The sequence below is a fragment of the Pseudophryne corroboree genome, assembly GCF_028390025.1.
Source record: "Pseudophryne corroboree isolate aPseCor3 chromosome 3 unlocalized genomic scaffold, aPseCor3.hap2 SUPER_3_unloc_68, whole genome shotgun sequence".
Lineage (NCBI taxonomy): Eukaryota > Metazoa > Chordata > Amphibia > Anura > Myobatrachidae > Pseudophryne > Pseudophryne corroboree.
The window spans coordinates 573,121-717,299 of NW_026967561.1; the positions used below are offsets into that span (position 1 = coordinate 573,121).

The 144,179-nt window shown below is 45.4% G+C and overlaps 1 protein-coding gene and 1 non-coding gene across 3 annotated transcripts; one reads left to right on the plus strand and one right to left on the minus strand.

The window, feature by feature from the left end:
* Window positions 1-51,130: 51,130 nt before the first annotated feature.
* LOC134984587 (zinc finger protein 260-like) lies at window positions 51,131-108,179 on the plus strand. 2 transcript variants are annotated; one of them, XM_063950138.1, is made up of 6 exons: window positions 51,131-51,178; window positions 61,957-62,148; window positions 64,471-64,594; window positions 64,713-64,810; window positions 64,968-65,175; window positions 105,753-108,179. In XM_063950138.1, the coding sequence occupies exons 3-6, from the start codon at window positions 64,510-64,512 to the stop codon at window positions 107,330-107,332; spliced, it is 1,971 nt and encodes a 656-aa protein (XP_063806208.1). In that variant the 5' UTR covers window positions 51,131-51,178; window positions 61,957-62,148; window positions 64,471-64,509; the 3' UTR covers window positions 107,333-108,179. The 2 variants fall into 2 exon arrangements, with proteins under 2 accessions (XP_063806208.1, XP_063806209.1); XM_063950139.1 differs by having other exon boundaries at window positions 64,516-64,594.
* On the minus strand, window positions 73,647-73,765 carry LOC134984589 (5S ribosomal RNA). The gene has a single exon (XR_010191761.1). It is a non-coding gene; the product is annotated as a 5S ribosomal RNA (ribosomal RNA).
* Window positions 108,180-144,179: the final 36,000 nt, after the last annotated feature.

The window sequence follows — 144,179 nt, forward strand, 5'->3', positions numbered from 1 at the left end:
AAGATTCCAAAACCCTTTTGGATTCTGAATCAGCTTTCCATGTACATAGCGAAACTGCTCTGCGAGCGGCTACTGCTGAAGCTGATGCCTGAGAGGCAATATTACCCATATTCAAGGCTGCTTCTTTCAAGAACATTGCAACCTGTTTGATATGTGCTACATGAGAGTTTTGCTCTCTAGATGCAATTGAAAGATCCCCTTCCAATGCATCAGCACAGGCAGCCACTGCTTTTGCCAGCCAGGCTGAAGCCATAACTGGTCTTACGATTGCCCCAGACAGGGAAAAAAATGTTTTGTTTTAAAACCATCAACTCTCCTGTCCATGACATTTAATGATGTTGAAGGCAGAGGTAATGTCGATATTCCCACTAATCGAATGACATGCATATCTACTTTGGGACCATCTCCCTGTTTAAACTGTCCTCAGTCAGAAGAGGATAATTGGAATTCCATTTCCTTGGAATTCTAAATTTCTTAATGGGAGTAGCCTAAGCCTCTTCCATAATTTCCTTCAGCTGTTCTGACCCAGGAAACTCAGTCCTGACTGTTTTGGGACATTTAAACACAGGTGAATTGTATTTTAACACAGGCACTGCTGATTATTCTAAGGATATAATGGCTTTCATCGCATTAATTAACTCAGATATGTCCACTGAGCTGAGACCTCCTTCCTCATCTTCATATGCAGAACCAGAGTGTAATGAGTCTTCATTCTCCAATGAATCCTCATCTGAAGCATGTGTAGACTGTGAAGATGTTGTTTCATATCTATGTGATTTACTTACCACTGTCCTTTCGGTCTGTTTTTGTTGAGAGGCTGCTGCTTCCTGGGGTTTATGTGATAAACCCCAGGGGGAATGCTGCATGTAAGGGTTAATAGTGTAACCTATCCCTGGTAAAGAAGTTGGAATTATCCAGTCAGCTATACTGGATAATGTCTGTACAAAGGTAGCCCATAGGGGTTCAACTTGTACCTGTGTCCTCCTTGGATTTTTCAAGAGACTTTGGTGAGAGCTAAAACAATTTTCCTGAACCAGATCCTGAGAGGTTAACCCAGCTTTGACAAACATGATATGAGTATTGGTGCTGCTGTGAGTGTATTTTCCTCACCCTTGCTGCTCTTAGACATGATAAATAATCAGACACTTGCACAGTGTACTACACAATTTGAGACGGTAATCACTTTAAATTTTGTTAAAGTGACATAAAATCCGAACCTACCCTGCTTTGTACCAGCATTGAAGATCGGAATAGACAGAAAAAACTGACAGAATTATAGTAAATTCAGCAGTCACAGGTTAAACATTAGTACATTAAGCAATATGAGCACATAATCAACTACAGATACATTTCAAGTATGTAGGAGAACCCTATTACTGAGATAAAGCATCGAGCGACTGGAACCGGAAGTGACATTGGGTGCGCACACACAAGGGCGCACACAAGGACGGAGCAGCAAGGTGCTAGAGCCGCAAGCCGGGGGAGCCAGAAGCCGGCAACAAGGGGGAAGCCAGCAGCCAGGAAGAGCCAGCAGCCAGGAGGAAGCAGCGGATAGAGGGAGCCTGCCGCCGGGGAGAACAACTTCTGTGCACAGATCAGTGGAGCAGGGAGCAGATAAGTAGTAACTTTCCCTATTAGCTTTTCACACTGTGTTGTATAACTGATTGTCTTCCTTTGTCCATTACTGCATTTTATTGTTGAGTCCCTGTCTTTGTACTAAATTTATCCTTATCCTATCCATTTATTTATATATATTTTTATTTATTTATTGTCCCTTATTCCTTTATTTTATTTATTTATTGTTCCTTATATATTCCTTATATATTGACTGTCCCCCTCTTTTTGATTTTCTGAAGGTAACAGGGAGTTAGCACTAATAAAAAAATGGGTGTGGCCGAGATTGTGAATCTCACTCAATGCATGTCGTGCATGATGTATGAGCACCTGACACAACAGTCCGAGTGCGGGTACATCTGTGCAAGATGTGAGCGTACGGCCGCCTTGGAAGCCCAGGTAACTGATCTAGACCTTTCCACAACTAAGGAGCATTCACAATCTTGAGCAAAGTTTAGGTAGAACCGTGGGGGAGTTGCAGGGGGGATCACTGGTAGATGAGGAAGATCAGGTAGACAGCTGGGTCACAGTTAGAAGGAAGAAGAAGAGGGGGAGGGGAAGACAGGACATCTCCAATCTGCCAAACCCCAATAAATTCGCCTGATTGGACAGAGATTCTGAGGATGGCAGTGAGGATATGACGGAACCGGAGGAGACCGTTCCCTCTAGCAACCAGAGGAGCATTCCCACCAATGCAGATGGTGAGGTACTGTTAGGGTCTCCTGCCCTGTGCTGCCACGTCGTCATGGCAACCGGGAGACAAGTGCTAGCGGAGTAACCTGAGCGCAGCTGATACTCCGGTTCGGGTCTTTTGCTGTGCAGTGGTTACAGGCAGGGGATCCGGTGCTGTTTTTTGTGCTCACAGTCTGTGAGGTCTGAGTGGGGCGTGGACAGCACCTGCTTTATAAGGCCTCTTCTCAGATTAAGCAGATGCTGCTGAATCTTTGTTGGTTAGTCAGTTCCTGAAAGTTAGCCAGTACTGTGTAGCTTTGTATTTGTTGTTGCTTACTGCAAATAGGCCTGGGAGTTTGGTACTACACTCTGCCAATCCAGACCTAGCAGTAAGACTGGAGTCAGTCGTTTAGCCTGCTGAGGTTCTTTTGCTATTCTGTGAACCCAGCAGGTTTGTGGCTGTACTTTCAGACCTGCATGCTTAATCCTCTCTCACTGTGCAGGACGTCCATGTGTCAGTTTAGTGGCAGTAAGCTGAACCTGGGCCCTGCAAGTGAGAATAAGGATTGTGGAGACTCTCCTTGTGTCTATTATTCCATCTCTGACCAAGGAGCTTACTGCCACACCCGTTGGTAACCCTTTAGGGTTTTGCTGTTGCCCTTAGCAACAGCATTTCGGGTTCTCTACGTATTAAAACACAACATCTTGCTTTTCCCATATGAGTATTTCTAATACTAGAGAGACACCCAGTTTCTTAGCCTCTGGGCTTCTCTGTTCACTCTGTGTTGGTTTTGTTACCCTATCACCTTCTGTGTACATTATGTCATATTTCCCAGTCTGTCTGTGAGTTCATTTGTTTTGCATCCCTCTCTGTTCAGACACCAGTACATTCCTGTAGGCACTGGTGTGCATAACAGTTCAAACACCAGTACATTCCTGCAGGCACTGGAGTGCATAACAGTTCTGACACCAGTACATTCCTGCAGGCACTGGTGTGCATAACATATTCAGCAGCCTAATACTCCTGTTGAAATTTTGTGGGAATATGGAGCATACCCCTCAAAATACGTTGCAACAGGTGGTCGATCAGGTGCAGGTCCTGACTCGACAATTTAATGATTTGTCTATTAAAATGCACACCTCCCAGGCCGCTGGCGGAGCTCCCGCAGCAGCAGCACCTTCAGGGGTTAAGGAGCCGAAAGTAAATCTCCCGGATCGTTTTTCTGGAGATCGCTCGCAGTTCTTTTGTTTTAAGGAGAGCTGCAAGCTATACTTCCGGCTTAGGCCTCAGTCTTCTGGGTCGGAGATTCAGCGGGTGGGCATAGTGATTTCCTTGCTACAAGAAGACCCACAGGTCTGGGCATATGGGTTGCAGCCTGACTGTCTGTCGCTTAAAAGTGTTGATGTTTTTTTTACGGCACTGGGCATGTTGTATGATGACTCTGACAAGACGGCCTCAGCCGAGGCTCAGATTTCGATCCTTAAGCAAGGCCGAAGGCCAGTTGAGGTTTACTGTACGGAGTTTCGGAGGTTGGCCCATGATACCCAGTGGAATGACCCAGCCCTGAGACACCAGTACCGAAGAGGTCTTTCTAACCAGATAAAGGACCAACTGGTACAATATCCCTTGCCTAATAGCTTGGATCAGCTCATGCAGTTATCCATCCGGGTGGGTAGACGGCTGAGAGAGCGTAGGCTTGAAAGGGAGACTGAGATTTCCTTCTTTCCCAAGGGAACCTCAGACTCTGAGGAATTTTCCGAGGAGCCTATGCAGATTGGGGCTACCCGCCTCTCCTCGCGTGAGAAGACGCGGAGGAGACAGCAGGGGTTGTTTGTACTGTGGGAATAAAGGTCATGTGGTAGTATCATGCCCAGAAAAGCCGGAAAACTTCAGGGCCTGAGGGTGATGGGAAATATCCTGTCAGGCCAGAAGTCAGAATTTCCCAAGAAGACTTTTATCATTCCGGTGACCTTGAAGATCCTCGGTCAAACTGTCAAGACTGAGGCCTTTGTGGACAGTGGGGCCGACGGGGTTTTTATGGACCGCCAATTCGCCCTGAAACACTCTGTTCCCTTAGTACCCTTGGCATCGGAAATTGAGATTTGTGGGTTAAACGGGGAACCATTATCCCAAGGTAAAATTACCTCTTGCACTAGCCAGATTTCTTTGTTTATTGGAGCCACACACTCTGAAAAATTGTCCTTTTATGTGACTGTCTGTACTTTTGCCCCATTGGTGTTGGGGTTACCCTGGTTAAGGGCCCACAATCCTCAATTTGACTGGGTCTCTGGGGAGATCCTTAGTTGGGGTACTGATTGTTTCAGGAGTTGCTTGAGCCTTCCAGTCAGGCTCTCGCAGCTAAGTTTGCCAGGATTGCCAGGGTGTTATGCAGATTTTGCGGACGTGTTCTCCAAAAGAGTTGCAGAGGTACTACCTCCCCATCGCCCCTATGACTGTGCCATTGATTTGTTGCCAAATGCTAAGCTTCCCAAGAGCAGGTTGTACTCCCTGTCACGTCCTGAGACTCAGGCTATGGCAGAGTACATTCAGGAGAACTTGGCTAAGGGATTTATCAGACCTTCACAGTCTCCAGTTGGGTCGGGGTTCTTCTTCGTGGGTAAAAAGGACGGTTCGTTGCGACCCTGCATCGACTTCAGGGAATTGAACCGTATCACTATTAAAAACTCATACCCACTGCCTCTCATTTCGGTCTTGTTTGACCAGCTTCGTACTGCCACTATTTTTTCTAAGATTGACCTACGCGGTGCGTACAATCTAATCCGAATAAGAGAGGGGGATGAATGGAAGACTGCCTTTAATACCCACTCAGGGCATTATGAATATTTGGTGATGCCTTTTGGGCTCTGTAATGCCCCGGCAGTCTTCCAGAATTTCATGAATGATGTGCTCAGGGAATATTTGGATAAATTCTTAGTTGTATACTTAGATGACATCCTAATCTTCTCCCATTCCCTGGAGGAACATCGGAAGCATGTACGCTTAGTCCTCCAGAAACTCAGAGACCACCGGCTTGGGGCGAAGCTGGAGAAGTGCGAATTTGAAGTTCAGCAAATCGCATTTCTAGGATATATAATCTCCCCAGAAGGTTTCCAAATGGAGGGTTCCAAGGTACAGGCAGTCCTGGATTGGGTGCAGCCCACTAGTTTGAAGGCGCTTCAGCGTTTCCTGGGCTTTGCAAATTTTTATAGATGATTTATTGCTGGATTTTCGTTTATAGTGGCGCCCTTGGTGGCACTCACTAAGAAAGGGGCGGATGTTGCTCACTGGTCTTGTGAGGCTAAAGCGGCGTTTGCCCGTCTCAAAAGGGCATTTGTCTCGGCCAAGGTGCTGCGACACCCAGATCCAGAGCGTCCTTTTGTGGTGGAGGTGGATGCCTCTGAGATGGGTATTGGGGCAGTGTTTTCTCAGATGGGAGTGTCTGATAATCGCCTTCATCCCTGTGCTTACTTTTCCCGTAAATTTTCGCCTGCCGAGATGAATTATGACGTGGGTAACCGGGAATTGTTGGCTATTAAGGATGCACTCGAGGAGTGGAGACACTGGCTTGAGGGGGCTAAGTTTGTGGTCTCAATTCTCACCGACCATAAGAATCTGGCATATTTAGTCAGCGAAGCGTCTCAATGCCAGGCAGGCACGATGGTCTTTTTTTTTTTGCTCGCTTTAAATTTTTGATAACATATCGCCCTGGGTCAAAAAACATCAAGGCTGATGCGCTCTCGCAGAGTTTTGCTCCAATCCAGGAGACCACCGAGGAGCCGTTGCCCATTGTGTCCCCATCATGTATTAAAGTGGGCATTACACAGGACCTCTTATCATTAGTCCTTAGAGCACAGGAGCAGGCTCCTCCAGACCTTCCGGTAGGTCTTTTGTTTGTGCCTCCTAGATTAAGACAGCGAGTGTTCCTGGAATTCCATGCCAAGAAGTCGGCAGGTCACCCGGGTATTGCCAGAACTCGGGAGTTGCTATCTAGGGCGGTGTGGTGGCCCTCGGTGGCTAAGGATGTGGATCAGTGGGTTCGGGCATGTGACATCTGTGCCCGAAATAAGACTCCTAGAGGGGTTCCTGTTGGCCCATTACATCCACTCTCTATTCCATCTAAGCCATGGACCCACATTTCAATGGATTTTGTTGTGGACTTGCCCAAATCCTCTGGGATGACAGCCATCTGGGTTGTCGTTGACAGGTTTTCGAAGATGGCGCACTTCGTTCCACTGGTTGGGCTGCCATCGGCCAGACGCCTGTCTGAATTATTTATGCTGCATGTTGTGCGTCTCCACGGGTTGCCACTTGATGTGGTCTCTGACCGCGGATCCCAGTTTGTGGCCAAATTCTGGAGGGCATTTTGTTCCGATCTCCAGATTTCTGTCAGCTTGTCGTCAGGCTACCATCCGCAGTCTAATGGGCAGACTAAAAGGGTGAACCAGTCCTTGGAGCAGTTCCTCAGGTGTTATGTCTCCAAGTGTCAGACTGACTGGGTTGCTCATCTGTCCATGGCGGAGTTTGCCTATAACAACGCGGCTCACTCTGCTACAGGGATCTCTCCCTTCCTTTGTGTGTATGGGCATCATCCTAAGGCAAATTCTTTTGACCCCCTGGACTCCACGCCTGGTGGTTCCTCTGTCGTTTCGGTCCTTAGAGGTATTTGGAGGAAAGTGAAGAAAGCCCTTGTGTCTGTGTCATTAGTGACCAAAAGGGTTTTTGATAAGCGGAAAAGACCCTGCAGCTTCAAATTAGGAGACTTCGTCTGATTGTCCACCAAGAATTTGAAGTTGAGACAGCCATCTCATAAGTTAGGCCCCCGGTTCATCGGCCCTTATAAGATCACCAGGGTTATCAATCCGGTGGCATTTCAGTTAGATCTGCCCCGTTCTTTGGGTATCAATAAAACATTTCATTGTTCCCTTTTAAAACGGGCGATTAGTAATCCTTCTTCCAGAGGAAGACCTTCCCCTCTTCTGATACGTGGCCAGAGGGAGTTTGTTGTTGAAAGGATTCTTGACTCCAAGATGGTTCGGGGTCGGCTGTCATTTTTGGTGCACTGGAAGGGGTATGGCCCGGAGGAGCGGTCGTGGGTGCGCAGTTGTGATCTTCATGCCCCTAGACTGATACGCTCTTTCTTCTCGCAGTTCCCCGATAAACCCGGTGGTAGGGGTTCTTTGACCCCTCGTCAGAGGGGGGGTACTGTTAGGGTCTCCTGCCCTGTGCTGCCACGTCGTCATGGCAACCGGGAGACAAGTGCTAGCGGAGTAACCTGAGAGCAGCTGATACTCCGGTTCGGGTCTTTTGTTGTGCAGTGGTTACAGGCAGGGGATCCGGTGCTGGTTTTTGTGCTCACAGTCTGTGAGGTCTGAGGGGGGCGTGGACAGCACCTGCTTTATAAGGCCTCTTCTCAGATTAAGCAGATGCTGCTGAATCTTTGTTGGTTAGTCAGTTCCTGAAAGTTAGCCAGTACTGTGTAGCTTTGTATTTGTTGTTGCTTACTGCAAATAGGCCTGGGAGTTTGGTACTACACTCTGCCAATCCAGACCTAGCAGTAAGACTGGAGTCAGTCGTTTAGCCTGCTGAGGTTCTTTTGCTATTCTGTGAACCCAGCAGGTTTGTGGCTGTACTTTCAGACCTGCATGCTTAATCCTCTCACTGTGCAGGGCGTCCATGTGTCAGTTTAGTGGCAGTAAGCTGAACCTGGGCCCTGCAAGTGAGAATAAGGGTTGTGGAGACTCTCCTTGTGTCTATTATTCCATCTCTGACCAAGGAGCTTACTGCCACACCCGTTGGTAACCCTTTAGGGTTTTGCTGTTGCCCTTAGCAACAGCATTTCGGGTTCTCTACGTATTAAAACACAACATCTTGCTTTTCCCATCTGAGCATTTCTAATACTAGAGAGACACCCAGTTTCTTAGCTTCTGGGCTTCTCTGTTCACTCTGTGTTGGTTTTGTTACCCTATCACCTTCTGTATACGTTATGTCATATTTCCCAGTCTGTCTGTGAGTTCATTTGTTTTGCATCCCTCTCTGTTCAGACACCAGTACATTCCTGTAGGCACTGGTGTGCATAACAGTTCAAACACCAGTACATTCCTGCAGACACTGGAGTGCATAACAGTTCTGACACCAGTACATTCCTGCAGGCACTGGTGTGCATAACAGGTACCTAGTCAGATTGTGGTTATAGGGGATTCTATTATCAGGAAGACAGGGCAATCTACTACCGGGACCGTGATCGCCGTACAGTCTGTTGTCTTCCAGGTGCTCAGGTACGGCACATCGCGGAGAGGGTAGATTGTTGGGAGGGGTTGGTAAAGACCTGGCGGTCTTGGTGCAAGTTGGCACCAATGACAAAGTTAGTGGTAGGTGGGATGTCCTTAAGAAAGACCATGGGGACTTAGGCAAGACACTTAAGGCAAGGACATCTAGGGTAATATTCTCCTAAATATTACCAGTGCCATGCGCTAGTCCAGGGAGGCAGAGGGAGATTAGGGAGGTAATTGTGTGGCTTAGAGACTGGTGTAGGAAGGAAGGGTTTGTGTTCCTGGAACACTAGGCGGACTTGTCAGACAGGCGCCATCTTTGTCGCGATGGATTGCAACTGAATGAGGAGGGGTCTGCGGTGCTGGATGGTTAGAAGGTTGGAGGAGCTTTTAAACTAGGAGCCTGGGGGGAGGGTTTAGTTAGAAGCGGTGGGTTAATCAGGGAGAACAGAAAGGATGGGGGTAGTAAACAATTTGGGGGTGGAGAAGAGGGGAGTGTAAGATCAGATGGCAAGGGTATTTGCATTGGTATTGACATCGGAAATACTGACACAGGTATTGCCAAGATATTCCCAATTTATTACCTAATAATGAATATGGCTCAGCAATACGGTATATAGAATGTAATGTGCATAGCATATAATAAGGGAGGATAATAACATCAGGGAGGGGGGATTAGAAAGTCTTAATAGGTCAGATAGAGATAGTGAGGAAGGCTGTATTAAGCATGATGGGGTGGAAAGGGAGGAAGTAGAATAACAGTCAGTAAGGGTAAGTCTAGAAAGACACTTGTAAATATAGATAAGACACCACTAAAACAAACGGGCAATGGAGAGGCTAAGCTAAGATGTATGCTTGTGAAGGCAAGAAGCCTATCGGGTAAAATGGGGGAATTGGAATGACTTGTATCAAAGTCTCAGTATGATACTATAGGTATTACGGAAACATGGTGGGACGACTCTCCCGACTGGGTTGCGAATTTGGAGGGATATTCTCTTTTTCAGGAGGGATAGGGCTACCAAAAGGGGAGGAGGGGTATGTTTCTTTCCTAAACCATCTCTAAAACCAAACTTAACAGAGGGTATTTTCAGGGAGGCTGGAGATAACATGGAGTCGCTATGGGTTGAGATCACAAGTGGGGGCATAGAGGCAAAGAAACTAGTCATTGGCACGTGCTACAAGCAACCAGATATTAGTGTACATGACGAGGAACAACTCTTACACCAAATTGAAAAAGTTGCGGGAATGGGGGACATCCTAGTGTTAGGGGATTTTAACTATGCTGATATAAATTGGAGTAACGATTCATGTGTAAAAACTAGGAGCAGCAGGTTCTTAAATACATTAAAGGATCAATACTTGACTCAATTAGTCTAGAACCCAACTAGAGGTGAAACTATTCTGGACCTAGTTATTACCAATAATGTGGACATTATATCAAACACTAAAGTTGGGGAGACCTTGGGAAACAGTGACCACTATATGATCACATTCAACGTCAGTTTCAAGAAACAGCTATAAGGGAACAACTAAAACATTTAACTTTAGAAAAGCTAATTTCAATATGCTGAGACAGGCACTAAACGAGATTGATTGGGAAGTTTTGTTTCATGGTAAAGACACAACGGAAATGTGGGATGCTTTAAAAGGGTTGCTTGATTGCAATATTCACAAATTCATTACCATGAGCATATTCACAAATTCATTCCCATGAGCAGTAAATGCAGGAGTACTAAAAACAAACCAATGTGGCTTAATAAGGGGGTCAAAGAAGCAATGGCTAAAAAGAGGCGTGCTTTCAAATCATTTAAATCTAATGGAGGGGAGGAGTCATTCCAGCATTACAAGAAATACAATAAAAATGCAAAAAAGTAATAATTGCAGCAAAAATTGTAAACGAAAAGCAAATCGCTATAGAGAGTAAAATCCTAAAAAGTTTTATACATACATAAACAGTAAAAGGTTAAAGAAGGAGAATGTAGGCCCATTAAAAGAAGAATTGGAAGCTTTGATAAATGATAAAATAAAAGTGGAAATACTGAACAATTTTTTTCCTCAGTATTCACCAGGGAGGATCAGTTGGAGAAAGTAGTGCATAAAGATAGCGAAGATAATGACTATTGGCTGGATACTTGTTGTCCTTGAGAGACTAAGCAAAATAAAGATTAATAAATCACCAGGCCCAGATGGTTTTCATCCGAGGGTTATTACAGAGCTTAGGTCATAGCTAGCAAAACCCCTATACTTGATTTTCCACAGTTCAATCAGATCAGGCAAGGTACTTAAGGATTGGCGCATAGCGGAGGTAGTGCCTTTATTTAAAAAGGGAACTAAAAATAATCCTGGTAACTATAGACCAGATAGCTTAACCTCTATAGTGGGCAAATTATTGGAAGGTATCTTGAGGGATAGCATAGAGGATTATCTGCAGGTTAATAAGATTATTAGCAAAAGTCAGCCTGGGTTTGTAAGGGACAGATCATGTCAAACTAACTTAATTAGCTTCTACGAGGAAGTGAGCAAGAATCTTGATCAGGGAAAAGCAGTGAATGTGGTGTATTTAGATTTTAAAAAGGCCTTTGAAACAGTGCCTCACAGGAGACTGATCATCAAATTAAGGGAACTTGGTCTAGGATATACTATTTGTACATGGATAGGTAATTGGCTGGATAACATAGCACAATGAGTAGTGGTCAACGGGATGTTCTCGAGCTGGGCACCAGTAGTTAACGGAATACCACAAGGGTCCATACTTGCCCCACTACTGTTCAATATATTTATCAACAATCTAGGAATAGGCCTGGAAAGCACAGTGTCAATCTTTGTGGATGATTCTAAGCTGTGTAAGGTAATTAATTCAGATAGCGATGTGGAGTCTCTACATAATGACATTTAAACTTGAAGCCTGGGCGTCTAAATGGGGAATGAGGTTCAATATAGAAAAATGCAAAATTATGCATTTTGGGACAAAAACACAATATTGTGTTCAATTTTGGGCACCATATTATAAAAAAGATATGAGAACTAGAAAGGGTTCAAAGGTGGGCTACTAAATTGATTAAAGGGTTAGAGTCTCTGGAGTACGTAGCGACTAAGAGGTGACATTAATATCTTCACATATGTAAAGGGTCAGCACAAGGAGCTAGCAGCGGATTTGTGTATTAAAAACTTTGCATAGGACATGTAGACTCTCGCTGAGGCTAGAGGAGAGAAAATTCCATATACAACGTAGGAAAGGGTTCTTCATTGGTGGTAATTCCAAGTTGATCGCAGCAGGAATATTTTTAGCAGTTGGGAAAAACCATGTGCACTGCAGGGGGGCAGATATGACAAGTGCAGAGAGAGTTAGATTTGGGTGTGGTGAGTTCAATCTGCAATCTAAATTCCAGTGTAAAAATAAAGCAGCCAGTATTTACCCTGCACAGAAACAAAATAACCCACCCACATCTAACTCTCAGATGTTATATCTGCCCCCCCCCCCCTGCAGTGCACATGGTTTTGCCCAGCTGCTAAAAAATTTCCTGATGCGATCAACTTGGAATTACCCCCCAATTACCCCCATTGTTGTCAATTGGTACTAAGCTATTACATCAGAACGTACATTATAATATGAACAGCTGATCACAGAATACAGGTTGAACCCAATGGGCATTTTGCCTCTTTTCAACCTCACTAATTATGTAACTATGTAACCATTACCTTATATAGGAGTTTAACCGTATTCAGATGCATAGCAAAAGAAACAACAGTAATAATTATTAGACTCATATGCATCCGGCACTTATCCAACTATTCGTACTCAAAAGGTAGATAGAGACTTAGTGATGTATTACCCGTGCTCAGTAGAGTAGGATACAGGGAGACTCACCCTGCTTCCAGGAATGATCAATACATTAGCGAACGCTGAGTGGATCCAGACGCTAATAGTGTACACACTCGCCCCGTGAATCTACAGTGAACACAGACGCCCAAGAGAACACTGACGCACCAGTCACACAGCCGCCTATGCTGCGACTGGGTCCTTTTAGATACACAGCGTCTCAGACGGAAGCAGGAAAACCGTTCATGGCGGGAGACTCGGAGGAAACTGGTCATGAACCGGGGGGAGGGGCGACCAGGGGAGAGTCTGACTTTCCACTGCTGACATCAATCCCAGGGATCGTGGCCTCATACTACCTCTGGAGCCTATGATCCCGAAGGCCTAGTACTGGTGCACGCTAGGTGGCAGCCACGTCAGTGACTGATAGTCTCCTCCAAAACATTGCAGCTGTGTCCGTGTTCCCCCTCTAAGCAGAACCGATGCCTAACCTTCTCCCCATGCTCCGGCCACAGCCTGGTAACTTCTGCTGGACTTGCTAGTATATATCCGACACAGACGCCCACCAAAAAGGCACTGTACACGTGGGTAAGCATTGTCACGACTCGGCGGGGATTTGTTGGAGTGACTCTAAGGTACGTATAAGATGCTTTTTAGAAAGATCACTCAAGAAAAAGACTATAAAAATAAAATAAGAAAGCTTATAGCTGCTAAACACCAGCAGCCCTCTGACCATGGTCTGGCTCCTGTCACACTAAACAAAAAACTGATTTGCCTGAGCCAGGAGGTGGGGATACATGGATGGGCCCACTGCATGCTGGGAGGCCAAAAGCTTTGACCGTTTGGTGCAAATCTGCTGTCGCGTCATCATATCCTAATGTTATCCTGTGGATAACCTGTGGACCCTGCAGGAGAAAAAACTGTTGCAGCAGCTGAGAGAGTTACATGAAATGAGGAGCTGGTGCAGCTGGTTAATGAGCTGGAGGAAATCACAGGAACTATACAGCAGCTGCAGCAAATAAAGAGTCAAAAGTTATCATAATGCTGATTCCATGGACCTGTCTGAGGCTGGCCGGGATGCTGATGCAAAGGAGATCCAAGCTGGTGGTGAAGGAAACCTGCAGAGTTCTAGCTTAGGTGTGGAAAGCTGTGGAGAGGTGGTTCTCTAGAAGGTAGATCTGATGGCGGGTAACAAAGTGCCTGATGTGGCAGCTTCTAGGTACACATTGTGGATCTGGTGGTGGCTGTGGTCTCTCAGGGTCTGATCTAGGATTGGCCATCAACTATTGATGATCAGGAATCATTGATGGTCTATACCTGATGATAACTGGTTTTACCATCAAAGGAAGAGAGCCAGGTAGTTACCCACCATCGATAGTAGCAGTGAAGATACTAGGTTCCAACTCACTCAGCCACAGTGGTAAATGATAAACCAACAGTGGTTTATTGAACAGAATGGGCTATAAACCGCTCAGCACACCTCTGTAATCCAATTCCACATGACAATTCCCACCACAAACTCCTGACAGAACATCACTTCTTAGTCAAGGAGCATAGAATCTCTTTCAGCTCTCTGGTTAGCTCTACTTATACCCCCAGAAGCTTCATATTACATGGAGTGTGTGACTTCTTTGTCTAAGGATCTTACAGCATTGGAATACAATACATATTCTAATCAAGGTGATTACATCAGCCAGAGAGCAACCATGTCTGGTCAGCTCACTGTCGGACAATAGGGAGTAAACAAAAAGGGACAATGGTACCTTATATGACTCACCCTTTGAGTGTCCACTGTGGTGGTAGTAAACAATAGAAAACTAGGTCTAACATGAATACATTATCTAAAGGGTAACAGATAACGTAACACAATTGGATATATTAACAATATTAAGGTTGATTTAAACACAATATTGGGTGAGCAGTAATGGACATGTTATGGAGAATGAGGAAACAGATGAATGTATAGGGATATGGGGATAAAAAGTACATATCTGACATGAGAAATGAGGCATAGCTATATTGTCACAGACCTCTCATTTCCTCACAGTAGCCATGGGCCAGATGTTTATTTCCCATCATTTACAGACTTCTGCCGCTGCACCGAGATGCTAGGCTGTCAGCCAGTAGCCCTGCACCGCTCCGGCTCTTACATATAGTGTGCTGTTCCAGCTGGGAATGGGATGCCCCATCCACCTCACTGACGTGACAGGCTCAGATGTCAGTGATGCAGCCCCACTGCGCCCACTCTCTCCGTACTCATACATACATGCCTTTCTGGGAGTGTCTCATCCTGGTGGTCAGTGATGCAGCCCCACTGCTCCCACTCTCTCCATACTCATACATACATGCCTTTCTGGGAGTGTCTCATCCTGGTTGTCAGTGAGACGGTCTCTGGCACAGCTGTGTAATCATGATGCGAGTGTGTGTACTGAGTAGTGAGTACTGCTAGCAGCAAGTCTCACAGCTTAACTGCAGTGTATCAGTGTGGTGGGGGTGGGGGGAAGGGGTTGCTACACCAATGAGTCAAGGAATGGAGTAGTTGGATGGGACCACAGCAGGTGGTGAAAAGCTTAAAAAGGAGGAGTGGTTGGAAGGGAAAGGAACTATTTATTTATTTTATTTATTAGCAGTTTCTTATATAGCGCAGCATATTCCATTGTGCTTTATAATTAGAACAATTATAGAACAAAACTGGGCAAAGACAGACAGAGGTAGGAAGGCCCTGCTCACAAGCTAACAATCTATAGGGAAATAGGCAATGATACACAAGGATAGATGCTACCTGTCACATAATGGTTCCCAGGTTGCTAGGTTAATGGGTTGTATATGATATGATCCTCCTGCAATGTTGGAAGACAAAATGTGAGGTTATGTGGACTGTACAGAGGGGATGTAACTGGATAGGGAAGCATTGAAGGTTATATGTTTGTGTCAGGAATTTGGTAGGCTTGTCTGAAGAGATGAGTTTTCAGAGAACATTTAAAGGTTTGGAGACTAGAGGAGAGTCTTATTGTGCGTGGGAGTGCATTCCACAGAGTGGGTGATGCCCGGGTAAAGTCCTGTAATTTTGATGAGAGACGCAGATCTTGTGCAGAGCGGAGAGGTCTGGTAGGGAGATATTTTGAGATTAGTGAGGAGATGTATGATGGTGCAGTTTGGTAAATAGCCTTGTATGTAAGTAAAAGTATTTTATATTTGACACAGTAGAATACCGGTAACCAATGGAGGGACTGACAGAGCGGATCAGCAGATGAAGAACGTCTGGCAAGGAAGATTAGCCTCGCAGCTGCATTTAAAATGGATTGAAGTGGTGATAGCCTATGTTTGGGAAGACCAGTAAGGAGACTATTACAATAATCAATGCGGGAGATGATGAGTGCATGGATTAGAGTTTTTGCAGTGTCTTGTGTAAGATAAGGGCGTATTTTGGATATGTTTTTAAGGTGCATGTAACATGATTTAGAGACAGATTGAATGTGTGGAACAAAGGACAGTTCAGAGTCGAGGGTGACACCTAGGCTTGAGCTTGTGGGGTGGATAGTTGCATTGTCAACAGTTATAGAGATATCAGGTTGGTAACTACTCTTAGCCGGTGGGATAATAATTAATTCGGTTTTGGAAATGTTGAGTTTGAGGTGGTGAGATGACATCCAAGATGAAATGGCTGACAGGCATCCAGTGACACGAGCCAATACTGGTGGTGACAAATCTGGGGAGGATAGGTAGATTTGAGTATCATCAGCATACAAATGATACTGAAATCCAAAGGAGCTGATTAGTTTACCAAGAGATGAGGTATAGATTGAGAAAAGCAGAGGACCTAAGACTGAGCCTTGCGGTACTCCAACTGATAGAGGTAGAGAAGAGGAGGTAGAATCAGCGAAGTGAACACTGAAAGAGCAATATGATAGGTAGGATGAGAACCAAGAAAGGGCTGTGTCCCGAAGACCTAGGGATTGTAGTGTTTGTATGAGAAGAGAGTGGTCAACAGTGTCAAAAGCAGCAGAGAGATCTAGGAGAATAAGTAGTGAGTAATGGCCTTTTGATATAGCAGTGACTAGATCATTCACTACTTTGGTCAGTGCTGTCTCTGTGGAGTGTTGGGCACGAAAGCCTGATTGAAGTGGATTTAATAAATTGTGCGAGTTAAGAAAGTGTGTGAGGCGAGTGTAGGCAAGTCTCTCAAGTAGCTTGGAGGGACCTGGTAGCTGAGAAATGGGACGGTAGTTAGAGAGTGTGTTTGGGTCAGAGTTGTGTTTTTTTAGTAATGGGAGTAATCACTTCATGTTTAAACAAAGAGGGAAAGATACCAGTAGAGAGAGAGAGATTACAGATTTTAGTTAAGGTTGGGATAAGCACAGGAGACAAAGTTTTACTGACCTGTGAGGGTATAGGATCAAGAGGAGAGGTAGTGGAGTAGGAGGATGAAAAGAGTGTTGATACTTCATCTTCACTTGTCGGATCAAATGAAGAGAAAGTGCCAGAGGGTTCAGGTAGGGAATTGAGCAGGTCACTGGCTGAGGAACAGCATACCATTTAATCTCGGATTTTATCAATCTTATCCTTGAAGTAGGAAGAAAGTTCTTGTGCACGGATAGTAGCTAGTGGAGGAGGTGAGGGAGGGTAAAGAAGTGATTTAAACGTATTAAAAAGTCACTTGGGGTTGGTGGCATGAGAAGAGATGAGAGATTGGAAATATGTTTGTTTGGCAGTGTCCAGGGCCTGACGATAGGAGTGGTAGGTAGTCTTATATGTGAGAAAGTCACTTGGATTCTGAGATTTCAACCACTGACGTTCTACTTTATGTGACAGTTTTTGTAGGTGTCTTGTTGATTTAGAGTGCCACAGTTGGCATCTAAGCCTACGTGGAGTGTGATGGGTAGCTGGAGCCACTTCATCAAGGGCACTCTCTAGGGTCTTGTGCAGGTGGGATACAGCAGTGTCAGGTGTAGTAAATGTAGAGATTGGTGAGAGCAGTTGTTGCAGGAAAGTGTAAAGTTGTTGAAAATGTATATTGTTAGTATTTCTGCGGGTTAGTAGGTTCAGAAGGGATTAGTGAGGGTAAGGGCTCTCAAGGGAAATTGGAGTGGGATCCCACATGTACCAAAGTGGCTAAAGAGCAGCTTTTAGGAAGGAAATAGGTGAGCCAGACCCTGTGGTTGACCCTTCTCTACCTCATGTGGGGTGGATCTTTAGACTCTCCAGTTCCTCAGGAGGCTGTGGATTCTTCTTGCCCACTACCTGGTGGTTCTGTGGTCATCTCAGGCCATGAACCTCCTAGATGCCTGGCCTCCAGATAAACATGAAATGGTCATGCAGGTGGTCCTGGGCTCTGTAGAGGAGGAGTTGGAACATGCAAAGGAAAGTTGTGACCCTTCTGAAGGGGCAATGGTGGACATTGTGAATGGTGAAGGGAAGGTTTTTGTGGGTGAAGAGGGAGTTATGCCATATATCCCAGAAGCATGGGTCTTCAGCCTATACGATGTGCCACCATTAATGTGTCTTGTCCGGCCAAGCTTGATTTATGGGCTTTGTCATTTTTATAAGCAGGATAAAGGCTGAGTTTTTTATTTCTGCAGTAGACTAGAATAAGCCCAGACAGTCCACTTCCATTATACCACCGGAATGTGACGGTCAGTGCCATCACTTACCTGTATGCTTACATGAAACAGAATGATGGAAAACTTACACAGTTTCTTTTCATCTTCTGTGGTCCACTCTGAGATTAGACATTATGGCGTAATTACTCAGACGGGAATATAAAAAAGAATAAAAAATGAAAGCTTTATTGTAATAATTAGATGCAAACAAAAGCTTTTATTATGAAACACAGGGGAGTATCCGCACCATATAGATGTAACATACAACAAACCACCGCAGATGGAACCCGGGTGACTCTAATGCACATGGTAATATACAGGGTATATATGGATAGGATCTTGTATAAGAAAACACTCAACACTCCTTATCAAGATGAGTGTCTGCAACAAGTTAGGCAAACTAGAAGTGAAAACACGTTCCAATGGCCGCCATATTGTCGTGCAGCAATACAGATTGTGCAAACTGGTATTAGACATTCACATTTACACAAAGCACAAGATACAAAATAAACAACAGAAAAATTACCTAAGCATTTGGGATGTGTTATTTAGGAAGTAAATAGAGGTACATTAATGAAAAGCGTGAGTAACAGTCATCAGTCTACTTGTGAAGATCTCTAGAGTGGAGGCCTCTTGGACTGTGCAAGGCAGTGAGTTCCATGGTCAAAGCTAAATGTTCAACCCATAAATGAATGACAGGATATTCTTGGTACTGCTGGTAACAGTCCTTCATCTGTAGAAGCAAGCAAACAGGGCAGTAAGGAGGCAGAAGCTGCTTCTAGTACATTGGACCATGTAATGTTGGGCTGGGAAGGTCAGTTAGCCAATAAGGTGAAGGGAGCAGAGAATGGGTGTTAGGAGGCAGGAACGGGCTGGTTAGGTAACAGCTTGGCTGCTGCATTCTGTACTAGCTGCAAGCTCTGTAATTCTTTTGCTGGGTGACCCAGGTAGATGGCATTGCAGTAGTCTATGAACTTCTGAGGGAATCAAGTGCTTGATTCTGGCTATGGTACACAGATGGAAGAATAAGGATTAGTATGTGGCAGATACCTGATGACTGTGTCAGCCACATAGCAGGACAACACAAAGATTCAGCATATGTTCAGTATTTTGCAATTCTGAACACCAAAGCATAAATCCAGATGGTTGGTAAAGCTGTAGTCTTGTCTTTTGTTGGTGAGCTTCTATTATGTTTCACAAAGACTGAGTCACAGCCAACTGGCATCATCCACCCCTGGCGCTCAGCTAGACAACCATTTAGGATTGGTATTAGGTTCTCAGTACGTGGAGCAAAAAACAGGTCATCAGCATAGCAGTGGTAGACCAGGCCATGACATCTCATTATATTACCCAGTGGTAGCATGTATATTTTATAAAGCATAGTAGATCGGATTCACCCTTGAGGAACATTGGACGACAGTGATAATTATACTCCAGAAGATGTAAATGGTTCCGTACTTGGGTAATGTCTAATATGTTCAACAAGAGTGGATTTATTTCTCTCACAGCATGAAAATGGCTTCTCATCTGTGAAATCGCTGATGTTTAACAAGAACTGATTTCCGTGTAAAACATTTCCCACACTCAGAACAGGAATACGGCTTCTCACCTGTGTGACTTCTCTGATGTGTAACAAGATGTGATGTCGATGAAAAACATTTCCCACACTCAGAACAGGAAAATGGCTTCTCACCTGTGTGACTTCTCTGATGTATAACAAGATGTGATGTCGATGAAAAACATTTCCCACACTCAGAACAGGAAAATGGCTTCTCACCTGTGTGACTTCTCTGATGTATAACAAGATGTGATGTCGATGAAAAACATTTCCCACACTCAGAACAGGAAAATGGCTTCTCACCTGTGTGACTTCTTTGATGTATAACTAAATGTGATTTGTGTGCAAAACATTTCCCACACTCAGAACAGGAATACGGCTTCTGACCTGTGTGACTTCTCTGATGTATAACAAGATGTGATTTCCATGCAAAACATTTCCCACACTCAGAACAGGAATATGGTTTCTCACCTGTGTGACTTCTCTGATGTATAACAAGATCTGGTTTCGATGAAAAACATTTCCCACACTCAGAACAGGAATACGGCTTCTCACCTGTGTGACTTCTCTGATGTATAACAAGTGCTGGTTTCCGTGCAAAACATTTCCTACACTCAGAACAGGAATATGGCTTCTCCCCTGTGTGACTTCTCTGATGACTAACAAGATGTGAGTTCGATGAAAAACATTTCCCACACTCAGAACAGGAATATGGCATGTCACCTGTGTGACTTCTCTGATGTATAACAAGAACTGATTTCCATGTAAAACATATCCCACACTCAGAACAGGAATACGGCTTCTCACCTGTGTGACTTCTCTGATGTCTAACAAGATGTGATTTAGATGTAAAACATTTCCCACACTCAGAACATGAAAATGGCCTCTCACCTGCCTTAGCTGCCTGATGGGTAATACGCTTTGTGTTCTGTGTAAAACATTTGGCATCTACAGAGCAGGGAAACACTGTATCTAATCTCAGAGCTGTAACAGATGCACCAATATCAGAGTGATCAGGAGAACATTCCCCAGGATCAGAGGGATCAGCTGATAGAGCTGGATGTATCATTGTGGTAATGGGGTTATCTCCTGGAGAATCCTGTCTACTGTCATTATCTGTTATTTCAGAATCCAGAGATAACATTAGATGTCCTTCTGAGATATTCCTGCTTGTGTGTCCATCTGCTGGAAATAAAATACATTAATATATATGAGTAGACAAAACACACAGTTACAGGATACAATATATAATTCTATAACTGACATTTTTACCTGTAATCATTGCTTTTATGTTTATTAAAAAACAAAAAAAGCTAGGATGCTTAGACTGGAGCTTGATCAACACTGAACACTCATGTGGGATTACTAGGGGGGACGTGGACGCTCATGTGGGATTACTAGAGGGGACATGGACGCTCATGTGGGATTACTAGAGGTGCCGTGACGCTCATGTGGAATTACTAGAGGTGACATGGACGCTCACGTGGAATTACTAGAGGTGACACGGGCGCTCACGTGGGATTACTAGAGGTGACACGGACGGTCACGTGGGATTACTAGAGGTGACAATTTGTTTATTAAAAAACAAAAAAAGCTAGGATGCTTAGACTGGAGCTTGATCAACACTGAACACTCATGTGGGATTACTAGGGGGGACATGGACGCTCATGTGGGATTACTAGAGGGGACATGGACGCTCATGTGGGATTACTAGAGGTGCCGTGACGCTCATGTGGAATTACTAGAGGTGACATGGACGCTCACGTGGAATTACTAGAGGTGACACGGGCGCTCACGTGGGATTACTAGAGGTGACACGGACGCTCACGTGGGATTACTAGAGGTGACACGGACGCTCACGTGGGATTACTAGAGGTGACAGGGACGCTCACGTGGGATTACTAGAGGTGACAAGGACGCTCACGTGGGATCACTAGAGGTGACACGGACACTCACGTAGGATTACTAGAGGTGACATGGACGCTCATGTGGGGTTACTAGAGGTGAAATGGACGCTCATGTGGGTTCACTAGAGGTGACACGGATGCTCATGTGGGATCACTAGAGGTGACATGGACGCTCATGTGGGGTTACTAGAGGTGACATGGACGTTCATGTGGGGTTACTAGAGGTGACATGGACGCTCACTTGGGGTTACTAGAGGAGACATGGACGCTCACGTGGGATTACTAGAGGTGACATGGACGCTCATGTGGGATTAGTAGAGGTGACACGGACGCTCATGTGGGATTACTAGAGGTGACACGGACGCTCATGTGGGGTTACTAGAGGTGACACGGACGCTCATGTGGGATTACTAGAGGTGACACGGACGCTCATGTGGGATTACTAGAGGTGACACGGACGCTCATGTGGGATTACTAGAGGTGACACGGAGGCTCATGTGGGATTACTAGAGGTGACATGGACGCTGATGTGGGATTACTAGAGGTGACAGGGACGCTCACGTGGGATTACTAGAGGTGACAGGGACGCTCACGTGGGATTACTAGAGGTGACAAGGACGCTCACGTGGGATTACTAGAGGTGACACGGACACTCACGTAGGATTACTAGAGGTGACATGGACGCTCATGTGGGGTTACTAGAGGTGACATGGACGCTCATGTGGGTTCACTAGAGGTGACACGGATGCTCATGTGGGATCACTAGAGGTGACATGGACACTCATGTGGGATTACTAGAGGTGACATGGACGCTCATGTGGGATTACTAGAGGTGACACGGACGCTCATGTGGGATTACTAGAGGTGACACGGACGCTCATATGGGATTACTAGAGGTGACATGGACATTAAACATCGGCATGTATATTATATTGGGTGATAATTGATTCGGTGCTGGTAATCCTGTTCGGTAAGAATATATTAATATATGACACCCATACGAGGATGGGCTAAATTACACATTTAATAATATTGTGGCAGAGTTTCCTCCAGCGGTAATCTCAATGTAACATCATACTGTATGTATAAACACTGTATGGGGGGATTCAGTTCATCGCAAAAACTCCCTAACCAATTAGCCGCAAAAAGTTATTGGTGATAATTCTCCATAAGTTTTTTATTTTGCTCACAAATGTCTGCGCACTGAGCAGTTGTGCGGTGTTAGAAGGAACTCATTTATAATAAGATTTTAAACCTACCGGTAAATCTATTTCTCCTAGTCCGTAGAGGATGCTGGGGACTCCATAAGGACCATGGGGTATAGACAGGCTTCCGCAGGAGACATGGGCACCTAAAAATAACTTTTCCTATGGGTGTGCACTGGCTCCTCCCTCTATGCCCCTCCTCCAGACCTCAGTTAGAGAACTGTGCCCAGAGGAGATGGATACTACAAGGCAGGATTTAAAAATCCAAGGGCAAGATTCATACTAGCCCACACCAATCATACCATGTAACCTGGAACATACATAACCAGTTAACCGTATGAACAACAAAAGTGACGGTCCAAAACGGACTCCAACTGTAACATAACCCTTATGGAAGCAACAACTATATACAAGTCTTGCAGAGTTTCCGCACTGGGACGGGCACCCAGCATCCTCTACGGACTAGGAGAAATAGATTTACCGGTAGGTTTAAAATCTTATTTTCTCTTACGTCCTAGAGGATGCTGGGGACTCTGTAAGGACCATGGGGTTTATACCAAAGCTCCCAATCGGGCGGGAGAGTGCGAATGACTCTGCAGCACCGACTGAGCAAAAGCTAGGTCCTCGTCAGCCAGGGTATCAAACTTGTAGAATTTATCAAAGGTGTTTGACCCCGACCAAGTCGCCGCACGGCAAAGCTGTAATGCCGAGACGCCTCGGGCAGCCGCCAAAGAAGAGCCCACCATTCCTAGTGGAATGGGCCTTAACCAAATTTGGAACCGGCAATCCAGCCGCAAAATGAGCCTGCTGAATCGTATTACAGATCCAGTGAGCAATAGTCTGCTTCGAAGCAGGTGCGCCAATCTTATTAGCAGCATACAGGACAAACAGTGCCTCTGTTTTCCTAATTCTAGCCGTTCTGGCTACATAAATCTTCAAAGCCCTGACTACGTCCAGGGACCTGGAATCCTCCAAGTCACTCGTAGCCACAGGCACCACGATAGGTTGGTTCACATGGAATGAAGAAACCACCTTAGGCAAAAATTGAGGGTGTGTCCTCAATTCTGCTCTATTCACATGAAAAATCAAGTAGGGGCTCTTGTGTGACAAGGCCGCCAATTCTGACACTCTCCTTGCCGATGCCAAGGCCAACAACATGACCACCTTCCAGGTAAGAAATTTAAACTCAACCCTGTTAAGTGGTTCAAACCACTGTGATTTTAGGAACTGCAACACCACGTTCAGGTCCCACGGTGCCACTGGAGGCACATAAGGAGGCTGGATGTGCAGCACTCTCTTTACAAACGTCTGGACTTCTGGAAGAGAAGCCAATTCCCTCTGAAAGAAAATCGAAAGGGCTGAAATCTGTACCTTAACAGAACCTAATTTCAGGCCCATATCCACTCCTGTCTGCAGGAAGTGGAGAAAATGCCCCAAATGAAAATCTTCCATAGGCGCGTTCTTGATTTCACACCAAGACACATACTTTCGCCAGATACGGTGATAATGTTTCACCGTCACCTCCTTCCTAGCCTTTATTAAAGTAGGGATGACCTCCTCCGGAATCCCCTTGTCCGCTTGGATTCGGCGTTCAACCGCCATGCCGCCAAACGTAACTGCGGTAAGTCTTGGAATATACAGGGCCCCTGTTGCAACAGGTCCTCCCTCAGAGGGAGAGGCCAGGGATCTCCTGTGAGCATCTTTTGAAGATCTGAGTACCAGGCCCTTCGAGTCCAGTCTGAAACAACATGTATTGTCTGTACTCTTCTTCGCCTTATGATCCTCAACACTTTTGTGATGAGAGGAAGAGGAGGAAACACGTAGACTGAGTGGAAAACCCACGGCGTTACCAGGTCGTCTACTGCTACTGCCTGAGGGTCCAGAGACCTGGCACAATACCTCCGAAGCTTTTTGTTGAGGCGTGACGCCATCATGTCTATTTGAGGAATTCCCCAAAGACGTGTTATGTCTGCAAAGACTTCTTGATGAAGTCCCCACACTCCTGGATGGAGATCGTGTCTGCTGAGGAAGTCTGCTTCCCAGTTGTCCACTCCCAGAATGAAGACAGCCGACAGAGCGCTTACGTGATTTTCCGCCCAGCGAAGAATCCTTGCGGCTCTGCTTCTTGTCCCGCCTTGGTGGTTCACATGAGCCACTGCTGTGACATTGTCTGACTGAATCAGAACTGGTAGGTTTAGAAGAAGACTCTCCGCTTGCCGAAGGCCGTTGTATATGGCCCTGAGATCCAACACATTAATGTGTAGACAGGACTCCTGGTCTGACCACAGTCCCTGAAAATTGTTTCCTTGGGTGACTGCTCCCCATCCTCGGAGGCTCGCGTCCGTGGTTACCAGGATCCAGTCCTGAATTCTGAACCTGCGACCCTCCAGCAGGTGGGGACAGAGTTATTTTCCGATGTAAGTGCAGATGCGACCCGGACCGTTTGTTCAGAAAGTCCCATTGAAACGTCCTCGCATTGGAACCTGCCGAAGGGGATGGCCTCGTAGTCCGCCACCATTTTTCCCAGAACTCGAGTGCATTGATGAACCGACACCCTTTTCGGTTATAGCAAGTCTCTCTTGTTCCGTATCCAATATCATACCTAGGAACATTAGTCGAGTTGTCGGAATCAAATGTGACTTCGGTAGATTCAGAATCCAACCGTGTTGCTGGAGCACTCTCAGAGAGAGCGTTACACTGTTCAGCAATTTTCTCTCTTGATCTCGCCTTTATCAGGAGATCGTCCAAGTATGGGATAATTGGGACTCCATGCTTGCGCAGGACCACCATAATTTCCGCCATTATCTTGGTGAAAATCTTTGGGGCCGTGGAAAGCCCAAACGGCAACGTCTGAAATTGGTAATGACAATCCTGTACAGCGAATCTTAGGTACTCCTGATGGGAGGGATATATGGGGACATGAAGGTATGCATCCTCTATGTCCAGTGACACCATAAACTACCCCTCCTCCATACTTGCTATAATCGCCCTGAGGGATTCCATCTTGAATTTGAATCTTTTCATGTACAGGTTTAGGGATTTTAGATTCAAAATAGGTCTGACCGAACCGTCTAGTTTCGGGACCACAAAGAGGGTTGAGTAGTAGCCTCTTCCCTGCTGGTTCAAGGGAACCCTGATAATTACTTGCTGTAGACACAGCGTTTGAATTGCAGCTAAGACTACATTCCGTTCTGGTGTAGAAGCTGGTAATGCCGACTTGAAAAATCGGCACGGGGGCACCTCTTCGAATTCCAGTTTGTAACCCTGGGAAACTATTTCCAACACCCAAGGATCCAGGTCTGAGCTGACCCATGCCTGGCTGAAAAGTCGAAGACGTGCCCCCACCGGTACAGACTCCCTCAGGGGAGCCCTAGCGTCATGCTGAGGGTTTTGCAGTAGCCGGGGAGGACTTTTGTTCCTGGGCACCGGCCGAAGCGGGTGCTCTTTTCCCTCTAGCCTTATCTCTGGCAAGGAAGGAGGACCCCCGACCTCTTCTGGACTTTTGCGACTGAAAGGACTGCATCTGATACGGTGATATTTTCTTTTGCTGTTGGGGAATAAATGGTAAAAAATAAGATTTTACTCACCGGTAAATCTATTTGTCGTAGTCCGTTGTGGATGCTGGGGACTCCGTAAGGACCATGGGGAATAGACGGGCTCCGCAGGAGACTGGGCACTCTAAACAAAGATTTAGTACTACCTGGTGTGCACTGGCTCCTCCCTCTATGCCCCTCCTCCAGACCTCAGTTAAGGAAACTGTGCCCGGAAGAGCTGACAGTACAAGGAAAGGATTTTTGGAATCCAGGGTAAGACTCATACCAGCCACACCGTATAACTTGTGATAACATACCCAGTTAACAGCATGAACAACAAACGAGCATCACTCAACGGATGCCCACATAACATAACCCTTTAGTAAGCAATAACTATATACACGTATTGCAGAAAGTCCGCACTTGGGCGACCAGCATCCACTACGGACTACGAGAAATAGATTTACCGGTGAGTAAAATCTTATTTTCTCTAACGTCCTAGTGGATGCTGGGGACTCCGTAAGGACCATGGGGATTATACCAAAGCTCCCAAATGGGCGGGGGAGTGCGGATGACTCTGCAGCACCGACTGGGCAAACACAAGGTCCTCCTCAGCCAGGGTATCAAACTTGTAGAATTTTGCAAATGTGTTTGAACCCGACCAAGTAGCAGCTCGGCAAAGCTGTACTGCCGAGACCCCTCGGGCAGCCGCCCAAGAAGAGCCCACCTTCCTTGTGGAATGGGCTTTCACCGATTTTGGATGCGGCAATCCAGCCGCAGAATGAGCCTGCTGAATCGTGTTACAGATCCAGCGAGCAATAGTTTGCTTTGAAGCAGGAGCACCCAGCTTGTTGGATGCATACAGGATAAACAGCGAGTCAGTCTTCCTGACTCCAGCCGTTCTGGTCACATAAATCTTCAAAGCCCGGACTACGTCAAGCAACTTGGAATCCTCCAAATCACGAGTAGCCGCAGGCACCACAATAGGTTGGTTCAAATGAAAAGATGACAACACCTTTGGCTGAAATTGCGGACGTGTCCGCAATTCTGCCCTGTCCATATGGAAAACCAGATAGGGGCTTTTACATGATAAAGCCACCAATTCTGACACACGCCTAGCCGAAGCTAAGGCCAACAGCATGACCACTTTCCACGTGAGATACTTTAGCTCCACGGTTTTAAGTGGCTCAAACCAGTGGGATTTCGGGAAACCCAACACCACGTTAAGATCCCATGGTGCCACTGGTGGCACAAAAGGGAGATGAATATGCAGCACTCCCTTAACAAACGTCTGAACCTCAGGCAGTGAAGCCAGTTCTTTTTGAAAGAAAATGGATAGGGCCGAAATCTGGACCTTTATGGACCCTAATTTTAGGCCCATAGACACTCCTGACTGTAGGAAGTGCAGGAACCGGCCCAGCTGGAATTCCTCTGTAAGGGCCTTCCTGGCCTCACACCAAGCAACATATTTTCGCCATATACGGTGATAATGCTTTGCTGTCACGTCCTTCCTAGCCTTTATCAGCATAGGAACAACTTCTACGGAATGCCTTTTTCCGCTAGGATCCGGTGTTCAACCGCCATGCCGTCAAACGCAGCCGCGGTAAGTCTTGGAACAGATAGGGCCCTTGTTGCAACAGGTCCTGTCTGAGAGGCAGAGGCCATGGGTCCTCTGTGAGCATTTCTAGCAGTTCCGGGTACCAAGTCCTTCTTGGCCAATCCGGAACAATGAGTATTGTTCTCACTCCTCTTTTTCTTACAATTCTCAGCACCTTTGGTATGAGAGGAAGAGGAGGAAACACATAGACCGACTGGAACACACACGGTGTTACTAGTGCGTCCACAGCTATTGCCTGAGGGTCCCTTGACCTGGCACAATACCTTTTTAGCTTTTTGTTGAGGAGGGACGCCATCATGTCCACCTGTGGCAGTTCCCAACGATTTGCAATCTGTGTGAAGAATTCTTGATGAAGTCCCCACTCTCCCGGGTGGAGGTCGTGCCTGCTGAGGAAGTCTACTTCCCAGTTGTCTACTCCCGGAATGAACACTGCTGACAGTGCTTGCAGGTGATTCTCCGCCCAACGAAGAATCCTGGTGGCTTTCGCCATTGCCACCCTGCTTATTGTGCCGCCCTGGCGGTTTACATGGGCCACTGCAGTGATGTTGTCTGACTGAATCAGCACTGGTTGGTTTCGAAGCAGAGGCTCCGCTTGACTCAGGGCGTTGTATATGGCCCTTATTTCCAGGATACTGATGTGCAGACAAGTCTCCCGACTTGACCACAGCCCTTGGAAGTTTCTTCCCTGAGTGACTGCCCCCCATCCTCTGAGGCTTGCATCCGTGGTCACTAGGACCCAGTCCTATATGCTGAACCTGAGGCCTTCGAGGAGGTGAGCACTTTGCAGCCACCACAGAAGAGACACCCTGGCCCTGGGGGACAGGGTTATCAGCCGATGCATCTGAAGATGCGATCCGGACCACTTGTCCAACAGATCCCACTGAAAGATCCTCGCATGGAACCTGCCGAAGGGAATGGCTTCATATGATGCCACCATCTTTCCCAGGACTTCAAGTTCTTCAACTTGTCGCCTGGAGTGCCGCACCATACACATGCATATTTGATCTTATGTGAGGGCACCCGGCGCAGCAGTGTTACTAATGGGAGAGACGGACCCTCTGTTGGCTATATATATATATATATATATATATATATATATATCCACGGTAATCCTGCACTCTCATCCCATAAACTCCAACGTTGCGGGTGCTCCTAATGAACCCTTGCGAATCCACTCAAACAGCAAAATTTCCACTAGGTGGAAGGTGCACTCTCGCGATAATAAATAAAGTCCGTATGTAAAAAGACTTTTATTGAGAAAGTCCAAAGCCTTATATGTCGACGTTTCGGTCCGTGTGACGAACCTTTCTCAAGACTCTTAGCTTTTAAATTAACATCTTTCATCAAATTATAGTCATGTGTCTGTAAAGAAATAAAGTGTAGACAAATTCACACATGTAGGGAACTACGCCTCCCAGGCCAAGTAACATCTGGCAAACTTCCAATGATATATTCACCTCATTGAATATTCCATCTCACCAATTACTAAAGTGTGTGATCATGCTACTAACATAAATCTCACCACCTTCACCTGTGACAGGGTCACCCAAACTAGTAGTACCGCATACAACAGCTCACCTAAGACCAGATCATAATCATCAAAGAATTCATAGCGCAAAAAGGTATGGCATATCCGGACACAGCCTTAAAGTACTAGATGTAGAAGAACGTACATCTAAAATAAGATATCAGACATGGATTATGCTCATGGTAAAAATCACTAGCGTAATGCTTCAGTGAAAACCATTCTCAAACATACCTGATCAAACAGATCCTGCTACCATGGTGCAGCTGCAGGGTCACGGTATGCACGGCGTGCTGCATGGATAACAAACAAAGGGCTGCATCATATAGTTTCTGTCAGTGTTCAGTAAAAGTCAATAGTACTACGAAAAAAAGGCAAAACACTTACAATGGTGGAGAGGGGAGTAACGCGTCCCTGAGCTGCATGCCAAATGACAGCAACGGGACTGCTATTTAAATATCCCGAACCGGAAGTGGCCGGATGTATCGTGCGCAGCTTACTAAAGTTTCCTGCCAATGTGTATTCTCACCTGATACTCCACAAGGTACTCTATATTCACATGGATGCGGCTCCCAAGCCGCGCCTCACAACAGCCATCACAGGCCACTTACACCGACATCTACAGCGCCTGCAACGCGCTCCGGCAGGTCACGGAGCTCATGCGTTGGCCGGAATGTTCACCGAACAAACAGGGACACAAACAAGTCATAGGATGAACTCAAAGTTGCGTTCTTGCACACTCAATACTAAGTGAAATCAGATGACTGTGTGCAGTGAATCGTGGGGCGTGACTCACAGATTACTACCAAAACATAAACTAATTGATCACAGGAGGAAAAAATTGGTCAACACTTAACAGATGTTCTCGGCCTGGGGGGTAGTCCATACATACACACATTGCACAACTGGACCAGTGTACAGAATACATAATAAACAGAAGCGCTGAACAAAAAATTAAACAAAACATGAATCCTAATAAAAAATAAAGTAAATATAATATAAACATGCTATAAATAATTTCTCAGAAAGGAACCTTAGGAGCCCAATAATATTAGGCTACCTACGTACACTTTAGATTATTATGTCAATCAATCATTACTTGGTGTGAGTAGGACAAATTGCATAAATGACGTCATCACCCAATAGTGTCTAATAGGGGGGACCACACCAGTCTTCATCCAAGACACCGGTATTGATCAACTCTAACGAATATGGCAGGTTCAAAAATAATAATAAAATCAAAAATTACAGACTTAAAATAAACCAAATAAATATAACACAAAAAGACAATTATGGGTGTAGTTTACAGAAAAACATTAAACGGATTGGACTCATTAAGTCCTCTGGGGGCGACCGTATCCAACCTGTGTATCCAATAGCTTTCCAATAGCTTTCGCGTCACTTCAATAACAGGGATCGATCGCCACCAGTAGGACATGGTGGAATCCAATCAATTAGCTTACACTTTAAACTCCAATTTGAAAAAACTCTTGCGCTATATGACCCCAGGTCATTAACTTTTTGCAGCTGAGTTTTATTATATCTAAATTGTTTTTTAACAGAAAATATTATTAGCGCCCGATATAAAGAGGTTTTCTTGTACACTTTAAACTGGCAACTTGATGTTTAGCTATAAGAAAATGCCTGGCTACCGGTTTATCAGTTTTGCCTGTAGTCAATGCAGTATGGATCGAGGACCGATGGTTAGCCATCCGGTCGAGAAATGGCCGTGTAGTCAAACCAACATATACAAGTCCACATGGACACTTGAGAATATAGATTACGTGGTCTAACCGGCGATGTAGATGATATCTCAGTTTGATCACTTTACCAGAATGTGGATGATAAAACACTGGACCAGTCAACATCGATCTACAGGTGGTACAGCTACCACAAGAGTAGCTGCCCGGTCTTGACTGCATCACCTGAAATGGAGTTAAGGCTTTTTTGGGAAACATGGTGGGGCGCATCAATAATTGTCTAAGATTAGCGCCTCTACGGTAGGCTACCATAGGCTAATTCATTTTGGAGAACGGAAGATTGACATCTGAGGCTACTATAGGCCAATGCTTCCTTAATGATTTTTGTATAGTAGTGGTAGTATCAAACTGTGTTGGGAAGATCATGCGGTCTGTACTTTTATTGGTCTTACTCTGTTGACCTAAAAAAATCTTAGTTGCTTTGTTTAGACATTTAGCTAATGTTCTAGGTGTATAACCTCGACTTAAAAATCGGGAAGTAACCTCTGTACACTGTATATTTCTACGATCTGGTTCAGAGTTAATGCGCATGATTCGAAGATACTGAGAAATAGGAAGACTTTCTTTTAGAGCAGGAGGATGAAAACTATCTGCCTGTAACAGCAGATTACGGTCAGTGGTTTTGCGAAAAACAGTCGAAATAAAACCAACATCTGTTTTAATAATAGTGACATCGAGAAAATTAATTTCGGTAGATGAGATGGTATGTGTCAAACGAATGGGGCTGTCTAATGCATTCAATTCATTGACCATGTTTATAAACTCAAATTCGGTACCCCGCCAAAGTAAAAAAATGTCGTCTATAAATCTTCGATAGAAGATAATCTTTTGACCATAAATTGGCAATAAGTGTTTGTTCTCATAATCGTCCATATAGAGATTGGCATATGCTGGGGCCAGATTAGACCCCATTGCAGTGCCTGCAATCTGCAAAAAATACTTATCCTTATATAGAAAGTGGTTCTGGGTCAATACTAGTTCAGTGAGTTCCAATATGAAATCAATGGGAAATTCGAGATTCTCAACTTTCAACAAACTTTTCTTAATAGTGTCAAGTCCTGCTTGGTGCGGAATTACCGTATATAATGAACATACATCTAAGGATGCCAACATCAGGGTTTCATCATTTACATGAATCCCATGTAACTGAGTCAGAAAGTCACCGGTGTCTTTTAAATAGCTTTCAGTTTTTAATACTAGTGGTTGTAAAATACTATCCACTAGAATAGCTAATGGTTGTAATATAGAACCATCGGCGGCTATAATAGGCCTACCAGGTGGACGGGTCAAGGATTTATGTATTTTGGGAAGTGTGTAAAGTATGGGGCATTTGGGATGATCCACTTCCAAAAAGTTTTTTAAGTCATCACTTATCCAACCCTGCTCATAACCAAATTGAATGGTGGAATCAACCTTGTTTTTTATTTTAGTCATAGGATTACAATCTAGTGGTCTATATGTCTTGACATCAGATAATTGGCGTGAGATTTCCTGGTCGTAGTCAGCCCAATCCTGAACTACGACCGCTCCACCTTTATCCGCTGGGCGGATAACAATCGAGGTGTTCTCTCTAAGGGCTTTAAGGGCCGAGCGTTCAGGAAAGGTTAGATTGTCGAACACCTTGGATGGTTTGTCTGTCTCAATGTCAGATTGTACTAATCTCAAAAATGTTTTAATGCTTGGGTTTGAGGATTGAGGATCGAAATGTGATTTACCACAAAATTTGCTTTTTCTTCCAACAGTAGATTTATCTGAGAAATATTCTCGGAGCCTCATGGACCTGCCAAATTTGTATTGGTCAACTAATTTGTTAAATGTTTGTGTTTTACATACTGGTACAAAGGTTAACCCTCTGGATAAAAGCTTTATTTCAGCCTCATTTAGTTCTTTAGAAGACAAGTTAAAGACAGTGTTTACTTGCGTTTCTGACGGCCTATATATATACACACACACACAATTCCCACTCACTGCGTTACCAATGTGCCCCCCTCCTCTTTTTGCAGCCTGTGAAAGTGTTCAGCAGGGGAGAGACCGGGGAGCCAGCGTCCTCATGCAGCTTCTGTGGCGCTGGTTAATGGTGAGGATCAAGCTCCGCCCACCCGACGGCGGGCTTCGGTCCCAGTGCAATTGTAATAAAATGGCGGGGGATCTGTGATTTACTGCCTACGCAGCCTAATCATACTCTTTGTGCATCAAACTTTGGGGATTCTTGCTGCCCAAGGCGCCCGGCACCCATCAGTGCTGCCTGTGTGTGTTGTGTCTGGGAGCAATGGCCTTTCCTCAAGAAGATCTGAAGTCTTCTGCCGCCTGAGATGTCTTCTATCTTCTCATACTCGCCCGGCTTCCATCTTCCAGCATCTGTGAGGAGGACGGCGGCGCGGCTCCGGGACGAACCCCAGGGCGAGACCTGTGTTCCGACTCTATCTGGAGCTAATGGTGTCCAGTAGCCTACGAAGCAGAGCCTATCAGTTAAGTAGGTCTGCTTCTCTCCCCTCAGTCCCCCGATGCAGGGAGCCTGTTGCCAACAGGACTCCCTGAAAATAAAAAACCTAACAAAATTATTTTTCTACAGAAAACTCAGGAGAGCTCTCTGCAGTGCACCCATTCTCCTCTGGGCACAAGATCTAACTGGAGGAGGGGCATAGATGGAGGAGCCAGTGCACACCCATAGGAAAAGTTCTTTTTAGGTGCCCATGTCTCCTGCGGAGCCCGTCTATACCCCATGATCCTTACGGAGTCCCCAGCATCTTCTAGGACGTAAGAGAAAAAGGCTTTGTAGATGTTTACTATTGTATTGTTTTACTGACATATAGTTTCTTACTGTATTGTCTTACTGACCTATAGTTTCCTACTGTATTGTCTTACTGACCTATAGTTTTATTGTATTGTTTTACTGACATATAGTTTCTTACTGTACTGTCTTACTGACCTATAGTTTCCTACTGTAATGTCTTACTGACCTATAGTTTCCTACTGTATTGTTTTACTGACCTATAGTTTCCTACTGTATTGTCTTACTGACCTATAGTTTCTTACTGTATTGTCTTACTGACCTATAGTTTCCTACTGTTTTGTCTTACTGACCTATAGTTTCCTACTGTATTGTCTTACTGACCTATAGTTTCCTACTGTTTTGTCTTACTGACCTATAGTTTCTTACTGTATTGTCTTACTGACCTATAGTTTCCTACTGTATTGTCTTACTGACCTATAGTTTCCTACTGTTTTGTCTTACTGACCTATAGTTTCTTACTGTATTGTCTTACTGACCTATAGTTTCCTACTGTATTGTCTTACTGACCTATAGTTTTATTGTATTGTTTTACTGACATAGTTTCTTACTGTACTGTTTTACTGACCTATAGTTTCCTACTGTATTGTCTTACTGACCTATAGTTTCCTACTGTATTGTCTTACTGACCTATAGTTTCCTACTGTATTGTCTTACTGACCTATAGTTTCTTACTGTATTGTCTTACCGACCTATAGTTTCCTACTGTTTTGTCTTACTGACCTATAGTTTCTTACTGTATTGTCTTACTGACCTATAGTTTCCTACTGTATTGTCTTACTGACCTATAGTTTTATTGTATTGTTTTACTGACATATAGTTTCTTACTGTACTGTCTTACTGACCTATAGCTTCCTACTGTATTGTCTTACTGACCTATAGTTTCCTACTGTATTGTCTTACTGACCTATAGTTTCTTACTGTATTGTCTTACTGACCTATAGTTTCCTACTGTATTGTCTTGCTGATCTATAGTTTCTTACTGTATTGTCTTACTGACCTATAGTTTCTTACTGTATTGTCTTACTGGCCTATAGTTTCCTACTGTATTGTCTTACTGACCTATAGTTTACTGTATTGTCTACCTGACCTATAGTTTCCTACTGTATTGTCTTACTGACCTATAGATTCCTTTTGTATTGTCTTAATGACCTACAGCTTCCTTTTGTATTGTCTTACTGACCTATAGTTTCCTACTGTATTGTCTTACTGACCTATAGTTTCTTATTGTATTGTCTTACTGACCTATAGTTTCTTACTGACCTATGGTGTCTTACTGTATTGTTTTACTGACCTAGTTTCCCACTGTATTGTATTACTGAAATACAGCTTCCTTTTGTATTGTCTTACTGGCCTACAGTTTTCTACTGTATTGTCTTACTGACCTGTAGTTTCCTATTGTATTGTCTTTACTGACATATAGTGGCTTCTGTATTGTTTTACTGACCTAGTTTCCTTCTGTAATGTCTTACTGACCTATAGTTTCTTCTGTATTGTTTTACTGACCTATAGTTTCCTTCTGTAGTCTTACTGACCTATAGTTTCTTCTGTATTGTCTTACTCATCTAGTTGCCTACTGTATTGTCTTACTGACCTATAGTTTCCTTCTATATTGTCTTACTGACCTATAGTTTCCTACTGTATCACTGTCTTACTGACCTATAGTTTCCTGTCTTACTGACCTATATAGTTTCCTACTGTATTGTCTTAATGACCTAAAGTTTCTTCTGTATTGTCTTACTGACCTATAGTTTCCTACTGTATTGACTTACTGACCTAAAGTTTCTTTAGGGCCCTACACACTAAAAGATTATGTGTCCAATCTGGCTGATTGGAAAGAAAATCTGGCAATGTCTGGGAGCAAATGGCAATTTACTATTTGCTCTCAAAGATTGGAAAACAGACAAAAATGGACTTTCAGACAAATTGGTTACATTTGTTTCATTAAACCAATTTATCTGAACTTGATTTTGGGAGCAAATGGTTGATTGTCATTTGCTCCCAGTGTGTAGGGCCCTTTACTGAACTATAGTTTCTGACTGTATTGTCTTACTGACCTATAGTTTCTTCTGTATTGTCTTACTGACCAATAGTTTCCTTCTGTATTGTCTTACAGACCTATAGTTTCCTATATACATAGTTTTCCTGTCTATGTATGGTAGGTATGGAAGGGATACCTACCATACATAGACAGTATATATAAGCCTCAGCGTCTCCCTTCTGAAAATGATAATGAATAAGGTGTATGTGTGGATACCATGCACATGTAACTGATTCTATTTACAGGAAACAATAGGGAGAGCCCACGGCTGTCTGGCAGTGTTCTAGATGGTAAAGTATTACACATATGAGTATATGTCTTCTAAATAAAATATTTTTCACTATATAAGGGAAAATGAGGGAAAGGGACGTCTTCTGCACCAGACAGAGTAAATAATTTATTTATTAGGAGAATCCCCAAATTGTATTTACATGTACACAATTCTGCTTACATCTATAGGGGGTGCTGCCATGGACAATAAATTGGAGAACAAAAGAGGACAGAAAAAGGATTGTCTCTTCGTTGGCGCACTTAAAAGGAGAAGATTTTCAGATATAAAATATAACTTTTATTGGTATCAAATAAAAAAATTTTATTGATACCAATAAAAGTTATATTTTATAAAATATTTTTCACCCTGATTGATATAATACTGATAGTAAGATAATTCAGTCGATAGTAATCTTTCTTTTAATTAAGATCCATTTATATGAATTTTTAGTGAATATTTATTAAAGGTTATATTTTAATTGCAATTAAGTTAACATGAGTGCTAACAAAAAGGAAGTTTACTTCTTTCTTTCTGGACCGCTCTTCTATGCAGGAGGGAAATATCTGCTGTTTATTGAGAGATGCTCCCTGTAAGGAAATTACCACAAGTAGCTGAAATTGCAAAAGACCCCTCCCCTTGCATCAGGTAAATTAATGTCTCCTGTGATTATGACTTCTCCCTTTAAAGCCATTTTACTGATGTCCAACAATAGATTCCTGTCCAAATCCTGCCTCTGGCCACATCGTCTAGAGATCACCCCAATGCGAATAATGTCCTTTCCCCTGGTTTCTGTGGTGACCAAAAGGGCCTCAGATTTGTCTTCAATATTTTGTATTAATTTTAGTAGCATTTATGCTTTTTTCCCACATACATTGCTACCATTCCTCCTACACTGACCATTCTATCCTTTCTAAATAAATTGTATCCTGGTATAGCTATGTCCCAGTCATGATTCTCACTGCACTATGACTCTGTAATTGCCACAATATCCAGGTTATCCCTGGTCATTACCACAATTACCTCTGGAATTTTGTCTCCTAAGCTCCTAGCATTTGCACACATAGCTTTAAGAATTATGTCTGTGCATCTGTTATTAGTAGCCATGTCCAGACAGTACAAAATAAATGACAAGTTTAAAGTTGAAATTACCTGTTTGGTGATGTTGTTCAGTATTTGGGATTTGTTTTTTTAACTAATCAGGAATCACACACTGTCATTTACACCACAACTACACCTCACTAAATGAAAAGATATAGTAAACATGACCACAAATGGCCAAATAGGTCTACTATATATAAGGAGTTATTTAATACCTGCATCATCTAACAAAATGAAGGTTATTTAATAAAAGGTTGCTAAACTGAGAAATTTAGATCCCATACAAATTAGGCGCTCCACAAAAAACACACTACTACTTATATATGATCCCTAAAAACTTCTGCTTGTTACTTTTAATAACACTATAGTGATGTGTGTAATAACTCTCTTCATCTGATGTTTGTCATGGATAACCTTGTGTTATAAACACCCAACTGAGAACAGGGCTGATGGCGGAGGAGGGTAAAGAATAAGAGATTGCTGTAGTGACTGAGCAATGAGAATATGTGACTGCTGTAATAAGTGTTTATTACTCACCTGTGCTGATATCTGTAGGGATCTCCTCCTCCTTACACTGCTGATCACCCCTCACATACGTCTCTTCTTCTCCCTCTATATCTTCTGCCTTCATATCAGTCACATATTTCTCTTCTTCTTCCTCTATATCTTCTGTCTTTATATCAGTCACATAAGTCTCTTCTTCTTCCTCTGTATCTTTTGCCTTTATATCAGTCACATACGTCTCTTCTTCTCCCTCTATATTTTCTGCCTTTATATCAGTCACATATGTCTCTTCTTCTCTCCTTATATCTTCTGCCTTTATACGAGAAAGATGTTCTACCTAAATAACCCAAAAAAAGATGATTTTGGTACTTACCGATAAATCCATTTCTATAAATCCACTAGGGGACACTGGAGTCTTATACAGTAGGGGTGTGAAGCTTGCAACCGGAGGTGTGGCACAATCTAAAATTAGCATTGTCTGCACAGCCGGCTCCTCCCCCTTCACATCCCTCCTCCCTCAGTTTGAAAAATTTGACTGAGAGAATAGGACATGATACTACAGCACTTGGCGAGGAACCAAACCGTACAACAAAGCAAACAGCATCCAAGAAACTCTTAACAGAAAAACCAACGCTGTTTGCACAAACTGTTTGAACAAGAACTTTGAACACAGCAGGTTGGCAGCACCGAGGCGGGCGTCCAGTGTCCCCTAGAGGATTCAGAGAAATGGATTTATCGGTAAGTACGAAAATCCTCTTTTCTCTTTCATCCACTAGGGGACACTGGAGTCTTATACAGTAGGGGACGTCCCAAAGTTATCCCCAAGGGAGGGAGTGCTGTCGATGGCCTACAAAACTAAACGTCCGAACTTAGAATCTCCGGATGCCAAGGTATCAAACCTGTAAAAGTTTGCGAATGTGTGGGCTGAAGACCACGTTGTCGCTCTGCAAAATTGAGTAGTGGAAGCACCTCGAATAGCCGCCCATGAGGCACCCACTGATCTGGTATTATGAGCACCAGTCTGAAACGGAAACTGCTTACCACAGGAAATATTAGCTTGCCGATTGGCAAAGCTATTCCATCTAAACAAAGACTGCCTAGATGCTGGCCAACCATTCTTTGGACCAAACCAATGGTTCGACTTCTAAAGGACGACGTAACTTGTACGTATATTCGTAAGCTCGGACAACATCCAAAGACACGTCCCCATCTGCGAATCCCTGAAAGGATGGGACCACAATAGATTGGTTTACCTGAAACCCCGAAATGACCTTAGGAAGGAAATCCGCTTGGCCTTATACTTCTGGAAAATTAACAAAGGACTCTAAGCTGATAGGGCTCCTTACGCCGAAACCCTTCCGGCCGAAGCTAGGGCAAGTAATATCGTGATCTTCCAAGAGAGATATTGCAGGTCTGTTCTTTCCAACGGCTCAAAAGATGGTAATCTCAAAAATTCCAACTACAAATCTTAGTCCCACTGCGCAGTGGGAGGACGGAAAGGAGGTTGTATCCTCAGAATCCCTGTAAAAAGGTTTGAACCTCTTGTAAGGATGCTTACCGCTGTTGAAATAGGATGGAGAGAGCCGAAACTTGAACCTTCAAGGAACCAAGTCTTAGTCCTTCATCTAGACCAGCTGGAGTGAAAAGTAAAAGTCTGGGTAAGTGGACGTTCGTCGAATTCTACCCATGTTCCTAACACCAGTCCATGTACTTCTTCTAATGTCTGCAGTCATACATGGGTGTCACCGGCTTTTGAGCAGCGATCATCTTTAGGAGTAGCCATTCTTGGTATCCCTCTCACTCTTAAGATCCGGGTCTCAACAGCCACGCCATTAAACGTAGCCTGTTCAAGTCTGAGTGGAGGAACGGCCCCTGATATAGCCGGTCCTCCCTTCGAGGTAACCGCCAAGGGTCCTCCGCTAGTATCCCCGTAAGTCCGAGTACCAACCTCTACGGGGCCAACTTGGTGCTATGAGAATTGTCCATACTCGCTCTTGTATTACCCCTTTTTGGAGGATTCGGGGTATGAGTGGGAAAGGCGGAAAAATGTAAACCCTTCTGAAACACCAAGGAAGTGTCAGCGTGTCCACTTCTTCTGCTGCTGGATCTCTTGTCCTGGACACATACCTGGGCAGCTAATGATTTTGTCGAGACGCCATCAGGTCCACCTGAGGTAGACACCATCTACTCACCATCATGTCGAAGATCTGTGTAAGCACCGCTCGCCTGGATGCAGTCCTGGCGACTGTGATAATCTGCTTTCCGGTTCACTGTTGACCACTGACTATATCTTCGGCTAAGAGAAGCGATTTGTAAACTGTTTCTCAGTTCGAGAATGGTTATGGGTAACCCGCTCTCCAGTAAAGTCCATTTGCCCTGAAAGTGGTGGGACTCTAGGACCGCTTCCCCAACCTCTGAGACTGGCATTTGTTGTGAGAATCCTCCAATCCTAAATTCCAAATTCTTGCCTTCTGCAAGGTTTTAGTGGAACGACCACCCAATTAAGGAGATCCGTATCTCTTGTGGAAATCGGATCCTTCGATGCAGGAGCAAGTGTTACCCTGGTCCCTGAGCAGTAACGTTCATTGGGAATGGTCGTAAGTGAAGTCAGCTGTACTGGAGAGTCTCGAAAGACGTCACCATCATCCCGAGAAGTTGCACAGAGAGGTGCAGGGAGACCGTCTGTGTCCTCAGTACCTGAGTCACTAGCCTCTGTAGGTCCTGGATCTTATTCTCTGGTAAGAAAGCCCTCAATCTTACTGTGTCCAAGATGAGATAAAGGAATGGAATCCGTTGCATTGGTCTGAGGTTAGGTTTCTGGAAATTCACCATCCACCCATGTTGAATGAGAAGTTGATAAGATGTCTAAGCATCCTTGATGAGCCGTTCTTGAGAGGAGGCTTTGATCAGGAGATCGTCTCAATCCTGCCACCATTACTGCCATGATCCTCGTAAAAGAGTCCTGGGGCTGATGATAGCCCGAATGGTAGGACCCTTCATTTGGAAAGGATCCTGCACCAGTGCAAATCTTAAGTAAGCTTGGTGGGCGGTCCAAATCGGGATATGCAGGAATGCATCCCTTATGTCCATGGATACCATTAACTCTCCTAGTTCCAAACCTGCAATAACTGACTGTTATTTTATGAGCGTCCTTTGAAGCCTGGCACAGATAAGCAGCTAATTCTCCAATATGCTCTGCTTCTCCATGCTACCTATTCACCATGTGGACAATGTGCTGGTACAAAAATTGCTTTTGATGCAGTGTGCAACCTGACATATCCTTTAAGGTGGTCACGCTAGGCCTAGGTGACATTGCCTTGTTTGAAAATGCCCAGTAGGCCATTTAACCATTACACTTTTTGATAAAGGATTCTTAAATTCAAACCTCCTTGGCACTTGAAAGCGTTTATCAGGCTGCTTCCAAGCATTCGCCATCTGAGTCTGGAGAGTTCGAGGAATAGGGAGCACTACTGGCAACGATTGTGGGATACGAATCAATGGAAAATTCTCTGTATCCTTAACTTCTTACTCCCTGAAGTTTAGGGTCTCTATAACCGCTTCTATAAGGGAATCTAAACTCCTGATCTAAGGCAGACTTAAGTATCTTGCCACTTTATCTATAATAAGACCTTCTTCCTCCTTCGTGTAAGATGAGGATGGTTCTCTTAATCGACTTGTTCGCATTGCTTAATGCTTGCGCAGGAGGGATTAATTGAAATCAGAAATTCCTCCATAGTCCTTGAGAATCCCTCAGTCCTTTCCGACTGCTGTTTGCGGGATTCTGACATTTCCTTTGAAATACCTGTTAGGGCTTGCTCCCATGACCTTGGCGGAGCCTTCCTCCCGTGCTGGGCGCCTTTAACTAGACAGGCAACGCATACCCGGGAGCCGCTCACCCTTGCTCATCTTACTACATTTTGTGGAAACATAATAAGTCTTAGTGTTGGTGGTAAGTGCTTTTGACATTTGAAGCCGTACCCTATAGAGTGCTCCTCAGTGCTTCCCCCCTTTATAATAGGAACAGAAAGAAAGACGGTAACGGGTGATGGGAGTAAAGGTACACTGGATCCCCCTAGCTGAATCTTTCTAAACACTACACACAAAACAAAAAATAACAATTTATAATAATAATATCACCAGCCTCCTTGCAACCCTCACACACCAAACTGTATTTCAGTTCTGAGGTCGGGGTTGTGATCTAGTCGTTCCCATCATTTCATCGGGATCTCTTGTTTAGAAGTCCCTTGAAAATCTAAAGCATAAAAATGCCTGTCAGAATCCATTGAAAATCCATTGCAGCAGAGTCCTAAATACAAATGTCCAGTAGAGGGAGCAGTTGCTCTATTATAATAACCCGTCCCTCTGCTCTGACCGGCCAGGAAGCCTGTCTATTCTAATGGTAATAACGCCTGAGAGAGTCCTAAATACAAATGTCCAGTAGAGGGAGCAGTTGCTCTATTATAATAACCCCTCCCTCTGCTCTGACCGGCCAGGAAGCCTGTCTATTCTAATGGTAATAACGCCTGAGATAGTCCTAAATACAAATGTCCAGTAGAGGGAGCAGTTGCTCTATTATAATAACCCCTCCCTCTGCTCTGACCGGCCAGGAAGCCCGTCTATTCTAAAGGTAATAACGCCTGAGAGAGTCCTAAATACAAATGTCCAGTAGAGGGAGCAGTTGCTCTATTATAATAACCCGTCCCTCTGCTCTGACCGGGCAGGAAGCCCGTCTATTCTAAAGGTAATAACGCCTGAGAGAGTTCGTTTGGCGCCTCTATTCATTTAAAAATGGCTGCCATTTATTTAATAAATATGTATTATTATAGCTTCTGGGTCCTTCCTAGGGTCACTCTACCCCCTTAACGGCTGCCCCAGGCCGGACTTACTAGCAAGAGGATCAGTTTCTATTAACTTCCCCCTTTGTCGTCACCCTCAGCCCTCCGCTGGCGGCGGGAAGGGACGAGAGATCATCTGAGCGGGCGGTGGACCCACTTCCCAAGCGCCCGTAGTGTGTGTGATGCTGCTACTGACAGGAGCGCTGTGTCTCCCTCCGCTGGCGGTGGGAGAGGGCGAGAGACCATTTCAGCGTGCGGCGGGAGGTCAGTGCGCGTCTCCGCTGTATGTGAGGATGCCGCCGCTGACAGCCGCGATGCGTCTCCCTCCGATGTAGAGGGGGGGGGGGAGTAGAAGCCGGCCAGGGAGTGTTTGAGCCCGCACTGTGTGTATAAAAGAAGTCGGGGCGGCGGGGGAGCTGCGCTGCTAGTCTGCCAGGACATAAGTTACAGGAAGCCTGGAGGCAGCAGCGTGCACACTGGCCAGATAATAATAATTTTTTAAACCTTAAGTTGTGGGAATTGGAAGGAGTCTGCTAATAGCCTCTGCCTTTCTATCTAAGGCCCATATTACCCACCAGTACTCACTGCCCATGGAAATGCTGACTCTGTGCTCCGGACTTTCCATAGAGAGATGCAGATCCCTTTATATGGGATCATTGTCTCTCTAATTCAAAGGCTTTTGTCCCCCTTTTCATTAGGTTGACGCAGCCTGAGTTTTCTGTAATGTTACCTCCTAGGCACAATTTTTCAAACTGAGGGAGGGGGGATGTGAAGGGGGAGGAGCCGGCTGTGCAGGCAATGCTAATTTTACATTGTGCCACACCTCCGGTTGCAAGCTTTAGACCCCTACTGTATAAGACTCCAGTGTCCCCTAGTGGATGAAAGAGAAATACAATTTAAATTGAGGTGAAACAGTATAATATCATTGTATAAGACACATACAGCTTCTCTACACATTAGATCCAAGGATATTAAAAGAACTTAAAGAGGTGCTGGTAGCACCATTGACAGAATTATTCAACCAGTCATTAGCTACAGGAGAAATTCCAGGGGACTGGAAAAGAGCAAACGTAGTCCCACTGCACAAAAGTGGAAGCAAGGAAGAGGCAAACAACTACAGACCAGTGAGTCTTACATCAGTAGTAGGGAAATTGATGGAAACACTCTTAAAAGAAAGAGTTGTAGATTATCTCAAATCCGGCAATTTACTGGATCCCAAACAGCATGGATTCACTGGGGGAAGATCATGTCAAACAAATCTTATTGACTTTTTTGATTGTGTGACTAAAGTGATGGATAAAGGTGGAGCCATGGATATACCTTATCTAGACTTTAGTAAGGCTTTTGACACAGTCCACATCGCAGACTGCTAAATAAACTTGAAAGTTTGGGATTGGATATTAGGATTATTGAATGGATAAGATCTTGGTTACATGATAGAAAACAGAGAGTTGTGGTAAATGGAGTGCATTCACAGGAGGGAAATGTTACCAGTGGAGTACCCCAGGGATCTGTACTTGGACCAGTGCTTTTTAATATCTTTATTGGCGACATTGCAAATGGCATTAAAGGGAAAGTATGCCTTTTTGCAGATGACACAAAGGTATGCAACAGGGTAGACACACCAGGTGGGGCAAAACAAATGATTGAGGATCTAGGTAGACTAGAGGAATGGTCAAGAGTCTGGCAATTACAGTTTAATGCCAAAAAATGCAAAATCATGCACTTGGGTCTCAAAAATCCTAAAGCTAAATATAGTATTAATGGCACTATACTGGAAACTACTGAGGAGGAAAGGGATCTAGGAGTCACTATTTCAGGTGATATAAAGGCAGGTAAGCAATGTAACAAAGCAATGAGAAAAGCTAGTCAGATGCTTGGCTGCATTGGGAGAGGAATCAGTAACAGAAAGAAAGAAGTAATAATGCCACTGTATAGGTCATTGGTACGGCCTCATCTAGAATACTGTATTCAGTTCTGGAGGCCATATCTTCAAAAGGATATTAATACATTAGAAACTGTACAAAGGAGGGCAACTAAAATGGTGCATGGCCTACATCACAAAACATACCCAGAAAGACTAAGAAATCTCAATATGTATAGTTTGGAGCAGAGAAGGGAAAGGGGGGACATGATAGAAACTTTCAAATATATGAAGGCTTTTAACAAAGTCCAGGAGGGAAACATTCTCCAAATGAAGAGAAGCAATAGGACACGAGGACATGCACTGAGACTGGAGGGGGCGGGAGGTTCAGGGGAAATTTGCGGAAAAATTATTTCACAGAAAGGGTAGTGGACAAGTGGAATAGCCTCCCATCAGAGGTGGTAGAGGCTAAGACAGTAGAGCAATTTAAACATGCATGGGATGGACATAAGGATATCCTTACAAAGAAATAAGGATCAAATAAGGTTAGTGATAAAAAAAATAAAAAAATAAGGGGCAGACTAGATGGGCCAAGTGGTTCTTATCTGTCGACAAATTCTATGTTTCTATGTTTCTATAGTGACAGTCACTTTGGTATATTTGGGAGACCCTAAATCCCACCTACCTGATCCTCCTGTGGGGTTCTGTGATTCTCCTCTGTACAATACTGGGAATACAGAGGACGGGGACGTCTCACTGGGGTATATCTGTTACTGGGTCCATCTGTAGGAGACACACAGTGACTGAGTACAGTGTATATATGTGATTATCAGGTGATGTGTGTATATAGGGGCCCCCATACCTGCTCTCCCCTGTACAATACATGACAGTCTCCTCTTACCCAGTGATGTGAGGGGCCGGTGATTCTCCATCATCACGTCCTTGTACAGACCCCTGTGTTCCTCTATATACTCCTCCTCCTGCATGGAGACATAGACAGTGACATCCTGACATATTATAGGAACCAGACACACACAGTGATACAGTAATCACCCAGACACATCCCCCGGTGTTACTGTATAATGCCCCATTCCCAGCAGTCACCTCTCCAGTCATCACCCAGACACGTCCCCTGGTGTTACTGTATAATGCCCCATTCCCAGCAGTCACCTCTCCAGTCATCACCCAGACACATTCCCCGGTGTTACTGTATAATGTCCCCTTCCCAGCAGTCACCTCTCCAGTCATCACCCAGACACATCCCCCGGTGTTACTGTATAATGTTACATTCCCAGCAGTCACCTCTCCAGTCATCACCCAGACACGTCCCCTGGTGTTACTGTATAATGTCCCATTCCAAGCAGTAACCTCTCCAGGCATCACCCAGACACATCCCCTGGTGTTACTGTATAATGTCCCATTCCCAGCAGTCACCTCTCCAGTCATCACCCAGACACATCCCCCGGTTTTACTGTATAATGCCCCATTCCCGGCAGTCACCTCTCCAGTCATCACCCAGACACATTACCCGGTGTTACTGTATAATGCTCCATTCCCGGCAGTCACCTCTCCAGTCATCACCCAGACAAGTCCCCTGGTGTTACTGTATAATGTCCCATTCCCAGCAGTCACCTCTCCAGTCATCACCCAGACACATCCCCCGGTGTTACTGTATAATGTCCCCTTCCCAGCAGTCACCTCTCCAGTCATCACCCAGACACATCCCCCGTTGTTACTGTATAATGCCCCATTCCCAGCAGTCACCTCTCCAGTCAGCAGTTGAATGATCTTGTTGGTGAGTTCCAGGATCTTCTTGTCATTGTGTCTCTCATGTGTCAGTGAGTGAGGTGGAGGCACCGTGATTGGGCTCTGGGTTCTACTCAGTCCTCCTGATACACGGGGATGGCTGCTGGGTGTCTCACACCCATTGGATGTCTTCTTCACTATTGTGTAATCCTGTGTAATGGTGGAGACATCAAATATCAATATATACACTCCCAGATCCCATCACCTCCCCAGTCATGTCCCTGTATTATTACTATAGATATAAGTGACGTCACTATGAAGCTGCAAGATCCCTTAACCTCCTCAGTCGTGTCCCTGTATTATTACTATAGATATAAGTGATGTCACTGTCAGGCTCCAAGACCCCCTCACCTCCCCAGTCATGTCCCTGAATTATTACTAAAGATATAAGTGATGTCACTGTGACACTCCAAGATTCACTCACTTCCCCAGTCATGTCCCTGTTTTATTACTATAGACAAAAGTGACATCACTGTGACGCTCCCAAACCCCTCACCTACGCAGTTATGTCCCTGTATTAATACTATAGATATATGTGACGTCAAAGTGATGCTCCCAGATCCCTTCATCTCCCCAGTCATGTCCTTGTATGATTACTATAGATATAAGTGATGTCACTGTGACACTCCCAGATCACCTCACCTCCCCTGTCATGTCCATGTGTTATTACTATAGATATGTGACATCACTGCGTCACTACCAGATCCCCTTCCCTCCCCAGTCATGTCCCTGTATTTACTATAGATATGTGATGCTACTGTGACGATCCCAGATCCCCTCACCTGCCCAGTCACATCACTGTACTATTACTATAGATATAAGTGATGTCATTGTGATGCTCCCAGATCCCCTCACCTACCAAGTCATGTCCCTGAATTATTGCTAAAGATATAAGTGATGTCACTGTGACACTCCCAGATTCACTCACTTCCCCAGTCATGTCCCTGTTTTATTACTATAGACAAAAGTGACATCACTGTGACGCTCCCAAACCCCTCACCTCCGCAGTTATGTCCCTGTATTAATACTATAGATATATGTGACGTCAAAGTGATGCTCCCAGATCCCTTCACCTCCCTAGTCATGTCCTTGTATTATTACTATAGATATAAGTGATGTCACTGTGACACTCCCAGATCACCTCACCTCCCCTGTCACGTCCATGTGTTATTACTATAGATATGTGACATCACTGCGTCGCTACCAGATCCCCTTCCCTTCCCAGTCATGTCCCTGTATTTACTATAGATATGTGATGCCACTGTGACGATCCCAGATCACCTCACCTCCCCAGTCATGCCCCTGTGTTATTGCTATAGATATGTGACATCACTGCGCCGCTCCCAGATCCCCCCACCTCCGTAGTCAAGTCCCTGTATTTACTATAGATATAAGTTACTTAACAGTAACGCTTTAAAATCCTCTCACCTCCCCAGTCATGTCCCTGTATTATTACTATAGATGAGTGACGTCACTATGAATCTCCAAGATCCCATCACCTCCCAAGTCAAGTCCCTGTATTATTACTATAGATATACGTGATGTCACTGTAATGCTCCCAGATCCCCTCACCTCCCCAGTGACATCCCTGTATTATTACTATAGATATGTGACCTCACTGTGATGCTCTGATTCCCTAACATCCCCAGTCATATTCCTGTATTATGACTATAGATATTAGAGATGTCACAGTGACGCACCCAGATCCCCTCACCTCCCCAGTCATGTCCCTGTATTATTACTATAGATATAAGGTCACAGTGATGCTTCCAGATCCTATCACCTCCCCAGTCATGTCCCTGTATTATTACTATAGATATAAGTGATGTCACTGTGACACTCCTAGATCCCCTCACCTCCCCAGTCATGTTCCTGTATTATTACTATAGATATAAGGTCACAGTGATGCTCCCAGATCCCCTCACCTCCCCAGTCATGTCCCTCTATTATTACTATAGATATAAGGCCACAGTGATGCTCCCTGATCCCCTCACCTTCCCAGTCATGTCCCTGTATTATCACTATAGATATAAGGTCACTGTGACGCTCCCAGATCCGCTCACCTCCCCAGTTATGTTCCTGTATCATTACTAAAGATATAAGGTCCCTGTGACACTCCCAGTTCCCCTTACCTCTCCAATCATGTCCCTGTATTATTACTATAGATATAAGTGATGTCACAGTGATGCTCCCAGATCCCCTCACCTCCCCAGTCATGTCCCTGTATTATTACTATAGATATAAAGTCACAGTGATGCTCACAGATCCCCTCACCTCCCCAGTCATGTCCCTGTATTATTACTATAGATATAAGGTCACTGAGACGCTCCCAGATCCACTCACCTCCCCAGTCAGTAGGTAGATGATCTCCAGGGTGATATTTATTATCTTTTCAGTCCTGTGACTCCTGTCCTTGTCCATCCTTTGTGAATCAGAGAGAATACAGAACGTGTGATGTGTAATAAAGACTCCGTTCCCCACAGCTGGAGTTCCTTGGAATAAATATAATACATAAAACATATTGCACATGTAACATAGTAAATATAAAATAGAGTGGTCATTAAGTCTCCTATTTGCTCACAGCCACAGAGTCCTGGTCAGTGTCTCCGAGGTTCCTGTGACCCAGCCCCATAAGGCTGTACTGCATAATGGGACTTATCTAGAATGTAGCGCTATTGTGGGTGGAGTCACAATGAGCTGATGTTCGGTACACCGCTCATGTGCAGGACCCGTACGGAGCATGTGCTCTATGTGTCCTGAGTTGTCAGACGAGTATGGCTGCAGCCATGAAGTGGTGTAAGGGTGAGAATTGGTTGTGAAGGGACAGGGTCTCCTGAGGGAAATTTCATGGCCTCATTCATGGAGCTGCGGCGTACAGTCTCCGTGACCTCAGGATTCACAGATCAGGCTGATGGTGTAGCAAAGGTGGCAGAAGACAGGCAAGGAGGTGGCAGAAGACAGGAGGTGGAAAGGCGGCAGGAGACAGGCAGGGAAAAGGTTGCAGGAGACAGGCAGGGGAAAGGTTGCAGGAAACAGGCAGGGGAAAGGTTGCAGGAGACAGGCAAGGAGGTGGCAGGAGACAGGGAGGGGGTGGCAGGAGACAGGGGAAAGGCGGCAGGAGACCGGCCAGGGGGAGCAGGAGACAGGGAAAAGGCAACAGGCAGGGAAAAGGCGGCAGGAGAAAGGCAGGTGGGCTGCAGGGTGGAGGTGGCAGGAGACAGGCAGGGGAAAGGCGGCAGGAGACAGACGGGGTAAAGGCAACAGGAGACAGGCAGGGGAAAGGCGGCAGGAGACAGGCAGGGGAAAGGCGGCAGGAGACATTATTTGTTCTCAGGAGATTGAATAATTTCTTAATCATTTGTAATAAAAGTTATATTTTACTCTTTGAGAATATCTCATTATTTCTTCACAAGAGTGCGCCCACAAAGAAGTCTACTTTCTTTCTCTTGTCACTGTGACACTCCCAGGTCCCCCTCACCTCCCCAGTCATGTTCCTGTATTATTACTATAGATATAAGGTCACAGTGATGCTCCCAGATCCCCTCACCTCCCCAGTCATGTCCCTGTATTATTACTATAGATATAAGTGACATCACTGTGACACTCCCAGATCCCCTCACCTCCCCAGTCATGTCCCTGTATTATTAATATAGATATAAGTGATGTCAAAGTGACACTCCCAGATCCCTTTACCTCCCCAGTCATGTACCTTTATTACTATAGATCTAAATGATGTCACTGTGACACTCCCAGGTGTGTGATATACATTTGCTTCATACTGCTTCAATTATCATCTGTTACACATGCCAGGGATATTATGGTCTCTGCTTTAATATATCCGAGAATTTGAGCAATATTTTCAATCCCCACAATTTCATATAATAAAATTAATAATAATAATAATAATAACAACGACACTAAAGGCTGCACCCCAGCATAAACATAATAACATGTCTTTATTAACAGGACACCACAGGTTGCTCCTCCAGTATAATAATAATAAAAGGACACCACAGGCTACTCCCCCTGTATAATAATAACAGGACACCACAAGCTGCTCCTCCTGTATAATAATAATAATTACAGGACACCACAAGCTGCTCCCTCTGTATAATAATAATAATAGTAGTAATAATAATAATAATAATAACAGGACACCACACACTGCTACTCCTGTATTGTAATAATAACAATAACAACAAGAGACAACAGGCTGCTCGCCCTGTATACAAATAATATCAGGACACCACAGGCTCCTCCACCTGTATAATAATAATAATAATAATAAAAATAGGACACCACAGGCTGCTCATCCTGTATAATAATAACAAGACACCACAGGCTGCTCCTGCTGTATAATAATAATAATATTAATATCAGGACACCACAGGCTGCTCCCCCTGTATAATAATAACAGGACACCACAGGCTGCTCCCCCTGTATAATAATAATAATAACAGGTCACTACAGGCTGCTCCCCCTGTATAGTAAGACGCCATTACCTGATCTCCACGAACACTGTGAGGCTGCACAAGTCGATGAAAACTCACTTCCTGCATGTGGAACGCACAGTCCGGAAGTAAGGTGGAACGCACAGGCAGGAAGTAGGGTATGATTGGCAACGGCTGCTACCTGGTTACTGGCCCCTCCCCTCCTCCACCCCGCCCAAAGCCCAGCACTCTGTAATGACTATTACCATACATGTCCTCAGTGGAAGAGGCCGGCGGCCATTTTCTTGTAGACCAGTCCGGCATCAGCAATAGGTTCCCTGTCCGTGCAGTGACGTCAGGAGCGGCGGCCATTTTCCCCTGGTCTGAGCTCCGCCTTCCTTCTACCATTCCCACAAGGCAGCAGGAGCAGAGAGCAGCCATTGCTGTGTCTGGCAGCAGGTAATGATATTATTATTATTATTCTATAGGCTGAGCAGCTCTGGTGTCAGGTTCTGTACTACAGGGGGAGCAGCCTCTGGTGCCTTGTTATAGTGCAGCTGGAGCAGCCTCTGGTGCTGCATTATCCCTGTACAGGTGGCTGACACTCTAGTGTCCTATTACTGTAATACAGGTGGTGCAGACCCCGCCCGTACCGTAATACAGGTGGCGCAGACCCCGCTGTTACCGTAATACAGGTGGCTCAGACCCCGCCGTTACCGTAATACAGGTGGCGCAGACCCCGCTGTTACCGTAATACAGGAGGCGCAGACCCCACCGTTACCGTAATACAGGTGGAGCAGACCCCGCCGTTACCGTAATACAGGTGGTGCACACCCCGCCGTTACCGTAATACAGGTGGCGCAGACTCCGCCATTACCATTATACAGGTGGCGCAGACGCCGCCGTTACCGTAATACAGGAGGCGCAGACCCCGCCGTTACCGTAATACAGGTGACGCAGACCCCCCCCCCCCGTTACCATAATACAGGTGACGCAGACCCCGCCGTTACCGTAATACAGGTAGCGCAGATCCCGCCGTTACCGTAATACAGGTGGCGCATGCCCCGCCGTTACCATAATACAGGTAGCGCAGACCCCGCCGTTACCATAATACAGATAGCGCAGACCCCCCCGTTACCGTAATACAGGCGGCGCAGACCCCACCGTTACCGTAATACAGGGGGCGCAGACCCCGCCGTTACCATAATACAGGTGGTGCAGACCCCACCGCTACCGTAACACAGGTGGCGCAGACCCCGCCGTTACCGTAATACAGGAGGCGCAGACCCCGGTGTTACCATAATACAGGTGGCGCAGACCCCGCCGTTACCGCTATTCTATACATATAATGGCATTATACTATACAGGGGAGCGCTATGTGTTGTCCTACTCTACAGGGGGAGCGAGCTGTGTTGCCCTTTTATACAGGGGGAGGTGCCTGTGGTGTCTTGTTACTATTATTATATAGGGTGAGCGGCATGTATTGTCTTTCTATACAGAAGGAGTGGCCTGTGTTGTCATAATATAAATGGGTAGCATCCTGTGCTGTCATAGTATACAGGAGTAGCGGCCTGTGTTGTCATAATATACAGGGGTAGCATCGTGTGCTGTCATAGTATACAGGGGCAGTGACCTGTTGTCAGGAATCGACTTACCAGGCTGACATCCGTCCGCCGCTGCGGACTCCGTCCTGGCTCCCTGCGGTCACCTGTCACCTATGCCCCTGCCATGGGGCATCATCTGGATCCTGGGGGCACTGCTGGTACAGCAGGCGTGTAGCGCGCCGCGTCCCCGCTGGGCCGCGGCGTGGGCGCCGCCATGACAGTCTGCAATAGCCTGTATGCTGCGGCCAATCCGGTGCGTGGCCGCACCCACCTTTCCTGCACTCATCCAATCCCTGCGTACCATGGGGTATATAGGAGGCTACAGTTACAACTCACAGGCATCCTGGACTTTGTGTCTATCTGCGACCTACATGAAAGGATCGGTTCCTGTCTCTCCTGAGTTCCTGGTTCTCTGCTAAGAACGTTATACTCCTGGTGATTCTGCATTACTCCCGTGGAACTTCAAGGCTCAGCAATACCGGCAACCTGCATAAGGCTTCACACTCATCACCACCTCGTGTGCTTCAGCCTGCAGTTGAAGACTAAACTCCAGGTGTGTTCATTCCTCCACCTGTGACACAGCTTGCTGCTGCCAGTGCCTCATCACCTGCACTGTGAGTTGGTCTCCTGCTTATGCTCAGGTTTGCAATATCCATCTACTGCCTTAGTTCTCTGTTTTAAAACCCTGCACTGGTTTCCAAGCCAGAACCATTTCATTAACATTCATTCTGTTGTTTTATATTTCCGGATATGATTTCTCAAGTCACCTATCATCCATTTCCATAGACTATCAGTTATCATACCAAGTGTTTGACTTTTTCATCTGTTTTTATTATTTCTGCTGCAATATCTGTTAACCCATCTGCTTAATAAAATACCATTGCGCTCATGCGCAGGAACGTTATACAACCTCCTCGTTTCTTTCCTCCTACCTCCACTGACCCACTAGCGCCCCCTCCGGGGACACAGACCAAACCCAATCTGACACCTGTGTTGTCATAATATGCAGGGGGAGCTGCCTGTGTTGTCATAATATACAGGGGTAGCATCCTGTGATGTCATAGTACACAGGGGGAGCGGCCTGTGTTGACATAGTATACAGGAGGAGCGGCCTGTGTTGTCATAATATACAGGGGTAGCATCGTGTGCTGTCATAGTATACAGGGGCAGTGACCTGTGTTGTCATAATATGCAGGGGAAGCTGCCTGTGTTGTCATAATATACAGGGGTAGCATCCTGTGCTGTCATAGTATACAGGGGGAGCGGCCTGTGTTGACATAGTATACAGGGGGAACAGCCTGTGTTGTCATAGTATACAGGAGGAGTGGCCTGTGTTGACATAATATACAGGGGGAGTGGCATTTATTGTCATAATAGACAGGAGGAGTGGCCTGTGTTGTCATAATATACAGGGGTAGCATCCTGTGCTGTCATAGTATACAGGGGGAGCGGCCTGTGTTGACATAGTATACAGGGGGAACAGCCTGTGTTGTCATAGTATACAGGAGGAGCGGCCTGTGTTGACATAATATACAGGGGGAGCTGCCTGTGTTGACGCAGTATACAGGGGGAAAAGCCTGTGTTTTCATAGCATGTCCAAACTGCGGCCCTCCAGCTGTTGAGAAACTACACATCCCAGCATGCTGTTAGGGTCTCCTGCCCTGTGCTGCCACGTCGTCATGGCAACCAGGAGACAAGTGCTAGTGGAGTAACCTGAGCGCAGCTGATACTCCGGTTCGGGTCTTTTGCTGTGCAGTGGTTATAGGCTCTGTGCACGGCAGGGGATCCGGTGCTGGTTTTTGTGCTCACAGTCTGTGAGGTCTGAGTGGGGCGTGGACAGCACCTGCTATATAAGGCCTCTTTTCAGGGTAAGCGGATGCTGCTGAATCTTTGTTGGTTAGTCAGTTCATGAAAGTTAGCCAGTACTGTGTAGCTTTGTATTTGTTTGTTGCTTACTGCAAATAGGCCTGGGGATTTGGTATTACACTCTGCCAATCCAGACCTAGCAGTAAGACTGGAGTCAGTCGTTTAGCTTGCTGGGGTTCTGTTACTACTCTGTGAACTTAGCAAGTTTGCGGCTGTATTCTAAGACTTGCCTGTCTAATCCTGTCTCACTGTGCTAGGTGTCAGGGGTCAGTTTAGTGGCAGTAAGCTAAAACCTGTGCACTGCAAGTGAGAATCAGGATTGTGGAGACTCTCCTTGTGTCTATCATTCCATCTCTGACCAAGGAGTTTACTGCCACACCCATTGGTAACCCTTTAGGGTTTTGCTGTTGCCCTTAGCAACAGCATTTCGGGTTCTCTACGTATTAAAACACAACATCTTGCTTTTTCCATCTGAGCAGTTCTAATACAAGGGAGATACCCAGTTCCTTAACCTCTGGGCTTCTCTGTTCACTTTGTGTGTATTTTGTTACTCTATCACCTTCTGTGTACGTTATGTCATATTCCCCAGTTTGTCTGTGAGTCCATTTGTTTTGCATAACAGTTCAAACACCAGTACATTCCTGCAGACACTGGAGTGCATAACAGTTCTGACACCAGTACTTTCCTGCAGGCACTGGTGTGCATAACATATTCAGCAGCCTAATACTCCTGTTGAAATTTTGTGGGAATATGGAGCATACCCCTCAAAATACGTTGCAACAGGTGGTCGATCAGGTGCAGGTCCTGACTCGACAATTTAATTATTTGTCCATTAAAATGCACACCTCCCAGGCTGCTGGCGGAGCTCCTGCAGCAGCAGCACCTGCAGGGGTTAAGGAGCCGAAAGTAAATCTCCCGGATCTTTTTTCTGGAGATCGCTCGCAGTTCTTTTGTTTCAAGGAGAGCTGCAAGCTATACTTCCGGCTTAGGCCTCAGTCTTCTGGGTCGGAGATTCAGCGGGTGGGCATAGTGATTTCCTTACTACAAGGAGACCCACAGGTCTGGGCATATGGGTTGCAGCCTGACTGTCCGTCGCTTAAAAGTGTTGATGCTTTTTTTACGGCACTGGGCATGTTGTATGATGACCCTGACAAGACGGCCTCAGCCGAGGCTCAGATTTCGATCCTTAAGCAAGGGCGAAGGCCAGTTGAGGTTTACTGTACGGAGTTTCGGAGGTTGGCCCATGATACCCAGTGGAATGACCCAGCCCTGAGACACCAGTACCGAAGAGGTCTTTCTAACCAGATAAAGGACCAACTGGTACAATATCCCTTGCCTGATAGCTTGGATCAGCTCATGCAGTTATCCATCCGGGTGGATAGACGGCTGAGAGAGCGTAGGCTTGAAAGGGAGACTGAGATTTCCTTCCTTCCCAAGGGAACCTCAGACTCTGAGGAATTTTCTGAGGAGCCTATGCAGATTGGGGCTACCCGCCTCTCCTCGCGTGAGAAGACGCGGAGGAGACAGCAGGGGTTGTGTTTGTACTGTGGGAATAAAGGTCATGTGGTAGTATCATGCCCAGAAAAGCCGGAAAACTTCAGGGCCTGAGGGTGATGGGAAATATCCTGTCAGGCCAGAAGTCAGAATTTCCCAAGAAGACTTTTATCATTCCGGTGACCTTGAAGATCCTCGGTCAAACTGTCAAGACCGAGGCCTTTGTGGACAGTGGGGACGACGGGGTTTTTATGGACCGCCAATTCGCCCTGAAACACTCTGTTCCCTTAGTACCCTTGGCATCGGAAATTGAGATTTGTGGGTTAAACGGGGAACCATTATCCCAAGGTAAAATTACCTCTTGCACTAGCCAGAGTTCTTTGTTTATTGGAGCCACACACTCTGAAAAATTGTCCTTTTATGTGACTGTCTTTACTTTTGCCCCATTGGTGTTGGGGTTACCCTGGTTAAGGGCCCACAATCCTCAATTTGACTGGGTCTCTGGGGAGATTCTTAGTTGGGGTACTGATTGTTTCAGGAGTTGCTTGAGCCTTCCAGTCAGGCTCTCGCAGCTAAGTTTGCCAGGATTGCCAGGGTGTTATGCAGATTTTGCGGACGTGTTCTCCAAAAAAGTTGCAGAGGTACTACCTCCCCATCGCCCCTATGACTGTGCCATTGATTTGTTGCCAAATGCTAAGCTTCCCAAGAGCAGGTTGTACTCCCTGTCACGTCCTGAGACTCAGGCTATGGCAGAGTACATTCAGGAGAACTTGGCTAAGGGATTTATCAGACCTTCACAGTCTCCAGTTGGGTCGGGGTTCTTCTTCGTGGGTAAAAAGGACGGTTCGTTGCGACCCTGAATCGACTTCAGGGAATTGAACCGTATCACAATTAAAAACTCATACCCACTGCCTCTCATTTCGGTCTTGTTTGACCAGCTTCGTACTGCCACCATTTTTTCTAAGATTGACCTACGCACCGTACAATCTAATCCGAATAAGAGAGGGGGATGAATGGAAGACTGCCTTTAATACCCACTCAGGGCATTATGAATATTTGGTGATGCCTTTTGGGCTCTGTAATGCCCCGGCAGTCTTCCAGGATTTCATGAATGATGTGCTCAGGGAATATTTGGATAGATTCTTAGTTGTATACTTAGATGACATCCTAATCTTCTCCCATTCCCTGGAGGAACATCGGAAGCATGTACGCTTAGTCCTCCAGAAACTCAGAGACCACCGGCTTGGGGCGAAGCTGGAGAAGTGCGAATTTGAAGTTCAGCAAATCGCATTTCTAGGATATATTATCTCCCCAGAAGGTTTCCAAATGGAGGGTTCCAAGGTACAGGCAGTCCTGGATTGGGTGCAGCCCACTAGTTTGAAGGCGCTTCAGCGTTTCCTGGGCTTTGCGAATTTTTATAGACGATTTATCGCTGGATTTTCGTCTATAGTGGCGCCCTTGGTGGCACTCACTAAGAAAGGGGCGGATGTTGCTCACTGGTCTTGTGAGGCTAAAGCAGCTTTTGCCCGTCTCAAAAGGGCATTTGTTTCGGCCAAGGTGCTGCGACACCCAGATCCAGAGCGTCCTTTTGTGGTGGAGGTGGATGCCTCTGAGATGGGTATTGGGGCAGTGCTTTCTCAGATGGGAGTGTCTGATAATCGCCTTCATCCCTGTGCTTACTTTTCCCGTAAATTTTCGCCTGCCGAGATGAATTATGACGTGGGTAACCGGGAATTGTTGGCTATTAAGGATGCACTCGAGGAGTGGAGACACTGGCTAGAGGGGGCTAAGTTTGTGGTCTCAATTCTCACTGACCATAAGAATCTGGCATATTTAGAGTCAGCGAAGCGTCTCAATGCCAGGCAGGCACGATGGGCTTTGTTTTTTGCTCGCTTTAATTTTTTGATAACATATCGCCCTGGGTCAAAAAACATCAAGGCTGATGCGCTCTCGCGGAGTTTTGCTCCAATCCAGGAGACCACCGTGGAGCCGTTGCCCATTGTTTCCCCATCATGTATTAAAGTGGGCATTACCCAGGACCTCTTATCATTAGTCCTTAGAGCACAGGAGCAGGCTCCTCCAGACCTTCCGGTAGGTCTTTTGTTTGTGCCTCCTAGGTTAAGACAGCGAGTGTTCCTGGAATTCCATGCCAAGAAGTCGGCAGGTCACCCGGGTATTGCCAGAACTCGGGAGTTGCTATCTAGGGCGGTGTGGTGGCCCTCGGTGGCTAAGGATGTGTATCAGTGGGTTCGGGCATGTGTCATCTGTGCCCGAAATAAGACTCCTAGAGGGGTTCCTGTTGGCCCATTACATCCACTCTCTATCCCATCTAAGCCATGGACCCACATTTCAATGGATTTTGTGGTGGACTTGCCCAAATCCTCGGGGATGACAGCCATCTGGGTTGTCGTTGACAGGTTTTCGAAGATGGCGCACTTCGTTCCACTGGTTGGGCTGCCATCAGCCAGACGCCTGTCTGAATTATTTATGCTGCATGTTGTGCGTCTCCACGGGTTGCCACTTGATGTGGTCTCTGACCGCGGATCCCAGTTTGTGGCCAAATTCTGGAGGGCATTTTGTTCCGATCTCCAGATTTCTGTCAGCTTGTCGTCAGGCTACCATCCGCAGTCTAATGGGCAGACTGAAAGGGTGAACCAGTCCTTGGAGCAGTTCCTCAGGTGTTATGTCTCCAAGTGTCAGACTGACTGGGTTGCTCATCTGTCCATGGAAGAGTTTGCCTATAACAACGCGGCTCACTCTGCTACAGGGATCTCTCCCTTCCTTTGTGTGTATGGGCATCATCCTAAGGCCAATTCTTTTGACCCCCTGGACTCCACGCCTGGTGGTTCCTCTGTGGTTTCGGTCCTTAGAGGTATTTGGCGGAAAGTGAAGAAAGCCCTTGTGTCTGTGTCATTAGTGACCAAAAGGGTTTTTGATAAGCGGAAAAGACCCTGCAGCTTCAAATTAGGAGACTTCGTCTGGTTGTCTACCAAGAATTTGAAGTTGAGACAGCCATCTCATATGTTAGGCCCCCGGTTCATCGGCCCTTATAAGATCACTAGGGTTATCAATCCGGTGGCATTTCAGTTAGATCTGCCCCGTTCTTTGGGTATCAATAAAACATTTCATTGTTCCCTTTTAAAACGGGCGATTAGTAATCCTTCTTCCAGTGGAAGACCTTCCCCTCTTCTGATACGTGGCCAGAGGGAGTTTGTTGTTGAAAGGATTCTTGACTCCAAGGTGGTTCGGGGTCGGCTGTCATTTTTGGTGCACTGGAAGGGGTATGGCCCGGAGGAGCGGTCGTGGGTGCGCAGTTGTGATCTTCATGCCCCCAGACTGATACGCTCTTTCTTCTCGCAGTTCCCCGATAAACCCGGTGGTAGGGGTTCTTTGACCCCTCGTCAGAGGGGGGGTACTGTTAGGGTCTCCTGCCCTGTGCTGCCACGTCGTCATGGCAACCGGGAGACAAGTGCTAGTGGAGTAACCTGAGCGCAGCTGATACTCCGGTTCGGGTCTTTTGCTGTGCAGTGGTTATAGGCTCTGTGCACGGCAGGGGATCCGGTGCTGGTTTTTGTGCTCACAGTCTGTGAGGTCTGAGTGGGGCGTGGACAGCACCTGCTTTATAAGGCCTCTTTTCAGGGTAAGCAGATGCTGCTGAATCTTTGTTGGTTAGTCAGTTCATGAAAGTTAGCCAGTACTGTGTAGCTTTGTATTTGTTTGTTGCTTACTGCAAATAGGCCTGGGGATTTGGTATTACACTCTGCCAATCCAGACCTAGCAGTAAGACTGGAGTCAGTCGTTTAGCTAGCTGGGGTTCTGTTACTACTCTGTGAACTTAGCAAGTTTGCGGCTGTATTCTAAGACTTGCCTGTCTAATCCTGTCTCACTGTGCTAGGTGTCAGGGGTCAGTTTAGTGGCAGTAAGCTAAAACCTGTGCACTGCAAGTGAGAATCAGGATTGTGGAGACTCTCCTTGTGTCTATCATTCCATCTCTGACCAAGGAGTTTACTGCCACACCCGTTGGTAACCCTTTAGGGTTTTGCTGTTGCCCTTAGCAACAGCATTTCGGGTTCTCTACGTATTAAAACACAACATCTTGCTTTTTCCATCTGAGCAGTTCTAATACAAGGGAGATACCCAGTTCCTTAGCCTCTGGGCTTCTCTGTTCACTTTGTGTGTATTTTGTTACCCTATCACCTTCTGTGTACGTTATGTCATATTCCCCAGTTTGTCTGTGAGTCCATTTGTTTTGCATAACAGTTCAAACACCAGTACATTCCTGCAGACACTGGAGTGCATAACAGTTCTGACACCAGTACTTTCCTGCAGGCACTGGTGTGCATAACACATGCCCTGATACAGCTTTAGCATTCTCTGCCTTATACTATCTAGTACTGGTGCCCCTTTCACCTTATAGCACACTGAATGAGCCTAAATTCACATTGTAGCACACTGAATGAGCCGACATTCACATTGTAGCACACCGAATGAGCCGACATTCACATTGTAGCTCACTGAATGAGCCGACATTCACATTATAGTACACTGAATGAGCCGAAATTCACATTGTAGCACACTGAATGAGCCGAAATTCACATTGTAGCACACTGAATGAGCCGAAATTCACATTGTAGCACACTGAATGAGCCGAAATTCACATTGTAGCACACTGAATGAGCCGAAATTCACATTGTAGCACACTGAATGAGCCGACATTCACATTATAGTACACTGAATGAGCCGAAATTCTCATTATAGCACACTGAATGAGCCGAAATTCACATTGTAGCACACTGAATGAGCCGAAATTCACATTGTAGCACACTGAATGAGCCGAAATTCACATTGTAGCACACTGAATGAGCCGACATTCACATTGTAGCACACTGAATGAGCCGAAATTCACATTGTAGCACACTGAATGAGCCGAAATTGTGACAGCAGGGACAGCCAGAGTGACAGCAGGGACAGCCAGAGTGACGACAGGGAGAGAGACAGTGATGACAGGGAGAGTGACGACAGGGAGAGTGACGACAGTGATGACAGGGACAGTGACGACAGGGAGAGTGACGACAGTGACAGCTGGGAGAGAGGTGACAGCAGGGGAACATTACCTTTATTTGTTGCGGGCAGCAGTGAGCGGTGGGCTGCTGGCGACGTCGGGCGGCTAGTGGCTGGCACCAGGAGGCTGGTGGTGGGCGTCTGGCGTCGGTGAGCGGCTGTGAGCTACTACAGTGCTCTACACAGCCGCCGGCTGCCGCGCAGGGACGGGGAGCACCATGTGCAGCAGGATGGCCACTTCCCTCGCCACTTTCATGGGCCCATTTCCGGGTCAGTGGAAGAAGTGGCGGGGTATACCATACCGCCGTATACCGCCCCATTTCCACCACTGAATAGTAATAATACAGGGACATGACTGGGGAGGTGACGGGATCTGGGAATGTCACAGTGACATCACTTATATCTATAGTAATAATACAGGGACATGTCTGGGGAGGTGAGAGGATCTGGGAATGTCACAGTGACATCACTTATATCTATAGTAATAATACAGGGACATGTCTGGGGAGGAGAGGGAATCTGGGAGCATCACAGGGACATCACTTATATCTATAGTAATAATACAGGGACATGACTGGGGAGGTGAGGGGATCTGGGAGTGTCACAGTAACAACTTATATCTATAGTAATAATACAGGGACATGACTGGGGAGGTGAGGGGATCTGGGAGTGTCACAGTAACAACTTATATCTATAGTAATAATACAGGGACATGTCTGGGGAGGAGAGGGGCTCTGGGAGCGTCACAGTTACATGAGTTATATCTATAGTAATAATATAGGGAAATGACTGGGGAGGTGAGGGGATCTGAGAGCATCACAGTGACATCACTTATATCTATAGTAATTATACAGGGACATGACTGGGGAGGTGAGGGGATCTGGGAGTGTCACAGTGACATCACTTATATCTATAGTAATAATACAGGGACATGTCTGGGGAGGTGAGGGGATCTGTGAATGTCACAGTGACATCACTTATATCTATAGTAATAATACAGGGACATGTCTGGGGAGGAGAGGGGCTCTGGGAGCGTCACAGTTACATGAGTTATATCTATAGTAATAATATAGGGAAATGACTGGGGAGGTGAGGGGATCTGAGAGCATCACTGTTACATCACTTATATCTATAGTAATAATACAGGAACATGACTGGGAGCTGAGGGGATGTGGTAGTATTTACAGTGATAGTGTCTCCCCCATTTCGCAGTATTAAACAGTTGTGAAGAAGACATCCTGTGAGCGTGAGACACCCAGCAGCCATCCTCTTGTGTCAGGAGGACTGAGAAGGACCCAGAGCCCAATCACGGTGCCTCCACCTCACTCACTGACACATGAGAGACACAGTGACGAGAAGATCATTGAACTCACCAACAAGATCATTCAGCTGCTGACTGAAGAGGTGACTGCTGGGAATGGGGCATTATACAGTAACACCAGGGGACGTGTCTGGGTGATGACTGGAGACATGACTGCTGGGAATGGGACATTATATAGTAACACCAGGGGATGTGTCTGGGTGATGACTGGAGAGGTGACTGCTGTGAATGGGACATTATACAGTAACACCAGGGGATGTGTCTGGGTGATGACTGGAGAGGTGACTGCTGGGAATGGGACATTATACAGTAACACCAGGGGACGTGTCTGAGTAATGACTGGAGAGGTGACTGTTGGGAATGGGGCATTATACAGTAACACCAGGGGATGTGTCTGGGTGATGACTGGAAAGGTGACTGCTGGGAATGGGGCATTATACAGTAACACCAGGGGATGTGTCTGGGTGATGACTGGAGAGGTGACTGCTGGGAATGGGGCATTATACAGTAACACCAGGGAACGTGTCTGGGTGATGACTGGAGATGTGACTGCCGGGAATGGGGCATTATACAGTAATACCAGGGGATGTGTCTGGATGATGACTGGAGAAGTGACTGCTGGGAATGGGCCATTATACAGTAACACCAGGGAATGTGTCTGGGTGATGACTGAAGAGGTGACTGCTGGGAATGGGGCATTATACAGTAACACCAGGGGACGTGTCTGGGTGATGACTGGAGACATGACTGCTGGGAATGGGACATTATATAGTAACACCAGGGGATGTGTCTGGGTGATGACTGGAGAGGTGACTGCTGGGATTGGGACATTATACAGTATCACCAGGGGACGTGTCTGGGTGATGACTGGAGAGGTGACTGCTGGGAATGGGGCATTATACAGTAACACCAGGGGATGTGTCTGGGTGATGACTGGAGAGGTGACTGTTGGGAATGGGGCATTATACAGTAACACCAGGGAATGTGTCTGGGTGATGACTGGAGAGGTGACTGCTGGGAATGGGGCATTATACAGTAACACCAGGGAATGTGTCTGGGTGATGACTGGAGAGGTGACTGCTGGGAATGGGGCATTATACAGTAACACCAGGGGATGTGTTTGGGTGATGACTGGAGAGGTGACTGCTGGGAATGGGGCATTATACAGTAACACCAGGGAACGTGTCTGGGTGATGACTGGAGATGTGACTGCCGGGAATGGGGCATTATACAGTAACACCAGGGAATGTGTCTGGGTGATGACTGGAGAGGTGACTGCTGGGAATGGGGCATTATACAGTAACACCAGGGGATGTGTCTGGGTGATGACTGGAGAGGTGACTGCTGGGAATGGGACATTATACAGTAACATCGGGGGACAGGTCTGGGTGGTGACTGGAGAGGGGACTGCTGGGAATGGGACATCATACAGTAACATCGGGGGATGTGTCTGGGTGATGACTGGAGAGGTGACTGCTGGGAAGGGAATATTATACAGTAACACCAGGGGACGTGTTTGGGTGATGACTGGAGAGGTGACTGCTGGGAATGGGACATTATACAGTAACACCGGGGGATGTGTCTGGGTGATGACTGGAGAGGTGACTGCTGGGAAGGGAACATTATACAGTAACACCGGGGGATGTGTCTGGGTGATGACTGGAGAGGTGACTGCTGGGAATGTGGCATTATACAGTAACACCGGGGGATGTGTCTGGGTGATGACTGGAGAGGTGACTGCTGGAAATGGGACATTATACAGTAACACCGGGGGACGTGTCTGGGTGATGACTGGAGAGGTGATTGCTGGGAATGGGACATTATACAGTAACACCGGGGGACGTGTCTGGGTGATGACTGGAGAGGTGACTGCTGGGAATGGGACATTATACAGTAACACCGGTGGATGTGTCTGGGTGATGACTGGAGAGGTGACTGCTGGGATGGGACATTATACAGTAACACCGGGGGATGTGTCTGGATGATGACTGGAGAAGTGACTGCTGGGAATGGGACATTATACAGTAACACCAGGGGATGTGTCTGAGTGATGACTGGAGAGGTGACTGCTGGGAATGGGATATTATACAGTAACACCAGGGGATGTGTCTGGGTGATGACTGGAGAGGTGACTGCTGGGAATGGGACATTATACAGTAACACCAGGGGATGTGTCTGGGTGATGACTGGAGAGGTGACTGCTGGGAATGGGGTATTATACAGTAACACCAGGTGACGTGTCTGGGTGATGACTGGAGAGGTGACTGCTGGGAATAGGACATTATACAGTAACACCAGGGGACGTGTCTGGGTGATGACTGGAGAGGTGACTGCTGGGAATGGGACATTATACAGTAACACCGGGGGATGTGTCTGGGTGATGACTGTATCACTGTGTGTGTCAGGTTCCTATAAGGTGTCATGATGTCACTGTCTATGTCTCCATGCAGGAGGAGGAGTATATAGAGGAACACAGGGGTCTGTACAAGGACGTGAAGATGGGGAATCACCGGCCCCACACATCACTGGGTAAGAGGAGATTGTCATGTATTGTACAGGGGAGAGCAGGTATGGGGTCCCCTATATACACACATCATCTGATAATCACATATATACACTGTACTCAGTCACTGTGTGTCTCCTACAGATGGGCCCAGTAACAGAGATACCCCAGAGAGATGTCCCCATCCTCTGTATTCCCAGGATTGTACAGAGGAGAATCACAGGATCCCACAGGAGGATCAGGTAGGTGGGATTTAGGGTCTCACCAATATACCAAAGTGACTGTCACTATATGATTTGTAGAGAAGCTGTGTGTCTTATACACTGATATTATACTGTTTCACCTCAGTTTAATCTGACTGTATGCAAATGTCATTATAGTGTTTGTTTGTTTTTTTAGGTTGAACGTCTGTCTGATATTAAGACAGACGATATAGAGGGAGAAGAAGAGACGTATGTGACTGATATAAAGGCAGAAGATACAGAGGGAGAAGAAGAGACGTATGTGACTGATATAAAGACAGAAGATATAGAGGGAGAAGAAGAGACATATGTGGGGGGTGATCAGCAGTGTAAGGAGGAGGAAATCCCTACAGATATCAGCACAGGTGAGTAATAAACACTTATTACAGAAAAGAGTCACATATTCTCCTTTCCCAGTAACTACAGCAATCTCTTATCCTACACCCTCCTCTGTCAGTACAAACTAATGAGGAATATTTATTTTCCCAGTGAGGGAGTCAGGAGCCATCAGCCCCTATTATACTCCTGCTCTCCCCCTCACATCAGCCCAGAGATCTGACCAGTCTCCTCCCCACACTCTCTGGTGTAGCTCATACATCAGGAGACATCAGCCCCTATTATACTCCTGCTCTCCTTCTCACATCATGTCACTGTGTGTTACCAGCCCAGAGATCTGACCAGTCTCCTCCCCACACTCTCTGGTGTATCTCATACATCAGGAGACATCAGCCCCTATTACTCTCCTGCTCTCCCCCTCATATCATGTCACTGTGTGTTACCAGCCCAGAGATCTGACCAGTTTCCTCCCCACACTCTCAGGTGTATCTCATACATCAGGAGCCATCAGCCCCTATTATACTCCTGCTCTCCCCCTCACATCATGTCACTGTGTGTTACCAGCCCAGAGATCTGACCAGTCTCCTCCCCACACTCTCTGGTGTATCTCATACATCAGGAGCCATCAGCCCCTATTATACTCCTGCTCCCCCCCTCACATCATGTCACTGTGTGTTACCAGCCCAGAGATCTGACCAGTCTCCTCCCCACACTCTCTGGTGTATCTCATACATCAGGAGCCATCAGCCCCTATTATACTCCTGCTCTCCCCCTCACATCATGTCACTGTGTGTTACCAGCCCAGAGATCTGACCAGTCTCCTCCCCACACTCTCTGGTGTATCTCATACATCAGGAGCCATCAGCCCCTATTATACTCCTGCTCTCCCCCTCACATCATGTAACTGTGTGTTACCAGCCCAGAGATCTGAAGAGTCTCCTCCCCACACTCTCTGGTGTATCTCATACATCAGGAGCCATAAGCCCCTATTATACTCCTGCTCTCCCCCTCACATCATGTCACTGTGTGTTACCAGCCCAGAGATCTGACCAGTCTCCTCCCCACACTCTTTGGTGTATCTCATACATCAGGAGCCATCAGCCCCTAATATACTCCTGCTCTCCCCTCACAACATGTCCCTGTGTTACCAGCCCAGATATCTGACCAGTCTCCCACCCACACTCTCTGGTGTATCTCATACATCAGGAGACATCAGCCTCTATTATATTCCTGCTCTCCCACTCACATCATGTCACTGTGTGTTACCAGCCCAGAGATCTGGCCAGTCTCCTCCCCACACTCTCTGGTGTATCTCATACATCAGGAGCCATCAGCCCGTTATACCTGCTCTCCCCCTCACATCATGTCACTGTGTGTTACCAGCCCAGAGATCTGAAGAGTCTCCTCCCCACACTCTCTGGTGTATCTCATACATCAGGAGCCATCAGCCCCTATTATACTCCTGCTCTCCCCCTCACATCATGTCACTGTGTGTTACCAGCCCAGAGATCTGACCAGTCTCCTCCCCACACTCTCTGGTGTATCTCATACATGAGGAGACATCAGCACCTATTATACTCCTGCTCTCCCCCTCACATCATGTCACTGTGTGTTACCAGCCCAGAGATCTGACCAGTCTCCTCCCCACACTCTCTGGTGTATCTCATACATCAGGAGCCATCAGCCCCTGTTATACCTGCTCTCCCCCTCACTGTGTGGTACCTATGTTTTCTCTTACAGGTTCCACAGTAATATCCATAGGATATACACTGGAATATGAGGTAGCGTCAGCGGATTGGCATCAACGATCAAAAGCTTTTAGCCTCCCAGAATGCAACAGCCCAGTTTCCTATATCCCCGCCTCCTGGCTCAAGGAATTCAGTTTTTTTATTTGTATGACAGGAGCCGGACCACGATCTTTGGGCGGCTGATTTTGGCAGCCTTAAGCTTGTTATTTCATTTATTTCTCTGACGTCCTAAGTGGATGCTGGGACTCTGTAAGGACCATGGGGAATAGCGGCTCCGCAGGAGACTGGGCACAACTAAAGAAAGTTTTAGGACTACCTGGTGTGCACTGGCTCCTCCCACTATGACCCTCCTCCAGACCTCAGTTAGAATCTTGTGCCCGGCTGAGCTGGATGCACACTAGGGGCTCTCCTGAGCTCCTAGAAAGAAAGTATATTTTAGGTTTTTTTATTTTACAGTGAGATCTGCTGGCAACAGACTCACTGCAACGAGGGACTAAGGGGAGAAGAAGCGAACCTACCTGCTTGCAGCTAGCTTGGGCTTCTTAGGCTACTGGACACCATTAGTTCCAGAGGGATCGAACACAGCACCCGACCTCGATCGTTCGGTCCCGGAGCCGCGCCGCCGTACCCCTTACAGAGCCAGAAGCAAGAAGTGGTCCAGAAAATAGGCGGCAGAAGACTTCAGTCTTCTTCAAGGTAGCGCACAGCACTGCAGCTGTGCGCCATTGCTCCTCATGCACACCTCACACTTCGGTCACTGATGGGTGCAGGGCGCTGGGGGGGGGGGGGGCGCCCTGAGCAGCAATACTGACACCTTGACTGGCAAATATTCACAATATATAGTCCCAGAGGCTATATATGTGAAAAATACGCCTGCCAGAATTCCAGAAAAAAGCTGGAGAAGTCTGCCGAAAAAGGGGCGGGGCTATCTCCCTCAGCACACTGGCGCCACTTTTCCCTCACAGCTCCGCTGGAAGGATCGCTCCCAGGCTCTCCCCTGCAGTTTACAACAACAAAGGGTAAAAAAGAGAGGGGGGGCACTAAATTTAGGCGCAGTATAACATATATAGCAGCTATAAGGGGAAATAACTCAGTATAGTATTAATCCCTGTATTATATAGCGCTCTGGTGTGTGCTGGCATACTCTCTCTCTGTCTCCCCAAAGGGCTTTGTGGGGTCCTGTCCTCAGTCAGAGCATTTCCTGTGTGTGTGCGGTGTGTCGGTACGGCTGTGTCGACATGTTTGATGAGGAGGCTTATGTGGAGGCGGAGCAGATGCCAATAAATGTGATGTCACCCCCTGCGGGGCCGACACCTGAATGGATGGACATGTGGAAGGAATTTCGTGACAGTGTCAACTCCTTACATAAAAGGTTTGATGACATAGCAGATGTGGGACAGCCCGGCTTATCAGCACGTGCCTGCCCAGGCATCTCAAAAGCCATCAGGGGCTCAAAAACGGCCACTACCTCAGATGGCAGACACAGATGTCGACACGGATACTGACTCCAGTGTCGACGACGAAGAGACTAGTGTACATTCCAATAGGGCCATCCGTTGCATGATTACGGCAATGAAAAATGTGTTGCACATTTCTGACATTAACCCAGGTACCACAAAAAAGGGTATTATGTTTGGGGAGAAAAAGCAACCAGTGGTTTTTCCCCCATCTGATGAGCTGAATGAAGTGTGTGAAGAAGCGTGGTGTTCCCCTGATAAGAAACTGGTAATTTCTAAAAAGTTACTAATGGCGTACCCTTTCCCGCCAGAGGACAGGATACGTTGGGAGACATCCCCTAGGGTGGATAAAGCGCTCACACGTCTGTCAAAAAAGGTGGCACTACCGTCTCAGGATACGGCCACCCTAAAGGAGCCTGCGGATAGAAAGCAGGAGGCTATCCTGAAGTCTGTATATACACACTCAGGTACTATACTGAGACCGGCTATTGCTTCAGCATGGATGTGCAGTGCTGCAGCTGCGTGGTCAGATTCCCTGTCTGATAACATAGAGACACCTGAGTGGATGGACTTGTGGAAGGAATTACGTGAAAGTGTCAACTCATTAAATAAAAAGTTTGACGACATACCAAATATGGGACAGCCGGCTTCTCGGCTCGTGCCTGCCCAGGCGTCTCAAAGGCCATCAGGGGCTCTAAAACGCCCGCTACCTCAGATGGCAGACACAGATGTCGACACGGATACTGATACCAGTGTCGACGACGATGAGACTAATGTAATGTCCAATAGGGCCACACGTTACATGATTGAGGCAATGAAAAATGTGTTGCACATTTCTGATCTTACCCCGGGTATCACAAAAAGGGGTATTATGTTTGGGGAGAAAAAACTACCAGTGATTTTTCCCCCATCTGAGGAGTTAAACGAAGTGTGTGAAGAAGCGTGGGCTTCCCCCGATAAGAAATTGGTAATTTCTAAAAGGTTACTAATGACGTACCCTTTCCCGCCAGAGGATAGGTCACGTTGGGAAACACCCCCTAGGGTGGATAAAGCGCTCACACGCTTATCAAAGAAGGTGGCACTACCGTCTCCGGATACGGCCGCCCTAAAGGAACCTGCTGATAGAAAGCAGGAGGCTATCCTGAAGTCTGTATATACACACTCAGGCATTATACTTAGACCAGCTATTGCTTCAGCATGGATGTGCAGTGCTGCAGCTGCGTGGTCAGATTCCCTGTCGGAAAATATTGATACCCTAGACAGGGACACTATACTGCTAACCATAGAGCATATAAAAGATGCTGTCTTATACATGCGAGATGCACAGAGGGATATTTGCCGGCTGGCATCTAAAATAAGTGCAATGTCCATTTCTGCCAGGAGAGGGTTATGGACTCGGCAGTGGACAGGTGATGCAGATTCTAAAAGGCACATGGAAGTTTTGCCTTATAAGGGTGAGGAGTTGTTCGGGGATGGTCTCTCAGACCTAGTTTCCACAGCGACAGCTGGGAAAATAGGATTTTGGTACTTACCAGGTAAATCCTTTTCTTTGAATCCATAGGGGGCACTGGAGTACTCTTGGGATATGGACGGCTTCCACAGGAAGTAGGCACTGAATAAATTAATTTTGGGACTATACCTCCCCTCCATATCCCTGAGTACCTCAGTGTTTTTTACTGAGCCGAACAGGAGCGATAGAGAGGTTGACAATTGAGCATTACATATAACATAACGGACAACAATAAAGTTAACCCAACATTACTGACAACTAAACAGTTGACACCATAACTTGTTAATCTGAACCAGTCGGTGAAAGTGTGTTACCATAAGATCTACTGAACCTACCCCAAACCGGGTAAACTGCTCTGGGTGGGCGTCCAGTGCCCCCTATGGATTCAAAGAAAAGGATTTACCTGGTAAGTACCAAAATCCTATTTTCTTTTTCATCCACTAGGGGTCACTGGAGTACTCTTGGGATGTACCAAAGTCTCCTCCGTGGCGGGAGAGCTGTTTGGCACCTGTAACACTAAACGGCCAAAGCTAGATGCTGATGCCGCAAACGTATCAAACTTGTAGAGGCGCACAAACGTGTGCACCGAAGACCATGTAGCCGCCCGGCAACGCTGTGTCGTAGAAGCTCCACGACTCGCTGACCATGATGTTCTCACAGCACGTGTGGAATGAGCTGTTATCGATGTAGGTGGCTGTAACCTAGCATGAAGGTAAGCCTGACGTATGGTCACTTTAATCCAACTGGATAAGGTCTGCCTAGAAGCTGGCCAACCCATCTTGGCAGCATCATAGAGAGTAAACAACGTATCCGTCTTACAAACGGTCGACGTTCGGGATACATAAATGCGTAATGCGCGTACCACATCCACCTACCAGAGTCTCCTGTTAACATAGGAACTACTATTGGTTGATTGATGTGAAAAGATGACACTACTTTTGGCAGAAAAGCAGAATTTGCTCGGAATTCCGCTCTGTCATCATGAAACCTAAATACGGTGGTTTGCATGACAAAGTACCCAAACTGAAACACGCCTTGCTGACGCTAAGGCTAAAAGAAACATTGTTTCCCCAAGTGAGAAATTTAATATCCACTTGTTGTAAGGGTTCATAATAAAAAGACTAAGAAATCTAAAAACCAGATTCAAGTCTTATGGCGCAGTAGGTAGAGTGAATGGAGTCTGAACTCTGAGGACACCCTGCCTAAAAGGTGTGAACCGACGGCAATAGGGCCAATCTACTATGAAAATAAATGGACGCCGCCGATATCTGCACCTTTAGTGTGGATAAACTCAGACCTCCATCTAACCCCATCTGTAGAAATAACAAAAGACGGGATAACTTAAAAGATGATGTCGGAAACTTCAGAGCTTCACACCAACCTACATAGGCACGCCAAATTCTGTAATAATGAGCTGCCGTAACCGGCTTCCTAGCTCGTAACATGGTTGGAATAACCGATTCTGGAATGCCCTCTCTTCTTAAGAGGGCTGTCTCAACAGCCACCCCGTCAAACGTGGCTGCGCTAAATCGGGTAAGAGGAATGGACCCTGCTGTAACAGGTCCGAACGTAGTGGGAGCGGCCAAAGACAGACTGCGAGTAGACCGCGGAGATCCGAGAACCAAGCTCTCCAGAGGCCAAAGAGGCGTCACTAGTATAACTGTGACGGACTCTCCTTTGATCCGTTTTAGCCACAGAGGGAGCAGCGGAAACGGTGGAAATAGATACACGAGACTGTATGGCCACGCGATTGAGAGAGCATCCACCGCCACTGCCTTTGGATCTCTCGTTCTGGACACGACCTGGGGCGTTTGATGATTGCGGCGAGATGCCATCAGGTCCACCTGCGGGTAACTCCACTTCTGGAGCAGCATGTGGACACATCTGTACCTCCCGCATTGCCCTCCGGTTTTTAGTTTCTCCTTGTTTGTTGATGTATACGACTGCTGTCGCATTGTCTGACTGCACCTGAACAGCCTGAGCCTGCAGCCCGTGCACTGCTTATAGTAGCGCATTGTAAATTGCCCGGAGTTCCAGGACATTTATAGGCAGCAATCTTTCGTGATCCGCCCAGAGACCATGGAGCTGATAATTTTGAACTACAGCTCCCCAATCTCTGAGACTTGCGTCCGCCGTGAGAATTATCCAATTCCAGGCACCGAACCGTTTCCCTGCGGTTAGATTCTGTACTTTGAGCCACCAGAGTAGAGACTCTCTGGTCCTTGGAGACAACCTCACTTCTGCAGTAAATCTGCAGATGCGAGCCCGACCACTGTGCGAACACATCCAATTGAAAAGGACGAGAGTGAAGTCCTCCGAACTGAAGCGCTTCGAAAGCCGCCACCATTGTCTAATAGGCGAATGCCCAAGTGACCGAGACTGTGCGTGGCTTGAGCACTAATTGTACCAGATGACGAATGACCTGTACTTTCTGTTCGGGTATGTAAATTCTTTGATTTACCGTATTGAGAATCATACTTAGGATTTGAAGTCGTTGAGACGGAATCATCCAGAAATTCGCGTAGACAATGGTAGGAAATCAGATTTTCCTCCCCACTTGGTCTGCGATCTATCTCGTTTGGAATCCGACTCCGCCTGTTAGGAACGTAGCCAAAGTGGACGTTATGCGCTACTAGCGAAGCTAGAACGCAATAACCAACTGCCAACGTCCAAAGAAGCTGTAGGCAGCAAGAAGTGTAAGGTGGTCTTTATTTAGGGCAAACCTGAACCGGAATGCCCTGCCACTACAGCCTTGTTACCTCAAACCCTTACCAAAGCAGGGCGAAGCAACAGCCCTACTGCTGTGTAGGGTATACTCCGATATGTAGTAAAACCCCCAATAAATGCAATTGTCTCTGATTGGAAATTGTTCAGCCTTCGCTGAGAACCTGACGTACTGGCTTGGTGCTATGAGGGCTGGCGGCAAATCGACCGCAACAATCTAACTGAAACTGTCTGTGCAGTCTTTACGCAGAGTACTAACCACTATACGATCACGGCAACTTAAACAAGTCAGATGCGATATACATTGCGCCACTGGCCCAGATTCGTATTTGTCCGACACACTGTGTGACCGACTTTGCAGCGAAGCTGCTTGTTTGATTATGCATAAATGCATATAGCAGAGGATAGTTTCAATCTGCCTACCTCTGGGTTATGGGCCCAGCATGCATCCATTGCAGTACTCTGCTGCACATGTAAGTGCAAGAGATCATGTACTCCAACCAGTAAGTACACCACGGAAATAACGTGTGTATAAACCCGCATTACCGTGCATGTGGTTACCAGCAATAGTGAATCTTCCTGTAGAGTCATGCTGTACAAAAACAATTAATAAATTAAACTCCTAACAACACCCCGCTCCTCCAGAGTCTAAGTGTTGTAGGGCAGCAACTTCCGAGAAAGAACCAGGAAGTAACATTAAAAGAAAAAAATTGTCCTACTTTTTTTTTTTTTTTTTTTTTTTAAAACACCTGTTAAACCAGGATCTGAACCAGTGTTCATGCAAACACAATGTTCACTGTGGCCGGAAAGCCTAACCACTTGGCTACCGAGCCACCTGTAAAAACAATAAGCAAAACTGCTGTGGTGTGGCCATGTCTGCAGTGCTCAACAGATAGTGTTAATAAGCACTGAGTGCTGATCAATTATTCTTGCTTACTGCAAAATAGACTTTTAATGTCAGCATATTATATATACATATATACAACAATGTATATTCACACATGTTCAGACTTTAATAAATATATATATATATATATATATATATATATACACACACATAGTATCTACAGCACCTTGTATTCCCAGGTGGTCTCCCATCCAGGTACTAACCAGGCCCAACACTGCTTAGCTTCCAAAATCAGTTGAGATTGGGCGTATCCAGTGTGGTGTGGCTGTAGATCCCCTATACACATATCCTGTACATAGGTATAACACATTTTTACAAGTCTGAACTAAATGTGACCTCTCACAGGCTTAAAACCTGAGATGACTGCTGCTTGACCACAGCTTAGTTAATGGGCCCTTCTAGTGGCCGGCGCCGGGAGCGCGCTCTGGAGAGCTATCCTGACTGTAAAACCTATAGTAGGTTTATATTGATAGTGTAAGCCCAAACTGAGCTATTTTTAACAGTTTAAACTAGCATGTATTAGTATGCAATCTAGTTGGATCACCAGTTTCCCAGATGGTAAAACAGTATGCAACCCTGCTTAGCTTCCAAGCTCAGATGAGTTTGGGCGTATCCTCCCAGGTGGCTAATCAGCCCCAACACTGCTTAGCTTCCAAAATCAGAAGAGATTGGGCGTATCCAGTGTGGTGTGGCCAAGTGATTTAAGCCAAAGCTGCTGCAGGTGAGTGAACTCACACGGCTCCACAGATACTGTTTTATAAGCACCATGTGCTTTACAATTGTTATAACATACTTACTTTACAACAAATGAACAAAACCAGTATTTGGCTGCCACAACCTGAATCAGATTTGCAGTGTTTAGGATAATATCATTATAAACAGTTATGATATAAATAATTATGTATATCCATGTTTTAGACATGGCAGGGAAACTGCTTATTAGTAATTGCTGGTGTCTTACTCATGCAGACAGACAATACAACCAAAAACAAAAACAAAGACCGACAACTTGCACGACTCAGTAAATAGCACTAAGGTGTCTCTATTATATCTGGCCAAGTGCAGTGCACGCCAGCCATATGCCTGCTCCCAAATTCCCCTTAACACCCCTGCGCCTTCAATGGAGGAGAGATGTAACACAGGAATTTCTGGAAATACAACAGGAAACATGGTTAATCTTGCTTTAACCAGGACTTCATAGCCTTTTGTAAAACATATGCAGCTCTGCTGTATTCCCTTATCAATAAGAGTTTAATCATGAGATTTTATCCAGTGACCCTGACATTTCTGTGTGCAGGGAACATCACTGTGGCAGCAAAGTTACTCACTAGGCTAAGAAACCTGCCTTTTGACTCTCATTTGTGTGTCCCCCCATGCTCCGTATACCGTTCTCTATACACGGAGCCGGGCTATGGTGGAGAGGGAGCCCGAAGCGGCATCGAGGGCCTGGGCCACACACACACATACACACACAGTGTCCCACACAGTGGGGCGGCAGCGTGAGCTGACTGCCCCGTTCAACATACCTGGACCCTGTGGTGAGGGCTATGACGGGCCTTCTCTGTAAGTTCCGTCCAGCCTTTACTGCAGGTTTTAGTCCTGCAGGTGGTAGTGAGGGAGCTCTTTTTTGAGAGGTCCGACACCCACAGCTGCTAAAGCAGCCTTCACTTATCCCGGACCCACCTATTGGAAGGGGGGGAAGGGATGTTGAAAATCGTTGAAAAAAGAAAAAACTTAGAAAAAAAATCCAATGAAATGTGGACCTCTGTGGCAGCAAAGCCACAAGCCTACTAACTGTGTCGAGCACAGAAAAAACACTGAGGTACTCAGGGATATGGAGGGGAGGTATAGTCCCAAAATTAATTTATTCAGTGCCTACTTCCTGTGGAAGCCGTCCATATCCCAAGAGTACTCCAGTGACCCCTAGTGGATGAAAAAGAAATCAGCATTTTTACCCCATGTTCCCTCACAGCAAAAGAAAGCACCGTATTATCAGGTACAGTCCTTTCGACCCCAGAAGAGCAAGCGGGTAAAAGGCGCGTCCTTTCTGCCCAGAGGCAGAGGTAGGGGGAAGAAGCTGCAGCATACAGCCAGTTCCCAGGAGCAAAAGTCCTCCCCCGTTTCCTCCAAGCCCGCCGCATGACGGTGGGGCTCCACAGGCGGAGCCAGGTACGGTGGGGGGTCGGCTCAAAAACTTCAGCAATCAGTGGGCTCGCTCATGGGTGGATCCCTGGATCCTTCAAGTAGTATCTCAGGGATACAAGCTGGAATTCGAGACGTCTCACCCCCCGCCGTTTCCTCAAATCTGCCTTGCCAACAACTCCCTCCGGCAGGGAGGCTGTGCTAGAGGCAATTCACAAGCTGTATTCCCAGCAGGTGATAGTCAAGGTGCCCCTCCTTCAACAAGGATGGGGTTACTATTCCACAATGTTTGTGGTACCGAAACCGTACGGTTCGGTGAGACCCATTTTAAATTTGAAATCCTTGAACACATACATAAAAAAATTCAAGTTCAAGATGGAATCGCTCAGGGCGGTTATTGCAAGCCTGGAAGAGGGGGATTACATGGTATCACTGGACATCAAGGATGCTTACCTGCATGTCCCCATTTACCATCCTCACCAGGAGTACCTCAGATTTGTGGTACAGGATTGTCATTACCAATTCCAGACGTTGCCGTTCGGCCTGTCCACGGCACCGAGGGTATTTACCAAGGTAATGGCCGAAATGATGATACTCCTTCGAAAAAAGAGAGTTTTAATTATCCCGTACTTGGACGATCTCCTGATAAAGGCGAGGTCCAGGGAGCAGTTGTTGGTCGGGGTAGCACTATCTCAGGAGGTGCTACAACAGCACGGTTGGATTCTAAATATTCCAAAGTCACAGCTGGTCCCTACGACACGTCTACTGTTCCTGGGGATGGTTCTGGACACAGACCAGAAAAAAGTGTTTCTCCCGGAGGAGAAAGCCAAGGAGCTGTCATCTCTAGTCAGAGGCCTCCTGAAACCAAAACAGGTGTCGGTGCATCACTGCACGTGAGTCCTGGGAAAAATGGTAGCTTCCTACGAGGCAATTCCATTTGGCAGGTTCCATGCAAGAACTTTTCAGTGGGACTTGTTGGACAAGTGGTCCGGATCGCATCTTCAGATGCATCGGCTGATAACCCTGTCTCCAAGGACCAGGGTGTCTCTGCTGTGGTGGCTGCAGAGTGCTCATCTTCAAGAGGGCCGCAGATTCGGCATACAGGACTGGATCCTGGTGACCATGGATGCCAGCCTTCGAGGCTGGGGGGCAGTCACACAGGGAAAAAACTTCCAGGGACTTTGGTCAAACCAGGAGATTTCCCTACACATAAATATTCTAGAACTGAGGGCCATTTACAATGCCCTAAGTCAAGCAAGACCCCTGCTTCAAAACCAGCCGGTACTGATTCAGTCAGACAACATCACGGCAGTCGCCCATGTAAATCGACAGGGCGGCACAAGAAGCAGGATGGCGATGGCAGAAGCCACAAAGATTCTCCGATGGGCGGAAAATCACGTGTTAGCACTGTCAGCAGTGTTCATTCCGGGAGTGGACAACTGGGAAGCAGACTTCCTCAGCAGGCACGACCTCCACCCGGGAGAGTGGGGACTTCATCCAGAAGTCTTCCAAATGATTGTAAACCGTTGGGAAAGGCCACAGGTGGACATGATGGCGTCCCGCCTCAACAAAAAGCTAAAAAGATATTGCGCCAGGTCAAGGGTCCCTCAGGCGAAAGCCGTGGATGTTCTAGTGACACCGTGGGTGTACCAGTCAGTTTATGTGTTCCCTCCTCTGCCTCTCATACCCAAGGTACTGAGAATAATAAGAAGGAGAGGAGTAAGAACTATACTCGTGGTTCTGGATTGGCCAAGAAGAGTTTGGTACCCAGAACTTCAAGAGATGATCTCAGAGGACCCATGGCCTCTGCCGCTCAGACAGGACCTGCTCCAGCAGGGGCCCTGTCTGTTCCAAGACTTACCGCGGCTGCGTTTGACGGCATGGCGGTTGAACACCGGATCCTGAAGGAAAAGGGCATTCCGGAGGAAGTCATTCCTACGCTGGTTAAAGCCAGGAAAGATGTAACCGCAAAACATCATCATCGCATATGGCTAAAATATGTTGCGTGGTGTGAGGCCAAGAAGGCCCCAACGGAGGAATTTCAGCTGGGTCGGTTTCTGCACTTCCTACAGTCAGGGGTGACTATGGGCCTAAAATTGGGTTCCATTAAGGTCCAGATTTCGGCTCTGTCGATTTTCTTCCAGAAAGAACTGGCTTCATTGCCTGAAGTTCAGACATTTGTTAAGGGAGTGCTGCATATTCAGCCCCCTCCAGTGGCACCTTGGGATCTCAACGTGGTGTTGGATTTCCTAAAGTCACACTGGTTTGGACCACTTAAAACTGTGGATTTAAAATATCTCACGTGGAAAGTGGTCATGCTATTGGCCTTTGCTTCGGCCAGGCGTGTGTCAGAATTGGCGGCTTTGTCACATAAAAGTCCTTATCTGATTTTCCATATGGATAGGGCAGAATTGAGGACTCGTCCCCAGTTTCTCCCTAAGGTGGTATCAGCTTTTCATTTGAACCAACCTATTGTGGTGCCTGCGGCTACTAGGGACTTGGAGGATTCCAAGTTACTGGACGTAGTCAGGGCCTTGAAAATTTATGTTTCCAGGACGGCTGGAGTCATGAAAACTGACTCGCTATTTATCCTGTATGCACCCAACAAGCTGGGTGCTCCTGCTTCTAAGCAGACTATTGCTCACTGGATCTGTAGCACAATTCAGCTTGCGCATTCTGCGGCTGGTCTGCCGCATCCTAAATCTGTAAAAGCCCATTCCATGAGGAAGGTGGGCTCTTCTTGGGCGGCTGCCCGAGGGGTCTCGGTTTTACAACTTTGCCGAGCTGCTACTTGGTCAGGGTCTAACACTTTTGCAAAATTCTACAAATTTGATACCCTGGCTGAGGAGGACCTTGAGTTTGCTCATTCGGTGCTGCAGAGTCATCCGCACTCTCCCGCCCGTTTGGGAGCTTTGGTATAATCCCCATGGTCCTTACAGAGTCCCAGCATCCACTTAGGACGTCAGAGAAAATAAGATTTTACTCACCGGTAATTCTATTTCTCGTAGTCCGTAGTGGATGCTGGGCACCCATCCCAAGTGCGGATTGTCTGCAATACTTGTATATAGTTATTGCCTAACTAAAGGGTTATTGTTATGAGCCATCTGTTAAGAGGCTCAGTTATATTTCATACTGTTAACTGGGTATAGTATCACTTGTTATATGGTGTGATTGGTGTGGCTGGTATGAGTCTTACCCGGGATTCCAAATCCTTTCCTTATTGTGTCAGCTCTTCCGGGCACAGTATCCTAACTGAGGTCTGGAGGAGGGTCATAGTGGGAGGAGCCAGTGCACCCTAGGTAGTCCTAAAGCTTTCTTTAGTTGTGCCCAGTCTCCTGCGGAGCCGCTATTCCCCATGGTCCTTACGGAGTCCCAGCATCCACTACGGACTACGAGAAATAGATTTACCGGTGAGTAAAATCTTATTTTTGTAGTCTTAGGTTTTTTGAGCGAGTTTTCTAAAAAGCGTCTTACACACCACCTTAGGAAGAGTCGCTTCTACAACTTCTTACTGGGTCACAACAACGCTTACCGACGGGTACAGTGCTGTTTCGGCGGCCGTCTGTGTAGGATGTACTAGCAAGTCCAGCTGACGTTACCAGGCTGTGGCCGGAGCACATGTAGAAGGTACGGCATCCATTCCGCTTAACGGGGAAGACGGGAGATACAGCCGCACTGTTTTCGGGATGTAGACTACTGATGCGGCTGCCACCTCGGCTGCACCAGCGCTAGGCCCCAGGGATCATAAGGCAGGCACAGGTTCAAGTTGAACCCCCATTGGCTTCTGAGCGGATAATGCCAGCTCGTATACCAGGGATAGGTTACCCTATTAACCCTTACATGCAACATTCCCGCTGGGTTTTATCACATCCAGTCCAGGAATCTGCAGCCTTTCAAGAGAAACAGACTGAAAGGCCTGTGGAAAGTAAGTCACAGACATGAAACTACATCCTCACAGTCTACACATTTTTCAGATGGGGACACTTGGGAGGATGAGGGTTCCTCGCATTCTGGGTCTGCATACAGAGACGAGGATGAAGGTCCCAGCTCTGTGGATATACCTGAGCTAATTAGTGCTGTGAAAGCCATTCTATCCTTAGTGGAGGCAACAGAGCCTTTGTTAAATCCAAGGCTCCTGTGTTTAAACATCCCAAAACAGTCAGATCTGAATTTCTGGGGTCAGAACAGCTGATGGAGATTATGCAAGAGGCTTGGGTCACACCCAGTAAGAAGTTTAGAATTCCAAAGAAATGGAATTCCCATTATCCTCTTCCAGCTGGGGACTGTTTAAAAAGGGAGGAGGCTCCCATAGTAGATACGCACGTCATTCGATTGGTGGGAAAATATACATTACCTCTGCCTTCAACATCATTAAGTTATGTTACTGAAAAATAGGTGTTTTTAAAAAAAAAAAAATTTCTCCTTGTCTGGGGCAATTGTAAGACCAGCCATGGCTTCAGCCTGAATGGCAAAAGCAGTGGTGTCCTGGGCTGATGCATTGGAGGATGATCTTTCATTGGGATCTAGAGAGCAAAAATCCCATATTGCACATATTAAGCAGGCGGCTATGTTTATGGCTATTATTGTCTCTCAAGCATCAGCCTCAGCAGTAGCCGCTCACATGGCGGTTTGGCTACGTACATGGAGAGCTGATACAGAGTCCAAGAAGGTTCTAGAGTCTTTGCCCTTTACTTGAGATATTCTTTTTGGTAAAGAATTTTGGCGTCAGAGGCAGACTCTGAAGAAAGTGAAGTTTCCTTCTACTTACTATTTAAACCTAATTTCTCATACGTCTTAGAGGATGCTGGGGATGCTTCAAGAACCATGGTGTATAGACGGGATCCGCAGGAGACATGGGCACACTATAAGACTTTGAATGGGTGTGAACTGGCTCCTCCCTCTATGCCCCTCCTCCAGACTCTAGTTAGATTCTGTGCCCAGCGAGACTGGATGCACACTGGGGAGCTCTCTAGTTTCTCAGGGAAAAGACTTTATTAGGTTTATTATTTTCAGGGAGACCTGCTGGCAACAGGCTCCCTGCATCGTGGGACTGAGGGGAGAGAAGCAGACCTACTTCTGTGAGTTCAAGGGCTCTGCTTCTTAGGCTACTAGACACCATTAGCTCCAGAGGATTCAATCACTTGGTACGCCTAGCTGCTTGTTCCCGGAGGCACGCCGTCACCCCACCCCTCCCTCACAGAGCCAGAAGATTGAAGCCAGGTGAGTATGAGAAGATCATAAGACTTCAGTGACGTCAGAAGACGGCGTTTGAGGTACCGCGTTGCGCGCCATGCTTCCACACTGATTACGGCACTGCAGGGTGCAGAGCACAGGGGGGGCGCCTTGGGCAGCATGGGGGACCTCAAACAGCACTGGCATAGGATATAACAGTGCTCAGGCACTTGTTAAGGGACCCCCGCCAGTATAAAGATTCTTTTAGCGGGACTGTAGCGTGCCATCTAGTGGGCGGGGCTTAGCCCACACAGCTCTGACCAGCGCCATTTTTCCCTTCACAGAAGCTGCAGAGAATCTGGCCCTGACCTCCACACTGCTGTGCAAGTAACAGGGTGCAAAACAGGCCGGGATGGGGGGGGGGGCACTAGTGATGGGTGATTTATTATATATGTAAAAAGCGCTAGCAGGTCTGGGCAGTCATGTCACTGGCCTCAGTACCGGGATAGGCGCTGGGTGTGAGCTGGCAGAACTCTCTCTGTGTCTCTCTTGCAGGCTTTATAGTCTGTCTCCTATAGCCCCAGTGTGGTTGTGGCTGTCGGTACGTGTGTACCGATGCTCCTCCTCCGCAAACAGGAAATGAACATAATTCCATACCTGGATGATCTACTGATAAAGGCATCCTCCATTGGAGAGGTTGTTACAAAGAATTGCTCTCTCAACTCAACTACTCCAGGATCACGTGTAGATTCTGAACCTTTACAAATTCACACTTGGAACCGACAAATGGGCTTCCCTTCTTGGGAATGATACTCGATACAGGAGTACAGATGGTGTTCCTTCCATTGGAAAAGGGATTGGTGATCCAGTCAATGGTCCGGGATGTCCTGAAGCCAACTTGGATATCGGTACATCAGTGCATTTGCCTACTGTGGAAGATGGTAGCCTCCTACGAGGCACTGCAGTACGGAAGGTTTCACGCAAGGCCCTTCCAGTTCGATCTCTTGGACAGGTGGTCCGGATCGCATCTTCACATGCACCAGAGGATACGCCTGTCGCCGAAAGCCAGAATTTTGCTTCTCTGGTGGCTACAGACTTCTCACCTGATCGAAGGCCGCAGGTTCGGGATTCAGAATTGGGTTCTACTAACCACATGTGCAAGCCTCAGAGGTTGGGGAGCAATCACCCTGGGGGAAAACTTCCAGGGAAAATGGCCAAATCAAGAAGCCATTCTTCCAAAAAACATTCTGGAACTTAGGGCCATATACACTGCCCTTCAACAAGTGGCACATCTTCTTCAAGATCAAGCCATTCAGGTACAGACAATGTGACGGAGTGTCGTACATAAACAGACAGGGCAGAACGAAGAGCAGAGCTGCAATGTTAGAGGTAACAAGAATTATCCTCTGGGCAGAAAAACGCGCTGTGGCGTTGTTGGCAATCTTCATTCCGCGAGTAGACAACTGGAAAGCAGACTTCCTCAGCAGACATGACCTCCACCCAGGAGAGTTGGACCTCCACCCGGAGGTGTTCAGGGAAGTGACAAGTCGGTGGGGAATTCCTCAGATCGACATGATGGCCTCTCGTCTCAACAGGAAGCTCAGGCGGTATTGTTCCATGTCAAGAGACCCACAAACAGTGGTGGTTTGACGAGCTAGTAACTCCATGGGTTTACCAGACAGTGTATGTGTTCCCTCCACTTCTGCTCATCCCAAGAATTCTCAAAAGAATCAAAAAGACAAGGATTCAGGCAATTCTCATTGCTCCAGACTGGCCAAGAAGGGCTTGGTACGCGGATCTACTGGAGTTGCTCCTAGAGGATCCGTGGCCTCTACCTCTTTGCGAGGACCTTCTGCAACAGGGGAAGTTCATCTATCAAGACTTACCTCGGCAACGTTTGACGGCATGGAAGTTGAGCATCAGATTCTAGCCCAGAAAGGGATCCTGGACAGCATTATTCCAACCCAGGAAGGGAGTAATGTCTAAGCATTACCATCATATTTGGAAAAAATGTATCTTGGTTTGAATCCAAGCAGTTTCCTGCGGTGGAGTTTCAACTGGGACGTTTACTTCTCTTTCTGCAAGCAGGTGTGGATGTGGGCATTTGCCTGGGCCCTATAAATGTCCATATTTCAGCCTTGTCCATTTTCTTCCAGAAACAATTGTCTGCCCTCCCAGACGTTCTTAAAAGGGGTTCTGAACTTCCAACCGCCCTTTGTGCCTCCTACGGCACCTTGGGATCTCAACGTGGTGTTGCAGTTCCTGCATTCAGATTGGTTTGAGCCTCTACAGGAGGTGGAGGTAAAGTTTCTTATGTGAAAGACTGTCACACTGTTGGCCTTCACGTCAGCAAGACGTGTGTCAGAGTTGGGGGCGTTGTCTCACAAGAGCCCCTACTTAATATTCCATGAGGATAGAGCTGAACTCAGAACGCGTCAGAATTTCTTCCTAAGGTTGTGTCAGCTTTTCATATCAACCAACCTATTGTGGTGCCAGTGGCTACTGACACCTCGGCTACTTCAAGGGCCTTGGATGTTGTGAGGGCCTTGAAGGTGTATGTAAAGCGGACAGCCCATCACAAGAAATCAGATGCGCTGTTTGTGCTTTAGACACCCAATCTTATTGGGATCATAAGCAGACAATTGCTCGCTGCATCAGGCTAACTATCCAGCATGCTTATTCCATGGCAGGATTGCCGGTTCCAAGATCTGTACAGGCCCACTCTACTCGTTCAGTGGGTTCTTCCTGGGTGGCTGTCAGGGGTGTTACAACTTTGCCGAGCAGTACCTGGTCAGGTTCGAACACGTTTGCTAAGTTCTACAAGTTTGATACTTTGGCCTCTAAGGACCTTCAGTTTGGTCACTCTGTTCTACAGGAACCTCAGCACTCTCTCATCCGGTTTGGAAGCTTTGGTACATCCCCATGGTACTAAATGGAACCCTAGTTTCCTCTAGGACGTAAGAGAAAATAGGATTTTCTCCAGCAGGGTCCACAGGTTATCCACGGGATAACATTGGGATATGCTGGAGCGACAGTGGATTGGCACAAAATGATCACAAGCTTTCTGGCCTCCCAGGATGCACCAGGCTCGTCCATATAATCCCACCCACTGACTCACTCCAATCAGATTTTTGTTTGGTACGGCAGGAGCCGGACCATGGTCACGGGGCTGCTGTGTTTGACAGCCCTAAGCTTTATTTGATTTATTTTTATAGTCTTACTATGTTTTTTGAGAGATTTCTCTGATGTCCTAGTGGATGCTGGGAACTCCGTAAGGACCATGGGGAATAGCGGGCTCCGAAGGAGACTGGGAACTCTAAGAAAGAATTAGGACTACTGGTGTGCACTGGCTCCTCCCTCTATGCCCCTCCTCCAGACCTCAGTTAGAATCTGTGCCTGGCTCGAGCTGGTTGCACACTAGGGGCTCTCCTGAGCTTCTAGTAAAGAAAGTATATTTTAGGTTTTTTATTTTCAGTGAGACCTGCTGGCAACAGACTCACTGCTACGAGGGACTTAGGGGAGAGAAGCAAACCTACCTGCTTGCAGCTAGCTTGGGCTTCTAGGCTACTGGACACCATTAGCTCCAGAGGGATCGAACACAGGCCCAGCCTCGGTCATCCGGTCCCGGAGCCGCGCCGCCGTCCCCCTTGCAGAGCCAGAAGCAAGAAGAACGTCCTGGAAATCGGCGGCTGAAGACTCCGGTCTTCATTAAGGTAGCGCACAACACTGCAGCTGTGCGCCATTGCTCCCTATGCACACCACACACTCCGGTCACTGATGGGTGCAGGGCGCTGGGGGGGGCGCCCTGGGCAGCAATTAGAGTACCTTAAATAGCAAAATCACACATAATATAGCATAGTAAGCTATATATGTGTAAAAAATCCCCTGCCATATTATTAATAAAGAGCGGGAGAAGTCAGCCGAAAAAGGGGCTATCTCCCCCAGCACACTGGCGCCATTTCCTCTCACAGCTCCGCTGGAAGGACGCTCCCCAGGCTCTCCCCTGCAGTTTCCAGGCTCAATAGGGTAAAAAAGAGAGGGGGGCACTAAATTTAGGCGCAAAAACTGTGTATTATAGCTGCTATAGGGTAAAGCACTTTGTGTCAGTGTAACTCCCTGTATATATATAGCGCTCTGGTGTGTGCTGGCATACTCTCTCTCTGTCTCCCCAAAGGACTTTGTGGGGTCCTGTCCTCAGTCAGAGCATTCCCTGTGTCTGTACGGTGTGTCGGTACGGCTGTGTCGACATGTTTGATAAGGAGGCTTATGTGGAGGCGGAGCAGGTGCCGATAAATGTGATGTCACCCCCTGCGGGTCGACACCTGAGTGGATGGATATGTGTAAGGAATTACGCAACAGTGTCAACTCCTTACATAAAAGGTTTGATGACATAGCAGATGTGGGACAGCCCGGCTTATCAGCACGTGCCTGCCCAGGCGTCTCAAAAGCCATCAGGGGCTCAAAAACGCCCACTACCTCAGATGGCAGACACAGATGTCGACACGGATACTGACTCCAGTGTCGACGACAAAGAGACTAGTGTACATTCCAATAGGGCCATCCGTTGCATGATTACGGCAATGAAAAATGTGTTGCACATTTCTGACATTAACCCAGGTACCACAAAAAAGGGTATTATGTTTGGGGAGAAAAAGCAACCAGTGGTTTTTCCCCCATCTGATGAGTTGAATGAAGTGTGTGAAGAAGCGTGGTGTTCCCCTGATAAGAAACTGGTAATTTCTAAAAAGTTACTAATGGCGCACCCTTTCCCGCCAGAGGACAGGATACGTTGGGAGACATCCCCTAGGGTGGATAAAGCGCTCACACGTCTGTCAAAAAAGGTGGCACTACCGCTCAGGATACGGCCGCCCTAAAGGAGCCTGCGGATAGAAAGCAGGAGGCTATCCTGAAGTCTGTATATACACACTCAGGTACTATCCTGAGACCGGCTATTGCTTCAGCATGGATGTGCAGTGCTGCAGCTGTGTGGTCAGATTCCCTGTCTGATAACATTGATACCCTTGACAGGGACACTATATTGCTAACCATAGAGCATATTAAAGACGTAGTATTATATATGAGAGATGCACAGAGGGATATTTGCCGGCTGGCATCTAGAATAAATGCAATGTCCATTTCTGCCAGGAGAGTATTATGGACTCGGCAGTGGACAGGTGATGCGGATTCTAAAAGGCACATGGAAGTTTTGCCTTACAAGGGTGAGGAATTGTTTGGGGATGGTCTCTCGGACCTCGTTTCCACAGCGACAGCTGGGAAGTCGACATTTTTACCCTATGTTCCCTCACAGCCAAAGAAAGCACCGTATTATCAGGTACAGTCCTTTCGGCCCCAGAAAGGCAAGCGGGTTAAAGGCGCGTCCTTTCTGCCCAGAGGCGGAGGTAGAGGGAAAAAGCTGCACCATACAGCCAGTTCCCAGGAACAAAAGTCCTCTCCCACTTCCTCTAAGTCCGCCGCATGATGCTGGTGCTCCACAGGCGGAGCCAGGTGCGGTGGGAGCCCGTCTCCGGAACTTCAGCGACCAGTGGGTTCGCTCACGAGTGGATCCCTGGATTCTACAAGTGGTATCTCAGGGGTACAAGCTGGAATTCGAGACGTCTCCCCCTCGCCGTTTCCTCAAATCAGCCTTGCCAACGACTCTCCCAGACAGGGAGGTAGTGCTGGCGGCGATTCACAAGCTGTACTTCCAGCAGGTGATAATCAAGGTACCCCTCCTTCAACAAGGTCGGGGTTACTATTCCACAATGTTTGTGGTACCGAAACCGGACGGTTCGGTGAGACCCATTTTAAATTTGAAATCCTTGAACACTTATATAAGAAGGTTCAAGTTCAAAATGGAATCGCTCAGGGCGGTTATTGCAAGCCTGGACGAAGGGGATTACATGGTTTCACTGGACATCAAGGATGCTTACCTGCATGTCCCCATTTACCCTCCTCACCAGGAGTACCTCAGATTTGTGGTACAGGACTGTCATTACCAATTCCAGACGTTGCCGTTTGGTCTGTCCACGGCACCGAGGGTATTTACCAAGGTAATGGCCGAAATGATGATACTCCTTCGAAAAAAGGGAGTTATAATTATCCCGTACTTGGACGATCTCCTTATAAAGGCGAGGTCCGGGGAGCAGTTGTTGGTCGGAGTAGCACTATCTCGGGAAGTGCTACAACAGCACGGCTGGATTCTGAATATTCCAAAGTCGCAGCTGGTTCCTACGACGCGTCTACTGTTCCTGGGTATGGTTATGGACACAGAACAGAAAAAGGTGTTTCTCCCGGAGGAGAAGGCCAAGGGGTTGTCATCTCTGGTCGGAGACCTCCTAAAACCAAAACAGGTGTCGGTGCATCACTGCACGCGAGTCCTGGGAAGGATGGTAGCTTCTTACGAAGCAATTCCATTCGGCAGGTTCCATGCAAGGATCTTTCAGTGGGATCTGTTGGACAAGTGGTCCGGATCGCATCTTCAGATGCATCGGCTGATAACCCTGTCTCCAAGGCCCATGGTGTCCCTGCTGTGGTGGCTGCAGAGTGCTCATCTTTTAGAGGGCCGCAGATTCGGCATACAGGACTGGGTCCTGGTCACCACGGATGCAAGCCTTCGATGTTGGAGTGCAGTCACACAGGGAAGAAACTTCCAAGGACTATGGTCGAGTCAGGAGACTTGCCTACACATAAATATTCTATAACTAAGGGCCATTTACAATGCCCTAAGTCAGGCAAGACCCCTGCTTCTACACCAGCCGGTGCTGATTCAGTCAGACAACATCACGGTGGTCGCCCATGTAAACCGACAGGGCGGCACAAGAAGCAGGATGGCGATGGCAGAAGCCACAAGGAATCTCCGATGGGCGGAAAATCACGTGTTAGCACTGTCAGCAGTGTTCATTCCGGGAGTGGACAACTGGGAAGCAGACTTCCTCAGCAGACACGACATCCGCCCGGGAGAGTTGGGACTTCATCCAGAAGTCTTCCAGATAATTGTAAACCGTTGGGAAAAACCACAGGTGGACATGATGGCATCCCGCCTCAACAAAAAGCTAAAAAGATATTGCGCCAGGTCATGGGACCCTCAGGCGATAGCTGTGGACGCTCTAGTGACACCGTGGGTGTACCAGACGGTTTATGTGTTCCCTCCTCTTCCTCTCATACCCAAGGTACTGAGGATAATAAGAAGGAGAGGAGTAAGAACTATACTCATTGTTCCGGATTGGCCAAGAAGAGCTTGGTACCCAGAACTTCAAGAAATGATCTCAGAGGACCCATGGCCTCTGCCGCTCAGACAGGACCTGCTGCAGCAGGGGCCCTGTCTGTTCCAAGAATTACCACAGCTGCGTTTGACGGCATGGCGGTTGAACACCGGATCCTAAAGGAAAAGGGCATTTCGGAGGAAGTCATTCCTACGCTGATTAAAGCTAGGAAAGATGTGACCGCAAAACATTATCACCGCATATGGCGGAAATATGTTGCTTAGTGTGAGGCCTGGATGGCCCCAACGGAGGAATTTCAGCTGGGTCGATTTCTGCACTTCCTACAGTCAGGGGTGACTATGGGCCTAAAGTTGGGTTCCATTAAGGTCCAGATTTCGGCTCTGTCAATTTTCTTCCTAAAAGAACTGGCTTCACTGCCTGAAGTTCAGACTTTTGTTAAAGGAGTGCTGCATATTCAGCCCCCTTTTGAGCCTCCAGTGGCACCTTGGGATCTCAACGTGGTGTTGGATTTCCCAAAGTCGCATTGGTTTGAGCCACTTAAAACCGTGGAGATAAAATATCTCACGTGGAAAGTGGTCATGCTGTTGGCCTTGGCGTCGGCCAGGCGTGTATCAGAATTGGCGGCTTTGTCATGTAAAAGCCCTTATCTGATTTTCCATATGGATAGGGCGGAATTGAGGACTCGTTCCCAATTTCTTCCTAAGGTGGTATCAGCGTTTCATTTAAACCAACCTATTATGGTCCCTGCGGCTATTCGGGACTTGGAGGATTCCAAGTTGCTGGACGTAGTCAGGGCCCTGAAAATCTATGTTTCCAGGAAGGCTAGAGTCAGGAAAACTGACTCGCTGTTTATCCTGTATGCACCCAACTAGCTGGGTGCTCCTGCTTCAAAGCAGACTATTGCTCGCTGGATCTGTAGCACGATTCAACTTGCACATTCTGTGGCTGGACTGCCGCATCCTAAATCTGTAAAAGCCCATTCCACGAGGAAAGTGGGCTCTTCTTGGGCGGCTGCCCGAGGGGTCTCGGCTTTACAACTTTGCCGAGCTGCTACTTGGTCGGGTTCAAACACATTTGCAAAATTCTACAAGTTTGATACCCTGGCTGAGGAGGACCTTGAGTTTGCTCATTCAGTGCTGCAGAGTCATCCGCACTCTCCCGCCCGTTTGGGAGCTTTGGTATAATCCCCATGGTCCTTACGGAGTTCCCAGCATCCACTAGGACGTCAGAGAAAATAAGAATTTACTCACCGGTAATTCTATTTCTCGTAGTCCGTAGTGGATGCTGGGCGCCCATCCCAAGTGCGGATTGTCTGCAATACTTGTATATAGTTATTGCCCAACTAAAGGGTTATTGTTATGAGCCATCTGTTCATGAGGTTCAATTGTTATTCATACTGTTAACTGGGTATAGTGTCACGAGTTGTACGGTGTGATTGGTGTGGCTGGTATGAGTCTTACCCGGGATTCCAAATCCTTTCCTTATTGTGTCAGCTCTTCCGAGCACAGTTTCCCTAACTGAGGTCTGGAGGAGGGGCATAGAGGGAGGAGCCAGTGCACACCAGTAGTCCTAATTCTTTCTTAGAGTGCCCAGTCTCCTTCGGAGCCCGCTATTCCCCATGGTCCTTACGGAGTTCCCAGCATCCACTACGGACTACGAGAAATAGAATTACCGGTGAGTAAATTCTTATTTTTTTTACGTAACAGTGTCTTACACACATATTGAAAAGAGTTGCTCCTAAAACTCTCCGCCGGGTCGCAACAACACTTACCCACGGTACAAGTGCTGTCTCGACGGGCGTCTGTGTCGGATGTTACTAGCAGGTCCAGCAGGCGTTACTAGGCTGTGGCCGGAGCACGGGGAGAAGGTAAGGCATCGGTTACGCTTAGAAGGGCCGCACTGTTTGAGAGGAGACTACCAAACAGCTGGCGCACCACCACCACGGGTGCTCTAGTGAAAGCCTTTAGGGATCATAAGGCGCCAGGATTAGTTTGAGGCTGCGATCCCTAGGGTTGATGTCAGCAGTGGGGAGTAAGACGCTCTCCTGGTCACCCCTCCCCCAAGTTCATGACCAGTTTCCTTGTGTCACCCGCCAATTGCTTCACTTCCGTTTCAGACGCTACCACGAGGGGACTCAGTCGTAACATAGGCCGCTGCGTCTGTATACACTGAGGTTTACCGCTAAGAGACTGGGTCGCAGACATGAGCGTCTGCATGCACTAACGTTCACTGAGCATCTGTGTCCACTTAAAATACCGGAGCGGCAGTGTACACTAGTAGCGTGTGGATCCACTCAGCGGTTGCTAAACGTATTGATCGATCCTGGAGTGGGGTGAGTCTCCCTGTGTCCCACTCTACGGAGTAAGGGTTATACAGCACTAAATTTCTATCTACTGTTGTTAGTATGACTAGTTAAGTTTAGGGCCTATTGCATATGAGTTTTGTACAATACTGTGGTTTGATCTGCAATTGCGTCTGAATACATTAAGGACAGCATAGGACAGTAAACCGTAAATGTATGCCTACATACTTGAAATGTGTTCGTAGTTGATAATATGCTCATGTGACAAATATATGACTAATATATAACGTGACTGACTGCTAGTGTGATTGCTGACTTTATATATGTTTGTCAGTGTTTTCTTCTGAACCTCAATGCTGGTGCTTGGGTTGGGGTCAGATTGATATCACTTATGCATATAAAGTGTTTTCAGTCACAGATTGTGTAGTAAATGTGGAAAAGCTGATTATTTATCATGTCTAAGAGCGGCAAAGGTGACGAGGTTACATTAACAGTAACACCAACACTCAAAACATGTTTATCCTGCAAGGTGGGGTTAATAACTCTTTGACAAATGAGGAGGGGTTACGTGCAAATTGTTTTGCATTTCAGCAGAATACAAGGCAGATCCCTGTTCAACAACAAGTAGATCCACCTTGGGCCATGTTTGCACAAATCCTATCTAGTATAGCTGACAGGTTGGTCCGTGCAGCTCCAACCGCAGGAATAGGGTACACTATTAACACATACATGCAGCTCCCATCATATGGTATAGCCCCAACAGCTTCTACAAGTCAACAAGCTGATAAACCAAAGGTAAATATATCATCCAATTCGCAAGCTACACAGGATGATACAACAGATGATGACTCCGTATACTCTACTTCACCATATGAAGAACAAATGGAGGGTTTCAGCTCAGAAGATATAGCTGAGTTAATTGGAGCAATAAAGGATATTCTGTCTCTAGAAGATTCAGCTGAGCCAATAATTAAAACTAAAGCACTTGTGTTTAAACGTCCCAAAACAGTGAGGGTTGAGTTTCCAGGGTCAGAGGAACTGACGGAAATCATGGAGGAACCTTGGGCTACGCCCAATAGGAGATATAGAATTCCAAAAAAATGGGATTCTTACTACCCTTTTCCAACTGGGGACTGTTTAAAAAGAGAAGTGCCTCCTAAGGTAGATACGCATGTCATTCGACTAGTGCGAAAATCTATTTTACCTTTGCCATCTACATCATTAAATGATGTCACAGACAGAAGAGTTGATGGTTTTTTTGAAAAACATATTTTCTCTGTCAGGGGCAGTCATAAGGCCGGCTTTGGCCTCAGCTTAGATGGCAAAAGAGGTAGTTGAATGGGCTGAAGAACTGGAAAATGGGCTCTCAGCACCTACTAGGGAGCAGGAGTCCCATATAGCCCATATGAAACAGGCTGCACTATTCCTAGAAGAAGCAGCAATGGATATAGGTACGATTGCTTCCAAAGCTTCAGCCTTAACAGTAGCTGCTCGCAGAGCAATTTGGCCACGTACATGGAAAGCTAATTCAGAATCCAAAAAGTTTCTGGAAGCTTTGCCTTTTGTTGGAAACATTCTTTTTGGTAAGGAACTGACGGACATTCTGGAGTCAGAAGCTGAATCCAAGAAGGTCAGGTTTCATGCCGGTTATAACCCTAAGCCTAAGGGTTTGAGATTTCGGCCATTTCAGTGGCAGGGTAAAACAAAAGGTAAAAATGAATCAAAGCAAACCCAGTACAATAAGTCTGGTAAAGCAAAGAGGCAGTGGGCCACTAGAGGGCCAGCTTCCAAACCAGAACATAAACCATCAGCCTGATAGTGCGGGCCTCCACTTGGGGGACTCCAAGGTAGGGGGCCGTCTTCTTCTGTTTGCACACATATGGCAGCAGTCGACAACAGACGCCAGGGTGCAAGAAGTGGTATCTCAGGGTTATGTTTTCCCTTTCAAGCAGCAGCATCCTCAAAGGTTTTTTTGCACCAGCCCGTCTCATATAGAGGCGAAAGCCAGGGACCTGCAAAAAGCAGTACAGAAATTGCTTCAGTCCGGGGTAATTATTCCAGTACCCCCGACACAACGGAGGCAGGGGTTTTACTCCAACCTATTTTTGGTCCAGAAGCCAAATGGGTCATTCCGGCCAATTCTCAATCTCAAAATGTTAAACAAATACATTTGGGTCCCAAGGTTCCACATGGAAACGTTGCGTTCCATAGTTTTGGCCATGGAACCAAGGGATTACATGGTATCTCTGGATATACAGGATGGTTACCTGCATGTGCCGATAGCATTGTCCCATCAGTGTTATCTCAGGTTTCCTATCCTCCAGCAACATTTTCAATTCCAGGCATTACCCTTTGGGTTAGCCACAGCCCCCAAAGTGTTTACCAAGATTATGGTGGTTATGGCCGCTTATCTCCGCAAGCAGGGTATAAGAATTTTTCCGTACCTCAACTAGCTTTTAATCCTGGCACAATCCCAGGAATTGCTCTTGAGCCATCTCCAACAGACAATAACTTGTCTACAGAAACACGGATGGCTCATAAATTGGGCAAAGTCGTCTCTGATTCCATCACAACGGATGATTCACTTAGGGGCTGTATTGGATTCAAGTCTGCAGAAAACATTTTTACCTGTGGAAAAGTTATCCAAGGTGCAGTTAATGACTCAGGAATTAATACACAGTCAAACAATATCAGTTCACATGGCAATGCGAGTGATGGGGTTGATGGTGTCAACATTCGGCATGGTGGAATATGGACAATTCCACTCAAGACCTTTGGAATGGAATACATCAGACATAAAAAACACAAATGATGGTACTTCCAGTAAAGGTAAAACGGTCTTTAGCCTGGTGGCTACAGACATCCCATCTAGACAAGGGGAGACCTTTTTGGATATCAGATTGGGAGATCCTGACAACGGATGCCAGTCTTCAGGGCTGGGGAGCAGTGTCCGGAAAATGATGGTTCCAGGGACAATGGCCCACAGAAGAAAGTTGCCTGCCTATAAATATGGTGGAACTTCGGGCCATATACATGGCACTGATTCAGGCAAAGGACATTCTGCAAGGAAAACCAGTCCAGATCCGCTCAAACAATGCAGTTGCGTACCTCCAACCATCAGGGAGGAACTCGCAGCCAAAGAGCAAAGAAGGAGTTCTGCCCACTTTAGTATGTGCCCACTTTAGTATCTTCCAGCATTGTCCGCAGTGTTTATTCCAGGAGTTCTAAACTGGGAAGCGGACTTTCTCAGTCGACACACCATTCAAGCAACCGAATGGGCTCTACACCCGGAAGTATTTCAGACTCTAGAGGACAAGTGGGGTTTGCCAGAGAGAGATCTCATGGCGTCCCATCTGAACCAGTACCGGCATACGGGTCAAGAACAAGAGACCCCGGAGCGATCATTGCGGACGCACTGTCGGTGAAATGTGACTTTCATCTGGCTTGTGTGTTTCCTCCGATCACCCTGTTACCCAGGGTGGTGAGGAAAATAAGACAAGCAAAGAGTGCCGTGATCCTAATAGCACCGGTTTGGCCCAGAAGGCATTGGTACATAGATCTGCTGAGGATGTCGATGAATGCTCCAATTCTGCTCCCTCAACGTCCAGATCTACTGATGCAGGGTCCTTGTTATCACAGGCATCTGGATCGGCGGTCTTTGACAGCACGGCTGTTGAAACCTTTATCCTGAAGTCAAGAGGTTTTTCACAACAGGTAATTCAAACTATGCTCAGAGCAAGGAAACCCTCCTCTGCTCGCATTTATCACCGAATATGGCAAACCTATATTCGTTGGTGCAGTGAAAGAAGTATAGATCCAAAATCTTTCAGAGTATCCAGAATCTTAGATTTCCTTAAGGCAGGAATGGATAAGGGTTTGAAGGTGGCTTCTTTGAGAGTTCAAGTTTCAGCATTGACTGTATGGTTTCAAAAGAAAATTGCCACTTTACAGGATGTGCGTAATTTTTTCCAGGGAATGCTGCGCATTCAACCCTGCAGTACCTTGGGATTTAAGTCTGGTCCTCAAAGCTCCGTTTGAACCACTTAAAAAAGTGGATCTCAAATGGTTGACAGCTAAAGTACTCTTTCTACTGACTACGGCATCAGTTAGATGAGTATCAAATTTAGGAGCGCGGTCATGTAAGTCTCCTTTTCTGATCTTTTTTCCAGATAAAGCCGTTCTCAGAACTAAGTCTGGTTATCTTCCGAAGGTGGTCTCGAAGTTTCACCTTAACAAAGAAATTGTAGTCCCGGCTTTTCAGGTATCAGGACTGTCTGCGGGAGAAGCGTCGCTGGACATAGTCCGTGCATTAAGAATCTACGTAGATCGTACCAGTGCCATCAGAAAGACAGATTCTCTCTTCATTCTCTACGGATTTCACAAGAGAGGATGGCCTGCTAGTAAACAGAGGCTGGCAAGATGGCTTTGAATGACGATTTCAGAAGCATGCTCTCGAGCTGATCTCCCTGTTCCGGCTAAAGTCTCTGCTCACTCTACACGTAAGGTAGGTCCTTCATGGGCAGGACAACATGGTGCTTCAGTAGAACAGATATGTAAGGCAGCCACATGGTCTTCCATTAAAACATTCATTAGACATTATGCTTTGGATACTTTTGCCTCTCATGCTGAATTCGGGAGAAAGGTTCTATCTAATCAGGAGCGTCCCCACCACTAAAAATTGCTTTGGGAAGTCCCAATGTTATCCTGTGGATAACCTGTGGACCTTTTCGGAGAAATATACGTTATGGTAAAAACTTACCGTTGATAATGGTATTTCTCCTATGTCCACAGGTTTCCACAGGGATCCCACCCTGACGCACCTGATTTGAGAATCTTTATACTCACTAACCTCTTCCCTCTTGCATGGAAGGGTGTGCATGTGTGTTCTTCTCGCCTGAATAGGGTTCAAACTATAGATTGTAATCTTGCAAGCAGGGCCTTCCTACCTCTATGTCTGTCTGTTTTTACCCAGTTTTGTTCTATTACTGTTGTTCTAATTGTAAAGCGCAACGGAATATGCTGCGCTATATAAGAAACTGTTAATAAACATTATGCTCCTTCCTAAATGCTTTGGAAACAACTGATTTGACGGAGTCGGTGGGCGGAATTATATGTACGAGCCCGGTGCATCCTGGGAGGCCAGAAAGCTCGTGATCGTTTGGTGCCAATCCGCTTTCGCTCCAGCATATCCCAATGTTATCCTGTGGAAACCTGTGGACACAGGAGAAATACCGTTATCAACGGTAAGTTCTTACTATAACGTATATTTAATTACCTACCGGTATATCCTTTTCTCGTAGTCCATAGAGGATACTGGGCGCCTGCCCAGTGCTTTGTGTTTTCCTGCTTTGTTACAGTATTGTTGGTTCAGCTGTTGCTGTTCCTGTTCAAGTTTGCTTAGCATGGCTTTCCTCTTGTTATGTGTGTGCTGGTTCCAATCTCACCACTGTCCTTATATATCCTTCTTTCGAAGTATGTCCGTCTCCTCCGGGCACAGTTTCTAGACTGAGTCTGGGAGGAGCTAGCCCACACTATTAAATTCTTAAAGTGCCCTTGGCTCCTAGTGGACCCGTCTATACCCCATGGTACGAAATGGAACCCCAGTATCCTCTACGGACTACGAGAAAAGGATTTGCCGGTAGGTAATTAAAGTCCTATAGCTGGTGTATCACAAAGACCTGTGAAAGCGGGTTGCTGGATGACACATGTAGATTCACACATGGATGGGTCAAATTCAAGAGGTCCTTGCAGGAGATATGTCCCTGGTAATTACAGTGACTCTCATAAAGCACAATCAGTGCACGCGTCTTGTGTGACTCTCTCATGGAGATAGGTGCTATTAGCGCTAGGACTACTGCCATGGTAGTATCAATGCGCAGAGCTTTGTGGCTGCGTCAGTGGATAGCGGACGCAGATTCCAAGAGCAGTGTGGGGTCTCTTCCTTTCTCAGGGAAATTTCAAAGGTTACTGCTGGGAAATTCACGTTTTTCCCCTCTGGGGCCCCACCGGCTAGGCATTCCTACCCAGGGCTGTCTACCCAGTCCTTTCGGACTGCCAGGTTCAGATCAAGAGCCAGATGCACCTCAAACACGGCAAAAGGCACGACAAAAAAAAACAGGCACCGCAGGTTCCCGGGAACAAAGCACCACTTCAGCTTCCACTAGGGTCTCAGCATGATGGTGCCCCCCCCCCCCCCCCCCCTCCCCACCCTGATGGGATCTCGAGGTGGGAGCTCGATTGCATCACTTCAGCCGCATCTGTGAAAGCTCCTACTAGGATGCCTGGGTAAAGGATCTCATTGCTCAGGGCTACAAGCTGGAGTTAAACATTGCTCCTCCCGAACGATTTTTCAAATCAAGCTTACCAGTTTTGGAGGATACATGAGTTACGCTGCAACAGGCCATCCTAAAGTTGGTCCAGTCCCAAGTCATTGCTCCAGTGCCGCTACAACAACAGGGAAAGGGTTACTACTCCATCCTGTTTGTGGTACCAAAACCGGACGGTTCGGTAAGGCCCATTTTGAATCGAAAATCCTTGAACCCTTGCTAAAAGGTTTTCAAGATCAAGATGGAATCCTTGCGAGCAGTGATTGCAGGTGTAGAAGAACAGGAGTTCATGGTTTCGTTGGATATAAAGGACGCTTATCTCAATATCCTTATTTGGCCACCTCACCAGGCTTGCCTATGGTTTGCCCTGCTGAACGATCACTACGAGTGCCAGGCGCTACCCTTCGGCCTGTCCACAGCTCTGAGGGTCTTCACAAAGATGATGGCAGATATGATCCAGCTCCGAGTCCAGGGGATCAGTATTGTCCCTTACCTAGACGATCTCTTGATAAAGGCTAGATCCAGGGAGCTTCTATTGCTCAATATAGGCCACACTATTCAGCTTCTGTCACATCATGGGTGGATCCCACCTGGAGCCTACTCAGCGGCTCCTATTCCTGGGAATGTTTCTCAATGCAGTGGGTCAGAAAGTATTCCTCCTAGAGGTCGAGGCAAGGACGGTCCAGGATGTGGTCCGAGCGGTTCTACGACCGAATCGGATCTATATCCATCTTTGCATAAGATTGTTGGGAAAGATGGTAACCGCATACGAGGCGATCCAGTATGGAAGGTTCCACGCCAGAACATTTTAATTGGATCTCCTGAGCTAGTAGTCCGGTACACATCTTCAGATGCACCGGATCATACACTACCGTTCAAAAGTTTGGGGTCACTTACAAATTTCCTTTTATCTCTAACGTCCTAGTGGATGCTGGGGACTTCGTAAGGACCATGGGGAATAGACGGGCTCCGCAGGAGACTGGGCACTCTAAAGAAAGATTAGCTACTATCTGGTGTGCACCTGCTCGTCCCTCTATGCCCCTCCTCCAGACCTCAGTTAGAATCTGTGCCCGGCCAGAGCTGGGTGCTCCTAGTGGGCTCTCCTGAGCCTGCTAGAAAAAGAAAGTATTTGTTAGGTTTTTTATTTTCAGTGAGCTTCTGCTGGCAACAGACTCACTACTACGTGGGACTGAGGGGAGAGAAGCAAACCTACCTATCTGCAGCTAGGTTGCGCTTCTTAGGCTACTGGACACCATTAGCTCCAGAGGGATCGAACACAAGTACCTAACCTTGATCGTCCGTTCCCGAAGCCGCGCCGCCGTCCCCCTCGCAGAGCCAGAAGTACAGAAGACCGGCAGAAGCAAGAAGACATCGAAATCGGCGGCAGAAGACTCCTTTCTTCACATGAGGTAGCGCACAGCACTGCAGCTGTGCGCCATTGCTCCCACATTACACCCACACACTCCGGTCACTGTAGGGTGCAGGGCGCAGGGGGGGGCGCCCTGGGCAGCAATTGGGTACCTCCTGGCAAAAGCAGCATATATACAGTTGGACACTGTTATATGCATGAGCCCCCGCCATAAATTTTACACAAAATTGCGGGACAGAAGCCCGCCGCTGAGGGGGCGGGGCCTTCTTCCTCAGCACTCTCCAGCGCCATTTTTTCTCCACAGATCCGCTGAGGCTCTCCCCTGCACGATAGAGAGGGTGAAAAAGAGAGGGGGGGGCACATAAAATTGGCGTAAAAACAATATATACAGCAGCTACAGGGTTAACACTAAGTTACTGTGTGTTTCCTGGGTCATATAGCGCTGGGGTGTGTGCTGGCATACTCTCTCTCTGTCTCTCCAAAGGGCCTTGTGGGGGAACTGTCTTCAAATAGAGCATCCCCTGTGTGTGTGGTGTGTCGGTACGTGTGTGTCGACATGTCTGAGGTAAAAGGCTCCCCTAAGGAGGAGATGGAGCAAATATGTGTGTGTGAGGGTGTCTCCGTCTACAACACCGACACCGGTTTGGATATGTGTAAGTGCTGAGGTGAATTTATTGCACAAAAGATTAGAGAACAGACAGGGAATCTACCCATGTCTGTCCCTATGTCGCAGAGACCTTCAGAGTCTCTCAATGATCACTATCCAAAATAATAAACACTGGTATCGACACGGAGTTTGACTCCAGTGTCGACTACGATAATGCAAAGTTACAGCCAAGATGGCTGAAAGGTATTCAATATATGATAATTGTAATAAAAGACGATTTGCATATCACTGATGACTCATTGTCCCTGTCACAAGGGTACACAGGTGTAAGGGGAAGAAAGCTGAGGTAAATTTCCCTCCTCTCATGAGGAAAAAGAGCGGGAATCTCCAGACGTGAGACTGCAGCTTCCCACAAAGAATTCTCGGGCAATATCCTTTCCCCACTAGGGCCAGGATACGATGGGAATCTTCCTCTAGGGTGTCACAAAAGGCAGCCCTGATGTTACAGCTATTCTCAAGGATCCTGCAGATAGCGTGCACATTCTGGTACACTACTCAGACCGGCGATTGTGTCGGCATGGGTTTATAGCGCTGTGGCAGCGTAGACGGGTTCCTTATCAGCAGAGATTGAGACCCTAGTATGTATGTATATATATAGAGATATATATATATATATATATTAAAGATGCTGTCTTAAGAGAGATGTGTATATATAAAACATGCCATAGAGACATGAGTATACTGGGTCCTAGAGCCACAGCTATGTCGATTTCTGCGTGACGTGTCCGGTACAATATGCAATGGACAGATGATGCCGACTTAAGTGGCATATGGAAGGCTGAGGATTGTGGGGAGAAGGGTTCTCGGACTGGTCTCCACAGCTATAGCTGGTAATTCTGATATGTTGCCTCATATCCCTGCACAGCCTAGAAAAGCACGACATTATCAAATGCAGCTTTTCTAATAAAGAAACAAGAAAGTCCGAGATGCGTCCTTTCTTGCCAGAGGCGGGGCAGAGAAAACAGAAGTCCTCCCCGGCCTCTACAAAAATCCACTGCATGTCGCTGGGGCTCCACAGGCGGTGCTAGGCCCGGTGGGGGCACGCCTTCGTAAGTTCAGCCACAAGTGGGTTCGCTCCCTGTTTGATCCCTGGGCAATAGATATTGTGTCTCAGGGATACAAGCTGGACTTTGAGAAGATGCCCCCTTACCGACGACCCTGCCGGCTTCCCCCCACGAGAGGAAAACAGTGTTAACTGCAATTCACAAATTGTATCTTCAACAGGTGGTGGTCAAGGTTCACCTCCTTTAACAAGGAGGGGATTGTTTTTCGACCAGGTTGTAGTCCCAAAACCAGGTGGTTCGGTCGGACCCATATTCAATTTAAAATCCCTGAACATATACCTGAAAGGTTTCAAGTTCAAGATGGAATCGCTAAAAACGGTTATTGCAAGCCTGAAAGGGGGAGATTTAATGGTGACTCGGGACATAAAGGATGCACACCTTCTTGTCCCCATTTATCCACCTCATCAGGGCGTACCTCAGAATTGCGGTACGGGATGGTCATTACCGATTTCAGACGTTGCCGTTTTTTGTCTCTCCACGGCCTTGAGACTATTCACCAAGGTAATGGCGGAAATGATGTTGCTCCTGCGGAAGCAAGGTGTCACTATTATCACGTACTTGGACGATCTCATAAAAGCGAGATCAAGAGAGCAGTTGCTGAACACTTTCTCTGGAAGTGAAACGGCAACACGGCTGGATTCTATATATTCCAAAGTCGCAGTGGGTTCTTACAGCTCATCTGCTTCTCCTAGGCATGATCTTAGATACAGACCAGAAAAGGGTTATCTTCCGATAGAGAGAGCTCAGGAGCTCGTGACACTGGTCAGGAATCTATTAAAATCAAAACAGGTGTCAGTGCATCACTGCACTCAAGTCCTGGGAAGGAGGGTGGCATAATTCGAGGCCATTCCCTTCGGCAGGTTCCATACGAGGACCTTACATTGGGACTTACTGGACAAGTGGTCCGGATCACATCATCGGATGCATCGGTTAATCACCCTATCCCCCAGGGCCAGGGTGTCACTCCTGTGGTGGCTGCAGAGTGCTCGCCTTCTGGAGGGCTGCAGATTCAGCATTCAAGACTAGGTCCTGGTGACCACGGAAGCAAGCCTCCGAGGGTGGGGAGCAGTCACACAGGGAAGAAATTTCCAAGGGCTGTGGTCAAGTCAAGAGACTTGCCTTCACATCAACATCCTGGAACTAAGGGCCATATACAACGCCCTGCGTCAAGCGGAGAACTTGCTTCGCGACAAACCGGTTCTGATTCAGCCGGACATCACCGCAGTAGCGCATGTAAACCGATAAGGCAGCACAAGGAGCAGAGTGGCGATGGTGGAAGTCTCCAGAATTCTTCGCTGGGCGGAGAATCACGTAAGCGCACTGTCGGCGGTGTTCATCCCGGGAGTGGACAACTGGGAAGCAGACTTCCTCAGCAGACACGACCTCCACCCGAGAGAGTAGGGACTTCATCAGGAGGTCTTCGCACAGATTGCAAGTCAGTGGGGACTGCCCCAGATAGACATGATGGCGTCCCGCCTCAACAAAAAGCTACAGAGGTATTGCGCCAGATCAAAAGACCCTCAGGCGGTAGCTGTAGATGCCCTGGTTACACCGTGGGTGTTCCAGTCGGTCTATATGTTTCCTCCTCTTCCTCTCATACCCAAGGTGTTGAGAATAATAAGAAAAAGAGGAGTGAGAACAATTCTTATTGTTCCAGATTGGCTACGAAGGACCTGGTATCCGGATCTGCTGGAAATGCTCACAGAGGACCCGTGGCCTCTTCCTCTAAGACAGGATCTGTTGCAACAGGGGCCCTGTCTGTTCCAAGACTTACAGCGGCTGCGTTTGACGGCATGGCAGTTGAATGCCGGATCCTAGCTGAAAAGGGCATTCCGGATGAGGTCCTTCCTACGCTGATAAAGGCTAGGAAGGACGTGACATCTAAACATAACCGAATATGGCGAAAATATGTATCTGAGGCCAGGAATGCTCCTACGGAGGAATTCCAGCTGGGCCATTTCCTTCACTTCCTACAGTCCGGAGTGAATTTGGGCCTAAAATTGGTCTCCATTAAAGTCCAGATTTCGGCCCTATCCATTTTCTTTCAAAAGGAATTGGCTTCTCTACCGGAAATCCAGACGTTTGTAAAGGGAGTGCTGTATATTCAGCCTCCTTTTGTGCCTCCAGTGTCACCTTGGGATCTTAACGTGGTGTTAGGCTTCTTGAAATCCCACTGGTTTGAACCACTTAAATTGGTGGAGTTGAAATATCTCGCGTGGAAGGTGGTCATGCTATTATCCTTGGCTTCGGCCAGGCGCGTGTCAGAGTTGGCGGCTTTGTCACATAAAAGCCCCTATCTGGTTTTCCATATGGATAGAGCAGAATTGCGGACCCGTCCAAAATTTCTGCCAATAGTGGTTTCATCTTTTCATATAAATCAACCTATTGTCGTGCCTGTGGCTACTAGTGACTTGGAGGATTCCGAGTTGCTTGCTGTGGTCAGGGCTTTGAAGGTTTATGTAGCCAGAACGGCTAGGGTCAGGAAAACAGAGTCGTTGTTTATCCTGTATGCATCCAACAAGCTGGGTGCTCCTGCATCAAAGCAAACTACTGCTCGTTGGATTTGTAACACGATTCAGCAGGCTCATTTGGCGGCTGGCTTACCGCTGCCAAAATCAGTTAAGGCCCATTCCACTAGGAAGGTGGGTTCTTCTTGGGCGGCTGCCCGAAGGGTCTCTGCATTACAATTTTGCCAAGCGGCTTCTTGGTCAGGTTCAAATACTTTTGCAAAGTTCTACAAGTTTGATACCCTGGCTGAGCAGGACCTTTTGTTTGTTCAATCGGTGCTGCAGAGTCATCTGCACTCTCCCGCCCGTTTGGGAGCATTGGTATAATCCCCATGGTCCTTACGGAGTCCCCAGCATCCACTAGGACGTTAGAGAAAATAAGATTTTACCTACCGGTAAATCTATTTCTCGTAGTCCGTAGTGGATGCTGGGCGCCCGTCCCAAGTGCGGACTTTTCTGCAAGACTTGTATATAGTTATTGTTTCAATAAGGGTTGAGTTATGGTTGCATCTGGGTTTGACCTGATGCTCTGTTTTTTGTCATACTGTTAACTGGTTGTTATCACGTGTTATACGGTGTGATTGGTGTGGCTGGTATGAATCTTGCCCTGAATTATCAAAATCCTTTCCTTGTACTGTCAGCTCTTCTGGGCACAGTTTCTCTAACTGAGGTCTGGAGGAGGGGCATAGAGGGAGGAGCCAGTGCACACCAGAACCTAAATTCTTTCTTAACGTGCCCATGTCTCCTGTGGAGCCGTCTATCCCCATGGTCCTTACGGAATCCCCAGCATCCACTACGGACTACGAGAAATAGATTTACCGGTAAGTAAAATCTTATTTTATACTTCATGGTTAGTTGCCAGTACAAGAGAGAGATATATCTAAGTCTTATTATAATATTACATTTGTTATTGTGAGTGTTCTCAGGAGGGTGGACACAATGATAGTCTGAGACACAATATTATAAAGCCTTCATTAAAAGTTATGTTTTATTATGCACACACATTTACAATTAAGTGTCCCAGAGAGTCGTCTTCTCCTATTGTTTACAAGATTAATATTGTTACAGAAATTGACACATTTCCATAATGTATTTTATTTCCAGCAGAGGGACACACAAGCAGGAACATCTCAGAAGGACATCTAATGTTATCCCCGGATTGTGAAATAAGAGATAATGACAGTATACAGGATTCTCCAGGAGCTAATCCTATTACCCCAATTATACATCCAGCTCTATCAGCTGATCCCCCTGATCCTGGGAGTAGGGACTTCATCAGGAGGTCTTCGCACAGATTGCAAGTCAGTGGGGACTGCCAAAGATAGACATGATGGCGTCCCGCCTCAACAAAAAGCTACAGAGGTATTGTGCCAGATCAAAAGACCTTCAGGCGGTAGCTGTAGATGCCCTGGTTACACCGTGGGTGTTCCAGTCGGTCTATGTGTTTCCTCCTCTTCCTCTCATACCCAAGGTGTTGAGAATAATAAGAAAAAGAGGAGTGAGAACAATTCTTATTGTTCCAGATTGGCTACGAAGGACCTGGTATCCGGATCTGCTGGAAATTCTCACAGAGGACCCGTGGCCTCTTCCTCTAAGACAGGATCTGTTGCAACAGCGGCCCTGTCTGTTCCAAGACTTACCGCGGCTGCGTTTGACGGCATGGCGGTTGAATGCCGGATCCTAGCTGAAAAGGGCATTCCGGATGAGGTCATTCCTACGCTGATAAAGGCTAGGAAGGACGTGACATCTAAACATTATCACCAAATATCGCGAAAATATGTTTCTTGGTGTGAGGCCAGGAATGCTCCGACGGAGGAATTCCAGCTGGGCCATTTCCTTCACTTCCTACAGTCCGGAGTGAATTTGGGCCTAAAATTGGTCTCCATTAAAGTCCAGATTTCGGCCCTATCCATTTTCTTTCAAAAGGAATTGGCTTCTCTACCGGAAATCCAGACGTTTGTAAAGGGAGTGCTGCATATTCAGCCTCCTTTTGTGCCTCCAGTGTCACCTTGGGATCTTAACGTGGTGTTAGGCTTCTTGAAATCCCACTGGTTTGAACCACTTAAATTGGTGGAGTTGAAATATCTCGCGTGGAAGGTGGTCATGCTATTAGCCTTGGCTTCGGCCAGGCGCGTGTCAGAGTTGGCGGCTTTGTCACATAAAAGCCCCTATCTGGTTTTCCATATGGATAGAGCAGAATTGCAGACCCGTCCACAATTTCTGCCAAAAGTGGTTTCATCTGTTCATATGAATCAACCTATTGTCGTGCCTGTGGCTACTAGTGACTTGGAGGATTCCGAGTTGCTTGTTGTGGTCAGGGCTTTGAAGCTTTATGTAGCCAGAATGGCTAGGGTCAGGAAAACAGAGTCGTTGTTTATCCTGTATGCATCCAACAAGCTGGGTGCTCCTGCATCAAAGCAAACTATTGCTCGCTGGATCTGTAACACGATTCAGCAGGCTCATTTGGCGGCTGGATTACCGCTGCCAAAATCAGTTAAGGCCCATTCCACTAGGAAGGTGGGCTCTTCTTGGGCGGCTGCCCGAGGGGTCTCTGCATTACAACTTTGCCAAGCGGCTACTTGGTCAGGTTCAAATACTTTTGCAAAGTTCTACAAGTTTGATACCCTGGCTGAGCAGGACCTTTTGTTTGCTCAATTGGTGCTGCAGAGTCATCTGCACTCTCCCCCCCGTTTGGGAGCTTTGGTATAATCCCCATGGTCCTTACGGAGTCCCCAGCATCCACTAGGACGTTAGAGAAAATAAGATTTTACCTACCGGTAAATCTATTTCTCGTAGTCTGTAGTGGATGCTGGGCGCCCGTCCCAAGTGCGGACTTTTCTGCAAGACTTGTATATAGTTATTGTTTCAATAAGGGTTGAGTTATGGTTGCATCTGGGTTTGACCTGATGCTCTGTTTTTTGTCATACTGTTAACTGGTTGTTATCACGTGTTATACGGTGTGATTGGTGTGGCTGGTATGAATCTTGCCCTGAATTATCAAAATCCTTTTCTTGTACTGTCAGCTCTTCTGGGCACAGTTTCTCTAACTGAGGTCTGGAGGAGGGGCATAGAGGGAGGAGCCAGTGCACACCAGAACCTAAATTCTTTCTTAAAGTGCCCATGTCTCCTGTGGAGCCGTCTATCCCCATGGTCCTTACGGAATCCCCAGCATCCACTACGGACTACGAGAAATAGATTTACCGGTAAGTAAAATCTTATTTTATACTTCATGGTTAGTTGCCAGTACAAGAGAGAGATATATCTAAGTCTTATTATAATATTACATTTGTTATTGTGAGTGTTCTCAGAAGGGTGGACACAATGATAGTCTGAGACATAATATTATAAAGCCTTCATTAAAAGTTATGTTTTATTATACACACACATTTACATTTAAATGTGTCCCAGAGAGTCATCTTCTCCTATTGTTTACAAGATTAATATTGTTACAGAAATTGACACATTTCCATAATGTATTTTATTTCCAGCAGAGGGACACACAAGCAGGAATATCTCAGAAGGACATCTAATGTTATCCCTGGATTCTGAAATAACCGATAATGACAGTAGACAGGATTATCCAGGAGCTAACCCCATTACCCCAATTATTCATCCAGGTCTATCAGCTGATCCCCCTGATCCTGGGAAATGTTCTCCTGATCACGCTTATATTGGTGCATCTGTTACAGCTCTAACAGTAGATACAGTGTTTCCATGTTCTATAGATGCCAAATGTTTTACACAGAACACAAAGCTTCATCAGCCAGCTAAGGCAGGTGAGAGGCCATTTCCATGTTCTGAGTGTGGGAAATATTTTACATGCAAATCAGCTCTTGTTACACATCAGAGAAGACACACAGGTGAGAAGCCATTTCCATGTTCTGAGTGTGAGAAATGTTTTGCATGGAAATCAAATCTGGTTACACACCAGCAAATTCACACAGGTGAGAAGCCATTTCCATGTTCTGAGTGTGAGAAATGTTTTGCACGGAAATCACATCTTGTTAGACATCAGCAAAGTCACACAGGTGAGAAGCCATTTCCATGTTCTGAGTGTGGGAAATGTTTTGCACAGAAATCAGAACTTGTTATACATCAGAAAAGTCACACAGGTGAGAAGCCATTTCCATGTACTGAGTGTGGGAAATGTTTTGCACATAAATCAGACCTTGTTAAACATCACAGAAGTCACACAGGTGCAAAGCCATTTCCATGTTTTGAGTGTGGGAAATGTTTTGCAATCAAATCAGATCTTGTTAATCATCAGAGAAGTCACACAGGTGAGAAGCCGTTTTCTTGCTCTGAGTGTGGGAAATGTTTTTCCTGGAAATCACTACTTGTTATACATCTGCGAAGTCACACAGGTGAGAATCCATTTCCATGTTCTGAGTGTGGGAAATGTTTTCAACACAAATCACATCTTGTTACACATCAAAGAATTCACACAGGTGAGAAGCCATTTCAATGTTCTGAGTGTGGGAAATGTTTTATCCAGAAATCACAACTTGTTATACATCAGGGAAGTCACACAGGAGAAAGGCCATTTCCATGTTCTGAGTGTAGGAAATGTTTTACAAACAAATCGAATCTTGTTAGACATCAGAGAAGTCACACAGGTGAGAGGCCATTTTCATGTTCTGAGTGTGGGAAATGTTTTGCACGGAAATCAGTACTTGTTGAACATCACAGAAGTCACACAGATGAAAAGCCATTTCCATGTTCTGAGTGTGGGAAATGTTTTGCACACAAATCAGATCTTGTTATACATCAGAGAAGTCACACAGGTGAGAAGCCATATTCCTGTTCTGAGTGTGGGAAATATTTTGCACAGAAATCATATCTTATTACACATCAGAGAAGTCACACAGGTGAGAAGCCATATTCCTGTTCTGAGTGTGGGAAATATTTTGCACAGAAATCATATCTTATTACACATCAGAGAAGTCACACAGGTGAGAAGCCATTTTCTTGCTCTGAGTGTGGGAAATGTTTTATACGGAAATCACAACTTGTTACACATCAGCGAAATCACACAGGTGAGTGGCCATTTCCATCCTCTGTGAAATAAATCAGCACAATAGACATCACTTGGAAACTATTGTACTCTTCTGGAGTATACTTAACATTGCCATGCATTGTTCTTCAAGGTTCTTATCTCCTATGCTTTTTGCAATATACATGCTACAACTGGGTGATATAATCAGATGTCATGCCCTTATCTACCACTGCTATGCAGATGACTTGTCTTTTGCTCCGGATACTGAGAACCCAGTACCAATCCTAAATGGTTGTCTAGCTGAGCTCCATGTGTGGGTGATGCCAGTTGGCTGTGACTCAGTCCTGGTGAAACAGGTCCTTATGGTAGAAGCTCACCAACAAAAGGCAGGGCTACAGCTCAGCTTTGCAAACCAACCAGACTTATGCTTGTGGGTTCAGAGTTACAAAATGCTGATCATGTGGAATCTTGGTGTCCTGGATGGTGGAGTGACACTTAGATATCAGGTATCATCCACAATCCGATCCTCATCTGAGGAACATAGCCAGACTCCAGCACTTTATTCCCTCAGAAGATCTACCTACAGTCATACATGCACTTGTATCATCATGCATAGACTACTGCAATGTCCTCTACCTGGGTCTCCCAGCAAAAGAATTGCACCACTTGTGGCTTGTACAGAATGCAGCAGCCAGTCATATCTAACCGGCCCGTTCCTGCCACATAACACCCATTCTCTTCTCCCTTCACCGGCTGCCTGTAAGATGATGACTTACATAATCTTACTGACTCTCCCATCCCTACATGACCAGGGTCCATGGAACCAGAAGCAGCTTCTGCCTCCTTACTGCCTGGTTTCTTCCGTCTGCAGATGAAGGACTGTTACCACCAGTACCAAGAATCCCCAAGAAATTCTGAAATATCAGGGGGGGGGGGGGGGGAGACAGGGTGGTGGCACTATTGCTGTAGCGGGGGCTGCCGGAAGTACTGTCTGTGGGTAATATTGTCCCCAAGCAGTGCTGAGGTGGAAGAGGGGGGGCACAGGGTGGTGAACAGTAGGGGAGACAAGGTAGTTGACAGTAGTGGGGGAAAGACAGGTTGGGGGAGATAGGGCAGGTGGCAGTAGTGGGAAGAGACCGGGCGGGTGGAAGTAGTGAGACAGGGTGGGTGGCAGTAGTGGGGGAGACAGGGAGGGTGGCAGTAGTGGGGGGAGACAGGGAGGGTGGCAGTAGGGGGAGGAGACAGGGCGGTGGCATTAGTGGGGGGAGACAGGGCGGGTGGCAGTAGTGGGGGAGACATGGCGAGTGGCAGTAGTGGGGGTAGACAGGGCAGATGGTCACAGTGCAGTACCAGGGGCTGCTGGAGGCAGTAAAGAGGTGTATGTGTCCCGCACAGAATCAGTTGATAATTAGGCCTAATGATGATTATGCTTCCTTATTTCTAATTAATCCCTTGTATGTGTTACTGTTATTTGCTGTGTCAGCCTTTATGTGTGTTCTGTGTAATAATCCTGAAAGTAGTGCTGCTACCGATCTCATATCATTTGTAGTAACTTGCAAAAAATGAGGAAAAGATAATGTGCACTCTGGAAGTTTATCGGGGGTTAAAGATGAATGCAGATGTGACATCACGCAGCCCCTGGAAAATGGTCCCGGCCCTCCCCATATAGCTAGACAAAAAAATGTGTATTAAAGATATGAAATAAAGTTGTTTAAAAACAAAAGATTTCCGTGAAGTCTTTTTATTTCTCTTACGTCCGAGAGGATGCTGGGGTTCCATTTAGTACCATGGGGTATAGATGGGTCTCTTAGGGGCCATGGGCACTAAGAGTTTAATAGTGTGGGCTGGCTTCTCCCTCTATGCCCCTACCAGACTCAGTTTAGAAAATGTGCCCAGTGAAGCCGGTCACAGCTAGGGGAGCTCCTAGGACTTTCTCATACGTCCTAGAGGATACTGGGGTCCACTTCAGTACCATGGGGTATAGATGGTTCCGTAGGAGCCATGGGCACTTTAAGACTTTTCAAGGGTGTGAACTGGCTCCTCCCTCTATGCCCCTCCTCCAGACCTCAGTTTAGAAAATGCCCAGGCAGACTGGATGCACTCCAGGGGAGCTCTACTGAGTTTCTCTGAAAGACATGTTAGGTTTTTTATTTTCAGGGAGGACTGCTGGCAACAGTCTCCCTGCTTCGTGGCACTTAGGGGGCAGAAGTAGGAACCAACTTCCTGAATAGTTTCATGGCTCTGCTCCTGGCTGACAGGACACCACTAGCTCCTGAAGGGTAATTAAAGCTAGCTGCGGTTCTCTGCTCACTCCCCCAGCTCGCCGCCACCCCCTTACAGAGCCAGAAGACAGGTGAGTGTAAGAAGAAAAGGATCTTCAGTCATCATGATGGCTAAAAGGTACCGCGCAGCGGGCGGGAATGCTGCGCGCCATGCTACCCATCACACTCAGGCACTGCAGGGCGTGGGGGGGTGCACTGGGCAGCATGAAAACTAGTAAAACTAGCAGATAAGGGGCATAAGTTGCTGAGGCACAGTCCTACCCCCGCCAGTATAAATAGCAAAAAGTCTGAGGAAAAACGTGCCATAACGGGGGCGGGGCTTCCTCAGTCAGCCAGCACACTGCTCCGCGTCATTTTCTCTCCTTCCAGGATGCAGATAAGAATGCTGGTCCTCCACTGCTGAACCAAGTATCAGGGTGCAAAATGGAGGGTACAGTGAAATTTGGTGCTATACATTGTGTTATCATTATAAAAGCGCTGCAGGTCTGTGGGCATTTTGTGTTTCACAGACATTTTATTGCTGGTGCTGGGTTGTGAACTGGCAATTCCTATCGGTGTCCTGACAGATTTTACTGTGGGTCTGTCCCCTATAAGTCTCGGAGTGTCTGTGGTGTGGTGTGCACGTGTGTGACATGTCTGAGGCAGGGAGCTCTTCCCCTGAGGGAACCATTATGGGGACACAGAGTTGTAATGTGGTGGCGCTGCCGGCACACCATGAGCCTGGGTGAAAGAATTACGTGATACTGTGAATCATATCAGTAAGAGATTAAATAAGTCTGAGTCTCATGCAGAAAACGAGAAAATCAGTGGAAGATGTGATTTTTAGTGGTTCTGCTTTTTCATCCGCAGGCGACCCCTCTGGGTCACATAAAAGACCATTTGCAGAAATAGTACAACTGATACCAACACGGGTTCTGATTCCTGTGTCGACACTAGTGATCCCAGGGAAATAGATCCTAAATTGTCAAAAAGCATTCAATATATTATTGTTGCTATAACGGAGGTTTTGGAAGTTACTGAAGCCCCTCCTGTACCTCAGGAGGCTTATTTTTATAAAGAAAAGAAAATGAATCTAGCCTTCCCTCCTCACGAGCTAAATACTCTCTTTGAGGGAACTTGGGCAAACCCTGAAAATAAATTTCAGATTCCCAAAAGGATTCAGGTAGCTTTTCCTTTCCCGGCAGAGGACAGGAAAAGGTGGGAGTCATCCCCTGTTTTAGACAGTGCCCTGTCACGGTTAACAAAAAAGGTGATTCTCCCTGCACCTGGGACGGCTTCACTAATGGAGCCGGCAGACTGCAAGTTGGAGACTACGTTAAAATCTGTGGCCAATGGTACACTGCTCAGGCCCACCATTGCTTGCGTGTGGGTGAGTAGGGCTATCGAAAAAAATGGTCAGATAACTTGTCATCTGAAATTGATACGATAAATAGAGACGAGATTCTCCTAAAGTTAGGTTGAAGGATATTGGTCTTTTTGGTTCAAGAGCTGCTACCATGGCAGTCTCGGCTCGGAGGGCGTTGTGGATTCGCCGTGGAATGCAAGCGCAGATTCAAAAGAAATATGGAGGCTCTCCAGTATAAAGGTGAAGCCTTGTTTGGAGATGGGCTGGATGCGTTGGTCTCTGCGGCTACCGAAGGTAAGTCGACATTCTTGCCTTATGCTCCTGCACCGGCGAAAAAGACATCACTCAGATGCAGTCCTTTTGGCCCAACAAATACAAAAAGGCCAAAGGTTCCCCCTTCTTTACAGGTAGAGTGAGAGGATGAGGAAAAAAGTCAGCAGCGTCTCCTGGATCGCAGGAGCAGGAGTCCACCCCTGCTTCTGCCAAATCTGCAGCATGATGCTGGGTCTCCCTTGCGGGAGTCCGCTCGGGTGAGAGCACGTCTGAAACTTTTCGGTCAGATCTGGGCTCAATCTGGCCTGGGCCCATGTATACAAGCTGGAGTTTCAAGACGTCCCCCTATGCCGATTTTTCAAATCGACCTTACCAGCTTCTCTTCCAGAGAAGTAGTAAAGGCTGCAATACAGAAATTAGGTTTTTAGTCAAGCCTCTTCGTAGTTCCGAAGCCGGACGACTCAGTCAGACCAATTCCAATCCTGAAATCTCTGAATCTCTACCTGAAAAGGTTCAAGTTCAAGATGGAATCTCTGAGGGCAGTGATTTCCAGTCTGGAGGAAGGAGATGTCATGGTGTCGGTAGACATAAAAGATGCCTACTTACATGTTCCCATTTATCCTCCACATCAGGTTTATCTGAGGTTCGCAGTACAGGATTGCCATTACCAGTTTCAGACATTGCTGTTCGGACTCTCCACGGCACCGAGGGTGTTCACGAAGGTGATGGCAGAGATAATAGTCCTCCTTCGACAACAAGGAGTCAATATAATTCCTTACCTGGACGAACTCCTGATAAAAGCGAGATTCAAGGAATGGTTGGTGCAGAATATTGCACTCTCCCTGTCAGTGCTCCAACAACATAGTTGGATTTTGAATTTTCCAAAGTCGCAGTTGGAACCAACGACAAGATTGTCTTTTCTAGGGAAGATACTTGACACAGAAGTTCAGCGGGTATTTCTTCCAGTTGAAAAAGATCCAGAAAACGGTCAAACGAGTTTTGAAACTGACGAGAGTGTCGATACATCAATGCATTTGGTTGTTGGGAAAGATGGTAGCGGCCTACGAGGCCATACAGTTTTCCAGATTCCATGCCAGAGTATTCCAATGGGATCTGTTAGACAAGTGATCCGGATCCCACCTACACATGCACCAGAGGATAATCCTGTCCTCCGAAGCCAGGATTTCGCTCCTGTGGTGGCTGCACTGTTCTCACCTACTAGAGGGTCGCAGGTTCGAGATTCAGGACTGTGTCCTAGTAACCACAGATGCAAGTCTCTAAGGCTGGGGTGCAGTCACAAGAGTTTCCAAGGAAAATGGTCAAGTCAGGAATCCTGTCTTCACATAAACGTTCTGGAATTGAGAGCCATTTACAACGGCCTTCTACAAGATCAGCCAGTGCAGATCCAGTCAGACAATGTAACAGCAGTCGCATACATAAACCATCAAGGCGGAACGAAAAGCAGAGCGGCAATGGCAGAGGTGACAAAGATCCTCCTCTGGGCAGAAAGACATGCAAGAGCTTTGTCGGCAATTTTCATTCCGGGAGTGGACAACTGGGAAGCAGACTCCCTCAGCAGACACGATCTCCAACCAGGGGAGTGGGGCCTTCACCAAGAAGTCTTCGCAGAGGTGACAAGTCTTTGGGGAGTCCCTCAAGTAGACATGATGGCATCTCGTCTCAACAAGAAGCTTCAGAGATATTGTTCCAGGTCGAGAGACCCTCAAGCAGTAGCAGTGGATGCACTGATGACCCAGTTGGTGTTTCGGTTGGTATATGTCTTCCCTCCACTTCCACTAATACCAAAAGTTCTCAAAATAATAAGAATAACAAGGGTTCGACTAATCCTCATTGCCCCAGACTGGCCAAGGAGGGCTTGGTATCCAGATCTTCAGCAGTTGCTCATGGATGATCCTCGGCCTCTTCCTCCTCGCGAGGACCTGCTGCAGCAGGGGCTGTGCATGTATCAAGACTTACCGTGGCTACGTTTGACGGCATGGCTGTTGAGAGCCGGGTTCCTAGCCCGAAAGGGGATTCCTACGGAAGTCATTCCCACTCTTGTTCAGGCCAGGAAAGGAGTAATGTTTAAACATTACCACCATATTTGGAGAAAATATGTGTCATGGTGTGAATCCAAGAAGGCTCCTACGGAAGAGTTTCAGTTGGGACGTTTTCTCCATTTTCTGCAGGCAGGTGTGGATATGGGCCTAAGATTGGGTTCAATCAAGGTTCAGATTTTGGCCTTGTTAGTTTTCTTACAAAAACAATTGGCCTCCCTTCCAGAAGTTCAGACGGTCGTGAAAGGGATGCTGCACATCCAACCTCCATTTGTGTCTCCGGTGGCACCTTGGGACCTTAATGTGGGGTTGCAGTTCCTTCAATCAGATTGGTTTGAACCTCTGCAGTGTTATGATTCCTGTACTCCAGACCGGAGAAGATCTTATGGCAGGGATCTGAGTACAGGAACAATATGCTGGTTGTGGGAGCTGGAGAGCCTAGTAACCCCTGGCGCCCTAACTCCGTTGTCTCGCCCGTGTTATCAGAAATCCCCTGCGAGACTATGGTTGCTTGAGCCCATGGCAGCCGCGTTCGAAGGGCGGATTATGTCTGCCCAACCCCGATGCCCCCGCAGGTCTTAATGGGAGACAAGGGGAAGTCCGAGACAGGGTGATAACAAGGGGCCCTCTGACTAAGCAACCAAGCCAGGGATTACAAGCTAACTAAACTAAATCAAAAGGTATGCGCGGACTAGCCGCCAGGGAAAAGGACAACCAAAGATCCACTGATCCGACACTCCTATCCGGCACCGCTGGACACCAGAGTGGATCTTGTGGAAGCGGAATCCTCCGCAAAGCTCCAGAACACAATATAAACAAAATAATAAACTGTAGCGGACACGCCGCAACACCAGCAACAGCGACTCACGAACACCACCAGATGTTAAAGGTGCTCGGTCAGACTCCAGGAACAGATGGTAACTTCCGAGTACAGGATCTCTGAGGACAGGAACAATCGAATGGACCGGGACTGGGAACTCTCTGTAGCAGACTCAGGCAAACAGGAAGCTATCACCGGCGTCTGTGGGAAGTCCAAAGGGAGCCTATAACTGTGGGCTCCCCAATCAGGAGCCAGACAGGGTAATTAATAGTAATGCCGTGCAGCTTGCATGCTGCACGGCCAGCACATGATGATTTAATTACAGAAGACCCAGCAACGGGGAACGCGGCCCGAACGTGGCGTCCCCGTTGCTAAGGTCCGGGCGGCTGCGTGCGCCCGGCGTCAGCGTTGCCAGGGAGCCGGCGGCTGCGTGCGCCCGGCGTCAGCGTTGCCAGGGAGCCGGTGGCTGCACGCGCCCGGCGTCCCTGGTTGCTAGGCGCCGGGCCGCACCGCTGATCGGACCCCGGCGCCTAACATGCAGGAGATAAAATTGAAGTTTCTCACTTGGAAAGTGGTAATGCTCTTGGCCTTGGCATCCGCAAGGCGGGTGTCTGAGTTGGCGGCCTTGACTCACAAGAGTCCTTACCTGATCTTCCATGAAGATTGGGCAGAGTTGAGAACTCGCCAACAATTTTTTCCGAAGGTGGTTTCGTCTTTCCATATAAACCAGCCTATTGTGGTGCCAGTGGCTACTGACACTTTCACTGTGTCAAAGTCTCTGGATGTGGTTAGCGCTTTGAAAATTTATGTCGCAAGAACAGCTAGGATACGAAAAACTGAGGCTCTGTTTGTCCTGTATGCTCCCAACATGATTGGGTGTCCTGCTTCTAAGCAGACCATTGCGCACTGGATCAGAGGGACGATTCAGCACGCTCATTCCACGGCAGGATTGCCGATACCGAAGTCGGTAAATGCCCATTCTACTAGAAAGGTGGGCTCATCCTGGGTGGCTGCCCGGGTGATCTCGGCGTTACAGCTTTGCCGAGCAGCTACTTGGTCAGGGGCAAACACGTTTGCAAAGTTTTATAAGTTTGACACCTTGGCCGATGAGGACCTCAAGTTTGGTCAATCCGTGCTGCAGGGTCATCATAGAAACATAGAATCATAGAATTTGACGGCAGATAAGAACCACTTGGCCCATCTAGTCTGCCCCTTTTTTTTTATCCTTTAGGTAATCTCAACCCTTTTTGATCATCTGCACTCTCCCACCCGTACTGGAGATTTGGTATAACCCCATGATACTGAAGTGGACCCCAGCATCCTCTAGGACGTATGAAGAAACAGGATTTTAATACCTACCGGTAAATCCTTTTCTCCTAGTCCGTAGAGGATGCTGGGCACCCAACCCAGTGCGTACTTTACCTGCAGTTGTTAGTTTTGTAGTTACACAAGTGTTGTGTTGCTGCAAAAGTGTTCATGCCCATTGGCATGTGTTGTGTTGAAAGCCATGTTGTGCGGCATGGTTGAGGTGTGAGCTGGTATGAATCTCACCATTCATTTAAAAGTAAATCCTTTCCTCGAAATGTCCGTCTCCCTGGGCACAATTCCTATACTGAGGTCTGGAGGAGGGGCATAGAGGGAGGAGCGAGTTCACACCCTTGAAAAGTCTTAAAGTGCCCATGGCTCCTGCGGAACCGTCTATACCCCATGGCACTGAAGTGGACCCCACCATCCTCTATAGACTAGGACAGGCATTCCCAACCGCGGTCCTCAAGGCACACCAACAGTGCAGGTTTTAGTGATATTCAGGCTTCAGCACGGATGGTTAGATCAAAATAACTGAGCTACTAATTAAGTCGGTATCCGGTCAGTTTATCTACCTACACTAGATCGACAATCCAAAGGTTGACACCACTTAATCGAACAACGAATGATCGACAACTACACATGATCGACAATCAAATGATCGACTGAATACCAAGATCGACATCGCACTCATTGACAGCATCACCACATGGGCAAATCCGAAAAAAGAAAAACAATAGTGCGACAAACATATGATCGACATAATTAAACATCTACGTGGCACATAATCTACAATACAAACATCGACTGACTATAAATAGATAATATGTTAGATCGACACAAACATGATCGACAAAAACTAGCATCGACGGGACAAATAATCGAAAAATAAATCATCGACATATTACCCGACAGACTACACATTAGATCAATCAATGCATATGATCGACATTCATTTTTATCGACCAAACATATGTCAGACAGTCGGACACAGACATACACCAGATAGTCAAAATTATACATCAACAAATTACCTGATCGACAAACGTAACAATCGACTGAATAAATGATCTACAACTGTTACAGCGGCATACATTAGATCCAACCACAATACATCGACACCAACATTTGTTAGATTATACTCTGCTTCGATAGTACAAATGATCGACATTCGACTACAGCTGACACTATCGTCCACCTAGCCAACCGCGCCCCTATATTCATTTCATCACCCCTCCCTCCACCGCGACCCCGCTATCCACAGCCGTCTACTACCCCTAGACGCTGCCGCCCACACCAGTCCGTCACCCGCTAATCTAGCGGAGGCGACCAGCATCCTTGCCCGTGGCACTACAGGTGCCAAAATGCCCGCCACACCTTCACCAACACTACAGTTGACTCTACCGTCCACCTAGCCAACCACGCCCCTATATTCATTTCATCATCCCTCCAACGGTCCACCGCAACCCCGCTATCCACAGCCGTCTACTAGACGCTGCCGCCCACACCAGTCCGTCACCCGCTAATCTAGCGGAGGCGACCAGCATCCTTGCCCGTGGCACTACAGGTGCCAAAATGCCCCCCCCACACCTTTACCCATAATTCTGTTATCCATGTTTCATAATAAACCTTATATTTTTTCTACATCATAAGTATAGTATTCAATGAAATTTAAAGAAAGCACTTAGGCCTCTTTATCAAACAGGTTCATATAAAGTTTGTTACTGGCGTCAAAGTGTCTGCTATAAATCATTGTCAATGAACCCCGTGACTCATTCCAAACTTAAAGTTCACAAGGTTATTTTATTTAAAGTTAACTATCACAAGGTTATTTTATTTAAATATTGAAGAAGCACAGTGATTGGCCAGAATTTTTTTTTCTAAACACTCCCATCTTAAAGTGTATAAAACCTTTAGCTAACAAACCATCAGCCACATCTATTATATTTAAGATTTGGGAAGATTTAAACATTTCAAGTGATCTACAATGGCTAATCAAACGGAATGTATCCTGGTTCCTTCTCATCGAGGAATGCTCTTAAACTTGACGGATACCTTCTCGCAAAGAATAAGCAGCATCTTGATGTAGTGTACTGGCACTGCACAGAGCGCAAGACAAGCTATTGTCCTTGTTTTGCGAAGACCACCATTGTTAATGGACAGCACATATTAAATACCCATGGAGACCATAACCATCCTCCACGACCCGAAAAAACGGTGATCAACATCGCGAAAGCATGTATTAAAGAACGGGCAAAGCAAAGTAATGATCCCCCTGCACAAATCATCCAACAGGTAACGTCTCGGATGCCATCGACAAGTGCGGCATATCTGCCAAACAGGGATGCCCTCCGTCAAATGGTCAAAAGGGCAAGGCGAGATGATTTCCCTATTGAGCCCAGTACCTTGGAGGAGATAGATGTCCCTCAAAATCTAGCCTTTCTAAATGAGGTTGAATTTCTAGTGAAGGACAGTGTTTTTCATAATGAAAGAACATTGGCCCTCATTCTGAGTTGTTCGCTCTGTATTTTTTATCGCATCGCAGCAATTTTCCGCTTAGTGCGCATGCGCAATGTCCGCACTGCGACTGCGACAAGTAAATTTGCTAAGAAGTTAGTATTTTTACTCACGGCTTTTTCTTCGCTCTGGCGATCGTAATGTGATTGACAGGAAATGGGTGTTTCTGGGCGGAAACAGGACGTTTTATGGGCGTGTGGGAAAAAATGCTACCGTTTCCGGAAAAAACGCAGGAGTGGCCGTAGAAACGGGGGAGTGTCTGGGCGAACGCTGGGTGTGTTTGTGACGTCAAACCAGGAACGACAAGCACTGAACTGTTCGCAGATGCCGAGTAAGTCTGAAGCTACTCTGAAACTGCTAAGAAGTGTGCTAATCGCAATATTGCAAATACATCGTTCGCAATTTTAAGAAGCTAAGATTCACTCCCAGTAGGCGGCGACTTAGCGTGAGTAAATCTGCTAAAATCAGCTTGCGAGCGAACAACTCGGAATGACCACCCTTGCTCTTTACTACAGAGGAGAATGTAAAAAAGCTGCATGAGGCCTCATACTGGGTGATGGATGGAACATTCAAAACTTGTCCCACCCTATTTCGACAGATATATTCCATTCACGCTCTGGTTGGCACTGATGAGCAAACACAGTGTTTTTTGCCTCTAGTCTACGCATTGTTAAGTAGTAAGACTGAGGACTGCTATGTCCGCCTTCTGGAAGATTTGCAGGAATATGGTGGACAATTTGATTTAGAATTTGCACATATGTATATTGTTACAGACTTTGAAAACTCTGCTATCCAAGCATGCAAACGTGTTTTCCCTTCCAGCACTCACAAATGCTGTTTATTCCATTTTGGTCAAAACATTTGGCGCACATTACAATCCACAGGACTTGCCACCCAATATGGCAAAGACATGGAATTTTCTATGCTACTGAGGCATCTGCAAGCCCTTGCTTTTCTCCCATCTGGAGATATTCCTGCAGCATTTGAAGAATGAAAAGATAAAATGCCCCCTAATGCCGCACCATTAGTCACTTATTTTGAGGAGACTTACATATTAGGTCGTATTAGAACAGCACGAAGTCAGACCAGATCTCACCCACTATTTCCACTAAATATATGGTCAGTGCATGAAAATATCCTTGTAGGCGTTCCAAGAACCCAGAACAAGTTGGAAGGATGGCATAAAAGATGGAATACTATCCTAGGCGAAAAGAAATTAGGAGTTTATCGTGTTATCGAATGTTTTTACAAAGAACAGCAGGTAACAACTACACTCCTGGAAAAAAGAAATGCCAATGTCCTGAGAACCCCAACGAAGCAGGAATTAATAACCAGGGAAGAAGCAATCCTGAGATGTGTTGACCAGCTAGGAATTGTCCCGTGTATGGATTATCTCCGGGGCATAGCTTTCCATCTACGTTTAGACTGAGTTCTTCTTTCCTTCCTCGTTTCTAATAGTTATACTTCCTTACAAAATTTGCATTTCCGGTTTATTTTTTAAGGAGTTATGTTGGATTCAACAATTGTTTTTGTTAAGTTTATAATTATACAAAGTTTCCATTTAAATATTATGGAATGATGGATGGATCAATACTTATTTTCTATATTTGGTTAGTATACTTTATAATCTCAAACTTACGATGAATATAACACTTTAAAGATTAATGAAAACTAGATTCTCATCAATATATTTATATATGCTCTTTATAATATTAACACACTGTATCCTTATTTATGTATTTATGTAAATCCATATAAAATATTTTAATCCTTCACCCTGCTAACCTTATCCCCTCTCTTCACCCTGCTTGTGCCTTCACCTAGTCGCTGCTGCCTATACATCACACCCTATTCCCACACTGTCACAACTGAGGGCCTGAGCTGACGGGAGGCAGCCTCAGTTGTAGGGGCTGAGATGTACCGGAACCTGGGAGGTTGTATCAGACCCCTGGACATGTAAGTAACATGAATAATAACTGCCCGAAGGCGTGACCACGACAACTTAGATAAAAGTCAATGATGTTTATTATGACAACTCCGCATCACAGCAGCAATAAAAGAAAACGTAAAAGTCAGCAAAGAATAAATACAGTTCCTGAGTACTACAGCATGGCAGGAGCCACAGGGCACTGGTAGTGTGAGATAGTTCTTATGATCTTCTAGATGGAAAGTCCTTACCAGGCCCGGCTGTAGCAATGGAGATAACCCAGGATTGTACCAGCTGGTGTTCCAGGAAGAGCTGGGTTGCTGAAGGTAAAACAGCTGCTGTGGATACTGGCTGGAACCAGACTGTTGTTAGCACGGAGTGGATACTGGCTGGAACCAGTTAAATAATAAATGAACTTTGGGAGCGATGAAATGTGAACTGAAATGTAGAACTTGAGAGCGGAGAAATAATAATTCCGGTGGAGAGTGGTAAAGTGTAGAAAGGACACCGGCCCTTTAAGGGAAGCTGTACTCTGCTGGAAGCTGATAGTGTTGTAGCTGGAAACAGATGAATCCACAATGGATTGGAGAGTCAGGCTACACCGCAGGTGGAATGCTGGTGCGGGTCTCTATGGTGGAAGTCTTGAGACAGGAGCTGGAACCTGGAAGACAATCATAGAAGAGAGACAAACAGGAACTAGGTTTGACAACCAAAGCACTGACGTCTTCCTTGCTCAGGTACAGCTTACTTATACCTGCAACAAGGAAGGGGTTGGCTAGGCAATTATGCAAATCAACAACACAGACAGCAGATTGGTGGAAATGATCAGATGACAGAATCCAAGATGGCTGCGCCCATGCAGACACTTGGAGGGAAGTTTGGTTTGTAATCCATGTGGTCTGGGAAACAGTAATGGCGGCGCCGGCCACCGGAGACAGGAGACGCCAGGCTGATAGATGCACATTTAACCACGCGGGCACAGCGGAGGCCGCGGCTGATGAAAAGACCCCTCTGCATGTGGAAACTCAGGAACAGCGGAATCCGGTCCTGGAACGCTGAGCCCGCCTTAGGAGGCATCTGAAGGGTAAGTAATGGCGTCCAGATACCCGGATCGTGACAGCACCCCCCCCCCTTTAGGAGTGGCCCCAGGACACTTCTTAGGCTTTAAAGGAAACTTTGCGTGGAAATTTCGGACCAAGGCAGGAGCATGGACGTCAGAGGCATTGGTCCAAGAGCGTTCTTCAGGACCATAGCCCTTCCAGTCAATGAGATACTGAAGTTGACCGTAACGGTGACGTGAGTCCAGGATCTTGGCCACTTCATACTCAACGCCTTGTTGAGTTTGGACTTTCGGAGTTGGTGGAAGTGAGGAATGAAACCGATTCAAGATTAGCGGTTTCAACAGGGAAACATGGAATGTCCTGGGTATTTTTAAGAAGGGAGGTAACTGGAGTCTGTAAGCAACAGGATTGATGACTTGATCAATTTTAAAAGGACCGATGTAGCGAGGTGCAAACTTCATACTGGGAACTCTTAACCTCAAATTCTTCGTGGATAACCATACCCGATCACCCACCTTGAGAGCAGGAACTGCTCGACGCTTCTTATCCGCAAACTTCTTGTACCTGAACGATGCCTTGAGCAGAGCTGATCGTACGCTCTTCCAGATATTGGCAAACTGATGCAAGGTGATATCCACTGCGGGAACAGAAGTTGCTGGAAGCGGTTGGAACTCAGGGACTTTAGGGTGGAATCCAAAGTTGGTGAAGAATGGTGTTGAGGAAGATGAAGAATGATACTGGTTGTTATGACAGAACTCGGCCCAGGGAAGTAATTGAACCCAGTCATCTTGAGAGGAGGACACATAGATGCGGAGGAAGGCCTCCAAGTCCTGATTCACCCTCTCAGTTTGACCATTGGTCTGAGGATGGTAAGCCGTGGAAAACTTTAACTTGACTTGGAGGACTTGACATAAACTTCGCCAGAATTTGGCTGTGAATTGAACTCCTCGATCTGAGATAATTTCTTCTGGAAGACCGTGGAGTCGGAAGATCTCTTGTATGAATACTTGAGCCAACTTGGAAGCTGACGGAAGACCGGTGAGAGGAATGAAGTGTGCCATCTTGGTGAACCGGTCAACTACCACCCAGATGGTATTGAACTTGTTGCACATGGGCAAATCTGTAATAAAATCCATCGACAAATGGGTCCATGGTCGACGGGGAACAGATAGTGGAACCAGTTGCCCCGCAGGCGACTGGCGGGATACTTTATGTTGAGCACACTTTGGGCAAGATGCAATAAACTCCAAAACGTCCTTTTTCAGAGTTGGCCACCAATAGGACCTAGAGATAAACTCCAGGGTTTTTTGGATACCTGTATGTCCGGCAAAACGGGAAGCATGGGCCCAATGCATGAGCTTCTTCCTTAGTGTCGGCTTCACAAAACTTTTCCCTGATGGGGGCGTAGAGTCCATCCCTACCGTGGAGAATGCCAACGGATTTATAATAGGATGCTTGTCTGAAGACTCTGACTCATTTTCTTGCTCCCATGAGCGGGAAAGGGCATCGGCCTTGCGATTCTGAGAGCCCGGACAGAACTGGAGTTTAAAGTCGAACCTGGAAAAGAAAAGTGCCCATCTGGCCTGACGAGGGTTGAGACATTGTGCGCCTTTTAGATATAGAAGGTTCTTGTGGTCTGTAAGGATGGTGATTGAATGAGAAGCTCCCTCCAACAGATATCTCCACTCCTCTAGAGCGAGCTTGATGGCTAGCAACTCCTGGTCGCCAATGGCATAGTTGCGCTCCGCTGGGGAGAACTTCCGTGAGAAGAAACTGCAAGGATGTAAATGACCATCTTTAGCCCTCTGAGATAACACCGCTCCTACTCCAACGGAGGAGGCATCCACCTCTAAGATGAAAGGAGAGTCGATGTCAGGCTGTTTCAGGACAGGTGCAGAGATGAACCTCTGTTTTAAAAGATGAAAAGCTTGCATGGCTTCTTCAGACCACTTGGACGGGTTAGCACCCTTCTTGGTGAAAGCAGTAATAGGCGCCACAATGGTGGAAAAGTCTCGTATAAACTTTCGGTAATAATTGGCGAACCCTAAGAACCTCTGGACCCCTTTGAGGGTTAAGGGTACCGGCCAATTCTGGATTGCTTGTAGTTTCTCAGGATCCATCTCTAGTCCGGAACCGGACACAATGTACCCTAGAAACGGAATGGACTTGACTTCAAAGACGCATTTCTCTAATTTGCAGTAGAGATGATTGACACGGAGACGGGACAGAACCTCCTTTACCCAGAAACGATGTTCCTCTAAATCGTTGGCAAAAATGAGGATATCATCTAGATAGACCACGACATGACGGTATAGAATGTCTCTGAAGATCTCATTGACGAAATGCTGGAAGACAGCTGGAGCATTGCTCAATCCGAAGGGCATGACGAGGTACTCATAATGTCCGTCACGGGTGTTAAATGCGGTCTTCCACTCGTCACCCTCACGGATCCGGATGAGATTGTATGCACCTCTCAGGTCCAGCTTTGTAAAGATGGTAGCTCCGCTAACTCTGTCAAAGAGCTCAGTAATCAGGGGTAAAGGATAGCGGTTCTTGATGGTAATGTCGTTCAAACCTCTGTAGTCGATGCACGGCCGCAGACCACCATCTTTCTTCTTTACAAAAAAGAAACCTGCGCCGGCTGGAGAAGAAGAAGGTCGAATGAACCCCTTTGCTAGGTTCTCTTTAATGTATTCCTCCATAGAATGTGTCTCGGGGAGAGACAACGGATAAGTTCGGCCTCGAGGTGGAACCTTCCCTGGAACGAGATCAATCGGGCAGTCCCATTCTCTATGAGGAGGAAGGATATCAGCAGAAGCTTTACTGAACACATCCGTGAAATCTTGATATGGAGGAGGTGGAACATCAGACGACCTGGGGGAGGAAGAACAGACAGGCAACACTTTAAACAAACATGTCTTAGTACAGGAGGAACCCCATGCCAGGATTTGCGTAGTCGTCCAATCAATTGTAGGATTGTGAAGACGGAGCCATGGAAGGCCCAGGACCACAGGATGTGTGGCTCTTGGAATCACTAAAAATGAAATAAGTTCGGAATGAAGAACTCCCACTCTCAGACGAACTGGTAGAGTCCTTAGAGAAATAACTGTATCAAAAATTTTACTGCCATCCACAGCAGTTAAGGAAAAGGACGAAGGAAGTCTCTCGGTGGGTAGGGACCACCGTTTAACATAGGCTTCAGTAATAAAGTTCCCAGCTGCTCCGGAATCCAGGAGGGCAATGACGTTCTGATAACGTTGAGCAACTTGAAGCGAGACTGGGAGGTTACAATCTTGAGGAGATGGAGAGGAGATCATTACTCCTAGCCGGCCCTCTCCTTGGCGAGCTAGGATTTGGAGTTTCCCGGACATTTGGGACAGGCATTAATGGTGTGAGACGGAGCTGCACAATACAGACAGAGAAACTCGGAGAGACGTCTTCGGCGCTCAGCAGGAGTTAAACGGGAACGGCCAATTTGCATGGGTTCATCTGTAGTTGGTGACAGTTGGCGAGGAGGAGGAGTAGAAGATTTTGGAGCAGATGATCTTCCACGCTCAGTTGCTCTCTCTCTGAAACGTAAGTCAACTTTCGTACAAAGTGAGATTAGCTCATCTAACTTGGAGGGTAAGTCTCTGGTAGCTAACTCATCTTTAATACGCTCGGATAAACCATGCCAGAATGCAGCATACAGGGCCTCGTCGTTCCATGCCAGTTCGGATGCCAGGATCTGGAACTGTATAAGATATTGTCCTACAGTACGTGATTCCTGGCGTAAACGGAGAATCTCAGACGAAGCTGAAGTTACCCGGCCTGGCTCGTCGAAGATGCGCCTGAATGTTGACACAAATGCAGTGTAAGAAGATAGCAGGGTGTCGGACCTCTCCCATAACGGTGATGCCCAATCAAGGGCTGAGCCACTGAGAAGAGAAATAATGTAGGCAATTTTTGTACGGTCACTGGGAAAATTGCCAGGTTGTAGCTCAAACTGAATCTCACACTGGTTGAGAAATCCCCTGCAGAATCTTGGAGATCCGTCAAATTTTGCTGGCGTTGGAAGATGAAGACGTGGAGCAGAAATGGGTAAGGTGGGTGGGGTTATAGCTGGAGTCACTGTGGTTGACGCACCAGACGCGCCTGATCCACGGAGAGTTGTCTGAATCCCATCCAGCCGAGTAGAGAGATCCTGGAGACAGCGGATGATGTGGCCCTGTGCAGCCTCCTGATGTTCTAGTCGGGCTGCCAGTTCTTGCATCGGCCTGGCCGCTTGATCCTGGTCTCCGGCTGGATTCATTAGGTCAGTGCTTACTGTCACAACTGAGGGCCTGAGCTGACGGGAGGCAGCCTCAGTTGTAGGGGCTGAGATGTACCGGAACCTGGGAGGTTGTATCAGACCCCTGGACATGTAAGTAACATGAATAATAACTGCCCGAAGGCGTGACCACGACAACTTAGATAAAAGTCAATGATGTTTATTATGACAACTCCGCATCACAGCAGCAATAAAAGAAAACGTAAAAGTCAGCAAAGAATAAATACAGTTCCTGAGTACTACAGCATGGCAGGAGCCACAGGGCACTGGTAGTGTGAGATAGTTCTTATGATCTTCTAGATGGAAAGTCCTTACCAGGCCCGGCTGTAGCAATGGAGATAACCCAGGATTGTACCAGCTGGTGTTCCAGGAAGAGCTGGGTTGCTGAAGGTAAAACAGCTGCTGTGGATACTGGCTGGAACCAGACTGTTGTTAGCACGGAGTGGATACTGGCTGGAACCAGTTAAATAATAAATGAACTTTGGGAGCGATGAAATGTGAACTGAAATGTAGAACTTGAGAGCGGAGAAATAATAATTCCGGTGGAGAGTGGTAAAGTGTAGAAAGGACACCGGCCCTTTAAGGGAAGCTGTACTCTGCTGGAAGCTGATAGTGTTGTAGCTGGAAACAGATGAATCCACAATGGATTGGAGAGTCAGGCTACACCGCAGGTGGAATGCTGGTGCGGGTCTCTATGGTGGAAGTCTTGAGACAGGAGCTGGAACCTGGAAGACAATCATAGAAGAGAGACAAACAGGAACTAGGTTTGACAACCAAAGCACTGACGTCTTCCTTGCTCAGGTACAGCTTACTTATACCTGCAGCAAGGAAGGGGTTGGCTAGGCAATTATGCAAATCAACAACACAGACAGCAGATTGGTGGAAATGATCAGATGACAGAATCCAAGATGGCTGCGCCCATGCAGACACTTGGAGGGAAGTTTGGTTTGTAATCCATGTGGTCTGGGAAACAGTAATGGCGGCGCCGGCCACCGGAGACAGGAGACGCCAGGCTGATAGATGCACATTTAACCACGCGGGCACAGCGGAGGCCGCGGCTGATGAAAAGACCCCTCTGCATGTGGAAACTCAGGAACAGCGGAATCCGGTCCTGGAACGCTGAGCCCGCCTTAGGAGGCATCTGAAGGGTAAGTAATGGCGTCCAGATACCCGGATCGTGACACACGGCGGTCGAGAATGACTGATTAGCTAGGTGGGTGGACTACAGAAATTACAAGTTTGTAACCCAGAACTGCGCTCACAGGTTAAGATGACAGCCCGTGTTCCCAAGAAAAGCCTTCACCAAGACTTTACCTATACACCAATCCAATAATTGAGAACTCGTGCCGCTACCCTAACTGTAAACACAAAAATAGAGGTGGTCTATATTTTACCACAAGCTCCAGGTGAAGTTCACTTACATAAGCATTGGATTCTAAAACAAAAAACAAAAAATATACAATAGTGTAATATGTAGCAGCAAGATTCCAAATGTATATTCTTACTGGTCCCACTCACATGTAGAAACTTTTAGAAAGGCATATCATCCACTTTAAGGGGTATGTCCAGAAGTCATCAGCAGGATTCTGGGTGACGTTAGTCTGTATATGTCATCCATAAAGGAATTCCCAATATGATACAAAAAACTTTAAAAAAGCCAATATGGTGCAATATTGTTTGATAAAATAAAAAGATTTAATAACAAGTATTACACTCACAATTTATAAAATTCAAAAAGGCATATATCACCAATCATATGGTACATTCAAACGATATCCTCCCACAGCGCTGATCAAAAATCCCTCTACATCCAGGAAGGGGTCGATGGTCAGACAGTGACAGCCAGGGAATATCAGATGTTGTTTTGCTTAAACGCGTTTTCGGTCATAGGACCTTCCTCAGAAGCATAAAACTCTGGAGTGAATAAACACCCTTTTATACCCTCTTAATTGGGGTGATTACAAACACCTTACTTTTAATTCTAAACATCTGTGTAATTGGAAATCATTTCACTTCCCTCCATGATATTCGTCACCAGGAAGTGACGTTTTTGCGTTCCACCGGTCTATCATTATAACTTATTTATTTAACTACAATACAATATCCACGGAACTATAGTGCAGAGGGTCCAACCCTCTTAACAGGGGGTCTTTCCTGCACTTAGTTTGGATGTTTTTTAGTCTTCCAGACCAAAAGACGTGTGACCGGAAGTGACGCGTATGCGTTCCACCGGTCACACGTCACACCACTGCTCTTTTCCAAAACATGAAGGACGTAACCGGAAATGACGCCTTTGCGTTTCACCGGTTCATATTCCTTCTCGATTGGGTTCCCCATTAAAGATAGTAAAGCCGGAAATAACGTCTATGCGTTCCACCGGTCATATATTTTTCCTCAACTTCTCTCCAAACAGAAAGGACATAACCGGAAGTCGCGCCTCTGCGTCCCACCGGTGCATATTCCTCCTCCATTACATTCCCCATATCATGTATTATAGATAGTATAACCTCCATTATTAATACCAACCAAAACAATGAACAGATTTCATAATAAAATATATACAATGTGAAAATTCCATTCATATATAGATGTCACATAAATCTATTTCCGCACGTCATCCGTGTTTTCCATGTTTTCCTGTTTGCGTTTCACTTGTAAAAAGAGGGTTCTCCATCCATTTTCACCAGATCAGGGATGCAGTCATTTAACATTTATAGTTCCCATAGGGTCATAAGTGAGTCCAAAGATTCATATAAAACAGAGATAAAAAAGTATGTAAGGCACCTTAATATATAATTACAAAGGAGGTTAGTATTTATTAGGACTGTAGGAACCACTTTAATTCAAAATCTCCGTTTAGTCCTAAAGGTGACAAGGTTCCTAACTTGTAGATCCAGCGCATTTCGGACTTGGCCAACCTGATCTCAATATCTTTACTGCGCCAAGTAGGCCCCACAAGCTGTATTCCCCAAAAGGACTTTATCCCATTGGTACTGCAATTATGGGCGAGTTTGAAATGTGCAGATAAACAATGCGTTTCAAGTCCCCTCTTAATGTTATATAGGTGTTCAGACATCCTGATTTTTAGACATCTGGTTGTTTTTCCTATATATATTAAACCGCAACTACATTCTATAGCGTAAATCACATTTTTCGAATTGCACGTTATGAATTCTCTAATTGTATATCTAGTTCCTTTTACTGTGAATTCCTTCATCTTATTAGTTCCCTTAGTAGCTCTGCACATGTTACACATGGCACACCTATGGAAACCCTGAGATCTAATACTACTCCTTATTGGTGCTTCTATAGAGCTATGTACCAGTTTATCCTTTAGGGATTTTGACTTCCTATATATAAATCGAGGTCTATCAGGTAAAAGAGACCCAATGATATTATCTTTCTTAAGAACTTTCCAATGTCTCCTGAATATTCCTTCAATTTGTTTATGTTGGGAATTAAAGTCTGATATGAAGGACCACTGATATTCATTATTTTCATCTTTTTTATTGGTATTAAAAATCATCTCTTTTCTATCGAATGTTTGGACTTTCAAATAGGCTTCTTTTAATTGTTCTGTTTTATATCCCTTTTCAAGGAAGCGATCAGTCATTTCTGCTATTTGAGTTTCATAAACTTCTGTTTCCGTACAATTTCGTTTTACCCTCATATATTGACTATAGGGAATGCTATTTAGCCAATTTTCATGATGTTGGCTTCCCTTTTCGATAACATTATTTGAGTCTGTAGTTTTACGGTATAGTTTGGTGTGTACCTTATTGTCCTTTATATATATACATAAATCTAAATATGAAATTTCTACTGGACTTTTATTGGCTGTAAGATGAATGTTGAATTCATTAATGTTTAGGGAATTTAAAAAAAGCTGGAGATCTTCCATACTTTTGTCCCATATGAATAGTACGTCATCGATAAATCTGCGCCAGAGCACCAGGCCCGCCCCCAGAACGCCATCCTGCCATACTTTTTGATCTTCCCAGTAGGCCATAAATAGATTGGCGTAACTGGGAGCGAACCTGGTGCCCATCGCAGTCCCAATGCGCTGCAGATAATAGGTGCCGTTAAACACAAAATAATTATTGGTCAAAATAAATCGAATGCTTTCAATTAAAAAACTTTTTAAGTCATTGGAGTAATCTGACTGTTCCAAAAAATATTTGACTGCTTCTATTCCCTTCTCTTCTTGGATTATAGTATACAGACTTGTAACATCTGCACTTACTAATATAAATTTCTCATTTCAATTTATATTGTCTAACAGCTGCAGTACATCACCCGTATCTTTAAGATAGGATTTGGTCTGTTTGACCAGAGGCTGTAGATAATGGTCTACTATGGATGAAAGAGTTGATGTAATACTATTACTACCTGATATAATAGGTCTGCCTGGGCGGTGGGCAGGGTCCTTGTGGACTTTTGGGAGGGTGTATATGGTCGGTACTGATGGATGCTTTATGTTAATATATTCATACTGAGATTTTGTAATCACATTTTTTGCTAAAGCATCATCTGTTAGTGCTACCAATGATTTTGCAATCCGAGCACTTGGATCGCTTTTCAGCTTTCCATATGTACCACCGTCATTTAGTTGCCGATAAATTTCGGCAATATAGTCCTCCTTGTCCACAAGAACCACTGATCCACCCTTATCAGCCGGTTTGATGATTATTTGATCATCCTCCTTCAGGCTTTTTAATGCCTGCCATTCTTTTATTGTTAGATTACATTTTTTGTTTTTACTTCTCAATACTTTTTCAACGTCATCCATTACTAATTTGTTAAAACATTCAAGGAAACTTCCTTTCATGTGGGCTGGGTAAAAGGATGATTTAAGCTTAAACTGTGACCCTGATTGAGCTGGGGCATCTTCGACAGCAGTATTATCTTTATTAACGAAGAATTTTTTTACAGTGAGTTTTTGATATATTTTTGCATATCAATATAAAAATCAAACGAGTCAACTTGACTCGTGGGGGCAAATTTTAATCCTCTCCTGAGTACCTTTTCTTCATCAATAGTTAATATCCTCTTACTTAGATTGAATATTTTTACATTGGTACTAACAGTCTTTATATTTTCCTCCACTGGTTGCGCTACAACAGTATTTTTGGTTTTTGGTTTAGCTCTCCCTCCTCTTTTACCTCTCCTATTTTTTCTTTTGGGTTTTGTGTTTAATGGTATCTCAGTCTTCCTGATTGTCTCCACCCTAAAAAAGGAGATCTATCAAATCTTTCTCGATCAAACACCCTATCATTGGTATATCTGTTTGACTCTGGGGGAAATTCATCCCCTTGATTCATTCTTCGTCTTGAGAGATCTCTTCTCTCATTTTGGTTATCATTTCTCCAATTTTGACGCTGTCTGGTATAGGATATGTGACTTCGTTGTCCTTGTCTCTCACTATTATGCCATCTATGATTTATACGGGGTCTTTCATGATACCTGAATTCGTCTTTATCAGGTCTATGTGCCCTATGATCTATATTGTTTTTTCTAATGGCCTGATCTTGGATAGGATCGGTCAATTTGCTTTTGGCATTTTTACCTATTAAAGATTTATTGACAAGGTCGTCTGTATCTCTCTGATATTTTTTTCTTTTCTTCTCTCTTAGGTCTCTAGTTTCTTTGTTTAATTTCCTTACAATTTCTATTTCCGCCTCTCTGTAGTCATCAAGATTTTTAATGGGCTCTACTAGAGTCTGTAAATTGGTAATTTCTTCATTTAGTGACTGTTGGACTTTTTTTCTTTCTTTTAAGATCAAATCAATCAGGTGATGAGAGCACTGATCTAAGATCATGTCCCATTCTTTCTTAAACTCTTCTGATGACTGAAAGGAGGGGGTTTTTTCTATTCTCAGACCTCTAGGTATTAAATTATCAGCCTGGTATCTTTCCAGGGTATTGATCTCCCACCACATTCTATTTTCCCTCAGGACTGCATTATTTATGCAGCACTGAGGAAAGGTCTTCATCTCCCATATTGATTTCATTGGAAGATTTGGAAAATAGAGTGTCAAATAATTCCCTTCTACTTTCTCTAAATGACAACATTGTGGTCGCAGTTCTAAGTTTGGGGTGAAAGAAATAGATATAGAAATTACAAGTTTGTAACCCAGAACTGCGCTCACAGGTTAAGATGACAGCCCGTGTTCCCAAGAAAAGCCTTCACCAAGACTTTACCTATACACCAATCCAATAATTGAGAACTCGTGCCGTTACCCTAACTGTAAACACAAAAATAGAGGTGGTCTATATTTTACCACAAGCTCCAGGTGAAGTTCACTTACATAAGCATTGGATTCTAAAACAAAAAACAAAAAATATACAATAGTGTAATATGTAGCAGCAAGATTCCAAATGTATATTCTTACTGGTCCCACTCACATGTAGAAACTTTTAGAAAGGCATATCATCCACTTTAAGGGGTATGTCCAGAAGTCATCAGCAGGATTCTGGGTGACGTTAGTCTGTATATGTCATCCATAAAGGAATTCCCAATATGATACAAAAAACTTTAAAAAAGCCAATATGGTGCAATATTGTTTGATAAAATAAAAAGATTTAATAACAAGTATTACACTCACAATTTATAAAATTCAAAAAGGCATATATCACCAATCATATGGTACATTCAAACGATATCCTCCCACAGCGCTGATCAAAAATCCCTCTACATCCAGGAAGGGGTCGATGGTCAGACAGTGACAGCCAGGGAATATCAGATGTTGTTTTGCTTAAACGCGTTTTCGGTCATAGGACCTTCCTCAGAAGCATAAAACTCTGGAGTGAATAAACACCCTTTTATACCCTCTTAATTGGGGTGATTACAAACACCTTACTTTTAATTCTAAACATCTGTGTAATTGGAAATCATTTCACTTCCCTCCATGATATTCGTCACCAGGAAGTGACGTTTTTGCGTTCCACCGGTCTATCATTATAACTTATTTATTTAACTACAATACAATATCCACGGAACTATAGTGCAGAGGGTCCAACCCTCGTAACAGGGGGTCTTTCCTGCACTTAGTTTGGATGTTTTTTAGTCTTCCAGACCAAAAGACGTGTGACCGGAAGTGACGCGTATGCGTTCCACCGGTCACACGTCACACCACTGCTCTTTTCCAAAACATGAAGGACGTAACCGGAAATGACGCCTTTGCGTTTCACCGGTTCATATTCCTTCTCGATTGGGTTCCCCATTAAAGATAGTAAAGCCGGAAATAACGTCTATGCGTTCCACCGGTCATATATTTTTCCTCAACTTCTCTCCAAACAGAAAGGACATAACCGGAAGTCGCGCCTCTGCGTCCCACCAGTGCATATTCCTCCTCCATTACATTCCCCATATCATGTATTATAGATAGTATAACCTCCATTATTAATACCAACCAAAACAATGAACAGATTTCATAATAAAATATATACAATGTGAAAATTCCATTCATATATAGATGTCACATAAATCTATTTCCGCACGTCATCCGTGTTTTCCATGTTTTCCTGTTTGCGTTTCACTTGTAAAAAGAGGGTTCTCCATCCATTTTCACCAGATCAGGGATGCAGTCATTTAACATTTATAGTTCCCATAAAAAAATGTAATCTAACAATAAAAGAATGGCAGGCATTAAAAAGCCTGAAGGAGGATGATCAAATAATCATCAAACCGGCTGATAAGGGTGGAGCAGTGGTTCTTGTGGACAAGGAGGACTATATGGCCGAAATTTATCAGCAACTAAATGACGGTGGTACATATGGAAAGCTGAAAAGCGATCCAAGTGCTCGGATTGCAAAATCATTGGTAGCACTAACAGATGATGCTTTAGCAAAAAATGTGATTACAAAATCTCAGTATGAATATATTAACATAAAGCATCCATCAGTACCGACCATATACACCCTCCCAAAAGTCCACAAGGACCCTGCCCACCCCCCAGGCAGACCTATTATATCAGGCAGTAATAGTATTACATCAAATCTTTCATCCATAGTAGACCATTATCTACAGCCTCTGGTCAAACAGACCAAATCCTATCTTAAAGATACGGGTGATGTACTGCAGCTGTTAGACAATATAAATTGGAATGAGAAATTTATATTAGTAAGTGCAGATGTTACAAGTCTGTATACTATAATCCAAGAAGAGAAGGGAATAGAAGCAGTCAAATATTTTTTGGAACAGTCAGATTACTCCAATGACTTAAAAAGTTTTTTAATTGAAAGCATTCGATTTATTTTGACCAATAATTATTTTGTGTTTAACGGCACCTATTATCTGCAGCGCATTGGGACTGCGATGGGCACCAGGTTCGCTCCCAGTTACGCCAATCTATTTATGGCCTACTGGGAAGATCAAAAAGTATGGCAGGATGGCGTTCTGGGGGCGGGCCTGGTGCTCTGGCGCAGATTTATCGATGACGTACTATTCATATGGGACAAAAGTATGGAAGATCTCCAGCTTTTTTTAAATTCCCTAAACATTAATGAATTCAACATTCATCTTACAGCCAATAAAAGTCCAGTAGAAATTTCATATTTAGATTTATGTATATATATAAAGGACAATAAGGTACACACCAAACTATACCGTAAAACTACAGACTCAAATAATTTTATCGAAAAGGGAAGCCAACATCATGAAAATTGGCTAAATAGCATTCCCTATAGTCAATATATGAGGGTAAAACGAAATTGTACGGAAACAGAAGTTTATGAAACTCAAATAGCAGAAATGACTGATCGCTTCCTTGAAAAGGGATATAAAACAGAACAATTAAAAGAAGCCTATTTGAAAGTCCAAACATTCGATAGAAAAGAGATGATTTTTAATACCAATAAAAAAGATGAAAATAATGAATATCAGTGGTCCTTCATATCAGACTTTAATTCCCAACATAAACAAATTGAAGGAATATTCAGGAGACATTGGAAAGTTCTTAAGAAAGATAATATCATTGGGTCTCTTTTACCTGATAGACCTCGATTTATATATAGGAAGTCAAAATCCCTAAAGGATAAACTGGTACATAGCTCTATAGAAGCACCAATAAGGAGTAGTATTAGATCTCAGGGTTTCCATAGGTGTGCCATGTGTAACATGTGCAGAGCTACTAAGGGAACTAATAAGATGAAGGAATTCACAGTAAAAGGAACTAGATATACAATTAGAGAATTCATAATGTGCAATTCGAAAAATGTGATTTACGCTATAGAATGTAGTTGCGGTTTAATATATATAGGAAAAACAACCAGATGTCTAAAAATCAGGATGTCTGAACACCTATATAACATTAAGAGGGGACTTGAAACGCATTGTTTATCTGCACATTTCAAACTCGCCCATAATTGCAGTACCAATGGGATAAAGTCCTTTTGGGGAATACAGCTTGTGGGGCCTACTTGGCGCAGTAAAGATATTGAGATCAGGTTGGCCAAGTCCGAAATGCGCTGGATCTACAAGTTAGGAACCTTGTCACCTTTAGGACTAAACGGAGATTTTGAATTAAAGTGGTTCCTACAGTCCTAATAAATACTAACCTCCTTTGTAATTATATATTAAGGTGCCTTACATACTTTTTTATCTCTGTTTTATATGAATCTTTGGACTCACTTATGACCCTATGGGAACTATAAATGTTAAATGACTGCATCCCTGATCTGGTGAAAATGGATGGAGAACCCTCTTTTTACAAGTGAAACGCAAACAGGAAAACATGGAAAACACGGATGACGTGCGGAAATAGATTTATGTGACATCTATATATGAATGGAATTTTCACATTGTATATATTTTATTATGAAATCTGTTCATTGTTTTGGTTGGTATTAATAATGGAGGTTATACTATCTATAATACATGATATGGGGAATGTAATGGAGGAGGAATATGCACTGGTGGGACGCAGAGGCGCGACTTCCGGTTATGTCCTTTCTGTTTGGAGAGAAGTTGAGGAAAAATATATGACCGGTGGAACGCATAGACGTTATTTCCGGCTTTACTATCTTTAATGGGGAACCCAATCGAGAAGGAATATGAACCGGTGAAACGCAAAGGCGTCATTTCCGGTTACGTCCTTCATGTTTTGGAAAAGAGCAGTGGTGTGACGTGTGACCGGTGGAACGCATACGCGTCACTTCCGGTCACACGTCTTTTGGTCTGGAAGACTAAAAAACATCCAAACTAAGTGCAGGAAAGACCCCCTGTTACGAGGGTTGGACCCTCTGCACTATAGTTCCGTGGATATTGTATTGTAGTTAAATAAATAAGTTATAATGATAGACCGGTGGAACGCAAAAACGTCACTTCCTGGTGACGAATATCATGGAGGGAAGTGAAATGATTTCCAATTACACAGATGTTTAGAATTAAAAGTAAGGTGTTTGTAATCACCCCAATTAAGAGGGTATAAAAGGGTGTTTATTCACTCCAGAGTTTTATGCTTCTGAGGAAGGTCCTATGACCGAAAACGCGTTTAAGCAAAACAACATCTGATATTCCCTGGCTGTCACTGTCTGACCATCGACCCCTTCCTGGATGTAGAGGGATTTTTGATCAGCGCTGTGGGAGGATATCGTTTGAATGTACCATATGATTGGTGATATATGCCTTTTTGAATTTTATAAATTGTGAGTGTAATACTTGTTATTAAATCTTTTTATTTTATCAAACAATATTGCACCATATTGGCTTTTTTAAAGTTTTTTGTATCATATTGGGAATTCCTTTATGGATGACATATACAGACTAACGTCACCCAGAATCCTGCTGATGACTTCTGGACATACCCCTTAAAGTGGATGATATGCCTTTCTAAAAGTTTCTACATGTGAGTGGGACCAGTAAGAATATACATTTGGAATCTTGCTGCTACATATTACACTATTGTATATTTTTTGTTTTTTGTTTTAGAATCCAATGCTTATGTAAGTGAACTTCACCTGGAGCTTGTGGTAAAATATAGACCACCTCTATTTTTGTGTTTACAGTTAGGGTAACGGCACGAGTTCTCAATTATTGGATTGGTGTATAGGTAAAGTCTTGGTGAAGGCTTTTCTTGGGAACACGGGCTGTCATCTTAACCTGTGAGCGCAGTTCTGGGTTACAAACTTGTAATTTCTATATCTATTTCTTTCACCCCAAACTTAGAACTGCGACCACAATGTTGTCATTTAGAGAAAGTAGAAGGGAATTATTTGACACTCTATTTTCCAAATCTTCCAATGAAATCAATATGGGAGATGAAGACCTTTCCTCAGTGCTGCATAAATTGGATAATGCAGTCCTGAGGGAAAATAGAATGTGGTGGGAGATCAATACCCTGGAAAGATACCAGGCTGATAATTTAATACCTAGAGGTCTGAGAATAGAAAAAACCCCCTCCTTTCAGTCATCAGAAGAGTTTAAGAAAGAATGGGACATGATCTTAGATCAGTGCTCTCATCACCTGATTGATTTGATCTTAAAAGAAAGAAAAAAAGTCCAACAGTCACTAAATGAAGAAATTACCAATTTACAGACTCTAGTAGAGCCCATTAAAAATCTTGATGACTACAGAGAGGCGGAAATAGAAATTGTAAGGAAATTAAACAAAGAAACTAGAGACCTAAGAGAGAAGAAAAGAAAAAAATATCAGAGAGATACAGACGACCTTGTCAATAAATCTTTAATAGGTAAAAATGCCAAAAGCAAATTGACCGATCCTATCCAAGATCAGGCCATTAGAAAAAACAATATAGATCATAGGGCACATAGACCTGATAAAGACGAATTCAGGTATCATGAAAGACCCCGTATAAATCATAGATGGCATAATAGTGAGAGACAAGGACAACGAAGTCACATATCCTATACCAGACAGCGTCAAAATTGGAGAAATGATAACCAAAATGAGAGAAGAGATCTCTCAAGACGAAGAATGAATCAAGGGGATGAATTTCCCCCAGAGTCAAACAGATATACCAATGATAGGGTGTTTGATCGAGAAAGATTTGATAGATCTCCTTTTTTAGGGTGGAGACAATCAGGAAGACTGAGATACCATTAAACACAAAACCCAAAAGAAAAAATAGGAGAGGTAAAAGAGGAGGGAGAGCTAAACCAAAAACCAAAAATACTGTTGTAGCGCAACCAGTGGAGGAAAATATAAAGACTGTTAGTACCAATGTAAAAATATTCAATCTAAGTAAGAGGATATTAACTATTGATGAAGAAAAGGTACTCAGGAGAGGATTAAAATTTGCCCCCACGAGTCAAGTTGACTCGTTTGATTTTTATATTGATATGCAAAAATATATCAAAAACTCACTGAAAAAAATTCTTCGTTAATAAAGATAATACTGCTGTCGAAGATGCCCCAGCTCAATCAGGGTCACAGTTTAAGCTTAAATCATCCTTTTACCCAGCCCACATGAAAGGAAGTTTCCTTGAATGTTTTAACAAATTAGTAATGGATGACGTTGAAAAAGTATTGAGAAGTAAAAACAAAAAATGTAATCTAACAATAAAAGAATGGCAGGCATTAAAAAGCCTGAAGGAGGATGATCAAATAATCATCAAACCGGCTGATAAGGGTGGAGCAGTGGTTCTTGTGGACAAGGAGGACTATATTGCCGAAATTTATCGGCAACTAAATGACGGTGGTACATATGGAAAGCTGAAAAGCGATCCAAGTGCTCGGATTGCAAAATCATTGGTAGCACTAACAGATGATGCTTTAGCAAAAAATGTGATTACAAAATCTCAGTATGAATATATTAACATAAAGCATCCATCAGTACCGACCATATACACCCTCCCAAAAGTCCACAAGGACCCTGCCCACCGCCCAGGCAGACCTATTATATCAGGTAGTAATAGTATTACATCAACTCTTTCATCCATAGTAGACCATTATCTACAGCCTCTGGTCAAACAGACCAAATCCTATCTTAAAGATACGGGTGATGTACTGCAGCTGTTAGACAATATAAATTGGAATGAGAAATTTATATTAGTAAGTGCAGATGTTACAAGTCTGTATACTATAATCCAAGAAGAGAAGGGAATAGAAGCAGTCAAATATTTTTTGGAACAGTCAGATTACTCCAATGACTTAAAAAGTTTTTTAATTGAAAGCATTCGATTTATTTTGACCAATAATTATTTTGTGTTTAACGGCACCTATTATCTGCAGCGCATTGGGACTGCGATGGGCACCAGGTTCGCTCCCAGTTACGCCAATCTATTTATGGCCTACTGGGAAGATCAAAAAGTATGGCAGGATGGCGTTCTGGGGGCGGGCCTGGTGCTCTGGCGCAGATTTATCGATGACGTACTATTCATATGGGTGAAAAGTATGGAAGATCTCCAGCTTTTTTTAAATTCCCTAAACATTAATGAATTCAACATTCATCTTACAGCCAATAAAAGTCCAGTAGAAATTTCATATTTAGATTTATGTATATATATATAAAGGACAATAAGGTACACACCAAACTATACCGTAAAACTACAGACTCAAATAATTTTATCGAAAAGGGAAGCCAACATCATGAAAATTGGCTAAATAGCATTCCCTATAGTCAATATATGAGGGTAAAACGAAATTGTACGGAAACAGAAGTTTATGAAACTCAAATAGCAGAAATGACTGATCGCTTCCTTGAAAAGGGATATAAAACAGAACAATTAAAAGAAGCCTATTTGAAAGTCCAAACATTCGATAGAAAAGAGATGATTTTTAATACCAATAAAAAAGATGAAAATAATGAATATCAGTGGTCCTTCATATCAGACTTTAATTCCCAACATAAACAAATTGAAGGAATATTCAGGAGACATTGGAAAGTTCTTAAGAAAGATAATATCATTGGGTCTCTTTTACCTGATAGACCTCGATTTATATATAGGAAGTCAAAATCCCTAAAGGATAAACTGGTACATAGCTCTATAGAAGCACCAATAAGGAGTAGTATTAGATCTCAGGGTTTCCATAGGTGTGCCATGTGTAACATGTGCAGAGCTACTAAGGGAACTAATAAGATGAAGGAATTCACAGTAAAAGGAACTAGATATACAATTAGAGAATTCATAACGTGCAATTCGAAAAATGTGATTTACGCTATAGAATGTAGTTGCGGTTTAATATATATAGGAAAAACAACCAGATGTCTAAAAATCAGGATGTCTGAACACCTATATAACATTAAGAGGGGACTTGAAACGCATTGTTTATCTGCACATTTCAAACTCGCCCATAATTGCAGTACCAATGGGATAAAGTCCTTTTGGGGAATACAGCTTGTGGGGCCTACTTGGCGCAGTAAAGATATTGAGATCAGGTTGGCCAAGTCCGAAATGCGCTGGATCTACAAGTTAGGAACCTTGTCACCTTTAGGACTAAACGGAGATTTTGAATTAAAGTGGTTCCTACAGTCCTAATAAATACTAACCTCCTTTGTAATTATATATTAAGGTGCCTTACATACTTTTTTATCTCTGTTTTATATGAATCTTTGGACTCACTTATGACCCTATGGGAACTATAAATGTTAAATGACTGCATCCCTGATCTGGTGAAAATGGATGGAGAACCCTCTTTTTACAAGTGAAACGCAAACAGGAAAACATGGAAAACACGGATGACGTGCGGAAATAGATTTATGTGACATCTATATATGAATGGAATTTTCACATTGTATATATTTTATTATGAAATCTGTTCATTGTTTTGGTTGGTATTAATAATGGAGGTTATACTATCTATAATACATGATATGGGGAATGTAATGGAGGAGGAATATGCACCGGTGGGACGCAGAGGCGCGACTTCCGGTTATGTCCTTTCTGTTTGGAGAGAAGTTGAGGAAAAATATATGACCGGTGGAACGCATAGACGTTATTTCCGGCTTTACTATCTTTAATGGGGAACCCAATCGAGAAGGAATATGAACCGGTGAAACGCAAAGGCGTCATTTCCGGTTACGTCCTTCATGTTTTGGAAAAGAGCAGTGGTGTGACGTGTGACCGGTGGAACGCATATGCGTCACTTCCGGTCACACGTCTTTTGGTCTGGAAGACTAAAAAACATCCAAACTAAGTGCAGGAAAGACCCCCTGTTAAGAGGGTTGGACCCTCTGCACTATAGTTCCGTGGATATTGTATTGTAGTTAAATAAATAAGTTATAATGATAGACCGGTGGAACGCAAAAACGTCACTTCCTGGTGACGAATATCATGGAGGGAAGTGAAATGATTTCCAATTACACAGATGTTTAGAATTAAAAGTAAGGTGTTTGTAATCACCCCAATTAAGAGGGTATAAAAGGGTGTTTATTCACTCCAGAGTTTTATGCTTCTGAGGAAGGTCCTATGACCGAAAACGCGTTTAAGCAAAACAACATCTGATATTCCCTGGCTGTCACTGTCTGACCATCGACCCCTTCCTGGAATGTAGAGGGATTTTTGATCAGCGCTGTGGGAGGATATCGTTTGAATGTACCATATGATTGGTGATATATGCCTTTTTGAATTTTATAAATTGTGAGTGTAATACTTGTTATTAAATCTTTTTATTTTATCAAACAATATTGCACCATATTGGCTTTTTTAAAGTTTTTTGTATCATATTGGGAATTCCTTTATGGATGACATATACAGACTAACGTCACCCAGAATCCTGCTGATGACTTCTGGACATACCCCTTAAAGTGGATGATATGCCTTTCTAAAAGTTTCTACATGTGAGTGGGACCAGTAAGAATATACATTTGGAATCTTGCTGCTACATATTACACTATTGTATATTTTTTGTTTTTTGTTTTAGAATCCAATGCTTATGTAAGTGAACTTCACCTGGAGCTTGTGGTAAAATATAGACTACCTCTATTTTTGTGTTTACAGTTAGGGTAGCGCCACGAGTTCTCAATTATTGGATGGGTGGACTACAGGTTCCACAATGCTTCTATATGATTAAAGACTGACTGAATCCTTTTTGTGTGCCTAATGGTCATATATGCTTCCTTGACACAATACCTATATTTTTCCCCTTCACCCCGCTAACCTTATCCCCTCTCTTCACCCTGCTTGCGCCTTCACCTAGTCGCTGCCGCCTATCCCTCACACCCCATTCAAACGGCGGACGAGACTGACTGCTTAGCTAGGTGGGTGGACTACAGGTTCCACAATGCTTTTATATGTTAAAAGACTGACAGAATTATATTTAGAGAATATTATGCATTGAAACTGACACAACTTTTCCACATCTCCATAGCAATAAATGCACCTAGCTACTTGTTCAATCCCAAAGTGAATGTTATGTTCTTAGCAGTATTAACATTAGATTTTAATTAGTATTGTAATGATTATAATTTGGCAGCAGACAATATTTATTTGTCTACATTTTATAGTACCATAACCTCACCATCAGAAATTAACTGTGATTTTTGAAATATTTATATGTCTACATTGCTACAGTTATTCCAAGATGCTATAATAAGTCTCCATCAAGGATTGTCCATACTGAAGATTTATAATACTCCTGGCAATTATTTATAATCATGTAAGTCAAAAAAATTAAGATTTATATAAAACTGAAAATACCTAACATCATGAATAAAAGTGTTATTTTTCTGATCAATATAAAAGTTCTGATATTTTATCCTTCCGCTAATTATGTAATGGCAAATAGTCATCTTTTGATGACATTATTATATTGTGGAAATTCTAATATGAATTCATACAATGATTGCTTGCCATGTCCAACTTCTCCATTATCTCACTTCTCCACCATTTCCATTTTGTTCATACTATATACTTTAGTATTATAATACAATTATCAATTGGAATTAGATATGTTAGGTATGTTTCCTACATCTACATATGTTGTGATATGCTTAATTTAAAAATAAAATATATATATATATCTAATATAATGTTCAGCATTAATTTAAATGACGGAATTCTATAATCTCTATTTAACCATGCAGACAGTATACCTCATTGTTGTCCAAGCCGCAATTGGACCCCACAGTTACCATGTGAATATTTTTATTTTCTTCTTACATAAACTTAAGTCCTCATTGTGCAACATTATATTTATTACTTGCTGGTGTCTGAGTATGCCATTGGAAAAATAATTGGTCCACAACTGTAGTATTAAAAAACGATTAATTTACCAACAGATTCAAATTTACCTGCAAAGCTCTATGTTTCACGGTTGTATTTATCACTCAATTATAGATTTAAATCAATAGTTAACAGCGTAAATTTTGTTGATGTAACCTTATTTGTGCTCTTGAAGACAGGATTTATTTTGCCAATTTATACATCAAAATTTTATAAGATTCATTTTAATGTATATAGCTTTAGTAATATTCTTTGTCCCTTGTATATTACTTATAATACTAATATTTATGGATAATAGAAATATAATGATGCAGTCATCACAGTGATATGAAAACATATATTTCAATAATTATTACTTTTTGTAATTTAGTCCAAAAATATAATCTTTACATTCCATGAAAAAAATTTTTGCGTAATTAATGATCTAAAATTTTTATATATCCACAGTTTGAAAAAAAAAAGAAAAAATCAAGGAAGTTCAACAAGGAAACTTCAAAGATGTCTTTCTCCAGAGGAATGATTCCTTAAAAATATAATCAAGCTTACATATTATTTTTATGTATACATTTTTATAAAATATCAAAGCACCAACAACTGTTAAGATATCATGTTACATGTGATCTTTATTGCGTGGACTTCAATAAAAATTTACCAAAATTTAAAACGTATTATCCGCACAGTACTTTATAAATAATAAACGAAAGATAATAGCAATGTTTATCATTAATGATTTATAATGCAACATATTCCGCTTGAGCCCGTTCACTTTGTTCTGTGCAGAGGTCCATCCGAAAGTGTCAATCATGTTATTCTGTATGGAAATTAAAAATAAAAACAACAAAAAAATTTAATGAATTAAAATGATTTCATTAAATATTTTTAATATTTTGAAAATATGTTTAAAACTAATGCAATATCACATTAAATACTGAAAAGATAGAGTGTTTCCCAACTGCGCTTCTAATTAATGCTCTGATAACCTGATCGGGTTACACCTTTACCCGCAATTAAAGCAACCTAAACAAATGAACAATTCAGGTTATCTGCGCTAGAATATACCATATATAGTGTATTATTACCACTTCTATGTGGCAGATATATATGCTGCCTCTATTGGTGATAATTGAAAGTTATAGGTGAAAAACATAAACCCTTTCTTTATATTTTAATCCTCAATTTATAGAGACACTATTCAGTGCAATATCACACTCCCGTTGTGACACAGTAACAATTATATAACCACACAGGTGTTACAATGTTTCCCCTTTCTGTCTAAGTCTGGCTGTTGACGCAGAAAATTTTTTCCCTTTCAACTTGGCTGATGGGCCGACACTTACTTTAGTGTTCTCACCCGCAGTCATCAAAAGGTATCTTTATCGTGCATCCAAATATGTCTGCAATCTGTGCTAAATGATAAATAGGACTTACATTAATGTTCAGTCTCACGTGCTCCAAAAGGTATCTTTATGGTATATTCTAGCGCAGATAACCTGAATTGTTCATTTGTTCAGGTTTCTTTCATTGCGGGTAAAGGTGTAACCCGATCAGGTTATCAGCAGCATTAATTAGAAGCGCATTTGGGAAACACTCTATCTTTTCAGACTTGTAAACCAAAATACACCCAGTTTTCAAACAGCTGCTTCTTATTCAGTAGGAGGGGTAGTAACAGCCTCATTCATGGTAAACACCCAGTGGTCTCCAGTATGTTTAAACACAGAACTGAGAGACAAGGGTGGCTTGACAATATTTTTAGTGCAGACTATGATCAGACCACTCTGAGAGATAATATAGAAAGCGCAATGCGCAAAATGGAAAAATTACTCATCAGAGAAGGAAATATGTGGTGGTAAATATCTGCACTTGAAAGATATGTTAAAGAACAAATAATTCCAAGAGGT

Bases quoted from the DNA above. Each gene is read 5' to 3' on its own strand.
- LOC134984587 (XM_063950138.1), top strand. From the start codon at position 64,510: ATGCAGGAGGAGGAGTATATAGAGGAACACAGGGGTCTGTACAAGGAC. The intron at 64,811-64,967 runs GTAGGTGGGATT...TTGTTTTTTTAG, and splicing joins GGATCCCACAGGAGGATCAG to GTTGAACGTCTGTCTGATAT. The intron at 65,176-105,752 runs GTGAGTAATAAA...TTTTATTTCCAG, and splicing joins CCCTACAGATATCAGCACAG to CAGAGGGACACACAAGCAGG.